At 31.2% G+C, this 142,207-nt stretch overlaps 13 protein-coding genes and 1 non-coding gene across 34 annotated transcripts in view; 4 read left to right on the forward strand and 10 right to left on the reverse strand.

Annotated features, from left to right (window-relative positions):
* Positions 1-13,534: 13,534 nt before the first annotated feature.
* Positions 13,535-20,527, reverse strand: LOC137812526 (probable LRR receptor-like serine/threonine-protein kinase At5g63710). 7 transcript variants are annotated; one of them, XM_068614558.1, is made up of 12 exons: positions 20,339-20,428; positions 19,975-20,121; positions 19,039-19,191; positions 18,118-18,250; positions 17,749-17,820; positions 16,962-17,105; positions 16,580-16,645; positions 16,409-16,479; positions 16,110-16,253; positions 15,322-15,663; positions 14,682-15,076; positions 13,535-14,302 (listed from the first exon to the last, which is right to left on the reverse strand). In XM_068614558.1, the coding sequence occupies exons 3-12, from the start codon at positions 19,145-19,147 to the stop codon at positions 13,991-13,993; spliced, it is 1,788 nt and encodes a 595-aa protein (XP_068470659.1). In that variant the 5' UTR covers positions 19,148-19,191; positions 19,975-20,121; positions 20,339-20,428; the 3' UTR covers positions 13,535-13,990. The 7 variants fall into 7 exon arrangements, with proteins under 7 accessions (XP_068470659.1, XP_068470658.1, XP_068470657.1 ...); XM_068614557.1 differs by having other exon boundaries at positions 20,323-20,428; XM_068614556.1 differs by having other exon boundaries at positions 19,975-20,527.
* Positions 20,528-22,422: 1,895 nt separating this feature from the next.
* On the reverse strand, positions 22,423-26,714 carry LOC137812527 (ammonium transporter 3 member 1-like). The gene is made up of 3 exons (XM_068614563.1): positions 26,017-26,714; positions 24,895-25,180; positions 22,423-23,141 (listed from the first exon to the last, which is right to left on the reverse strand). Exons 1-3 carry the CDS (start codon positions 26,677-26,679, stop codon positions 22,633-22,635), a joined length of 1,458 nt encoding a protein of 485 aa, XP_068470664.1. The 5' UTR covers positions 26,680-26,714; the 3' UTR covers positions 22,423-22,632.
* A 2,114-nt stretch (positions 26,715-28,828) lies between these two features.
* On the reverse strand, positions 28,829-28,900 carry TRNAH-GUG (transfer RNA histidin (anticodon GUG)). The gene has a single exon. It is a non-coding gene; the product is annotated as a tRNA-His (tRNA).
* Positions 28,901-30,214: 1,314 nt separating this feature from the next.
* LOC137812528 (probable magnesium transporter NIPA6) lies at positions 30,215-35,911 on the reverse strand. Of its 4 annotated transcripts, none has more exons than XM_068614567.1 (9): positions 35,501-35,911; positions 35,329-35,385; positions 35,161-35,251; positions 34,634-34,794; positions 34,230-34,357; positions 33,931-34,068; positions 31,711-31,803; positions 31,499-31,616; positions 30,215-30,726 (listed from the first exon to the last, which is right to left on the reverse strand). In XM_068614567.1, exons 2-9 carry the CDS (start codon positions 35,336-35,338, stop codon positions 30,590-30,592), a joined length of 876 nt encoding a protein of 291 aa, XP_068470668.1. In that variant the 5' UTR covers positions 35,339-35,385; positions 35,501-35,911; the 3' UTR covers positions 30,215-30,589. The 4 variants fall into 4 exon arrangements, with proteins under 4 accessions (XP_068470668.1, XP_068470667.1, XP_068470666.1 ...); XM_068614566.1 differs by having other exon boundaries at positions 34,634-34,824; XM_068614565.1 differs by having other exon boundaries at positions 35,497-35,897.
* Positions 35,912-42,104: 6,193 nt separating this feature from the next.
* On the forward strand, positions 42,105-50,203 carry LOC137812529 (protein PSK SIMULATOR 1-like). 2 transcript variants are annotated; one of them, XM_068614568.1, is made up of 12 exons: positions 42,105-42,972; positions 44,610-44,911; positions 45,037-45,129; positions 45,237-45,327; positions 46,301-46,394; positions 47,225-47,322; positions 47,539-47,608; positions 47,905-48,008; positions 48,360-48,476; positions 48,921-48,997; positions 49,144-49,188; positions 49,296-50,203. In XM_068614568.1, exons 1-12 carry the CDS (start codon positions 42,685-42,687, stop codon positions 49,795-49,797), a joined length of 1,881 nt encoding a protein of 626 aa, XP_068470669.1. In that variant the 5' UTR covers positions 42,105-42,684; the 3' UTR covers positions 49,798-50,203. The 2 variants fall into 2 exon arrangements, with proteins under 2 accessions (XP_068470669.1, XP_068470670.1); XM_068614569.1 differs by having other exon boundaries at positions 42,135-42,972; positions 47,539-47,602; positions 47,899-48,008.
* Positions 50,204-53,519: 3,316 nt separating this feature from the next.
* On the reverse strand, positions 53,520-63,202 carry LOC137812530 (MACPF domain-containing protein At4g24290-like). 2 transcript variants are annotated; one of them, XM_068614572.1, is made up of 9 exons: positions 62,713-63,146; positions 61,764-62,002; positions 60,800-60,956; positions 60,644-60,645; positions 59,202-59,301; positions 56,320-56,328; positions 55,907-56,099; positions 55,498-55,664; positions 53,520-54,462 (listed from the first exon to the last, which is right to left on the reverse strand). In XM_068614572.1, the coding sequence occupies exons 1-9, from the start codon at positions 62,962-62,964 to the stop codon at positions 53,782-53,784; spliced, it is 1,800 nt and encodes a 599-aa protein (XP_068470673.1). In that variant the 5' UTR covers positions 62,965-63,146; the 3' UTR covers positions 53,520-53,781. The 2 variants fall into 2 exon arrangements, with proteins under 2 accessions (XP_068470673.1, XP_068470672.1); XM_068614571.1 differs by lacking the exons at positions 56,320-56,328; positions 59,202-59,301; positions 60,644-60,645 and adding an exon at positions 56,666-56,722 and having other exon boundaries at positions 60,782-60,956; positions 62,713-63,202.
* A 4,927-nt stretch (positions 63,203-68,129) lies between these two features.
* LOC137812531 (MACPF domain-containing protein At4g24290-like) lies at positions 68,130-72,549 on the forward strand. Its single transcript, XM_068614573.1, has 6 exons — positions 68,130-68,561; positions 68,792-69,030; positions 69,503-69,704; positions 70,471-70,654; positions 70,830-70,996; positions 71,427-72,549. The coding sequence occupies exons 1-6, from the start codon at positions 68,307-68,309 to the stop codon at positions 72,141-72,143; spliced, it is 1,764 nt and encodes a 587-aa protein (XP_068470674.1). The 5' UTR covers positions 68,130-68,306; the 3' UTR covers positions 72,144-72,549.
* Positions 72,550-73,355: 806 nt separating this feature from the next.
* Positions 73,356-78,987, reverse strand: LOC137812532 (uncharacterized). Its single transcript, XM_068614574.1, has 8 exons — positions 78,580-78,987; positions 77,161-77,252; positions 76,747-76,894; positions 76,119-76,250; positions 75,863-76,015; positions 74,107-75,633; positions 73,849-74,018; positions 73,356-73,765 (listed from the first exon to the last, which is right to left on the reverse strand). Exons 1-8 carry the CDS (start codon positions 78,715-78,717, stop codon positions 73,621-73,623), a joined length of 2,505 nt encoding a protein of 834 aa, XP_068470675.1. The 5' UTR covers positions 78,718-78,987; the 3' UTR covers positions 73,356-73,620.
* Positions 78,988-82,734: 3,747 nt separating this feature from the next.
* On the reverse strand, positions 82,735-88,143 carry LOC137812533 (phosphatidylinositol 4-phosphate 5-kinase 1-like). Of its 2 annotated transcripts, none has more exons than XM_068614575.1 (8): positions 86,815-88,143; positions 86,570-86,734; positions 86,267-86,432; positions 86,001-86,111; positions 85,703-85,896; positions 85,468-85,598; positions 85,338-85,377; positions 82,735-84,287 (listed from the first exon to the last, which is right to left on the reverse strand). In XM_068614575.1, the coding sequence occupies exons 1-8, from the start codon at positions 87,867-87,869 to the stop codon at positions 83,972-83,974; spliced, it is 2,178 nt and encodes a 725-aa protein (XP_068470676.1). In that variant the 5' UTR covers positions 87,870-88,143; the 3' UTR covers positions 82,735-83,971. The 2 variants fall into 2 exon arrangements, with proteins under 2 accessions (XP_068470676.1, XP_068470677.1); XM_068614576.1 differs by lacking the exon at positions 82,735-84,287 and adding an exon at positions 84,541-84,628 and having other exon boundaries at positions 86,815-88,029.
* Positions 88,144-100,721: 12,578 nt separating this feature from the next.
* LOC137812536 (uncharacterized) lies at positions 100,722-109,501 on the forward strand. 6 transcript variants are annotated; one of them, XM_068614585.1, is made up of 12 exons: positions 103,044-103,195; positions 103,856-104,201; positions 104,298-104,452; positions 104,666-104,838; positions 105,939-106,357; positions 106,467-106,545; positions 106,881-107,227; positions 107,419-107,858; positions 107,976-108,141; positions 108,217-108,378; positions 108,480-108,568; positions 109,140-109,501. In XM_068614585.1, the coding sequence occupies exons 3-12, from the start codon at positions 104,340-104,342 to the stop codon at positions 109,285-109,287; spliced, it is 2,136 nt and encodes a 711-aa protein (XP_068470686.1). In that variant the 5' UTR covers positions 103,044-103,195; positions 103,856-104,201; positions 104,298-104,339; the 3' UTR covers positions 109,288-109,501. The 6 variants fall into 6 exon arrangements, with proteins under 6 accessions (XP_068470684.1, XP_068470683.1, XP_068470687.1 ...); XM_068614584.1 differs by having other exon boundaries at positions 103,111-103,195; positions 103,996-104,152; XM_068614583.1 differs by lacking the exons at positions 103,044-103,195; positions 103,856-104,201 and adding an exon at positions 100,722-100,790.
* Positions 109,502-110,799: 1,298 nt separating this feature from the next.
* LOC137812537 (uncharacterized) lies at positions 110,800-114,661 on the reverse strand. Of its 2 annotated transcripts, none has more exons than XM_068614589.1 (8): positions 114,171-114,661; positions 113,666-113,801; positions 113,459-113,528; positions 113,285-113,378; positions 112,614-112,827; positions 112,050-112,191; positions 111,549-111,719; positions 110,800-111,296 (listed from the first exon to the last, which is right to left on the reverse strand). In XM_068614589.1, exons 1-8 carry the CDS (start codon positions 114,448-114,450, stop codon positions 111,105-111,107), a joined length of 1,299 nt encoding a protein of 432 aa, XP_068470690.1. In that variant the 5' UTR covers positions 114,451-114,661; the 3' UTR covers positions 110,800-111,104. The 2 variants fall into 2 exon arrangements, with proteins under 2 accessions (XP_068470690.1, XP_068470691.1); XM_068614590.1 differs by having other exon boundaries at positions 110,800-111,422; positions 114,171-114,568.
* A 6,298-nt stretch (positions 114,662-120,959) lies between these two features.
* LOC137812534 (TOM1-like protein 5) lies at positions 120,960-126,197 on the forward strand. 3 transcript variants are annotated; one of them, XM_068614577.1, is made up of 11 exons: positions 120,960-121,284; positions 121,561-121,624; positions 122,065-122,169; positions 122,502-122,580; positions 122,708-122,806; positions 122,889-123,002; positions 123,671-123,819; positions 124,092-124,167; positions 124,595-124,680; positions 125,192-125,353; positions 125,560-126,197. In XM_068614577.1, exons 3-11 carry the CDS (start codon positions 122,072-122,074, stop codon positions 125,891-125,893), a joined length of 1,197 nt encoding a protein of 398 aa, XP_068470678.1. In that variant the 5' UTR covers positions 120,960-121,284; positions 121,561-121,624; positions 122,065-122,071; the 3' UTR covers positions 125,894-126,197. The 3 variants fall into 3 exon arrangements, with proteins under 3 accessions (XP_068470678.1, XP_068470679.1, XP_068470681.1); XM_068614578.1 differs by having other exon boundaries at positions 121,091-121,284; positions 121,558-121,624; XM_068614580.1 differs by lacking the exon at positions 121,561-121,624 and having other exon boundaries at positions 121,146-121,284.
* Positions 126,198-128,108: 1,911 nt separating this feature from the next.
* On the reverse strand, positions 128,109-134,252 carry LOC137812535 (ferrochelatase-2, chloroplastic-like). Its single transcript, XM_068614581.1, has 11 exons — positions 133,853-134,252; positions 133,596-133,756; positions 132,718-133,045; positions 132,460-132,603; positions 131,849-131,950; positions 130,520-130,623; positions 130,298-130,424; positions 129,814-129,966; positions 129,091-129,191; positions 128,745-128,946; positions 128,109-128,559 (listed from the first exon to the last, which is right to left on the reverse strand). The coding sequence occupies exons 2-11, from the start codon at positions 133,700-133,702 to the stop codon at positions 128,335-128,337; spliced, it is 1,593 nt and encodes a 530-aa protein (XP_068470682.1). The 5' UTR covers positions 133,703-133,756; positions 133,853-134,252; the 3' UTR covers positions 128,109-128,334.
* A 7,335-nt stretch (positions 134,253-141,587) lies between these two features.
* The window catches only part of LOC137812538 (acetyl-coenzyme A carboxylase carboxyl transferase subunit beta, chloroplastic-like), a 4,361-nt gene continuing 3,741 nt past the window's right edge, over positions 141,588-142,207 (reverse strand). The window contains 1 exon segment of the mRNA XM_068614591.1: positions 141,588-142,207. This exon segment is cut by the window's right edge and continues 2,012 nt beyond it. The gene's annotated coding sequence lies outside the window, so the exon portion shown is untranslated.

The raw sequence follows: 142,207 nt of genomic DNA on the forward strand, positions 1-142,207 counted from the left end.
TTGAGAGTCTCAATTGTCGAGCCATAAGCTGAACAGGAAAGCTATGTCCCAATGTTTTGACTAATCAGCGCAGACATTTATTACCCTCCACTTTATATATCAAGATCCGTGCATGTCAAGCGCGCGGGGGAATCCAAAGATCCATCTTTCTCATTTCAACAACTTCAAATCAAACCCAAAAGCTTTATGTTTTAAAGGACACTTAATACTACCAACTAATTAATGGACCACTGGAATGCTCAATCAAATTCACACTTCCATTTTCCTTTTCATAAATGCAGCGCCATGGTAGGTCTTCTTGGTGGAGATACCAAACGCAAACAACCACGTCTGTTTAATTTCTGACCAATCTCACTCCTTAATATTAATATTCCTCACTCCCATCTTTTTCTTAGACAAACCAAAAACATCAACTGGAATTCCAATTTCATATAATAATACTACCCACTGCCGTACCAACTTTCTGCTACTCCTAAATGCTTCTTCATCTTTATATATATGGATCTTCATTGCAAAACCATTACATCAATCACAAAATTCATACAAAAAAGAAGAAGATATATTAAAACATCAGCACGTAGGGTGACAATTAACAACATGTAGGTTCATATAATTGCGCCTGCTTCTGCAATTTACTACTACCACCTGGTTAACTTTCTCGGGGAACAAAGAGAATGACAAATCACATTAGCTTTGTTTGTGTAATGCATAACTTCAAAACCCCACACAAAAAAAGGACCTTGAGAGGGGCATTGAGGTGGAAGGAAGAGAGAATTATTAGGAGAACAAAAATGAATGTAATAGATATAGGGTGGTAAAAAAAAATGGCATATATGAAGAAAATAGCATTTAAGGAAATGGATGTATGGAAATAGATATTCAAATAAAATAAAACTATTTTTTTATCAGCAGAAAGCCACCAAATTGGTATAGTAGCAAATTTTAAAGGCAAGGGCACTACATGATGAGAATTTTTTTATATTTTTTATGAAACTTTTTCAGCCAATGTTTTTTAAAGGAGTTATAAAGAATAAATTTGCATAGTTTTTTTGTAAATTTTATAAAGTGTAAGAAAATATTAATATTTAATTAAAAATTGATAAAGAGAGAACATGAAGCAAAGTTTATATATGGGTGAAATGGTTTTAGGGTATTAGGCTATAGTTGGTTCATTTGGTTGAACTTAGTGAGTGGGAGTTACACTACTCGATGAAGCAAAAGCCTATCTCTAAAGTTTTCTTTCTTTTTTGGGGTTTTTGATTGGACACTTTCAGCTTTCTACGTTCTGAATAAGCAAGGCACCAAGTTTACGTCAATGCATGACATTAGCTTAACAGTCAAGTCTCTGAACTCATTTAATTAACAGTCAAATCTGTGAACTCATTTAATTAACAGTCATATCTTCAACAACTCACCTACAAACACAAACAACATTCCGATTCATTTAGTTTCAATTAGTATAAATTTTCTTTTTTTTCTACACTTCAACTTTATTCATTTTGATTCCTACACTATTTTAATCCCTTTTCATTTTTGTAGATATAAATTTTAACCTATTTTAATTCCTACTATAAATAAAGAAATTAAAAATGGTATACATATAAATGAATATTGATTAAAAGACATGATTTTAAAATGTGAGACTAAAGGTAACTTTGATTCACTGGAATTCATTTTGACACAACTTCTTAACAATGAAATTATATGATGTTAATAAATTTTTTCAAAAACAACATCATTGTAGTGAGAAGGGAGAAAAAATTGTCCCATTTTATGTAAAAATTCCTTAATGAAATCATACACTAAAGCAGTTAATATAGTTAAAAGGTGGAAGGCAATAGATGTACCTTAAATTAGAAGCAAAGAGGCATACCAAACATAGACATGTTTTGAGTGCAAAATAGATACTTAAACCTATAAGCTTCATGTCGACCAACAGGATTCATGAGTAGCAGACATTTGTTCTCTTTTTCATCTTTCAGTTTGTGCTTCTGTCATGCTAATCAAGTACAACTAAAAGTTTTGACTATGAATTTGACAATTACATTAAATCATGATGGAAAAATAATCAATGACCTCAGAAAATGGGATCACAACGTTTTCTGAGTTGTTTTGACAATAAATTCTGCATTATCTTCATAGAACAATAGGTTGTATTAAAGAATAACTTCCTTCCCCGAGAAAATCCATTATTTCTTTAGGATAACTTCATAAAGTTCATATAATTTTTTTAGAAATCCGATACTTGAGTAATTTTAATAAACTGATAATCTTCATGAATTAATTAAAACTAACTTAGAATGAAGAACAAATGGAGCAAATAAAACAATCTTCCCTGCTTATTTAATTATTATTATATAAAAAGAGTGGAAACACAGAGACAGTGTTGTACATCCATTTTTTAAAGGCCAAAAAACAGTCAACAAAATTTAAAACATATTTTCCATAACAGCAATCATAAGAAACAGTTACGAAAAGTAAACCATAAAAAATATGTACTGGTCATCGAGACGCATCTTTGTTAAATATAAGTTTTATCCATATTTGTATGCATATGAAATTGACGGGAATAGTGTAGAAAATATATGATTAAAAAATAAATTTAGATTAAAAAAATTAAAGAAGTTGATGTTTCAAAAATATATTGGCAGTTTCTTCATGCACCCCCACAATATTTTGCAAAGATAAACCTATCCCTAATATTTTCAAAAAATCCTAAAATGCACACAACACCCACACTTTACTCATTATTCTTCCTTTGCACACATATACTGCACACAGACGGACTGCATTGCTCTCTCAACGGCGATACTACTCCATTTCTTGACACAGAAAAGCGTTTCTCTTGGTGGTGATCGGTGGTGTCTTCTGCGACTTGGTGATGGTTCTCTATTTAGAGAAAAAGGTAAGTAAATTTTTTTTTAGTTTATGAATCTATAGTTTCGTTTTTATTGAGAATTTTCGTTTTTGCAATATATATGTTGTAATTACAAACAATGCATTCCGCTAGGTTTACAAAAACATAAAATCCACACTTTTTTTTGTCTTCCAAAATATTGAATCCACAATCTTTCAGATTGGTGCACCTATAAATCTTTCAGATTTGTGTATTTTGTGTTTCCACCATACACTTAGAAAAAAAAATCTTTCAGATTTGTGGGTCCATATGTTTCCTAATTTCAGAATCTGTAATGCAAAAAATTAATTTCAAAATCACAAATTCGTAATTTAAAAAATGTAGGTGCCTTTTTTAAATAAAAGGTGAAGACTAATTCTGGAATTTTAAAAATTATGGGAGTGTGGAAGAAAAAGTAGGGATGCAGGAAGAAACTCCCAGATATATATCAAAAGATGAACCTGAAAGAACATCCATAGGCCAGTTAGCCCATAATATAGTCTCAGGCCTTTTCTAATAAAAAGAATAAGACAAATTCTTCTTACACCCAACCTTTTTCAAGCTGCACCCTACATATTTTAAAATTTTTGAAAAGATCTTTTATTCTAGAAATAAAAATCCAGAATTAAAAATAATACATATTAGAAAAGAAGATTTCAAAGAGATTATTGTGTTCTGGAAATAAAAATTCAAAATATAATTCAAAAATAGAAACCCTATTCTGAAAAAACATTCCACAATATAAAAAATTTGTTTTGAAAAAAAAATCCGAAAACATATTTCAGAAAAGAGGGTCCGGATTGTACTTTTTTTTACTCCCACTTTATTTAAAGGCATTTTCGTCGTTTTACACTGAAATTGGATACAGTGATATGGTGCAGGAAGTAGTTACCAAAGAATAGCCCAACGTTGCCTATGAGATGACCCAGTACTCAAAGAAAAAAGCTGGCCCAGCAAGCGTTTATTGTGTTCTTTCCATTTTACTTAACTTCTTGTTGAGAATGAAGTGAGTTGAACACGTCTATTTAACATTTCGAAACATATTTGAAAATGAGTAGCCATATTTAATCAACTCAGTTTTAAAAAATGTAATTTAATTCTTATAAGTTTTATTTAAAAAAATCTATTTTAATTTCAATTCATACCGTTTTGAAGTTCTTTAGTTTATATAAATAATATTTTTAACTTGTATAGCTTTAATCCTCTAAAATGACACGAATTAAAAGGTATTAAAAATATATGTGTATATAAAGAAGAGATAAGTAATTTTGTTTATAATAATGGGGGAGAAATGAAGAATGTGAGAATGAAAGGAGATGTTGATGGATAATTTGAAAACATCGAACTTAACTCAACTTTATAAAATTATTGATAAAGTGAAGTTTACATTTATTTATATATTACAAAATATTTTTATATTTAGTTGATTTGAGATCTTCAATATAGTTCTTCACGTTATTGGTAGTCCGATGATGGATGACTTAATAAGATCTACAAACTTTCACTAAAATAGATTATAAATAACTCTGGTACTGAAGTCTAACTCAATTTTATAAAATCGACTTATAAAATAAAATTTACATTCACTATACTACAATATATCTTTATCTTTTATCGATATGGAATGTTGAACCTATTTCAAGAAAGTTAAGAGTTCCATTGGCACATGGAAGACCCTCTTTCTCACGAAAATGAATTTGAATTTTTGGAGTAAACTTTAGCCACCCCTTTAGGAATAAGTGTACTAGGAGGAAGATAGAGAAGGAAGAGAAGGCCACAAAATTTTGCTTTATTGAAAGAGCATATCCCTATGTTGCCTAATGATCCGCCAAAAAGGAGACCTTAGTCATTGTGAATAAGACCACCACTCGCTGCTAAACCTGTCGATTGACCTTTTCAACTTTCATTAACTTTAAATTATCATAAAGTGGAACTTCAACCAATCAAATCTTTCTAACACAACATCACCACTAAAACCATCAACAACTACTTAGTTTTTTTTCACTTTATACAATTTTTCAATAAATTTAACAATTTATTGGTTCAACTAGTTCTATTGTGAATCAAAGAGTTGTTTATATGAGATTTAATTGAAAAAAGTTTCTTCTTTTTTTACTTTTATTACGTTAAAAGACGTACATTTTCTTTTAGTTCATCCAGACTTTTTATTTTTATTTTTTAGTTATATCTTCTACAGATGTAGCTTTAATATCATCTAGTCACTTGTAAATTTAAAAATTATAATTGTATAGAGATTAAAAAATATTCATGAATACAAAACTAGAAGATTGAGTTTTTAGAATTATAAAAACTAAACTAGCAATTAAATTTTTAACCCATATTGATGGTTTGTAATAACACAGAATTTCATACCTTTTTAAATGCATATACTACTCCAGAAAAGTGTTCAATTATTTTATAGTTTAATATAACAGTTTTTTCATTTAATTAAGTTATTTGTATTATTTTCACTATTATTTATATGGGCATAGAAACATTCGTTATCATTTATCATTTACATTAATATTTGAGGTTAAGACCATGTATTAATAATTTTAATGTCATTTAATTATAAATCATTATTAATATAGTTAAATGTAGTCCTTTTTCTCACAATACTTTACTTTAATAGCATATAAATTTTTATTTCTTAATTTCCATCAATTTTTTTTCTTTAGTTCTGTAATTTGTATTTGTTTTCATATTCTCAAATTGTTTAAAATTGTATAAAAATTGACATCAATAATAATTTGTATATATATTTTTAATAAAAAAATAATTTTTAAAATAAAATTATGATAGAACTCTAAATTCTAATACCTATATTATCTCAATCGATTCAAAATCAAAATATTAACATAGATGAATATTGAAAACTCATTCTTTTGATCCTCGATTCGACTGCAAAACTTGTTTCCATATATAGATTATTTATCTTAGACTATATTTAAAAAAACTGATCAAAATCTATGGAAATTTATAGAAGAATTCCAAAAAGAAAGACTAAATCAAATTACAATAATAATATTGCATTTTGAATTAATCTCGTAACATTAAAAACATCAGTTAGTATATCCTATCAGTAACAACCTCAAACAATAACCATGTATTGTTCTTGGATCGAAAAACCATGCTAGACGAGTATCTGCCAACCGAAAATTGCATTACTTGTACCGATTTTTTTTCTTCTTTCTCTAATAAGTTCTAATTCTCTGTACAGTGGATGAACATGAACATGAACATGAACTTGAACATAAAGCAGATGTCATGTGTGTATGATCATACATAGAAAGAAACGAAAAGAGAGAGAGAGAGAGAGAAACATAAAGAAAAAAAAGCAGAGAAGAAGGTAGGAGTATAGAGAAAAAGCTTTAGTATGCACCGTTACATTTCTCTTCCAGTGTGTAATTACAGAGCGGTGTGAAAGTTTTATTTGTTGAAAAAAGGTGTGGGAATTAACAAGAGTGGAAATAGAAGGAGTGAGAAAGTTGGCGATGAGGTTGATGATGAAGATGGTGGGTGGTGGCTTCTTTGTGGATTCGCCATCGGAGATGAAGAAAGTCATCAACGGAACATGGGAGCTTGAGGGGACCTTGGGTGTGGTAGCCATAAACCTCGTAGGCCTTATCAAGAAGGTGGTTGAAGAGAGGATGATAAAGATACGAAATTGGAATCATAAATCTCTGAGACCCTTTGCCACAACCCTCTTCTGATTCTTCTTCTACCTCAACTGCTAGCCAACCCTTCTTCGCCTTCATCTTCTTGATTTCTTCTTCACAATCTCCTTCTGCCTCTCTTTCTCTTTTTATACACACACATTAATTGAGGCTGTAAAATTGGGATAATAATATAATAAGATTATCATAAGTGTATGTGTTTAGCATAGAAAATGGGTGGGGAAGGGTCTTCTTTAAAGTGGTACCTTCCGTCCCAATGCCGTCCCAATCCGGAAATGGAGGGACCATGGTGCCGGATCTCTACATCAAATCATTTTTTTTATTCAAACAATGCTTCTTGCAACTCCAACCCTTTCATAACAAGAAGGTTATGCACTACCAATTTTCTAAAAAATATTTAAAAGATTTTAAGTTTGGATTTCAGAAAATAAATTAACTATCACTACAAAATTATGAAATAAAAAATAATTTTAGATAAAAAAATAATTAGTTGTTATAGTAATTAAATTAGAAATTATTTTAAAAACTAAAAAATTAATTTTTAAATTAGTTTATATTATTGTTAAACTGTTTTTAAATTAATATATAGTTAGTTATCAAAGTTTTAACTATCAATTATTTAGATTCTAAATCTGATAGCAATTTTTTTTATTGTTAACTAGATACCAATTCAGAAACCATTTAACAATAATATAAACTAATTTAAAAATTAAAAAAAAAATAATCTATAAAATTGTTTCTAATTTAATTATTATAACAACTAATTATTTATGTTTTATAAAATTGATTTTTATTTTATGATTTTTTTTAATGTATAAAAATGTAAATACATATATAGTTTTTCTTTTTCTATCACACCAAACTCTTCTAGTTGTTATATATAAATTATTTCTTCCAAGTCATCATCGTCATGGAAAAAGGTTGTATTCTAGTTGCTCTAATTTCAAATTAAATAAAGATAATAATGCGTGAAATAAGTTTTTTTTTTTTTTACTTTTAACTTTAAAAAAAAGAATATGCGTGAAATTAGAAACTGAGAGCAGACACCAACTAAACAATAAACCGAGTGATTTTTCATGCAAAAGCAAAAGTTACGATGTGGATGAACTTTGTCGTTTACTTAATATTTTGCTTTTTTTTTATGCCAAACTTGTTTGAAAATTAAGTATTCATATCAAACGTTATCTTTTGTTTTGGATTTTTGTTTTGAATGTGTTGTTGCACGCTACGGTTTAAGGGGAATAATAAAAATATCAATCATAGGAAGACAACATGATAAGATTTGTGTCACAATTGCTGTGGCTAAAGCATCCTACGGATATGCTTTAATTTGTTTTTTATCCAAATCCTAACCGTCAGATATAACAAAGTACATAACAAAAGTCGCAGTGCAACACGGCACTGTATTACAGAAATCAATAAATAAATAAAATGAGTCAAAGTTTGTCTTCTTAGTCCAAACCTACACGTACGGATTTTCGTCCATTTCTATGTCCTTATCTTTGGATAAACTTTTTTTTTTCATCATAAATGAAGACACTGCTACTTTCCTAAAAATTGGATACATATTATGGATATTTAAGTTCTGTTTTAGTTTTTTTTTTGTGATTTTAGAAATCAGGAATCAAATCCTAACTATTTTTGTTAAACCACTTCACCATTCACATCAATTCAAATTAATTACTTTGAATAAATTGATATTTTAGTCCTAAAAATGGAAATAAGACAGTAAAGATTTTCCTTAGCTTATAAGATAAAAGTCTTCCAATAAAGTAAAGTGTTAACATTTATGACTTCATATTAGCATAGATTTTCTCATTATTTGCAAAAAGATACTAGTCTTATAAAAATATTTTAAATAAGGATATGTTTGGGTTAAAGTTTTTATAAAAATATTTTAAAAAAATATATTGTTTCTTTTTGTTAGAAATAATTTATGCCTACTTAAAAATTAAAATTATTAGAAATATTATAGAAGAGAATTTCTATATAAACTAATTTTAATTTTCGAGAAGTTTATTTTATTTTATTTTCTATTTTTTTTTGTAAAAAACTAGTTAAACATCAAAGACTATGTTTAGATTAAAAAGGAGAAATGAGAAATGTAAAATGATTGATTTAAGAAGAAAGTGTGAAAAAAATGATATTGTTTGAATTAAGAAGAAAAAGAGTAGATTTGAATAGAAAAATGGTAGAAGATTGGATTGATATAGTATAATAATTTTTTTATATTAATATATTTTAAAAATAATTTAATATTATTTTTTAGAATAATTTAATTTGTATAATATACTTTTTTAATATTTTTTTACTTTAATTATTTACTTTATTATAATAAATGTAATTATGAAAATAAACATAATCAATTGTTTTTTTGAAGGGAAGAGTACTTTCCCGCAAATTCTTCCTATATGAGTGAAAAGTTTAAATTACAACAAGCTTTATCGTTTTGTGTATTTTATTATGTTTCAAATTCTTAAAATTAGTATTTTCTTTGATTTTTATTACGCTGAATGTTTCTGTGCCCAGAAACAAATACACCTTAAGGTACGTTAAGGTTTTGGATGAAAAAATTTATATAATAATTCATTTTGTAAAATATTTAAAATTCTTTATAAAAAAATATATTACTTTCATAAAAAATTAAAAAAAAATGAAATTTTAAAATCTGTAATTACTTAAAATTAGATAATTTCACATTTCACATAAAATATAAGAATTTGAAAATTTGCATACTATTTTCTCTCTCACATTATTGATCTCAATTGGGATGTTGTAGATCATGTTGTCAACTTCACCTAATTAAAATGTTGTCTACTCACTCTTGATCAAGGTGTCAATGACTTAATTTTGTTTTTTTCAATTAATATCGATTTGTTTATTTCAAGTTAAAGTTGATTGATGATATTTTTTAATGGATGTAAATTAAGATTAAATATAATACTTTAGTTGACATCAATTAGGATTATTTCAAGTTAATGTTAGTAAAGATTTTTTTTTTATGACAATCAAATTTATTGTTTTTGTTAACCTAAGGTATTTTTTAATAAATGTTGGAGGTGTAATTTTAAAATCATATTAAAAATGTATTAGTTTTAAGTTTAGGATGACTAAGCTAAATTATCCTTAGTCTTATTTTTTTTTATGTGTTTTTACATTATCTTAAAAATAATTAATCTTCTAGGTCTCTCGAGATTTTTGAGCTTTTGCCGATATCTTTAGCTTTCTGCTATTGGATATGTTGGATTGGGTCGTTATATGGATTCAAGTTAGTTCCTAGTTAACCAACAACTTTGCAAGTCCGAGAGACACCATCACTAGGGTCAATCACTACATTCGAAATATTGTCCATTTTAGAAATCGTGTTTCGTCACAATTTTATCTTAAAAAGACGCCTCGGTGGATGAAAGGAGTATATAATCTTTTCTTAACCTCAACTCCAAAACGATATGCAACGTGTACGGAAATATAATGTTTTATTCGTTTACATTAAAAAATAAGAAATCAGACTAACGGATTGGGCTAAATTAAAGTGCTGATTTTGAGGAGAAGTGTTTGAGTAAATGACGTGATTCTGGAAACCAAAATATGAAAAAGTAGAAAACTTTCCTTCGTGACGTGATTCTTATCGTAAACAACCACATGAAATGCATTGAGAGATGAATTGAATAGCACACGGGAAAACAAAAAAAAAAAAAAGGCTTTATTATTTAATTAATTTTTTTGGGCAATTTCTTAAAATATGCTAACTTGATTTTTTTTATTTAAATTTAATTATTTAGTGATAATTTTGTACTGCCATTAAAAAACTTAAATGTAGGTATTTTTAAAAGTTTAAGGATTAATTTATCAATTTAAAAACATAGTAATCAAAATTAAATTTGAAGAAAATTAAAACATTTTTTTAACTTTTAATTTCTTTGCACGCGCATAAGTAACATTTATTTGTAATTTATTTGAAAAATAAAATAATTTTAAATATTGCCGGTAACGACATTTCAATGTCGTCGTGGTCCCTGACTATTGTGGTGTCGGCGCATGCTCCTCGTTGCACCACACGGAAATATTTTTTCTTATTTAAAAAAGAAAAAACATAATTTATTTTACTGTTTATATGTAAAAGAAAAAAATTGATGCAGGAGTTTGTTCTTGTTCAGAGAAAGAATGTAACCGTTCCAAAGTGTAAAAGGAAAAGGTTTTTATGAATTTTTTACGAATGAATTCTGATTTACTGGCGAAAATTGAAAGAGATTTAGCAGTAAAAGATTTTTTGGGTAAGTATTTGAATTCTAGGTTTTGGTTGTTTAGACATTAAGTAGTATCGCATATTCTGTTGTGATATTTGTAAGAATCCACTAATGTAGTATTTGGAAGATGGGCGGTTGTTGATGATGATTGATTGGATGATGTTTTTGAGTTATGGTGAGGAATTGTGGACGGAAAGTGGGTGTGAATGAGAAAGAAGAGGAAGAACCCAACATCATTTCTTCCTTTCATTCTTTAATTACCCACACATTCCTCTGTTCCACACCTTGCCACGTTTCTGGTGATGGGCTCCACCATTGCCTCACTTTGGAGTTCTGTTCTGAGTGTAATGCATATGTTTTTCAGGTCTGGTCTATGCTTGCATGCTATCATGGAGCTTTTAGTACGTCAATATTCAAAAATAGCTATTTGTTGAAAGAATACATAAGAAGGTAAGTTATGAGAAGGGAGTAATTTGATTTATGTATCCAAATGGAAGAATGTTGGTTTCAAGGAAATTCAAGGGGATTGGTGTGTTGTGTTGTGGGAGCCTTTAACTCAATTAAGAGTTATGCAGAGAGGAAGGGTTGGTAATATGTTTTCCTATAACTGGCCTATTTGTAAGGCACGTAACGACACTTTTATTTAGTGAGGGGTGGAAAGAATACTATCCACCACAATCTCTTTCTTTGGTTGCTCTCTTTTCTCTTTTTTTTTTTCTATATTGTTTTGTCTCTTGATCGAAAGAATTTGCAAAAAAGTTAGTTTTTCTAAGTTCTTGATATTTAGATGCAATATTGTGATAATAACATACATTTGTGTCTTGTTGTTACGCCTATTCATAATATTCGATGATTTTTTTATTGTTTAGTCTTGATCCAAAGTGTTTTCAAATAAAATTTTATCAGAACTTTTATATTTCACATTATTCAAATAACACACTTGAATGTATCCAGTCGCACAACTTGCATTAACTTTAAGTTTGACATTTATCTTATACACATAAAATCATATTTTACGCACACAATTAAAACCAAATAAATGGAATATTGAACTTGGATTCAACAATAAAAGAGTTCGTATTTACATAATTTGTGATTGCAATTATCCCTTTTTTTACTGGTATATGACCATTGTTCTAACTTTGCTCAAGTTGTTCACGTCAAATCTCTAAAGAGTTTTTTTTTTATCAAAAGGTTATGTAATTGGTATAACAACTATCAATTAACTAACTTGCACTTGATTCATTAGAAACAAGTGGTTCCAAATAGTTGGTTTTCCTCCTCCCAACATGCTGATTTTTGTTGTGACAGATCACAGTTACATGTCTCATTAGTTGTATTTGCTGCATTTTATATATGTACCTTCAACACCTTAAAGATGGATGACTTTTTTTGTCACAATGTTGATGAGGTGAATAATTTTTCTTTCTTTCCCTGCCTTTAGTTTAGTTGTTTATTGTGTTGCATAATGCGTTATTCTTTTTGAAAAAAAAAATGTTTTTATTCTTTTCAACATCAAGATGTTTGAGTAACAAAGCACCTTCAACAATATGTTATTGGCTGATTCTTCCTGCACCTTCATACCTTCTTGTGCCACCCCCATAAACTTTTTGTATTCCAAAAATACCATTTTTTAATAATCTGGAAGTTTTTTTTTCATGTGTGATTAGCTTCCGGATTATATAATTTAGAAGTCTTTTCTAAATATGAGATTGACTTCTGGATTATGTAATCCAGAGTATATCTGAATTACATAATCCATAGGGTTATTTCAAATCAAAAAAAGAATTATGGATATTATAAATCTCAAGAACACTTCCGGATACAAAAACATCTTCCGGATTATGTATGGGAGTGACAAAAAAAAGGATAAAACGGTATTTTTACATTTAGTATGGGGTGGCACAAGAAGGTATGGAGGTGTAGGAAGAAAGAGTCCATGTTCTTGTCTCATCAACCTAGGGCAGTTTCTTCCTGCACCCCTACGTTTTCTTCCTGCACCCCCACAATGTAATGCAAAGACAAAAATATCCCTATTATTTTTTAAAAATTCCAAAATACACATAAGACCCACACTACTCTTTCTTCTTCCGGACAATGCAATTCGGTAATTTTATGGAATAGGAAATCCGCATTTATTTTTTTGCATTCCGGATTGGTGAATCTGGTAATCTTCCGGATCCATCAATCCATAACAAAAATTAGATTTCCGGATTCAGCAATCCGGAAATCAACAAGTTGCTTTCGAAACACCCCTTTATTTTAAAAAGAACACGAATCACTTCCGGATTGATGAATCCGTAGCACACTCCCGGATTGATGAATCTGGTAACCTAAAAAACTCTAGTTTTTTTAAATAAAAGGTGAAGGTCAGTTTTGGGATTTACAAAATTGTGGGGGTGCAGGAAGAAAAACGTAAGGGTGCAGGAAGAAGAAGCCTCAACCTAGCTGCTTTTGGGCCACAAAGCATGTGACAACACTTCTATCAAAATGATCTTAAACAAAATCTCTGTATTCTCCAATGAGGCTATAAAATCTTTCTATTTGAAAATCAGTAAAATCTTTATCCAATAATTTGTTTGAGTATTCTTTTATATGAGAAACTCTTTTATCATTTATAACTCAAAATCCCTTCGTTAAATTAAATGTATGCATGATTTGAAAGTCATTATTATCATTATAAGATGAAAGCAATTCATAAACAAGAGTTCAAATTCCATCACAGCAATATCGACCTGCAGATCTATTGGCAAGACATAACTTACAGTCTTAGGAGTTTGATTTAATAAAAAACTGTTATTTTCTCAAGATATTGGTTGGCTTTCATGCCTTCGGATCCCTGAAAATAAAAAAGTAGAAGAAACTACAAAAAGAAAGATTGTAGGAACTAATACAAGCACAGGGCATTTCCAAGGTTACAAAGGTTACAAAAGCAACACAGTTGTGCTATACATACTGCAACCTGAATCTTCCCCTCAGTTCATGTTCAAATATGTTGCCTGTGCTAAACCACCTTCATTTCTTTCCTTCAGTTGTGTATAAACACAGGCCTTCTTAGGCACTTATATATTTTTCTTTAGAGTACATTAAAGTACACATATGTATGTATATATTATATATTATATTCTATGTCACAACAAGCTGCTACATTTCAAAATTGACTCACCAGCTTATCTTGCTCTGGAAAGCTGTATAGCTTCTTGATCAAGTGTAGATTCAACATGCCAAACAAATTGGTGAGTCATTAGTGAGAATTCTTGATTCCTAGCCTCTTCAAGTTGCTGCCAGTCAGCCCATCTATCTGCCAACCCCACTCCCTGCAGCAATTTTACCACGGCTGACATGGTTGGACGATCCTCAGGGTAGCCTTGGGTGCAAAGCATTGCAACCTGAAGGATGGTCTCAACTTCCTTTGGATCATAACTCTCCAAATTTCTATCCACAATGTCCTCCAACCTTTCTTCTCTCAGCAGCTTTTTGACCTGTACATTCAAACTTCATCAATATAAATTATTATCACGTCTTAAAATGTATTGATCAAAAAAGTTCCAAGGGCCAATTAAATTGTACAAGCTGAAAACTTATTATGAGTGTATAGCGTTGATTCTTTGTCGTTGTAAAGATTTTTACACTGTCAAATTATCAGAATTCATCTTAGGTATGACCCTATAGTAGTTAGTAAAAAAATCAGCAGAACTTACAACATATGATTAGGTAATATTGTAAAAAGGGGCTAGAGAAAGGAAAGGCAAAGCATTAGAACAAGCCCATAAAGCATCCACAACTAGCAATAACACGCATGTGTATCAGCATTAAAAAGTATTTATGTGACATGATAAAGTAAATGGTTTGGCAGATTACATAATCGATGAGAAGAACATCCTCGTCCTCTTCAAGCCGAGAGAGGTCTATTGCACGCTCACCGGTGACTAGTTCAAGAAGTGTTATGCCATATCCAAATACATCAGTCTTCTCTGAAGATTTTCCAGTGGACAAATATTCTGGGGCAATGTGACCCATTGTGCCACGCACTTGAGTGGTGACATGAGTAATCCTTGCATCAACCAGCTTGGCTAGCCCAAAATCACCAAGAACAGCTTCAAATTCATTATCTAAAAGGATATTTGCAGCCTTTAGATCACGATGTATTATCTTTGGATTGCATTGCTCATGCAGATACTCCAAACCATGGGCTGTGCCAAAAGCCACACGTTTTCTTGTTGGCCAGTCCAAGCCTTTCTCACCTGGTTTTAAATCTAAGGCATCATAGAGAAATAGTGTTAAAAAAAAGCACAAAACTTGGAAAGGGAAGGATCAGATAACCAATTCCTTTATTTCTCTTAACTAAAGACTAATGATATCTCTTCATCTTTGCACACCCTTTTAAATTGTACTAAAGAATAGTAAAATAAAATATACACTATGTTCTCAAATATTTTGACATGCACCAAAATTAAGTTTGAAGCTTGATCAAATGTTAAAATCAGCAATCTAGTTTTACCTCTCAGTCGATAAGCTACACTAAGATTTTCCATGAAAGGGTATACAAGGATTCTTTCAGTTGAGGTTGTGCAGAAGCCAATTAGCCTTAAGAGGTTTCTATGAACTGCAACACTTATAAGTTGAACTTCTCTCTCGAATGCAGCCTCTCCACCAGGATTGTGATAATCAACTAGGCGTTTCACAGCTACTTTGGTGTTATCAGAGAGTACTCCTTTGTACACTTTTCCAAAGCCACCCTGACCAATTATATTGGCTTCACTGAAATTTTTGGTGGCAAGTTGTAGTTCACGCCAAGAAAATCTTCTCAATTGCCCGAAGGAGATTTTGCTTTCGTCTTCACCTGTAGATAAATTTGTTAGATATTAGTATCACTTTTCTAAGGTGTATGGAATATGCCTTAACCCTTTTTGTTCACAGAAAACAAAAGTCAAATGAGAACTATTTGAAACTTGATTCAAACCGAAAATGAAATTAAAGAAAATTTTAAATTTTATGAAAAGTTTTTTTTAAAAAAAATTGTTATCTATATTTTCCCCCCATTTAGATATAGGTTGGAACTCTTAAAATCAGCCATAATACTTGGAGGGTGAAAATGAATTATTAGGAGCCAAATCAAAATCTATGGTTTTCTACATTCTCAGTTTAAAGGAATTAGTAGGATAAAGAGAAAGAATAATATTTGAGAAAATTACTAGTGTAAATTAGTCTCATTCTTTTCTCAAACGAGCATTTCCTTACATGCTACTGGGACATTTTGTTAAGCTACATAAAGAAAGGAAAAATGACCTGAAACATCAACAAAGACTTCCTTTTTGTGCTTATGCATTTGATGGTGTCGATATGTAAGGATAGCCCCAAGACACAGAAGTGCAAAGGCACCACAACTTGCATAACGTACAATTTTTGCCATTTTTGATTTGTGGGTTGAATCTGCAGGAAGATGTCAACTTCAGGTAGCTACTAGCAAACCATTTTTGTTTTTATTTCATTTATAGCTCATATTCTTTAACTTAGATTACATTTTATTTCATACTTAACAAAGCATAACTGCACACTCTCTTTGTTTGTGTGTTAAGCAATCAAACCTGGATTTTCAGATTTCGAAGTGCAAGTCTGCTCAAAGCCAGGACCGCACTGAAGGTGCGTATCTGAAAAGCTGAAAGCAATGATTGAAACAAAATTTCATAAGATTATAAAGAAATGCTTGTTATTAAAAGAAAATACTCGAATGAATACAAAGTTCTAATAAAATTTACTTAAACATTGGAACTGAAAACAGTTGTGTTGGGATTCTTCCAGTAAGACCATTAGATGAAAGATCCCTATCAAATGAAAACACAAGTCAGTATTCAAGATCAAGGTAGAATCTTTTATAATTTAAGAATTGAGTACATTCTGAAAACATAAAAACCAAAATAGTCTCTAGATACAATTTTTTATAGTTTTGTTGACCCTTTAGAATTTGTTATTGTTTGAGGAACAGTTGTTCATTCTCAAAAACACTGAATCACATATGAGGCCATCATTTTCAAATTTGAACTGTTTACCCCTCCAAGAAGCCCTTATTTTTAAATCTCTTTTTACACATACAGCTATCCAAGGATGGAAAGACCAGAAAAATGGAAAGTGATGCCTTACATATACTTTAGATTGGATAGTTCATCCCATTTATCTGGTATAGAACCATTAAAATTATTGTCAGCAAGATTTAGATACTGTAGGTCTTTCAAGTAGGAAATGTAATCAGGCAAGGGTCCTGAAAGATTGTTGTTCTGCAGTTCCCTGCATTACCAGACAGATCACTATATGATGTAAGAAAAAAAAACAACATCACTGGTCAATCTCTTTCACTAAACCAAAGAGTGGGATATATTTTAGATGCTAAATAATCGATTCAGTACAACAAGTATAGATATATTTTGCTTTTAACACACTTGGCAATCACGAAAGACTAAATACTTGCTCAACTACCTCATCTATTAACGGAGTTCAAATAAAGCTAATAGAATTAAAGTTTTTGTAGCAAGATTATTCTTTTTTTTATTGTGTACAAGTGAAATATGCCAATAATTGTTGTACTGAACCATTTATCATATTTACATCGATTTCTTTCAATAAGAAAATACAAGAAATAGCTTGCCTACAAACTGAGAATGAATTCATAATGACAAATTATTTAAGTGAAATGATGATCTGATTCAGAACATGAATTTTCAAGCTTTTGACAGAAAATGAGTTCAACAAGGAATTATGCATTTTGGATTTAGAGAAGTAAATTAAACACGACCTTAATTTTTATGGCACCATATTCCTAATTCTAGGAATGATTACTTGAGATAAATGATGATAATCTGGTTATCTGGATTAGTATAGCAGCAGTAGATGCCAATCTTATAAATGTCAACTTATCATGATGACAACTTACACGCTAACCAAATATTTCAACTTGGTAATCGAGGGAGACAGTGTTCCAACAAATCCAACCGAACCCAGGGCCCTGTAGATTGAATAACACTGAAGAGTTAAATTCCTGCAAATGTTTGAGAGGTTCCTATATGCAATAAAGATGTTTGAATAAAGGATGATGAGACTAGACTAAGAATATAATAGCAATAAAAAACATTTATTGAATGTTTGGTTTCTTGTCAGACCAATTCAAATATAGATCCATGATCCACATTGAAGTTGAAGTTACTTTGAATAACTTCTATTTTTCACATCCAGAAACACGGATCCGAGGTTCCAAATGTCTAACCAAACATGCACTTAATACTTTCGAAGATGATGAACTTACAGTGATATGACATGTCCGTTTCTACAAGTGACATGAGACCAACTGAAGCACGGGCTAACTAAATGACTGTCCCAGTCCGTTATTTGCTTATTGGAATCATTCAGGAAATGTAAAAGATCAAGCAGAGCTTCACCTGGGTATTAGCCAAAATAGTTAGCTCAGAGCAATTCAATTAAGAGTATCAATATACAATAAAAAAATGTTAAGTATGGTTAAAGTTATTCTCGAATCATAGAACAACACAGTAAAAAAAGTATCTGTTAAAACAAATGTAGTAACAATCTAACTATAACATGTAAAAACATCCAAGATGACTCGTGAGAATGATGCAACACAAGAGTGATCCTAAATGACAAATTACCAAAGTAATGAAACTCAAGAAAAAATTGGTTAAACTATTCAATTGATCTCTGTAATTGTTTTTCTTTTAAGTTTTAGTTTATATAACAAAAAATTGCTAGTTTTACTTCTACACAGGTTTTTGCAGTGGTTTATAATTGTCTAAAAGTTATTGTAACTGTTTAATACTGCCAAAAGTTCTTCTATACGCTTAACTATAAGAATCACTTAGCTTGCATACAAGTACAGGAACTTAAAACTTGAAATTTTCTAGTATAAGAACTAAATCGTAAAATAAAGACAAAGAAACAAATGAAGAGTTTAGGCTTTTAAATTTGATCCTCTGTCAATATAAAAACTCTAACTGATTTTTTGCACTTCAAATAAACAAAGGGTCAGATTATTACAATAACTGAGGTTCTTCATTTGTACTGAAGACTTCAAACAGTTTTTCCAAACATGCATGATCATAGGGTTTATTGATAGCTTAAAAGTCCTTACATGGTAACACAGGGAATCAAAATTAAATTTAAACAACATACGCTTCAGGTGAGGAAAGAATAACAGTAAATTTTACCACACCTTCTACATCAGGATCTTTGATAGCTGAACTGACTGTCAAGATTGTGAGGAATATGAGCCACCTCGTCAATATTTTGAGAGGACCCCTGCTAAAATTTGGGCGAAACATATAAACTTCTTTGATCTCCAAGGAAAACTCACCTGGTCGAGTCCCTTTTCAGAAGTTTTCAAAGGGAAAAATAAACCAACAAAAAACAATTAAACAACATTTTAACATAAATAACTATAAAACTATGCAAAAAAAAACATACTATGCCCAGAATCATATGCACCTGTTACTCCAAATGGTAGTAACACTATAGCGAGCAGGCTATAAAGTTTACAACAGCATCTACTTGCTTTCAAAATGAATGCCAGATATAAAACCAACACAGAACATAAAAGCTTAAGAAACCAACGTAGAACAACATAAAAACTTAAGAAACCAACGTAGAACAACATAAAGGTTAAGAAACCAACATAGAACAACATAAAAGCTTAAGAAACCAACATAGAACAACTTAAAGATTAAGAAACCAACATAGCACAACATAACTGCTTAAGAAATGAACACAGAACAACACAGCAGCATAAAAACCAACATAGAACTGCATAGCAGCTTGAAAAACGGGGTGAGCTCCCAAGCATAGCTGTTACACAGAGGGAGACGGTTGAAAGAACTCTAAATACTGAATTTATTAGAGTTAAAAATTAGATTGAGTAAGCCGGACAAGGGGCCAAAAAGAAGAAGAAATATAAGTACAGAACAAAATAACCATGCACCTAGATTATTAGTCCTTGAGTTTTTCAGAGCCAATGATTGCAATACACATATTTTCACATCAAAACAATTTTCAGAAATGTTTGTCTAATATCTATGTAACAAGAGGGTAGGCATAAAACTAGAATTTGTATGAAGTTGGTAAAGGGACAAAATGAAGAGAAAAAGAAGCATACTAGTTTAGCTTGCTAGGTAGCTGCACACAGCATGAACTGGAAAGGAGAGGGGCAGTTGAAGAAGGAAACTTTATTGTTGTCGCTGTGATGAGTGTCACAATCAAATGAGTTGAGTGCAAGGGACCCACGTGGCAACGAGCAATGGGACTGAAAAGGGAAACAACGAAAACTCCTTTTTTTTCATAAAAGAATACCAAACACATGAAGCAAAAGAATGAAAATAGTAGTAACAAAAATAACAAAGAAATGCAGAAGGAAGGAATATGAGAGGCATTTGGTTGAGTGTTGGTAGTGTGTGTGTGTGAGTGAGTGAGTGAGTGAGTGGTGGGAAGAGAATGAGAATCCCACTAAACAAGGATTTCACTTTGTTGATAATAATCGCCTTCTTCATCACCCTTTACATATCTCTTTAACACAATTTGACCAGAAAAAAAAATGCTCCAACTCCAACTCCAACGCATATATCTCATTCCCATCTTTATTTATTATGCCCAGCTGTGTTGTGGCACCAATGATCCTTCCACTAAAAATGATTTCATTATATTATTCTCCTGTTCCGTGACAGTGCCTCTTCATTTTTTTTAAAGGCAAAGAACCACTTTAGATTTTTAAAAGGTCCCATTAGTATTAATAATTAACCAAAATTCGTGGACCCTGGTGGGGGAATAGAAAGCCTCATAATAAAGTTCTAAGAAGGATAAGGAATTCTGGATAATTGTGGCTTCACCAGTGCACCACCATATATTGTTAGATAATCTCCACCATTTTCACACACTGTACTCAATTACATGCTCAACAAAATCTATAAATTGAATTCAGCTACCATCAAACTAGACTAAAGAATTAAACTAAAAGTTTAATTTTTTGGAGCAGCATCTAAAAACTTGCTAAAATTAGAGTCATTGTAAAGCAAGTTATAACTTTTTGTGGCACTTGCCTATGACTGTAGTGAAGTGGGATTGTGACACGTGTAATGTGGAAAGTGGTGGTGGCTTATAAAGATGGTTGACGTGGCAGTCAACGTTTGTAGGCACAATGATAGATGGTGTTACTGTTGAGAGTGGAAGAAATGAAGGTGAATGTGTGGGGTGTTGGATAATAAGAGAACAATCAACAACAACCAAAGTTGTACTTGTTTTCATTCAAATCCAAATGCTCACGTTTTCATTTCTTTTTTTAGGAAATAATATAGGTATAATTTCAATAATAACCAAATGCAAGAAATAAAGCCATTACATCTTTTTTTATTTCATTTTTCTGCTTGAAAGTTAAGTAAATACGTTTAAATTAAAATCTGAAGAAAAAAATAGTTTTACAAATGAAAAGAACAAAATATACTTTCTTTTCCAAAGAAGCTAATCAAAATGACTTTTAAAAATAAGTTGAGTTGTACTTTAGTGCTTTTATCTTTCTCATCATGTGGGACAAAGATACAGAACTTTTAGTTAAAGAGAAGTCTTAAATTGGAAATATCGAATAATTTACACTTCTTATTTTAAAATTATTTTTAAATAAAAAAACAACTAAATTTAAATATGTTTTAAGTATCCTCTATTCTCTTATGGTCCCAGAATGAATTCTATTCCCCGCGTTTAATGTTTTGTTACCTTCTGCATCAATGCATATCAATAACAAAAGAAAGAAAATTAAGTGGTTTAAAAGTTCTGTGAAATGGATAGAATATTGCTTTTATTTAATTTTGATTAATCTCTTAATATTAGATGATTAAGATGATGACACGTGTATGGTATTAATAAGATATTTTCATAATTAAAATAATAATGAGATTAATCTATTATGTAGAGATCATTAAAACGAGTTTTTTTCAACACACGGTTCTCTATACATACTCAATTGAAACAATAAAAAAAAGTCGAATTTCTGCTAACAAATCGAAGAGTGAATGAAAATGAGAACGAAATAAATGAATAAGTCTAAATTATTGGTTGTGAAACTTATTTAATTTTATTATATTAAAATAAATTTAAAATTTATTTTTTAATTTAATATTAAAAATAGAGTTTATCACGAAAAATTATTAGATTAACCAAATCATTTAATAGTCATAAATATGTATTCTCACATATAAATTTGAATCACATGTAAATTGTTACGGTTAAATTATTTGTTAGAGTAAAGTTAAAATGTCGAAAACCTGTATTAATTATTTAATTACTATTAGGAAAAAAGCTATATCATTTTCTTAATCAGAAAAAAAGGTATATGATTAGTTTTCTTAGAAACAAATCTATATGATTAACGACAATTGGTACGAGCCAAAGCAAATGAATCTTCTCAGTTACGATTTATAGAAATTATTGAATGGCTTTTTTACTTTGTGTATCCCATGCAAAGCACTAAAGAAAGTAAAAATGAAGTTGACAATAGGAGAGATTGAGATTGATGTTAGTGCAATTAAGAAAGTAGAGTTAATGGGTAAAGATTCGATAAGGTCCAAATGAGTAAATATCTATTGTGAAGCACCCACTTGGAAACACAACATTATCCACATATATTTAATTAAGATTGTTGAGGGTGAAATCACATGCACTCCTCAAACCCCAAAGCAATGGAATAAGAGAGATTATTAGGAGCCACTAAAGAATAATATACATGAGTAGTAGTAAGTGTTTTTGTTGTTGTTGTTAATTTGGTGATTTAGACCACTTGAGTGGCACCACTAGACACCATTCCATGGTGTGTGGTATCATCTTTGTAGATGGTAAGTTTTTCTCCATCGCCCCAGAGTGCATAAGCCTCTTCCCCATGAACTGCATCATCCCCAATGAGAAGCTCTTCCTCTGACATTCTAAGTGGAACTAAGAAGTTAATAAGCACACAAATAATTGAAGTGGCCACAAGGTTCCACCCAATGATGAACAGAGCTCCTACAATTTGCTTAAGAATCTGGATTCCTCCAGGGCCTCCATAGATTCCTCCTTTGGAATTGGTGACAGGAAGAAAGAGTGTGCTTAGATGTGGCTCAGCAAATAGGCCAGTGAGTATTCCTCCAAGGAGGCCAGCCACAGCATGAGTGTGGAACACAGCAAGAGTGTCATCAACCATTTGAAATATTTTCAACTTTTTTCCCAGCACCATCATGCTGAACCATGGGATACTTCCTGAAAGCACTCCCATCACTATGGCAGCCCATCCTTGAACCACACCTATTCATAATATCAAATCGTTAATTATGTGTTTATACTTCACATTTCGTTAAACTATTCACTTTATTCATGTTAAGTAATGACATATTTGATAACTCTGTGTAAGATTAAGTAATGACTTAGTAAAAGAAATTAAGTAATGATATATTTGATAACTCTGTGTAAGATTGACAATTGAAAAAAAAAATATTAAAATAAATTAATTTTAAGATTTTATTAATTAAATTACAATTATAAATGATTATCTTTTAGTATATAATTTTCAAAATAATATTTTTTCAAAATTTAATATTTATAATCTAGAACAATTCATCGTTAATTTTCAATATATCAATACTATTATAAGATTAGTTGATAAAAAAGATCTAACTATTTTAAGTTTAAGTTTACAAAATTGTAAGTTTGACATAGTAGTTACTTTAATATATATATATATATATATATATATAAAATAATAAGAACAAAATAATAAAAACTCATGCATAAAACATATGTTTTGAAAGGCATTACATAAGTACATCTTTGCAAAAATTAAGGGAGATATAAAAAATTCTAAGTGACGTTTTTTTAAAACATCAAATTATTCTATCGAATTTTTTATATTCAGTTTACAATTATTTTTATACTTTTTATTAAATAATATAATTTATATTTTAATTAAATATCTTATTTTAATGTTTAATTATTAAAGGAAGTTGTAATATGGTTGTTTTTTCAAAAGAGTGTCAGAAATAATTGTGAAATTAATAGTTACCATCCCTTATAAAAAGATAGGATTTTAACTTTTCACGTGTGACTTTTAAATGCAAGTAATAACATCAGTGTGTATTCAACTTTAAGTTTTGATTGACGAATAAGAAATTATATTAGTATTTTATATGAACCTAGTTTTGATACAATGAAAGGCATGCTGAAGTGTTTCATTATAATAATAACTTTTGCAATAACATATAATTGAGTTATTAACTATAAAATTAATTTTTATTTTGAGATGTCAGCTTATTATATATAAAATTTTATAGAAATATTTGATAACCTAAGTACTTTGATATTTTCAGAGTCAAATTTTCTTCTAGCAACTATTTATATTATTATTTTAATAGTTTTTTTATATATTTTGTTACAAATTTTGTCATTATTATATATTTTTTATTAAAACTGTCACATCAATAATTATATAAGCGGGTGCCAAAATATATTTTCTAACCCAAGTCCTTAGCATTTTCAGTAGTATAATCCCGCTAATGTCGAATGTTTCATGCTTCCATATTTTTTTCTCATTAATGCGTGAAAAGCAACAAAATAGGAAGAAGGGGATGACAATGAATTAAAAGCATTTTAAAAAGTTTAAATCATTTCTTAATTCCTGAGTTATTTGATAATTTTAAATAAACTGATAAATTATTTTTGTAATTAGATTCTCTAGAAGACTTGTGAAATAATTCTTAGATTAGTTTACCTGCAATAGTGCTATTACTTGTTTATTAAGCATATTATTGGAATCCCAAAGTCAATAGTTAGGAATCTAAGCTGGTTTGATACTCAAAAAAAAATTTAAATTATAGAATGGTGATTTCTTGATTATTATTATACTAATTGGAATTACGTTAAGGATGCTTTCTATATGGCGCGTTGAAGGACCATACACTCAATGGAAATTAATATCAGGATCTTATAAATAAACAATTATTTATGTTTGAGAAAAAGACTTACCTCGTATAGGTTGAAAAATAAATTTAAAAATGTGACGTACCAGCTCCGGGAGTGATGCAAACAAGGCCTGTTATCATGCCCTGAACGGCTCCAATAACTGAGGGCTTTTTGAAGAAAATAACGTCCAACCAGGTCCATACGAGGAGGCTGGTGGCGGCGCAAACGTTGGTGTTCAGCACCGCTATCGATGAGTCCGTGTTCGCCGCGTAGGGATCTCCTCCGTTGAAACCCGCCCATCCCAACCATAGCAGCCCCGCACCTGCCAACATCAGTAACACATTGTTTGGCGGGAACCTCTCTCTGTCCCTCTTCGATCTTGGCCCCACCTGTTCCATTTTCATTTTATTATTGCATTCTTTTTGTTGCCTTTCAGTTTCATGTTTCGATCATTACCATTCACCAAGCCAAACTTCACGTTTGAATCAAATCAAATACATATATATTAATTACAGAACCCCACCATTATAAATGTTAACAAATTTTATTAGAAAGCGAGAGATTGAGAATATATAAAAAAAAAAATGTTTTATTATGTTGTAGATCCACGTCGATTAGAGATGAGAACATTTCATTGTATATAAATGAGTGTAAACTTCAACCTCATCAGTTGGTTTTATAGGGTTGAGTTAGACTTAAAGTTCACTTTGTAATATATCAAAAATTTAATTTTTTTTAATAAGAACCATATTTTACATCAGTTAAGTCATCTAACTGATGTAATAACCTACCAGAACGATCCAGCCACAGGTTCCTCACAAAACTGGTTACCCACTCTTCATGAAAAAAGAATCAATTTTTTTTAATAAAAATCAGGTATTACATCGGTTAGATGACTTAACTGATGTAAAAATCATATATTACATTGGTTAGATGACTTAATCGATGTAATAACCCTACCAGAACTGGTTATCCGGTCACATGTTCTTCACATATACTGACACGTGTGTTTGTAACTTTATGACACATTTTCTTTTTATGAAAAAAAAAATCAATTTTTTTCAATATTTATCATATATTAGATCAGTTAAATGATTTAACCTATGTAATATGAGTCAGACTTAAAAAAAGTAAAAAAAATACAAAACTAAAACTAATGAGTTGATGCAATGGAGTTAATGATATGCATGCATGCGCATGAGAGAAATGTAAGAAGTGAACTAACCCAATACGCTGCAGTGAAGCCAGCAATCCCAGAAGAGAGATGAATGACGTAACCGCCGGAGTAGTCGATGACGCCCCAGTGGAACAAGAAGCCTCCGCCCCACAAGCTGAAGGCGCCGATGGTGTAAGAGAAAGTGAGCCAGAGCGGCACGAACATCATCCAGGCCTTGAAGTTCATCCGAGCCAGAACGGAGCCAGCCAAGATCACAAGAGCAATGGCCGCGAACACGCACTGGAACCAGACCATAGTAGCCATGGGGTAAAAGGGTTCGATCTCCGCCGTCTCCAACTCGCCGTTACTGAAGTAGTGCGGCGTGGCGGGGAGGCCCGCCTGCTTTATGAGAAACCTCTGGCCCAGCGCCGGCCCAGCCTTGCCCCAAAACGGCAGCAGCTTCTCCCCGAAGGACATCTTGTAGGCCCAGGTGACCCAGCAGATGACAACCGCCGCAAAAGCGTAGAGAGCCATGAAGGCAGAGTTGACGGCCCATTTCTTTTTGACGATGCTTCCGTAGAGAATGACGAGGCCCGGCATGCTTTGGATCCCCACCAGCGTGGCTGACACCATTTGCCATGCGTTGTCTCCTTTGTTCAACCAATCCGGCACCGCCAGGCTTGTCCATGCTTCGTATGCTACTGCCGACGCATTCACCGGAGGACTTCCCATCTCCACCACCGCTTTATTTCTCAATGCCACTTTTTCATTTCTTATTTATCTCTGCCCAAACTTATATACTGTGGGACTCATTTTCTCATCATGAATCTATTTTTTATTATAATATTTTAAATACTATACTTATGTGTGTATTATTTAAGAAAAATAAAATTCTGGTCCCAAGAATATTGAAGAATATACCAATGGTGAGAGAAAAAGTTGACAATTGGAGGGATACGTTGCTGGCAACGGTGCAGGTTGTCGTATTAGCCACCTTGGCGTGAAGATGTTTGGTTGAGACAAATAAAATGTAAAAGATGAGTGCAAGAATATACTGTTGAAAATAAAATAAGATAAAAGGATATTTGTGTTATTATTGTAATGCAAGATAAATAAAAACTTAAAATCATTATGAAAACTACATAATCACTTAGTGAATAATATATTTTAAATCAAACATTTATTAGACAACAACAAGTTAGAAAAGACCAAGCATTAAACCAAAATAGCCTTTATCATGAGGTTTTGGCATACCCGTTTTCGTGCGTCTTTTCTGAAACGGTTCATTGTATTTATATATTTATATATCGTGTAATTACTTTTTTATTATTTATTTAGTTTAGTGTCATTGTTTATAAAATGTTAGAATTAAGTTTCTCACCAGTAATCATTATTAATCTAATTTACAGATAAATCATTAATAAATAAACATTAACCATTTTCATTTGCGTATAACATAATTTATAATTAAAGTATGGTGACAATTTATAAAATTAAGAACGTGAATTTTAGATAACACTAGATCACTTGATATAGAGAATATAACTCTATTTTATAAAAATGGTTTAGTTGAACTAGATATCTTTTAAGGAAATTTAAAATCTATTATGAATATTAGAAAAGATGTTGAATCTCAAAAGAAAGACGGTAAATTTGAAACTCTTTTACAATAGTATGTACTATATTAATAAAGGATCAAATAAATAAGTAATATGATTCAAAAAGATTTTTTTTTTTATGATTTTAATCATCAAGATTTATTTATTTATTTTGACAAAATTTCTCACAGTGCTTCCTTCTTTCTTTCTTTTTTTTCTTTCTAGAATATCTTCGATTCCGTAGATAAGGCAGTGGGAAGCTGTAATAAAATTTCTAGAATTTTTTAATTAGTTTTTTACATACATTAATCATGTTGAGTTCGAAATTAGAATAAGTCAACGGGGCTTCCTTCTTAAATCAGGAATGATTAAGAAAAAAATAACATGTTATATTATTGACCAGAATTGTTTATTTTCTGTTACGTTTTTTTTATACAGTGCATTAGCGTGATTTTAAAAATCAATGACTACATATTAACAGTATATATAAAATAGTTTTGCATTAAGAAAATTAAGTTAATAATTATAAATATATCATATATATAATAGTTGGTAATAGATGATTGAATAAAATTATTTTACACTATCAATCCACATATATATATATATATAGTATCTTTTCTGTAGTTAAAATATGGATATATAAATATATACTAACGAGAAAGAAAATATAGATTGAAATTTGAAAATACTAAATATCTAGGTGGCAGTAAAAGATTATTGTAGAATATTTTAGATCTTCCTTGGAAAATGAAGTGGAATCCCATTACGTATGTTCCAGGTTATTCCACCCTTTCAAACATGAATATTCCTAAGCTCTAAACAAACCCGAAGACAATAAATAAATAAAAATAAACTCATAACCACATGTGATGTTAGTTTAATTACCAAAATCTCAGCAGCAAATAACGCTGCCAGCTACCCTGGATCAAGGTTTACCATTTTTTTTTCTTTATTTGTTAAAATCATGAATCAGCCATGTTAATCCATAATTTGGGGAAGCTATTGTTAAAAAAATGTATGTAAATGCCATTCTTTGATGCTATAATAAATCAACTCCAATATAATTTATGGAATTAAGTTTGAAACCCACTATTAAAATTTTCCTAACCTAATTCACAAGACAAAATTATCACATAAATAAGTTCAAATTGTACCTTACAATCTTTTGTTTTTCTAATTCGCGACCACCTTATTATCTCAATTATTATTTATTAAAAAATACTATCTCAACATTTTTTTTAAGAAATAGAAATTAACTTAAATAAAAAAAATAAAACAATTGTGGCTGCTGGGATTCGAGCCCAGGTCTCCACGGCCACAACGTGGAATTCTTACCACTAAACTACAGCCACATGATGTGATGACTTAGTGTTGTTTAATTAAATAATTAATTCTGTCTTGTTATTTCTATTTAATATAGGGTTCACTTTCCTCAGAATTTAGATATTTTTGTTCAGCATCTTCTTTTAAAATACTTCAATATTTTTAAAAAATTAATTAATTAATTAATGTACAGGAACATGCTTTGTTTTGTATAGATTTATTGATCCAAGTATTAAAATTATTGTTATATTACATCTGATCACTTCTAAATAAAAAACGTACTTCAACGTGTACTAATAAGTTCCTTGTATATTAAGCATGTGTTTATAAACTTAGGTCAAATTTTAAAAATACAGAAAAACATATATAATAAAATATCACCATTGCCAAATAAGTAGAGAAAAGAAAAGAAAAAAGTGTTCTTACAAGTTATGTAAAATTAAAAGATACAAACAAAAAGTTAATAGCCTTATCTGGTAAACTTTTAAACAATAAAACTTAAGTTAAGTAAATGTTTAGATGACTTAATAAATTGTTCAGTCTTTTATATAATAATTATACTATTTTATTTGCAAGTTTATTATAAAATTAATTTGTTAACTTAGAGAAACTTTAAAAATACAAATATAAACTGATACATATTTAAGAAAAATTAATCATTATTAGACAATGGTAACTTGAGCATACCATGAAAGAAAAATTATGTTCAGAAACGAGTTCATTATCAATAATGGGAATTTAATTATACTGAATAAAAATTTGAAAACTTAACTTAAAAAATTTTAAATCGAAAGTCATGCTTTTAATGTATATTATTAAGAATGTAAATCCTAAAAATTATATGATTGGAAAGAATTTGTGGTATAACTGTTTTAAGTCATAAATAATACAATTATCAGTGCAAACATTTTTAACATTTTCATTTAAGTATGAATGATCATATACAATGAAACAAGTAACTTCTGTAATAATTATTTTAAAATTTACTTAAAAGTAATCTTTATTTTTTTAATCAACCTCATACTTAAAGCCCATCACTTCAAATTGAGTAGTTTAACTTAATGAGTCAAAAATGTTAAATATATAATTAGTTGAGTGATTTCAATATAATTAATTATAAAAGAATATCCTTTAAATTATAAATATCATAAAGACAGAACAATCTATTCAGTGCTTAAATTTATTATGTTTTCTCATTATCAATTACACAATTATATGGAATTACCAAAAAATACAAAATACATTTCCATTGTTGGTTGGATTAGATGCAATTGCATAGCTTCAGTTCTAATGACATAGCTGCCAATTACACAATTTAAGATTATCTACTCTAAAACATAGGATTTACTTAAAAAAATTGAAGTGATATATATACTACCAATAATACACTAAATATTTGAAAGTTGAAACTACAATGATCCATATACATTGATTAGCTTCCTCAACCTACTAATCACCAGAACAGTGAAATATTCTTCATTTTAAAAAAATTGATTAGAAGTAAAAAGACAGGCTGGTGTGGAAGGAACCAACCAAATCATTGGTGGAATACAGGAGGAACAAAAAAAGGAAGGAAGCATGGCCATAGAATAGAACCATTTTAAATTTTTAGATGATGCTACTGAAGCTTTCATTTCACTTAGAAGGAATATGAAAAATATAGATGCTGTATCTTTGAACAATGGAAGGATTGCACAGGAAAAATCTACCTCCACCTGTCACTTGAAATGGTCTTGCCGTACAACTGTAATCAAATTAAAGGGTGGTGATGATGCATCCTCCTCTTTCTGTTTCCAGGGTTCGCCGTTGCCTTGGATGTACCATGACACTTTTGGAGACAACGGTGTATATAAATCTGTATATGGAGAAAATTCAGAAAATCTATGTCTGTTGGAAAACAGCATTTGTTACCTCATTTTTAAAGATTTTGGTATGAACAAAGGCTACAGTATTATTCCAGTGTGCAGTTCATAAAATTCTTCGGTGAATTTAAGAGAAATGTCCATATTTTCTAGGGTGTTTCTGGGCCCTAACATTTGTTTCAGGATATGATATGATTGTAGTATGTGATTTATCTTTGGTGCTCTTTGATATCAACTTCAAAAGGAATTTCTACACTTCAAACGCAATGAAACTCAGCTGCTTAGTTGTATTTTTGAGCCAATTTAACCCACTGTTCTCTAATTGTTTTTCTTCTAGGGAAGATTTCCCACCCTCTCCCTACTTGTACTCTCCCTTCCCTCTTTCTAATAATGCATTCTTCATTTATCCTTCAACCAGAAAAAGAAATGCATTTCCCTAAGCTATGTAAAACCTACAGAAACACTCCCCTCCTTTATAGTTTAAGATATCAATTGATCTCTATCATTCTTAATTTCTTCGTATAGATGACATCATCCTTAAGCATTTTCCATTCGCTGAATCCCTTCCATGCAAATATTTGTCGAGTACGTAGAAGTGTAAATATAATCAATTCTTCTCTGCTATCTAAATTTCAATTCAGTTTTAGCCTATAACGTAATAACTCTATATTACAGGTCCAGTAAAGATGGAAACCCTTTATTGCAACATATACTGAAGAGTTTTTATCATCAAAGTCCTCCACCATAAAGTGCACGAGGTATTACCTGTAAGGATTGGAGAATCTGGCTCTTTTGTACTGTGCAAAATAGTCGTTCCAGATAAAATAGTGATTAAACCACATAGCTCTGACACAATACTGCTTATACTTTGACCAGAATAGTCCTAAAACAAGAGGCAGGATTATAAAAAATACTTGAACCATGAAATGTCTCCTTCCACATGCAAACTTAAAAGTTTGTTTCTGAAAAGTACCAACCTTAAACATAATTGCACTGGCCAATATTGTAAAAGCTGTGAACAATGCATAATAGATCGGAGAAACAACTGCTGTGTTAAAATTATCCAAAGCCTGAAACCACGAAAGAGTTGAAAATATTAAAAAGACAGGATTGAAGAATAAATAACAAGGAATGATGACAAAAAAAGGAACAGAACTCAAAATGCGAGTGGTAGTCTTCAGCTCAAGCATCACATGGACGTTATTTGGACAAGGGATTTACATCTCAAACTTCTAAATTACTTCACATCCTTCAAACAACTATCAAAAGTTGGATAAAAGATTTAATTTAGGGAAAAAAAATCAATGGACTTACGGAGTTGAAAGAATTTCAAGGAAACACAATACAAGAATGATTATGGTTAGTGAATCAAACAAAAAGAAAGTGGACACTAAGCCAAGAAAAGTATGACCACAAAGCCTACAACCTAAAATAATTCCTCATACTAAAATAATCAGATGATACACGTGATAGGAAGCAACATGAGCAAGATCTTTTCTTCTAAAGGAAAGATAAAAATCTAATTTCATTTCGTTTTGGACGTCAAAATTTTATTGAAATACTCAATAGAAAAATTAAAAAATGAATAAGCAGTGTGGGCATATGCACAGTATTAACCACAGTATTACTCAAAGCTAATCTCAAGTTCTTAACTTTAGTTAATGAAAAACAATTCTGCCCCCAATTGAAAATTACCTGAACCATGGTTATTGGAATTGTATGATTCAATACAATTTAGCAAGTCATTCATATCATGTAATAAACCATAAATGGTTTTCAAACATGCAAGGCATGCATGAAATGGTTTTATTATGTATCACTGATAAAATTCACACAATTTAATCTGTTAATCTTCTCTCTTTTTTCATTTTTCACTTTTCTTTCGTCAATTTTCTTCAAGGAAATTGAAAAGTAAAATAAGCTTGTTGAAGAAAAGAAATTGAAGGAGCACTAAAAGGTATATCCTATTTGATGATTTCATTAATGTGTTTTTTTCTGAAAAAGGACTTCACAGAGTCACTCACTCACTCTATGCATCCTATTTAGTTGGCTGGTCCCTCTACTTTCATTCTATAAAACAAAGGCTTACTTAGGCTAACTATTGCTTATCTTATGTTCTAAGCTCTGACCGATGGCATGTGATTGTGATTTTGTTTTGTTTTATTGTTAAGCTGTTTATGTCATTTCCTAGTTCAATATCAACACATACCATTCATAAGATATATTAGGAGCTATTTTTTTCATCGTGCCCCCAAATTATATGATTCAAAGAGTTATTTATTAGTTATGACAAAATATTAACTTGACAATTCATGATTTGAATCACTACTAGATAACCTTGACCTGCACTACAGTCACATATACGCAATAATTGATTACAAACCAAACTATTTATTTGCACATTGAAATACGCAAGTTACAATACTGACTGCGAAGCTGGGAAAATGAGGAAGAACAATAAGAAAGTAGACGGCAAATTTTGATAGGTTTTCTACATTTAGTAATTATATTACAACAATCAAAATTACAAGTCTAGCTAGAGATCAACTAAGTGGTGGGATGATCAGGTTCAAAGATTGCATTACGAAAAATGCATTGTCACTTTCAAACCAGTCAATTAGTAGAAAAAAGTTGAATATAAAAATATAAGGTAAGATTGCAACAATAGGATAGAAGATGATAACTGAAGCTCACTTTTGAAACAGCCGTGATACTTGTCTTAGATTTCAACAAAATCTTGGTTAGATTAGAGGATAACAACGTACAAATATGTAGAAAAATGCATTATGGCAAAGAAAATATTAAAATTAATATTTTTATAATCAAGATTTATAATTAGTCTGCATACATGAATGTGCTTATCCTCTCGTAACGAAGGCAACTAAGAGGATATTAAACACCAATACAAAATTCACATAGTTAATTTTCAGCAATCACAGTCTCACCACAGCCAGAATAAAAAAATGATAAATGTCTACTGTTATTATCCTGTATTATGTCAAAGAAACACAAACAGACTAACTTATTTTTAACTGATATTGCTCTTCAATAGGATATGATATACGTCTAAAGCATAGAGAATAAAACAACAGAATGCACCACAGTATTTGAAAGTAAGCACACACATTTTTAACAGTTAATTAATGTCACAAGTTCATAACGAAAAAATATGATCTTACAAAAAAAATAACACTAACCATATTAAGATAATTTAGTTGGACCATGACGCAGGTGAGAAGAACCATTACAAAAATCCATGTCTGGAAGTAGAAAGCCTGGTTTGAACCTTCTATTGTAAGTTTTATCGCAATGCCAATTGCTTTTACACTCATGACCTGATAAATAAGATTTTTATGACAAATATCAAACAAATGGTGGTCTATAGTATACAAATCAGTCAACAATTATAACATGCAGAAATTTCCAAAATGATAAATATCACATAAGTATTAACAACTGAAGAGCTTAACCGAGCTTAACCCAGTAAGTCACTTACAGTCAAGGACCCAATTATCGAGCATATTCCAATATAAACAAAAATATTAGTCTGGCCATAGCGGGGAGCACAATACAAAACCAAGAACAATGTCACTGCAATTGCAGACGCCGTATACGAGAGGAATGCTGATGCCAAAATAGAAAGCAATAATCAGGAAAAACTCATTAACTATTGAACAAAACTTAGATACAGGTGCTTTTACTATTATTCTCCAATCACAATTATAATTTCTCCTTGGTAATTTCACAATCTTCATAATAATTTATGAAGCTCATGGGTTACCAATGTAAAAAAAAACTCCAACTCTGATTGGAAACCACCACAAAAAATACTTATACTGAATCTAAGTTTTGTCCTTAGGCATTTCATAATGGAAAGTCAGTGAAACCTTGACAGAATACCAGGTTGAGTGGCCAATTCCCATATTTCTTGCACAGAAGTAAGAGACTTCTCATCAGGCGCATGGAGCACTACAACAGTGGATCCCACAATGCATAGAAGACACCCCAACACGTCCATTTTCTGCAGCTTCTCCTTCAAGAGAAAATGAGCTAAGACGGCACTGTCCATATATCCATACAAAGTCTTAGCTCTGTAATAACAATAAAGTTAAAATATTCATAGGTTCCTGTTGTTGTCTCCATTTTAAGTTTTAGTTCTTACACCATAAAATTGTTAGTTCTAGTCTATAGGCATGCATGATTTTCTAAGTCTTGGTCCCTCTTCCCAAGACTAAAGAAAATTTTCTGGCACTGATGAATAAGAAAGGATTAAAACTTACAGCTTTATCATGTATAGGTACTAAAACTTATAGTTTCCTCCCACAAGGACTAAAACTTAAAATGGAGTACAGGCACCAAAATGAATAGTCGAACCCAATAACATCGCTACTAATAATAATAACAACAACAACAACAACAAATCTTACCTCACAATTATACTCAAAGCACCGAGCGGAGTAACAAGCACAGCCGGGGCATAAATGTAAGCTACAAAATTAGCTATCTCTCCGACAATCACTGCAAAAAGTTTTGAATTAATTGCAGTAAAAAAAATCGGGAAATCATTCCGACCCACGAGAGAAAACGTTGCGTACTGGTAATCATGCCGACCCACCAGAGGGGTTGAAGCAAGTACCCATAGCCACCAACGCCTGCAAATTACAACGCAATACAAGACGACGTACGAGACATTATTCTCCAGAAGAGAAAAAAAAAGGAATTTTTTTATCAGAAAAAGGGGTTGGAAGGGAGAGAGCAGAGACTTGCACGTGGGCCATCGGCACTGGCGAGTTGGAGACCCTTTTTCTTGATGATGAAGCTGGAGCCAATGAAAGCGCTGGAAACGACGGCCAACAGAAACCCCGTGAAATTGGTCGAGGTCATCGACGATGATGTCGTTGTTTTTGCGTTACCTTGGACGAGGAAAACGAGGTGGTTGAATTATCCTGAAAAGACAACCCTAGAAGACAATCCAGCAAGTAACAGAAACGCTTCCCTTTGTTTTGTTTGTTTTAAATGATTGGTTTTTTCAATTAAATTCCGGCGCTCTTCTCTGTCCGGTGGATGGAAGGAATGATTCGAGAGTGGTGGAATTGAACGGCCTTGGTCATATCTGTGGACAAGTCGTTGGTACTTTCTTGGCCTCTCCATGTGTTTCCACTCTTTAGTACTTCAAATAAATGCTTCTTTTTTAAACATTTCTTTTTAAACCAACACAGTACCAACAAGTTTATCATCTTGGTCTCACTCAACCAACTTCCTCAAATTCAAAATATTGCTTCCCAAATTAATTATTCATATAATTATTAAAAATACTCCATTTAATATATTCATTTAAAAAAAACTACAAAAATGAGTCTGGCTAGATTACAAAAATTGTAATCTAAATTCAACATTTTACTCCACTAAATAAACTTTACTATAAATTATATTAAATAAATACTATTTATTCATTAAATATCTACATCAAGTGTCTTTTCTAAAGGAAATTCTTAACATTCTTTCAAAATAAAATAAAATACATTTATTATCTCCTATTAGTTTTGTGTTTGGATTGAATAGTGAATTTAGGGAAAGAGAAAATAGTAAATTTGTGAGGATGTGTGATGTATGCGTCTGTTTGGATTAAGAGATGATATAATAAATTTGTGAATATGATTTATTAAAACTTATGAGTGATATGATAATTGAAAAAGAATTTAAAAATTATTCTAAACGTATAAAATGTAAGTTTATCAATTTAACTTTGTTATTAAAAATATTTAAATAATAAATTATGATATATTTTGTTTTGTAGATTTTAGTTAATAAAATATTTTTAATATATAATATCTATAATTACTTGTATTTTTTAATAAAAAAATAATAAAAAATAATTTTATATTAAATTGAAATAAATTTATTAAATATATTAAAATTTATAAAAATAATTTTTATTATTTTATACAATTATATACATTTTGTTGATATTATTATTATTTTATTTTATTATTTTTATTATTTATAATTATATGTTGTTATTAATAGTATAATTAGATATTTTTAAAATTATTAAATAAATTTATTTAATATTTAATTTTGTATATTGTTTACACTATTTATATAATCATGTTTTGAAAATTAATGGTCAGGTTATTTACGTAAAATCCAATAATCTTACCTATAATAATCTCAATCTCTTCTTTTGTTTAAAGAATAAAAAAAAATGTTATTAACCACTCATCATCCATTCTAAGTCAACATACACAAATCTTCCATCATGTCTTCACTCGCAACAAAGCAATTCAACATTCCAATAATTATTCATTAAAGTGTTCTGAACTTCCTAATTTCATAAATGCATTAATATAACTATCCATATTCAACTTCAATTAAATTATTAAACCTAACTAACTTGTTACTAATAATCTATAAAAAAAATAGTTTTCCTTACCTTAATTCTTATATTTTTCTAAAGATTGTTCCACACACAAACAAAAACGTCTTACCAATAACGTAAACTAGCAGATAATATAATTGATTTATATCTCAAATGAAAACATATACCTACATCGTGCAAATCATATTAAAAAAGAACTTCGAGAAATGAGAGAAAAAAAATACTCTAAAATAAAATTTGATTGAATAATGAGATAATTTTAATATTTTTTGTCTTCTACAAGTCGTTAAAAAAATAAAAAAAATGAAGTTAGAATTTAAAAGAGAATTAAACATAACTTAAAATTTTAACTTTTATTATTTTTTTCAAAATTATTTATACTAAATATCAAAACTGAATTAAAAAAAAACGTTGGAATTTGTATATCAATTTATTTTATTAGAAAAGGAGATCCCTTTTGTCAACATATTTAAGTTTTGAAATACATATTTTATAATAACTTTTTATTTAAATTTAATTGTTTAATTGTGTTTGTTAAATGGACAAAAATATCCATTACCCTGATATTCTAACATAGAGTAAAATGTCAAAAAGTTATAACCCTTTTGAAACACAGATTATGTTATTAGTCAAATTTGTTAGGCAAATTGTTTGTTTTACGCCTCTACCTATTAATACCATAGATAAAAAAAAAAGGACCAACACGATAGTGATGTATAAATTTATAGATGTATTAATATATCTTTATCTAAAATAGAATTGGTTCTACTTGTTTAATTATATCAGTACAATGTAAATAATTTAACTATACAAAACTTGTTTTGATTTTAATATATTTTTAAATATTCGTACAGAGAATAAAATAATGATGTTTTGTGTAACACTTTTAAAGGCAAAAAAACAAATTAAAAATAACAAAAAGACAGTTTAGCAATTAAAAATCAAAACTGAGGTAGACGTTTATTTTAGCTGTGTTTAAAATATTTTAGCGTTGAAAGAATAAATAAAGTGATCATAAAAGAAAATATTTGGATTAAAAAATAACTTTATTCTCGCATGATGGGAAAACACGCATTTGAATTTCTCGTTCAGAGTCGTTAGTAGTAGAATAAATTCAAAGTTTTGATTTGACTTTTATTTTTAATTTCACAATCATATAACAAGAAAAATAAAGGTTTTAATTTGATCGATGCACAACTTTTTTTTCCAAATAAATTATACTCATTTTTTTTTCCATTACTGTCTCAGCCTATTTGACTTCGAATGTATTTGAAATAAGGCTACTTGCACCTAATACTTACAAAGGAATTAATTAATTATTTTACTATTAACATTTTGGATATTTATGTTTACAATATAAATAATATATTTTTGGATATGTTTGTCTAGAATTGATAAGTAATTTTCGAATATTATCATTTATAATTTTATTAAGACATCCAAAATGATTTTCGAATGTCAAGATTTGGAAGTCCTTTTTTATTTTTCGAATATAATATCAGTATCTTACAATAAATGTTTCTGGATATATAAAAATTGAAAGCAAATAAAAAAATATATAGAAATTAGATGATTTTTTAAGTTGTTTGCTATAAGATAAAAGAAAAAATATTACTACAAAAATCACTTAAATATCTAAAACTAATAAAAAAAAATTAAGATGTAATAAATTAAATAAAAAATTAACAATTCTTTAACTAATTGAGGGGGAAAACATCCATGACAATTATTTTTATATTTTAGCTAAAATAAATTATTTTTATCTTTTAACAATTTTTTGTGCATATATATATATATATATATATATATATATATATCTTTTTAATAAACAAATCCTTTTGTAGAATCAATAACAACTAAGTGATAGAGTATATAAAATAGGAAACATTATTACTAACTATTAGTTAACATAAGTTTAGTGACGTGTAACTCTTTGGTTTAGAAATTAAATTATGATGATGCTCAGTATAATAACAATGGAGATGAAATATTCTCATTGCAGACTCAAGAATCCTATAAACTAAAAAATAACTTTCTTTTATACTCAAACTTAACAATTAAGTAATGTATTAGTAATTAATAGTTAATTGGTGTTTTTAATCAAATAGAACATTTAATGATTGTCATCTTCAAGTCTTTAATGATTTGAGCGACAACCATTCACCAAGTAAGAACATTTAAATGTCCGACTTTAAGTAGGGTTAATCATTACATAAAAAATATTGTCTGTTTTGGAGTTTGAACGGTTTTCTCCTTCAAAAATTTATTGGAGGGTTAAGGGAACCATGCGTATTTAAATTGTCATTGATCTCGACTCATAAGCAAACAACTTGAGACTATTAGATATATCAAAACAAATCCTCTAATAAAGGACTAATGGAAGAAAAGTTTTTCAAATGAAATAAAATTAAAAATAAGTAAAGAGAATATAAATTTTGTAGAACATTCCCATACTCGAAACATCTTCATACTCAATTTAAAAGTTGTGTATTATTCATATACATACACGTGTCTAGTCAATGTAAAGTAAAAAAGAAATAAGTTCAAAAAATACCTACATAGATGTGTTAATTTATCTTATTAATTATTGTACGCTCTCTATTAGGGATAAAAAAAAACTTGTCCGGATAATTATTCTTCAAATTTATCTCAATTTTAATAAAAAAGTATCTATAGACTAATATATGCACATTTTTTTATATTTAAAAAAATAAAGATGAAATTTAACTTTAAATATGAAATGAAGATAGTCAAACGAGTTCATGTGACTTATTCTCGTTCCTACTTTATATCTTTACTTTTTTTTTTTTTACATTTGTCAATAATTTGTTTTTGAATAATATTTTTCCATGGGTGTATGTGAATCCAAGATCTCACGAGGACAAATTTTGACCAGATTTGGAAATACTGCTTCATTCTTCAATTTGACACACACATTGGACATCATTATGAGATCCTCAAACTAAACAAATGTGTACTTTTCTTTATATATTTTATTAATTTGCCTATTTCTATTTAACGTGACTCTCTATTTACACTTATGCACGTGTGTTTTAAGTTTAGATAAAACTAATGATTCTTGGCTTCCTAAAGAAACACGTTTGTTTTTGTTTGCCAAACTTGTTTCCCTCCTTTCAGCACTCATTGCTTGACTCGTCTTCTACATTTTCATCTTTCCCCACTTTCAAGCATCAAATTTTAAAATGGTATATTCATAATAGAGAAATTAAAATAAGAACGGAAAGAACTAAAACTCAATAACTTTGATTCCATTTGTTGGCTCTAGACAATAATCAATATAAAATGTATTTTTAAAAAGTATAATTTTTTTTCTTTTTCAACCGTTTTTTCTAATGTTGTTGTGGAAAAAAGAAGAAAGATGGTGAAATGAAAGTGGAAAATATTGAAAGAAAAAGTTGTTTAGAGAGGGGAATAAGTCAATTGTTCCCACAAGATGAGGATGAGGGGGAACGTGCAATGGAGGTTTTCTTTTATCAGTATCCATTTGTCAGATCCACAAAGCCATAGCTTTTTGGTTTTTCCCATGTTTTTAGTTTATGCTCTGCTTCTTTGACCCGTAAGGACTTTTATGCTCTCGTACAACAAAAGTTTCTATTTTTCTCCACTTCATCTCTCAATATTGCTTCATAAATCCGTCTCTTAAAATTCTATATGAATTTTTTTATTCAATTATATCTAAAATATCCATTTCTTACATATATCTCACATTTTTTTCTTTTCATAATATATAATATAAGTCAGTTTAATAAGTTGGTTTAATAAGATTAAATTAAGTTTATTTTTTGACATAGTATCAGAATCATTTTGAATCTATCATAGCAATTATTTGTTAGGCTTATAAGACTATCTGCTATCAAACCATTATTAGATCACCTATAATATATAATTTTATGCACGAGTTGGTAGCCTTAACGTGAGAGATGTGTTGAAAATTTCATATCAATTAAATTAAGACATTTCACAGTGAGTGCAAACAGTACGTTATAAACCAAATTTTAAAAGGTTAAATTAAGTTTAAAATTCAAATAATCAAAATACAAATAATAATAAATTGTTATTACTAGTCACTGTGCTTACTTTTAGATTTGCATTTAATGGTTGTAAACTAAAACTCAAATGCACTCAATGTGGTGAAATGATTTTTTAATTACTCTCCTTGTGAAACATGAAACAGTTTTATAAGTTTTGATTCTTAAAGCTGATAATAATGAGGCCAATAATTGATTCCAGACTTTATGCAAAAAAAGTTATTGGAGACTCTTTTCATCTTTATTGAAAAATATGAGTTTATAAATGTCAAAGTGATACATTCTTTCACTATGCTTAAACAAAATTAAATATATCGGATCATTATATCATACCATGTCATAATACTATTTTTCAAATATATTTCTGCATTAATTCTTTTAAAAAAACAAGCATTAAATATATTTTATATTTCTAAAATATTAAATGTACTTACTTTCTATTTAATATTTTTTATTCAGTAGTGTGTAGACTTGTAGAAAGTATGGCATTAGTCTCCCATATTTCATATCGCAGAAAATATTGTGTGAACGTAAAAACCAAATAGGTTCTTCTTAGTCTTCAACATGGTTGAACGAAAAAGTAATTATTTACCAATTTTCTAAATTTGTTAACATTTTCTAAAATTAGGAATTAAATTAAAAGTTGAAAAATATGATTAGAAGAAGTATTTTTTAGTTGTTCATCCACATAACTCTCTTTCGAGCATAACAAGTCACACAAAAATGAGTGATTCTCAGCAACAAAGTTTTCTCCATAGACTGAAACCTTAAGCTTGATCACCACTAAACCAAGAACTAGTTAATTTGACACCATATGCAAGAACTTAAAAAAGAAGCAGAAAAAAGTGAATTTAGTAGTTAGAATTAATGTTACTTAACAATAAAAGTATCATCAGTTGAATTGTAATGTTTATAAGCAAATTTCGGTTTTTTCTTAAAAAAAAGGAAACTTTGAAGCGACAACATTGAACACGACCAGTTCCGTAGTTGGCAGTAATCTAACATTCGGCGGAGTGTTCAGCCCGTAACCTACTAGAAGCGCCGCCTCATTCATCTCCCTTTGATTAACATAACATTCCACAACCCCATTCTTCTTCTTTTCTCATCAAAATTTCTACTATATTATGTTTTTCCTATTTTCTATTCTATGGTTAATCTTATTATATAATAATAATAATTATTATTATTATCAAAGACTGCTATTATTATATATTATTGTTGTTGGCAACCAAAGGGAGGTTGAGGGTGGACTTTTTGTTCCCAAAAATTCAATCTTTGTTTCAGTCCCATACACCCCCATCCCTCTTCCCCCTCTCTTCTCTGTTTAAAACTGTTGTAATTTCTTTCTCAACTTTCATGCTCTTTCCTCACTTACAATTATTATCATTAGTATTATTTAATTCTTTATTAAGCACTACAAACAAAAAGGTGGGCTATTATATCAGTTCTGGATTTAGATGAGCTGAGCTGCCAGTAAAGTTTCTTCTGTTATTGTTTCTGTGCAAAAAGATTGAGATTTTGATATGGGGGGGCTTTGTTCAAAGTCTGCCAAAGGTGACAAGGTGTTTGCCAAAGCAGATGCACATTCTGATACCCATAAATCTGATGGCAAGAACCGCCACTCCACCACCATGGTGCCCAGTGATTTGACAAGTGCAAGGGATCATGAAGTGGACAAGAAAAAGCAAGAAGGTGCAGCTGCTGCACATACAGGGACCGGTTCTGAAGATTTCTATGATGGAATCCCACGCTTTAATGATTCTTTTCCCCATAAGTCTAGGTCAGTAAGATCAAGGCAAGCTGTAGCAAAGGTTGGTTATTTTTGGTTTCTCTCCCTCTTTCTTCTGCTTCACCAATCTTTTTTTGTTATGCAACGTTCTGTTTCTTGCTCAACCTGTGAACTGGTCAATCAGTAATCTAAGTCTACCACAAACCTGGTATACTCATGAACCATGTTGCAGTCCGTGATGGATTGGGTTAGATAGATCCAGGGTGAAAGTAGAGTTGTCCTCAAACTACTACTTTAGATTTTATTTGTTTGTTTATTTTGTTTTCAGATGTAAGTGATTGACAAAGATGGTGTTAATTGGCAATGAAAATTATGTTAGTTTATGTTACATATTTGATTTGGATTTAAGGGATAGCTTTTAGGGAATGGGATTTATGCAGGGATTGGTTGGACGTTTTGGAATGGAGACGCTATATTGTTGTGTGATGAAAAATTTGAAATATCATAGTTTATGTATACTTGAGTCTTGAGATTAGGTTAGGTTGCTTGTCCTTTGTCAGCATCGGGGTTGGTTGAGCTGGCCTTATTGGGCTTTGGGATTTCACTCTTGTTGAGTATGGATATTAAGTATTTAAGTTTCTTTGGAGATTTTTCCTCGTTTAACTATTCTTGGTATTCTTAATTTTAGCATTACCGCCAAACTTCTTTCAAATTGCACAGTCACTTACTTCATAAAAGCATGTCGGGAACTAGTATATCAAGTTTAGAAACACGCTGCCTAGGTTGGTCTAGGCAGTGTTGTTTCTGTTTAAGATAATGCCATTAGCAAATCATTGTTGGTAGTGTTATTGGTGTTTAAGAGATAATGTTAGCAGAAAACAACAACTTCCCAATTTCATTGTTGGTTTTTTCATTATCACCTGTTACATTCAAGTCAAGAATGAGTTTTCTACAGCATGAGGGGAGAATTGTAGTATTATGAATTATCGTTTAAGACCACGGACTATCAGCGTCACACCAAGAACAACAAACTGCACTAGTATAAACTCTATACTATAGTAGAAAGTGGATTTATGCTTAACTCAATTCTACAAAATCGACTTTTATGGTGAGGTTTTGGATCCACTTGTATACTTTTTATTAACTTGGGATTTCTGAACTCAGTTGTTTGGGATATATATAGTTTCTGGACAGATTAATCTACCTAGTTTACATTTACCTGAGTCTTAGCTTAGATTTTTCTGGTCTAGCAGTAGTACAATTTTTTGCTTTACCTTGGGGTTTTGTCTTTGTTGTTGAATTACAAATATTTGGAACTTGACATCTTTGATCTTTTGAGATGCTTCTTTATACATTTCTGTTTTTCATTTTGGTGGCGGAAGCGGAGGTTGTTTTTCCAAATTTTGGAGTAAAGAATAATTGAAGATTACGAAAGGCAAAACTTCATACAGAAGTCTAGTGGATATAATAAGAGAACACTAATAAATTGAGTAACTAATGTCCTAAATTTAATGAATCGGGGACTGGTATTCTGTTGAATTGGTTAAAATTGAAGTATTTCCTTCTATTGTCTGAACATAACATTCTTCATCTTATTTCCCTTATTTTTTAATTTACAACTGCAAACATGCTCAGTCTTCGTTATAGTGTTCCTATACTTTCAGTAGACCAAACATAAGGGTAAAATTGAAGCTATCTACTGAGATATTTCTATTTCAGGTCTCAGAGGTGAGTTTACGCCTGGGCAGAGCTGGTATTGATGTTTTGGACACTCTTGGGAGCAGCATGACAAATTTAAGTGGCAGTGGTTTTGTATCTGGCGCTGTGATGAAGGGGAATGAAATTGGTATTTTAGCATTTGAAGTTGCAAACACGATTGTGAAGGGTTTTAGTCTTATGGAATCTCTTTCAGCAAAAAGTATTAAGCACTTAAAAGAAGAGGTTCTTCCGTTAGGGGGTGTGCAAGATTTAGTGTCAAAGGATATGGATGAACTTCTGAGAATTGTTGCTGCAGACAAGAGGTAGCTATTGAATTTAGTCAAATTCCTAACAAGGGGCCTTCCTGACCAGGCCAACTTCCAACTATGTTAGTTTACCATGACTTTATAAATCTCAAACTGTATGTGATTTTGATTTATGTTTTCAGGGATGAGTTGAAAGTCTTTTCTGATGAGGTAATTCGTTTTGGAAATCGTTCAAAGGATCCTCAGTGGCACAACTTGGACCGATACTTTGAGAAGTAATATAAATTGTACTCACTCAATTCATCTAAATATTTAGTCGTTCAGGGTAACAAATTTTAGCCTTGCATGTTTTCATTCTGACCCATCTTTTTGCAAATTTTAGAATTAGCAAAGAACATAATTCTCCAAGACAATCAAAGGAGGAGGCTGAATTACTAATGCACCAATTGATGAATTTGGTTCAGTTTACAGCTGTGAGTATATTCCTTTACCAAGAAATATGTACTGTTGCTTCTGCTAGTTGCTTCTAAAGCTGAAAAAGTGAATGGATTTTTTTTTTTTGTAAAAATAAATCACTCAGGTCTGGTGGTTAGTTCAATCACTAAATGGTTACTTTTAACCACTTTTCAAATATTTGAAATACTTGAGTAATGAATTGTTCCTAAATTGGATTTTTTTTACCTAAATTTAATTTTGTACTATTTCCCAAAGATGTCTTGTTGTGGAAATTGAATTAAAGATGTTTTCACTACTTTTCTTATGCCTGTGTAGCATATCAATTGCATGTGGTTTTTTGCTACCCATCCCCCACTTTCTTATTCCTCCTTGTGACTCTTATCTGCATCACGATTTATGTTTGAAGTTAATTTGAATTACTATATTTGTTTAACATGTAATCAGTGGGTGTTATATGGTTGCAATTTCTTTCACCACCCTGTTTAAAGCTTGTAATATAATAAATTGGACTTAATATATAGGAGTAGGAGTAGTTGAGTACTACTACATACACTGATTTGAAATGAGACAAATGTGATCTTGGATATACTTTCTTTCTATGATGATTGAATATGTATAAATTGATTATTGTTGAAGGAATATGTCTTCATAAATAATTGCGAAAGCATTATATTTTCTTGTTTAAAAATTGTTGGCTTGATTAAATAATCTGAAGCGGGAATAGCTGTATTTATTGCTCATTGTGCGGTATCTTCTCATATTTACTTGTTCATATTCATGGAAAAAAGAAAGGTGACTAAATATCAATCTGTGTTATGAAAAATTATCTCCAATGTTTTCCTGGGTACAACCAAGGGCTCTATAATAAATCTATGCACGGTGTGAACTTGTTGCCCTGCATTTTCTTAAATCATTCAACTTTGTCTTTATTTCTGTGTTTGTGTGATTTAAGTCTGAAAGAAATGGGACAATAAATTTTTATGTCCTCAGGAATTATACCATGAGTTACATGCTTTGGATAGATTTGCGCAAGATTATCAGCATAAACGTGAAGAGGATGAGAATTTGGGTGCAGCTCAAAATGGTAATTGAAGAGTACTATTTATGACATAATATGCAATTTTTGTGTGACATAAAGTTATTATATATTGTATTTTGGCACATCATTTCAAGTTGATGTGGGACTGTTTTTTTTTCCAATACCTACACCCCTGATGTCCAACACTGTTGGGCTTCGTACTAGAAAGAGAAGATTAATTTTGGTATTCTAAAATAAACATTTAGGGGCTGGAGTGTGTGAAACTTAGACAAATCTCACTAAGCACAATTGATTCTGATGTGGTGGTGATATATATATATATACATTTATACACACATCATTCATGTTTATATTGAAAATGATCCCCAAATGTCTGTGCAGTTGAATTCATGGTTTAAGATTCACATAAATTATACTGATTGCTTTACTTGTTCAATACATTAGTCCTGTGTTTACTACGGTGGTTATTATCAAACTAAACAGGTAGAGAGTAGAATTATTTCTCGCTGGATTCTGAATAAAAACTAGGCTTGATTTGTTTAGGCCATTTTAATTTGGCTTTTGTGTTCTGAATGCCTTCATATGCATTGAGTAAGTAATCCCATGGCAACTCACTGCTATTAAAAAACAATAGTGTATCTCTGTTCAGTCAGGTGACTGTTCCAGAGCACGTCTTTTCATTTCAATTGAATGTTTTTGGCGCCTGAACTGTGATTCTAGTTGAGCATATGCATGGAGGCACAATGGTTATTATATAAAGCACTTTTAAAGGAAAACTCACTCTGAGCTAGAAGCTTGACTGTGTTATATTAAGCAATTTTTCTATAGGCAATTTCTTATGTATAAAATGTTGACTATCTCTCGTCATCATGTAGGTGATGGCCTTTCAATCTTGAGGGCAGAACTTAAAAGTCAAAAGAAGCAAGTTAAACATTTGAAAAAAAAGTCACTCTGGTCCAGAAGTTTGGAGGAGGTGACTTCAGATTACTACTGCACATGAATGATTATCATCTCTTATTCTCCTCCAATCGACATGTATTATCATTTCATTTCATTTGAGCAATGCATAATACAATAACTAGTAAAGATACTGTAATATGTTTATTGATGGAGGTGGGTTCATTTTGAGCATAACATGAATGTGAAGTTGAGAAAAGCGGAGTGTAATTTATAATCTAATGGATTACAGGTTATGGAGAAGCTTGTAGAGATAGTTCATTTTTTGCATTTGGAGATAAACAATGTCTTTGGCACTGCAGGTAATATACCCACTAAAGGCTATCTGCTTCTAATATCTCTTCCTTTAGTCATTATTTATCAACATAACTTATTTGATATCATTGATAAATTTCAGCCTTTTTACTCCAGTTTTTTAGTGTTTAGAAATTAGCAGAATTTGAAAGGGGGGTGGGAGGGAAAGAGGGGTGGGTGGGGGGATGCAAGGAAGGAAAGTATTTTGGATTCATTCTCATCAAATTACTCTTCAGATCAAGTTGTAATGAAAGCTGTGTTTTTGTTTGTGATTGTAATGGTGTTTATCCATGGGTACCTGCAGATGACCATAAACCATTAATTCAAACCACCAGTAATCGCCAAAGATTGGGTCCTGCAGGCCTTGCTTTGCATTATGCTAATATAGTGCTCCAAATTGATACTCTAGTAAGTTTTTCTTCTTTATTGTATTCATTTCATAGCTTGGCCTAGGTCAATCAGTATGCTTTTTATCTGTATCTTTTGGTTAAAAGTTCAACTAAAGTAATGTGTAACTTGGCCACTCGCCCACTGTTTATTTGATTCAAGACACTTGAGCATTGATTAGGCTGTACATTTATTTTTTACCATTTTCTAATTGGTATATTATTTTTTTGTGGTCGAATCAGTTTCCCAGTCTGTATCATATGTAATTATTCTAGTTCATAGTTGTTTAAATAGTTGTCTGTTTACTGCAATGTGTGTGATTAAGCTTATGCACTGAAGAACCTTCCACTTAGCCCTTGCTGATGCTGTCAGGTTGCCAGATCCAGTTCTATGCCTTCAAATACAAGGGATGCATTGTATCAGAGCTTGCCTCCTAATATAAAATTAGCTTTGCGTTCCAAATTGCCAAGCTTTCATGTTGCAAAAGAGGTACAATATTACTGCTGGTACTTTCTCCTATATTCACTGTTCAACAATTAAGAAACAAGATAATGCTCTGAAAAAGTTTGAGATCAAGACAATATAAAAAAGCCTTTAGGGGGTAAAATATACAATTGTATATTTGACATTGTTGATTTATCACCCCTCAATCAGTATTTAACAGGCTCAATCTCCTATGATCAATCCTCAGCTAATACCTTGGATTGCATTCGATACTTAATCCATTGGACTTCCCTTATAACCTTCCTAGATTTTTAGCAACACATTGCAACTTCATGTTTAATTTGAATGGCAAGGAAAATGATGAAACAAAAAAAATAACATTTCTCTTCTGCTTTCAGATTTGTAATTTCAATCGATCAAAATTTCCTATATTGATTTAGTAATTTTAGTTGTGTATTTGCCATGTCCCTGTGGTGCTGTTTCCTGCAGCTCGCCATATCAGATATTAAACAAGAGATGGAGAAAACATTGCATTGGCTGGTTCCAATTGCTACAAACACAGCCAAGTAAGATGTCTGGCTTTGTAATGCCTGTTTGAGAATTTTTTTTTTTTCTGCTTTGACAATTAAGAATTTCTTTTAGTACCAATTCATTTACTTTCTATATGAACTAACTGTTTTTCTTTTGCTTGGTTACTCTAAAATTGACTCAGAGCACATCATGGTTTTGGTTGGGTAGGGGAGTGGGCAAGCACTGGGTAAGCAACCTTCTGTTTCTATTTTGAAATTGAAACTTAGATGTTTTACAGTGTACACTTGTTTCTTCTCTCTTTTTATGCTCCCTTTTGTTTTAAAATTCTTGCAGCTCTGAGCTGAATAAGAAGACCGTGAAGGCTGATGTGATGAGGATTGAAACGCTTCACCATGCTGATAAAGACAAAGTAGAAAATTATATTCTTGAACTTCTCCTATGGCTTCACCGCTTGGCTATCAAAAGTAAATCCGGCATTGATACAGGAGAAACAAGGTCTACCTTAAAGTCCCATGTCAGCTCTACCCTGCAAACGACAAATCAACAATCTACAAAAGCCTTACCACCATTGTTAACAAGTGACGAGCAGCAAATGCTGCAAGATGTTAGCAATAAAATTTGTAAAAGAGGGATCAGTAAAAGTTTGGACTTTGACAGTTTGAAGAATGGATTGACAGAAAATACAAGACTTACCAAGAGCAGCAGTTATTCATCAACAAGTAGAAGCAAAGAATATTCTTTTAATAGAATTTTATCCAAGCTTCCTGTCATTGATTTTGTTATTGACAAAAAGAGAGCACTGGATGTGATTGACAGACTAGATGTGGACAGATAAAATGCAACTATTGTTGAGTGCCTTTAAAAGGAAAGGGTTGTAGCAAGACATGGACACAAGAATGGACTTCTTTGTGTAGATATACAAAAATACTCATGCTTCAAGTGTGGAATGCCAAATTTGGCTACATTTTTGGAACCTTGAACTCCTTTGCTTCATTATGGTAGGGTGCTTTGTTTTGGTGAAATGCTGCTCCACATCATGATGTAGATATGGAATAAAGGAAATTGTTGGGTTGAGATGAGATCATAATCATTCTTGTTTGTACCAATGTGATTGAAATGGCCACTAGCTATTGGAGCAGAGTGGATTCTGTTTTTTTTTTGTTCTTGAGAGTGTATAGACAGTGAGGATATGGTGTACTTATGATTGGTTTTTATTACATGTATAATTGTTGGTTTGGTTATCTTGCCTATATGCCTACGGACACTATTGGGTTCACTCAACAGAAAAATTCAAGAATTAAGAATAAAAGTAGTATAATAGAAAATTCTATACAGAGAGTACATTCTCAATGCAAATGTATAAAGTATATACAGTATTTTCTATATATATAGAATTTAGAAATAGAATAATAGAAAATTGAGATAATTAAGATAAAATATCATTTAACACAGGTTGTAGACTATAGATAATCTAACTAATTTTAGTTCTATTAGATATTCTCTAGTATATGCTGATAAAAAAGAAGAAGATATTCTCTAGTATACAGTATTCTATGCTCCTCATCATATGTACTTATAGTGTTCTGCATTCTTTATCAGACAGACTGTTCATTAGATGTTCACATAGACGGTCTTCTGCATGTTTATCAGATATACTCAGATGGTCTTCTGTGTTCTTTAGATGCTTATGGTAATTCATTTACATTCTAAAACATTAGTCAGTGTTCTATATGGAAGAAAAATAAAAACGATGCAAGTAAATTTACCACATAGAAAGAGCCAAATTGTTCCTTTCTTTGAGTTAGAGAGAATGTGATAAACTTTTTTTCTTTCCCAAATTTGTGGTAAATTGCTTAGAAAGCAAATCTTGATGCAAGTATAGCTATGGTGTCATTTTGATGCTTCCAAATTTGTTAAAATATGTATAGAAGAATACTAGCATTATAACTTTTTTTTCTTTCTAAATCTTAATTAGCATCATAACTATTCAATTGGAGGTAAATAATTTAAAACACTTCAGTAATCTTTGAAGAAACATATCAATAGTATTTATACACATTTTAACAAATTATTGAAGTAGGGAGAAATTTTCAGTTTCTAAAAATCAAAAGTAAAAATAAAAAAATTATTACTGTATAAATTTTCAAAATAATTGTTATAAAAGTAATGAATTTATCATACAAATTTGTTATTAGATGGTAATACAAAATTATTTTACAATTATATGATTGGTTATTTGCAAACCAATGTAATATGCATTAACATGCTTACTGGTTGAAATCAAAGTCAGTTTGTGTTAATTATTAATCAAAATGTTAACTCTTGAATTATATATATCATACCCTTTTATTTTATCCACAATTTCTCTTCAATCTTCATCAAATATGACACTTCCATATTTTAAAAACTTCTATGGTTGCTTACAAAGTACCAGGTTGTCTATCAATTTAGACCAGTTTAATGTGTGTTTTGACTTTTTCTTTAAAATAATGTAAGTTTAAAATAATGTTATAAATAGCTTACGTTCAAAAGACAATTGTTTAATAGTGTAAACAAATGTGGTTTTAGGAGAAACAAAATGATTCTACGTTAGCTTATTGTTTAATGGTAAAGAGGTAATTCAATTGGCAATTGAATACTGCAAAATTAAAATTTATCAATATTTTATGACGTTGAATCAAGACCAAAAATATTATGTATGTCAACTATCCAAATTATGTGTTGTCACTAAATGAAGGGGTCGACGTTCTTAAATAGTTCAATTTTGCAATTTTCAAAATCATAATAAATATTATAAATTTAACTAACCTAAAATTTCAAACCCATTTTTTTAGGATGCATTATATTTGTGGCAAATTCTCCATACAACATCCTTTCTTTTTACACCTTGATATTTGTGGTAATTTTCTGATTTTAAAGTGGTATTAGTTGTTTGTGACTCGTAACGAACATTCATAGTTAAGATAAATTTTATGATGTTACTATTTACTTTTTTTTTAGTGTATATTAGATTGCAAAATTCGTAACACTCTCTTAGTATAACTTAAAAAGTAATTTTGAATCTAAAAATACCTTATGTATTGTATAATTTAAAATACATTTTAAGATTACATATGGATTATATAATTTTTGATACACACTATAGTAATGGAGTGATACGAATTATACAATCAAAAAACTATTATCGGATTTGAAAATACATTCTACGTTCTATAATCTAAAATAAATTTAAAAAAAATATATATATATATATTCCAGATTTTACAATTTGAAGTGTAAAATAAAATAGCATTTTCAGATTATAAAATAAATAATAATTTTTTAAGAATAAAATGATCTTTTAATTTGACATATGAAAAAACAGCCTATATATTCACATATGGTGAGCTGAAAGACATGTACGTTTATTACTTCCAACATATACAAGTGATTAATTTCACATTTTATTAGGACATCTCCAATATAACGATCCTACTCAGATCATATGTTTAATACCTTAGTTTTATAGAACTTTCTTATCAAAACAACAATGAGATAAAATATAAGATTTTGAATATTAAATAAAACTGATCTATAAAAATTCTATCTTAAATCATCTTTTTTACCATAATTTTTTTTATTAATGTGGATCTTATAAAATTTCTACATTAAAATAAAAATTGCAAGGTTTTAAAAATAGATTAAGATTTTATATAATGATTCTTACATGGCAGAGAATATTACACCATATACATCTTATGATTAAAGGTAACAAATTAAGTCTAATTTGATATCTTTTTCCCAGTATTTCATAAATATAATTGGTAGATTTTTCAGTTAAACTTATAAAAACTGAATAAATTTGATTACCTATAGGCCCAAAAACGGTACTACTATTTCTTATTCAATTTTATTTTCTTGTGGGTGAATTTTTTATAAATTTAGAAAATAAAGGATAGTTTTGACTCGGACCAATTGACTAAATTAGGTTAACAAATTTGTGATCTCATGAAAATTTAACTTGATTTTTTTTGGTGACACATTTGTGGTACACTTCATTTCTTTTATAAATAAATATATATATATATATATACATATATATATATATACACAGTATAATTATGACCATAATAAATTACTTTAAATTCATATTAATGTGGTAAAAATAGCTTTTGGTTTTCATTTTTTTCTATAAAAACATTGCCACGAATAAAAGATAATTACAATTATAATGCTTTTTTTTTGCATGCGACTTTTTTATTCTTCAGTTGTATTACACTAAGTTTCAGTTGGAACACGTATAAGTTGAAATCTGTCTTATGATGATAGAAGACTTCTTTTGGAAGAGCTTATGATAATGGTTTATTGTGTCTTCAAATTATTTTTACAAGTCTTCCAACAAACTTGTAAATGTAACTTGCAACCTGTATTAAAAAAACTCATTTTCTCTTCCATTACTCAGATAAATACTTCTCAAGCACTTGTATGATAAATACTTCTCAAGTAAGTTGTTTATCCAAAACACACTACATAACTCTCCCAGGGTATGAAATGAATGTCCCCTCATTGTCTTAAGAGTAAAATTTAAGTGGAACTACTGCATAGAAATCACTGACACAGGAATACATTCAAACATTCAGGCAGAAAAAATGCAACGGGCATGACTACACAAGCCTTTCCCAGAACTACAAGGAATTCTGCTAAGGTATCAGCAGTGCAGGTATACACAAATAATGGCAAATGTACAAAGGAAAAGAATCAGTTACTAATATATACACACGTCCATATCATTGAACTTTACCTGAGGAGATCATCTTCTACAATCCCTCATTTGATAATTTCAAAAACTTCCCACCTCTTCATCAGGTATCACGGTTAAAAGAGAGTATTTTACTTTAAGTGATATCTTACCCTTATCCACAAAAAGCCTTGCCCCAGACACAACCCAGTAGCCAGGATAGTCTTGTGGCCCTCTTATCATTTCAGTTGTGTCAACAAACCTTAGAAGTTTGGGTGACTGAGTAGGCACAGGAGGCCCCCCAGGGTATAAAGCAGAGTTGATGTTTACATCGGATGGTCGTGGTGGCGGCTGTTTTTGTGGACCTGAGAAGTGAGTGCTGATCATTGAGATTATTCCAGATTTCTGGTTCAAGCCAGGAGAGCCATCCCACTGAGGATCTTTCAACTTGGTTGCACGGACAACTTTACAGAAATGAAGTCTTAGAAATAGAACTTTCTTAAGGCCAGTATCTCCAACTTCGAAGTGAGCACCAGTCACAACAGCATGATCATCATCTGATTGAACAGGAGCTGTGCAAACATGAGAGAAACTCTTCCACTGGACCTTCTCATAGTACTTGCGTTCTGAAGAGTCATTGGATGCATTCCCATTAGGCTCATCCTGGAGTTGGAAGGTTTTGGGCAGAGAGGAGAGGTGCTGCAAATGGATTGCCAAGCAGTTACTTCTCTTTCCTTCCAAATACAATCGAAGGCCTGTCACAGGCTTCTTTCCCACATCAACCTGTATGTAGGCAGTTCAAGTCTGAAACATTAGGTACAAGATATCTAAATAGTGAATGTATTAGCAAACTACTTTTGATGACTAAATAAAGAAACAGAAGGCTCTTCATCAGTACAACTGTGTTGAGAAAATATCGGGTACAAAAGTAAATCTGACAAGATGCAGCCCCAGAAACATAAAATCTAGTCATTAAAACTTTTATATGAAATATGAAGTTTGTTCACCTATTCATACATTGACATGGAAATATTTGATAATAGTTAAGGAGATAATATCAGCAAAAGGGAAAAACAAAATCATGATAGTTATATTTCTAATTTTCACTTTTGGCTAAAATATCCAATTAAATAAACGAGATGGTGATTTTTATTCAATAGTTAATTCCTAATCTCTTATGTAGACAATCATGAAAAATGGAAATAGGCAAATTATGACCTAATGTAATAATAGTTCAAACCACAAAAGCAAAGGTACACACATCAGAGAATATATTTCCTCATCTGTTGAGAAGAACTGGACAAATTTACCTAAAAAAATCAGCAAAGCAACCATACATAAGCACAAATGGCATACTACAAAGCACACACTGTAACCCCCAACTAAAGGTTATATTCCTTTACTTTCAAATATCTCTATTGGTGGAATAGACCAAAATGAAAAAGCGGAAAAAAAATATTTTATTACAGTAATTCTGCAAAATTGCAATGTCTTCTTGATGATACAAAAACTGACCAAATGCTCCTATTTATACTGACACTCTACGTTCAGTAGAAGAGCAACTAGTACAAACCTAGAACGGCAACACTTCTAAGACAACAAGAATCCTAATATCCTCAGTCTCTCAATTTAAAATTAAAGAAAACAGAAATAGACCATATTTTCCTTGTTATGACGGTTATATAAATGAGGAGGGAGAACCGACATATATTAAAATATCCATTCACACGTATTGAAGTAAATTAAAGAAATCATAGAGCCAAAGATAACAACAAACCAACTGATACAAAAAGTTCAACATAAATCTGGTAGCATTACCGGTGTTGTGTTAACATAGAGCTTAGGACCCAGGAAACTGAACTGTAAAGATGCAGTGTTTTGAGGCTTCCTTTCAGGACCAAGGGCAAGCTCACCAAATACAGGGGCCCATTGTCTTGGAAGCTGGAACTCCAAAAATTGATGCAGTTCTTCAATTGGTGGTTTATCTGCAGTCAAGATACAGAGGATGATGATTACATTTTACTAAAAGACACGCTTTTTAACCTCCAATTCAGAAACAGTAGTGGTCCATGGCTGCTCAGTATCAGCACAATGCTATCACGCACCATTGATAATTATGCCAAAAACAAATTACGGGTTTTTCTAACTAATAATAATACCATCACATCTAAGTAAAATTTAAAATGTAAATATAAAATGGCTAAAGGAGTCACACTTAGTTGCTTACATCTTAAATAGAGGTTCATAGCATGAGTTAAATATCCACTTCCATTTATTCCACCAAGTAGAGATGTAATTGGTACAAATGACATTGATATCACATCAGGTTGAGACAGAACAGTTTGGCACCACTCACTATGGGACAAAGATTTTTTCCCATTTCCACCTTTCCTCTTGCATATGAATTTGATATCCTGCACCTATATTGTTCAATGAAAAGAAAGAAAGAAGTAAAGAATACTTATTTTGTGACCTTTGTATTATTTATTTATTTTTACTTATGGACTGAGAGAACATTGCTACTGAAAAAGACATCAATTTGATGACTTCCTTGGCTGGAACAATGCACTGAGGCAAAACAAATAATATTGATCCCACATACCAAATTCAGATGCTAAAATGTGGGTTTTGATATGCAACATGAAAATACTGGGTTAAACATACAGTTTCAAAGATTAAATATCTAAAACATAATGACGCAAATTGACAAAAAAGTAAAATAAGTATGGATTAATAAAGTTCTAAAACAACAAATCGAGCAGGAAAAGTCTCTTTAGCAAAAATATTAAAATTTGCACCAGAAAACACAGGAAATTTAAAAAAAAAAATAAAGCTGAACAAACAAGTCCATCAGCTATATGTTAAAAATTTAAGTTTTAAAAATTTGGTAAAGGAATCAGGTAGTAGTTCTGTAAACCCAAACCAATACGAGAAATCTTAAGGATCCTGAACCTAGCGTAAATTCAATTTAATAAAATGTATTTACCTCTGATTCATAGTAGGAACCAGCTTGAATGTCCAGGAAACCTCGAGCATTGTTGTCCTGCATAGGGCAATGTAATATTTTCTTTAGAAAAAAGAATAAATGTTAATAAGTGGACTGACTTTACCACAAATAAATTGTATCTAACCCTATACCCCACAGGATGGTCCTTTGTTTTTCTTTACTTTTATTTTATCTGTTTTTCTTATTTCACTCATGATTATTCAGTCTTAATATATTCTGTTTTTCTTTACTTTCATTGTTGCTCCTGATTTTAAAAAAATTCATTGGAAGACACAAAACGAAACTTTTTAAATTCCTTTCTAAACTACCAGTTACAATGTAAAGCGGTTGATTACACGATTCCTTTAACTTATGAGTTGCATAATACAGAATGTCAAAAGTGACTTATTACCAAAATATTCTACTGTTTTACTGGAAATATATATTTCCATCAGTAAAGCCCTTGGATATCCTTTTTATTAAAGACGAGGATAATCAGGTTATCTGATATTAGACATCCTACAATCTAAAGATCAATATCAGACTTTTAAATATCACCTGAATATAAACCTTATAATTTAATTTTTTTAAAGCATCTACACATTCAATGAAACTGGCCAATATTTACAAAATCACACCAACAAAAGTTTTTTTTCCCAGTAGGTTAAGTCTTAGCTTTTTAGTTGCCTGAATCCTCTTAGAAAGTGGACTTTAAATCCATCTCCAACAAATCCAACATTGTGATTGTATTCCATCTAAGACTGAGTTTTTGGAAAGCCACATGAGCACAAGTGTTTTTTATGGTCTCTCGTAGAGTTATTTTAGTCTTCCACTATCTCTATTTATAGGTCCATCATCTCCATGTGATCAATTCTTCTTACAGGACCTTCTGTTGTTCTTCTCACATTACCAAACTGTTCTTGGAGAAACCATATCATCTTTCCCCAACAGGTGTTTCCTACTTTCTCTCTAATATACACATTCCTAATTATATGATTATATCTTTCATTGTATGTTACTCATCCACTACAACATTATCAACTTCGCAATTGGCACTTTACCATCTAAAACTAATGGAATGCATTCTTATTCCAACTGACACTTGTACACAATGAACACAAATCAGAGAGCTACATTACGACATCCAAATTTAGAACCATAATGCCTAAAGCATTTGGTATTCATGGGTGGTATTAAGGTCTACGGAGTTGCATTACCCTAGGAAATATTCCTTACTATGTGTATGTATAACATACAGAACCTATGTACTAAATTCTGTTGAATAATAAAGCATTCTCATTAGAGTCATCAGTGGCGAGCAGAAGAATCTGTTGGAAAGCCAAAGCTCCACTATATAAGCATTCTCATTAGAGCCCATGTCGAGCCAAGTCGTCCTGGACCCATGTCCAGCAGAGTCGGTCCGGGCCCATGTCGAGACGAGTAAGTCCAGACCCATCTGGAGTCGAGTAAACCCGAGCCATGTCCATTTGAGTCGCCTCAGGCCGATGTCAAGTCAAGTGGGTGCTGGCCGATTTCGGGCCCAGTCAGTGTGGGTCGACATCGGCTCGAGCCAATGTGGAGTTAAGTCGGTCTAGGCCCATGTCGGACCGAGTCTGTTCGGTCTGATATCGAGCCGAGCGTTCCCGAGCCGATGTGGAGTTGAGTCGGTCTAGGCCCATGTCGAACCGAGTCTGTTCGGTCCGATAACGAGCTGATGTCGAGCCAAGTGGGCCAAAACGATATTGTACCGAGAGGGCTCGGGCCTATGTCGAACTGAGTCGGTCAGGCTCGATATCGAGCCGAGTCGGCCCAGGCCAACGTTGAGCGAAGTCGGCTCGAGCCGATGTCGAGTCGAGTCGAGCCGGTCCAGGCCCATGTCGACCTGAGTCTTTCGGGTCTGATACTGAGTCCAGTGGGCCCGAGCCAATATCAAAAGATGATCGGGTCAAGGCTGATGTCGATGTCGAGCGGGCCCAGATTGATGTCGAGCCAAGCGAGACCGGGCCGATGTCGAGTTTAATCCATTCGGTCCCACATCTAGCCAAGTTGGCGCAGGTCGATGTCGACCCATGTCGAGCCAAATTTGTCTAGGCCAATATCGAGCAGAATCGGCCTGAGCCCATGTCCAGCCGAATTTGTCCGGGCCCATGTCGAACCGAGTCGATTCGGGCCAATGTCAAGCTGAGTTGGTGTCGAGCCGAGTCAGTCCAGACCGATGTCGAGCCGATTCGGCCCGGGCCCATCTCATGCCAAATAAGTCTGAGCCGATGTCAACCAAAGTCGATCCTGGTCAATGTCGAGACGAGTCGGTTTAGGTCGTTGTTGGGTCGAGTCGGCCTGGGTAGATGTCGAGCTGAGGCGGTCAGGGCCAATGTCGAGCGGAGTCAACCTTGGTCGATGTTTAGCAGAGTCGGCTTGGGCCGATGTCGAGCGGAGTCGGCCCGAGCCCGTGTCGAGCAAATTCGGTCCTAGACGATGTCGAACCGAGTCGGTTTGGGCAGATGTCGAGCCAAGTTGGTCAGGGCCGATGTCGAGCGGAGTCAGCAGGGCCCATGTTGAGTCGAGTCGGCCTGGGACCATGTCGAACAAATCGGTCCGATTTCGGGCTGAGTTGGTCTGCGTCCAGGTTGAGTCGGCTTAGGCCCAGTTCGAGCCAAATTAGTTTGTATCCATATCAAAATGGATCTAATGTAATTGACAAAGTGAATTTAATCTAATTAACAAAGTGGATATAATCTAGATTTAATCCACTTTAAATGGATTTAAAAAAAATCCAAATAAATTCGATCTACTTAAAATAGATATGGATTTTAAATCAATTCATTTGTTTGGATTTGGATTGGATCTAGATTGGATTTTGAAAAATTTTGAAAAATCCAATCCATGACCACCCCTACTAATATAAAGCATGGCAGTGTGGCCTGTGGCTCAGTTGCCACCATACTAGGCCTCCCTTCACAAATTGCCTATGGTGGTAGGCCAAAAAATCTGCCACACCATCCACCACAACAACCATCGTGCTCTATTTAACATCATTGATTCTCATTCTCTCTAAAAGATTCTGTTCTAGCTTCCTCTATATCTTCCCCTCTAAATTCAACATCTGTGAAAATGTTACCATCCACCATTCAACTAGAGATATGATCAATGCAATCCTTAATCTTGGGTAAACCTCACCTTACAAAATTTATTCTGTGACATTAAGTTAGACTCTTAGCCCAAATTCTAAACGGTATCAAAATCTACACTATATCCCTTATTGGTCACCCGTACATCCCATGCATTAGATATCTATTCATATGCATGAGGGGATGTTGCTGTTAGGTTATCTGCATTTGTCCACCCTCCAAATGTCTAATGCTGGGGGAGGGGGGGCATTGATATCCCGTGTTCCCTACAAATATGGCCAATGTAATTTTTTAAACCTTGGACAGTTCTCATCTCACCATCACATGCGTGTAATTTACCCATGTACAAACATACTGTATACCAATTTCCTGCTATGTTAGCACCTAACTACTGCTAGAGTAATGGTTGGTATCTAGTCATGCCTTATGTTGTTTTTTAATTGTATTTAGTAGACCCGGTTGGAAATCTCACATCAACTAGAGATATGGTCAAACTATAGTATATAATTTGGTACAAATCTCATCTTGTAAGTCGGTCTTGTGAGGCTAACTTAGACTTAAAGTTTATTTTCTAAGATGGTATCAAGGTCTATTCTCTATCAAGGTTTGTGAGGCCTATCATGTTACCCGCTATCGGGTTTTATTACCACCATCCACAAATGAGATGGGTTGGAAATCTCATACTGACTAAATATATAGTCAAACTCAAATCTTATAATCTCCATTTTTTCATCTCCATCCAAGGCAGTGTTAGTACAAATCTTGCTGGACTTACATTTCATAAATTCCAGTTTACTTCCACTAGAGAAAATAGAATTTGATTAAAGTTTCCCTTCACAGCTGTATATACCCCTGATTCCATCTTTCAACTCCCTCACCAGGTATAATACAAAAAAGAGCATACCCTCATTGTAAAATGGTGTAACCTTATAGAATTTACCAAAATTAATGAGAATAAAAATAAAATTGAACTAGAAAAACTTCAAACCTTTTCCTTTTCATTAACCTTCCCACCAACAAAGAATTCATCTGCCATGTCCTTCAACTTTTTCTGTACAACGGACGGTTGGACAGGAGATGAGTACTGCTGCTTTGCATAGATTATATCAGTTCCTCCTATTTTCACCCCAACTATAACATGAGTTCCATACTTCTCAATGAATCTGAAATGATAAGATGAAAGATGAGTTGCAACTCCAACATTGCAAGTGGATTTGTTAATTGAAATGAATGGAAAATTAGTTAAATATGTGTACACTAAACTTGTCAGAGTTCCGACAGACATAAGTTGGTATGTTTGTATTAGCATAGACTTTTGAACAAGGTTGTCAAACTCTATAGTTAACTCTTAATCTCTTACAAGTTTACAGTCCTAGATAACGAAAATAAGTTAACTTGCTATCAAACTCTTTTCTGAGTAAACTCTTTAAACTCATGAATTCATATAAAATCTCGAGCAAGAACCCAGTTAACAAGTTTGAAATCAAATATAATTTTTTCCTGCCTTTACCCAACAATGACTGTTTTTTATTATACTAAAAAAATTGAAGAAATTACATCCGTTTTGAATTGTTTTCACATTAAGAACTTGATTTTTTGAATTTATATATGATTTAGTCATTTGTGTAGTTTAATCTTATTTAGTTCTAATGTATTATCACACTTTATTATTGTGAGCTGCTACTTTTCTTTATTTGATACGGAAATATTGAATTATTGTTGTAGTAAGAGTATTATGTTATGTATATATGTCACTAAAAGCTTTTTTAATATTTTTTATATTAAGTAAACTCTTGTGAATCTCCCAGTTGAATCTACAAGTTGAGTTTAACAAAGCTCCATGAGTTCATGTAAACTCTGGAGTCTGACAACCTATGAGATTTTGTTCTAGCTATAGTTAGCTTTCTCTGGACACCTGTAGAACACATCAACTAAGCATAATTCGATATTTTGCTGAATCAAGGAAGTACCTTGTCAAGGCAGCCGGATCCCAGGATGAAGGAACAGCTTGTTTGACATGATCTTTAAGAACTAGCTGGGTTCTCTCAAATGCAATGTTGTAGAGTACGATGGATACACCATCAAAAGAAAGAGTCTTGGTATCGGCAGCATCCTTTTGCCAAACTGATGTAAACCCAAACGCAACGTTGAAATGGCCCGTTGGAATCTTACCAGACAGTGACAACTCCTGGTTGAACTGTTCTGACATCTAAAACAAAGTACATATTCCTTGTTAGACTAAAAAGAAAACCTCCACTTGTCAACAACAACATAGTATCCATCAACTTATTATTTCTCTAAAACAAACTTGTTCTTATCACACATCAACTTTCTCTCCGTCTCATATCTAATCTAACTACCTTTCTTCTTGTCTATCTAGCCAATTTTCATCACATAACTTATCACATCCACCACTTCCTCTTTCTTTTATTTTACTTTTCTTTTTATCTCTCGTTTATACCCCAGAAAAAAATGTGCATTCCAGCATGGACACAAACAACCTTGTGCCCATTAGGCAAATTTTCACAAACAACTCCCCAGCTATAAAACATGCCATGATGGCAAATCTGTGATTGAAGTTAATTTGAAGACACATCGTTCCATTATTTCTAATTAATTTAAAAAATAAACAAGTCCTTCCTCTCCTCCACCACATTAATAAACTTCAAACTTGTTTACCAAAAAGAAACCTTTAACTTAAACCAAGCAATCATTTTTCTACACAGTCAACTTCAAGCTTGGTTAGCAGAAACAAACCTTTGACTTAAAACCCGTGATAAAAGTTAGAAATAACTTTTCTTTCACAAAGAATATTTATGTACTATATAAAAACACAATCTTTACTATTTTTAAGTAACTTAAAACTATGTACTAACATTTTCACAGCTTGTGGGGTTAGGAAAATGGATATTGTAGTACCTGCTGAAAAGAGAGGACATCGGAGCACAATCTCATGCGGTCGCCTTTATCGCACTTGATGGATTTGGGGACATTGGGGATAGAAATCCGAGGAGGTAGTTCCACAGTTCGGAGGTTGCCATCGTCGATAGCGATCAATCTTGAGTCATTCTTGCAGAATTTGAGCCTGAGATCGTTGGTGAGATCGTATCCCAACCCAATGACCCTTATGGCGTCTCCCGCCGCCACCCCCTTCTTTTTCCCCGACAGCATCTCTTCACGCGCTCATCACCCAAATCGAAGTGAATGAAATTGAAAGGATGTGGCTTTGGTTCTCTCTGTGGGAATGGAATTTGTGCAGAAAAGAGAGAGGGAAAAGCAATGGATGGAGTTCACGAGAATTGGAATTGCGAAGAAAGAGAGAGAGAGAGATTTGAAGGTGGCTGTTTGATAATGTCTATAGTCAAAGGAGACATAGTATTATTATACTTCCTTGCCTTCTCTTTGTGTTACTATGTTATGTCTTTTCCTCAATATCTTAATGTTCCATGACTGGTCAAACTAGTCACCCTTCTTTAACTTTCTTTAACCCCTTTTTACTATTTCATTGGATTTACCCTAATTTAATTATATATTGTATTATAATATCACATTACACATTATTATTATTATTATTATTATTCTTTCTTTTACCTTGTTACTTTACTCATTCAAACCAAACTTGAAAATTATACTTGAATATTTCCATTCTAATCCAATTTGGAATTATAAAACTAAAAGTATAAGCATATAATTTTCTATAGAGTTTAATGTCAACTTTGCAACTAATTTTCTTTCATTGGTGGGTTTTGTGCATAGGAAGGCTTAGAATTCACACCCTAGAATATATATACATGTGGAGTTTCCCTTTCTGACTCCTTTTCATACAAATCACATGGAAATTATGAAATGTTTTTTTTTAATTTCTAGTTTGAAACTTGAATGATTTTTATGTGCATCTTTGATTGAAAAGTGTAATATTCAATGACATTGTCGTTCTTACTTGACGGTGTTAGTTGTGCAGCAAGTGTCCCAGAATTTCCCTAAAATTATTCCCACACGTATATTAAAAATGTTGATGCTATGTTAAAAATAAAACAACTATTTCAGATTAAATAAAATTAAAATATTGAGGCTCCTACTCTTTTCTATGAGCAATTTTTTAATTGAAAATAAGTTTACTTAAAACTCTATCAAATATTGAATGTGGTCATTTTTCGTCAGTAAGAATTTGAACCTTGATTTATTAAACTAAAAAGGCCAACCAATTCATTTGACCAGATTTGTGTATGTACAAATAAGTATTATTTGAGAAAATAGGCAGTAAAAAAGTAGTAGTAATATAAAAATATTTTTATTGGAAAATAAAATAATATTAGAAAGCATTTTAATGATGATGTGAATAAATGTATCCCACAGTGTGGCTGGCAATGAAAGGGATATATTCTAGAAAAGTCAAAGTTCGAATACGGCTGCTATGCCTCATCTCATCAATCAACACATGCATTACTAAATATAATAAAAAAAATCATGCATGATGGAGTAAATATTACTTAATATTTTTATGGTTATTAATAAGAACATACAAATAGAAAACAAATCTTAATCTTTAATTTATATAAAACATTAGTTTGCTTTTATGTAAGAGTTTATAATTGGAAACTAAATTTAATTCCAATAAACAAATATATTTGTTAGAATTTGGATTGAGTAGTATTTTGTGTTCTATTGTTTGCTTTCAATAGATTCAATCATAGTATTCGATTTCAGTTAAGAATGAGGTTATATGTAAAGATAATTTGATGTTCAAGTGAGAATTCAATATATATAGTCAAGTGCGATAAATGTTAATAAATACATACTTTGACATGATGTTGATCATATAAGAATAAGTTGGACTTTCGCGCTTATGGATCTTAGATTAACACAATTTTCCTGGTTAATTTTTATATTAGTCTGACTTTATGTATAATTTCTTATAATCTTCCTCTTAATTTGCCTTTAAGTGTTGAAATGTATTTATTTGAGTATTTAATTACTTACATAAAGAGGTCTCAAGTATAATATAATATTATTTTAATATTTTGAATGATAATAGGATAGTTTTATTATGATTTTATCATAATGAATATTTTGGATGATATATTAGATACAATATTTAATATATATTCAACATAAAACAATATAGACCAATCTTACATAACTAAGAAACATTTGTTTTTATAAATAATTATATATATATATATATATTTTGACATCTACACACAAAAAATTCTTTTATTAAGTGCTGAAGAGTAGTTGAACATATACTATGAGTATTACCAAAAGTTAGAAGACAGAAATTGGAAGGGTCATCGAAACTCTAAAAATTCCAAAGAAGCCAACATTGTGTTGATGTTGTTGCTAATTTGTGCAAATATTCTTTTTACAAATTAAAGAGTGCATTATGCATGAAAATGAGAAAGAAAATGTTGCATACATTTCAGCTTTATATAGAGTATTGAGTGTTTAAATTACTTCATATGTTCTATGTGGATGTTGATGGATAACAATTGAAACTCGTAGCTTTATCAAGATTTATACAAAACGAATATCGAAGTTATTTTTATGTTACTTTTATTGTGTGAAATGAAATGTTAAAAATTTTAATTGTTATCATTATTATATTTCAATGTCTAAATCAAAGTTTGAACTTCTTATATATTCTTTGAATTTTTTCTAAAAGAATTTAAAATATATTTAGAAATATTTATTATGAAAATTAAAGTTTGAAACATTAGTGTGAATGCATGGTTACGGTGGGTGGTTGAGTCCACTTCAACCTATGGATTTGGTTGGTGTGAATACAAATTGTATCATAGAAGAAGTCTACAATGCAAGTAGTGATTTGATGTTAACGCGATTCCAATGCAAATATTATAAGTTTTTCAATACATTTAAAATTGTATTTTCGAAAAAGTATAAATATTTTAAGACATTATTTTTGTTATTGGATTTACAATAAGGAGATGGGTAAACAAAATTTGGATGGGAAGAAACAATAAAAACTTAACTGTGTGTTTTGGTAAAAAGTTTAAGAAGGTAATTATTTTTTAAGATTGAAATGATCAATGATAAAATATATTTTATAGGTAAAAAATTTGGAAAAACAATTAAAACTTTAAATTTTTATAAGAGTGATTAAATTATTTAAAATTAGACAATTTTAAATTTTATCTAGAGAGAAGAATTTTTATGTTTTTAATATTTTTTTTGTTAAATTATAGTAATCACATTGTCAGTCAACGTTAATAAAACTTAAGTATATAAAATATTTAAAATTCAAATGAAGAAAATATATCACTTACAGTATTTAAATTTATTTATAATTATTTATTTAAAAATTAAATAAGTCTAAGTACAATACTAATTTCGGTACGAGTAAATCTAAGTACAATACTAATTTGGGTATTTTTATATGCTCGTTTATCGTTCTTAGGCTAAATGAGAAAAAATATACATGTAAAGTTACTCAGGAGTTTAAAACGTATTAATGAATTATAAATGTTGTTCAATTTAACTTTATTTGGTTTTAACTTCTAAAAAGTTATTAAAAAATAATTTTAAAAAATAGAAATAATATTACTATATTAATTAAATTATATATTATTCCAATATTAAATAATTTATTGATATTTAAATGATAAATAAGTTAAAAATTAATATTTAATTAACTAAAAAAAAATTAGTTTCTAAGTAATATTTAATTTAGTAAATATTTTGTGGACGGATCTTTATAGTCATGAGTCCTACTGCGGCATAATCCTCTTGTTAATTATTGATTAATAACTTATTTAGTGATGTAATCTGATTAAGGTTTTTGATGAAGTTGTTATGGCATTAGGAATTCAAAGATAACATTGCGTTTTGATCTGGACCATGAGATTGGGATACTAAAAAGAATTATGAATATTTGACTGAGTAAAATAATATAATACATTTTTAAAAACAATCGATGACCATAATTACTTTAATTATTTTTTGTGTGATTCTTTTGTGTTTCATTCCCTTTTCATAAGAATATTATAATTTGGTTAAATATTATTTAAAATAAAATTTTAATAATATTATTAAAATTTATTTTTCTTAATAAATTTGCATTTTATCAACTTCTTTAACTATAAAATATTTAAATTTAAATTAGAAATAGACAATGCAATAATTGAAAGAAAATTGGAAACTGATAATAACAAGACAGAAAAAAAGTTTTATAATATATAAACGAATAGATAAAACACTAACTAAAGTAACATAATAAAATAATTTCTTAAAAATCAAAATCCACTAAAATAAATTTGAATACCATCTTATATCATCTACCAAAATGACTTATATAAAGTTTAAAAAATTATGAGAGTTATATTAGAGTAGATTTTGAGAAAAATTTATTAAAGTTTGTAAATGATGAGATGATTGTGAGAAAATTTTGAATTTAAAAAAAAAATGTAAAATATAAGTTTATAAATTTATTTTTATATATTAAATTTTTTTAATAATAAAATAAGTTAATTTTATAAAAATAAACAATTTTCACTGAATTTAAAAATTATAATTAGAATATAAATATGTATTAAATATAAATAGATATAATAAAAATATTAAAAACTAATACAATAATAAAAATATTAAAAACCCAATAATAATGATTAAAAAATAATACAATAATAAAAATATAACGTAATTAAAAAAGAAAAATGAATTTTACAAAAATTATAATCAAATAAATTATAACTCATAAGCATAATAATTATATAAAAAATATATCACGTAACAAATTAAATAAAAAAAACTTTAAGTAATTTATTAAAATATTAAATATATATAATAAAATTAAAAAATAAATCATATCTTATCTAAATAAATAAAAAATTATTTTTTAATATTAAAAATGTTACAATAATAAAAAATAATAATAAAGTAATAATAAAATAAATAAAGATAAATTCAAAAAATAATGTTGTGATTTTCCTTTTACTCAGAAATTTTGAGGGAAAAAAAGATATTCATATCTTAAATTCAAATAACTGATAATCTCTCGTTTTGTCTGGAGAAATAATAATTAAGTGAGAATTATAATAACGATCCAGCAACCCGCTAGTTCTTTTTATGAAGCACAGAGAACGGAAAAACCTTTATGGGTTATATCGGAAGAGAAGGAAAGGGATTTTTTTTATCTAAGCAGAAGAAGTCCAAGCTCATGGAATTGTAGATCTTGTACCAGTTGAATAAAAAATGGGTGGAAATTTTACTTTTTACTCTTCAACAGTGTACACTGGGATAAGCAAATGTGGTTAAGGTAAAAGGTGAAGGTGTAGTGTACGTGGCCCTACTTCATTGGTACGTACTGTTTTCTGAAAGCCAAATCAATGGTCCCATTTCAGCCAAATTATATATGAAACTTCCTACCAAGTTACTGTCGTTTAAAACTGAGTCTTTGCTGTGTGTTGACTTGGCTTGATCTTAATCCAGTGTCTGATAGTTTCCTCTTATTCTTCAACTTTTGCCTTCTTTGCATGTTCTAACCTTCAAATTCAGCAATGACACCAAGAGTTTCCAGCTTGGAAGCAGCCCAGAAAGCCATAGACTCAATTGGGTTGGGTTTTGACATAACACAAGATATAGGTTTTGACAACTGTAAGAAGGGTTCAAGGTTGATATTTGTCAATGAGAAACAGTGCCGTCTTCTTGAGATTCCCGGAGGAGGGGTTTCAATTCCAAGTGTCCCTAACTCTATCAAATGTGTCACAGGGGAATCCATTAGAGTCTACTCAGAAGTTCTAACCTTGCAAGAGGCATGCTAATTATGAATATGTTATGCATACTCTAGTACACTTTTTCATAATATATTCTTTATTATTAGTTGAAATTTATTGGATATTACGAAAAATTGTTGGTCTTGCTTCTTGTTTAACCAATACTAGAGAATGCAATAGAAGGATATGTTAGAAAGAGAGTTCTTGGCTCTTCTCTTGTATACTTAGATTAGCCTTAAAGCTGATGTTAATTTTTGTGTGTGTTTCAGATGTTGGAGCACTTCAACCAGGAAATGTGCCTTGGTGGACAAACTGCATCGGGTCATTTCTGTGCTTCATTTGGGTTATCCAGTCGAGGTATAAAGGATTTGGCTTCTATCAAGTCTCTTGCTTATGATGGTTGGTTCATCAAACGCTACGCCATTGAATTAGAAAGGTATAATGGTGAACTCCTTGATCATGTCAAAGAAGCAGTGCCATCATCGTGGGACCCTGAGGCCTTGGCAAGGTAAGACTCTGAGACCTTGTAGCAGTATGATGTAACAAGTTACTACTCCATGTATGGAGATGTGTTTTGGCTCAGAAATTATGAGCTTCTCTTGCCGTGTTTACCATTTCAACAGACTTGTAGGATCATGTTAGGTATTCTTTAACTCCTAACGGTGGAGATTATTCATTGTGTTAAATAATAACAACTCATCCAATTAATACTAGTTCAACCCTTTTTTTTTTGTTAATTTCAATCTATTTAGAGACTACATCTAATGCTTTCCTTCACCATATGTAATGCATCAAGTAGGAAAACTATCTCTTTAATAATTTCAATCAGTATATTCCAAAAATCTCCTCATGCTCTGCTCTGTATTAATTATTCAATTATGATGCTCCTTTAAGGTATAAAGGGATGTCTTGAGTAAAAGAATTTACATCGTATAACTGTAAGTTCTCAATGATAAAATTGTTCTTCTGATTCATGCAAGGTTTATAGAACGTTTTGGAACTCATGTCATAGTTGGGGTGAGCATGGGAGGGAAGGATGTTTTATATCTTAGACAAGGGGATACATCATATCTTGGTCCTAATAGTATTCAGAAAGTTTTGAAGGATTCAGCTAACACGAAGTTCAAGGATTCTGCAGACAACCATGACCAGGCTTCTCAAGACTTCTGTAAAGAAAATGAGGTGTCATTGTACTTCTTTATTAACTTGGATGTGGTCGATATGCAATTTATGTTGGAAACAGAAAATAATTATTATAATAAAGTGACCAGATTGAAAGTTTATATATTAGTTTGATTCTTAGGCAAGTCCTCCCCCTTCAATTTCCCTTCAGAAAAAAAAAACTGACCATTCAAGTTAGAGCAATTTTTTTGTTGATCATTAACTTTTATGTACTTCTTTAGTTAATGTATTTTCTAGTTATAACCTTACTAATTCATGCACCAAGAATGCAGTTAGTGGTAAGTTAAAACTCATTATAGCTTTAGATGTTACAAGTGTAACCAAATTTTCTTACTTGCATATAGCATTATCCTTAATTACACATGGAATGGCTTGTTCAGCTTAAAGAAGTTCTTCTATGAGAATGATCATTCATTTTATGTATGTCTAGCTGCACAGAATGCTTTGACCTTCCTTTAGTACCATACTACCGTTAATTATCTCTTCTTACCTTAAAATGAAATAATTAATCTTGAAATTTTAAATTCTATTTAGAATTCTGCTGTGTCAATGTCCCTTTCGTGAAGAACTAGTGTAATGTAACTAATAATGTCACAGCATAAATATTCAAGTTCCAGTATAATGAAGAAATGCTTGCTCTGTTATGCTCTTTAATACATTTGTGGCTGAGTCCCTCTCATGCAATGCAACAGATGTTACAAACAAAGAGGGTTTTAAATTTCCTAACCGCATTCTCATTCATAAATTCTCTCAACTGGGTCTGCAGAATCTTTTTATGATACATAGTAGGAGGGGTGGAAGCAATCAAAAGATGTATCATAATGAATGGTTGGATACTATTGATTCAGAACCTGACGTAATATCATTGTTCCTTCTCCCTCTGACATCCCTTTTGAGAAGCATCCGTGGAAGTGGATTTGTGAGCCATGCCATAAATCTCTATCTCCGTTGTAAGCAATTATTTGATTTGTTTTGTTGCACAAATATTTCACAGTAGTAAGAATTTGCCTTTTCTTACTAAATTTCAGAAAATGAGTTTCATCAGTACATTGAGTTTTTCTATGATATTCTCTTTCTGAAACTGAATTAGCTGAACCTGCATATAAACTGTGATTGCTGAAACAGATAAACCTCCAATTGAAGACCTTCATCAGTTTTGTGAGTGTCAGCTACCAAGACAATGGGCACCTGTACTTAGTGAGATTCGCCTTGGTTCTCATTCCAAGCATCAAGTGAACACATGGATTAGATTCAGTATCTTGGGTCCCAAGCTTTACGTAAATACCATTCCAGTAAGTTTTCCATCTTTCAGTTTTTATGTGCATTTTATGTGTTGAAGGTTCCCATGCATCCGGTGTTTAATAAACAGTGAGCAGAAAAAGATGTACCTTATTCTCACTTGTCTTTCTTTCTGTTATAAACATAAAGAAGGCACGAGTAGTTTCTCGACATATTTGTTGAATATGCATGATGTGTTTTGCTTTCTAGACTCAAGAGTTAATGTGGAACAAATTGTTCATGATTTAATTATGTTAGTGCAGTGACCTTCTGTTGCTACTATGACTCTTGTGGTAGTAAACACCAAGTCTGCATTTTACATGCATATGAATATAGTAGAAGTACTAACATACTAGTAAACATTGACAGCTTAGGAGATCTACGGCTTGTATACAATATAAAATATTGAATTTGATAATCTTGGTTCCTTTTCCTTGATTGCAGGTAGATGTAGGGAATAGACCAGTAGTTGGGTTAAGATTACAATTGGAAGGGAGAAGAAGCAACCGGTTGGCCATTCACCTGCAGCATCTGGCTTCTCTACCCAAGTCCTTACCACTTTCTGACAACGCAAATACTTACTTATCTTGTGACTCATATAATTGCAACTTGCATAAGAAAGTTAAATGGAACTCCTTTTCATACGTTTGTACTGCTCCAGTTGAGTCAGATGATAGTGTTTCAATTGTGACAGGAGCTCAGTTACAAGTTGAAAAGAAGTGTCTCCTTCTGAGGCTGCGTTTCTCCAAAGTAATTGGTGCCATTCTGCAGAAGGAACCTGAATGGGATCAATCCTCCAGTATCGGCCAGTTTAGCTTAAAGTCTGGGGACATCTTAGCATTCATTTCCAAAGAGGGACAAAGGGGTCATCCGAAGCCAGGTGATAAAACCATTGGTTCCAACACATATTCTTCTGCACGCCCTGCACCAGTTCACACACCAAAGCTTCAAAGGTTTGTTGACACGACCGAAATGGTGAGAGGGCCAGAAGATACTCCCGGATATTGGGTTGTGTCTGGAGCAAGGCTTTCTGTTGAGCATGGCAAAATATATCTCCTTGTTAAGTATTCACTATTATCGTTTGTTATGCAAACTGAAACTGAAGCTTTTAGTGATATCACTCTACCTTCCTTTGAAGTTAAAGGTGTTTCAGTGGCTTAATAGTTAGCTGCTTTTGGTCATCCTCCTGCAACCATGCAACGTTTGACTTCAAAAAGCACTTTTATGAAGCTTCATATTCACTTTGCACAACAAAGGAAAATGGTGAATACTTAACAAAAAGATATATTTTGCCATGCCCAACAAAAATCCTAGCTCTGGAATGTAATGTGGTAAGTTCTTACATAATGTAGTAAGTTCTTACATAATGTAGTAAGTATACGTATCAAATGAGATGAGTGTTCGTATAAAAAGGTGAAAGAAATATATATCACATCATATATTGGTGTTTCACTTTAAAAAGTAGCATAATTTTATATTTTAATCATAATCTTTTATGATTTGATCTAGTGGCCATGAATCTGTTATTCACTCTTATTCTTTTATAGTAAAAATCCTCACTTGATAATTTAGTCCTTATAGTATAGATCATTATTAATTTTAGTACTTAATATTCATTTAAAATAGCTCTGGTAATTATTACCTAGTTACCTGATGGATGCCACTTTATATAACTTTTTAGTTTAATCATTATAATAGAAGGACACTACGAAAAATCATATTTCGCCGAAGCAAATTCTATAAAGGAACAATTTTATCTTCCAATATAAATCACACAAAAGTCGATTTATTTTAACCCTCAAATATACTCTAATTTTAAATTAATTTGACCATTTTATTCACATCAATCAACACTGTGTAATAGCAACAACTGTCACACAAAATAATACTTTTAAAATATACACTCATATTCCTTATGATTTAATAAAATAACATTCGTTTCCTCAGTGTTTAAATATAAATGGACTATAATTTTGTTTTAAAACATCAAATTGACTATAATTTAAATAAAAAATATAAAAATTAAAAAATCAATATTTTAAAATATGAAAATGGATTTTTTATAAGTAAAAATTGAATATTGTCTCATCTCTCTTAAGACAAAAAATGAAACTTTTTTATATAAATAAATCGACTTTTTGTTTATTAATTTTTTTAATTTTTACATTTTAAAACTTTAATTTTTTATTATTTTAGTTTTAATGAATGTGTTAATTTAAAGAAAATACAGGAAACGATTATCATTTTATTAAAAATACAAAAAAAAATGTGTTGATGAATATTAAAATTATATAAAGAGTGTAAGCTTTATTTAACACTGAGAAAAGACGACTAATTTTTCCATTATGTTTTTAGAAGTTGGATATATAAATCTTAATTATGAATTAGTAAGTACGAGGTTAATTATATATAACTGAAGCTGTATATCTGTGTACGTAGTGTTGCAGTGTCATGTTTTGTACATTAACCATGCGGTGTCGTGTTTGGTATGGTAAGAAACAGAGCAAATTTGTATATATTCGTCCATTTGTGTATAGCTTCAGTTAACTGAAGTGTGTGACCAGCGAGGTTCCAAAGTTGAAACTATTACCTTATGCAACCATTATCACTATTTGAACATAAGAGGTCCAAATCCTAATCACTTTAACTTGATCCTTTCAGCTGGATAAACCCCTTTTGTAGTATTTCTCTTTACTTTCCCGTTAGAATTTTTCTGAATCTTCTCTTTGCCTATATGACTAGATGCCATACTTGGTTGTGCAGCCTTTTTCCCGCCATTCCTCCTATCAAACAAAAGACCAAAAAGTCAAATCAATGCACTCACTAAACACGCACTACCTGGCACAAAAAAGGGCCAAACACAAACCTTAAGTGCAAAATCATGAATAACAAGCCAACAGCAGCTGCACCACCCAAGACTGATCTTAGCAGTTGCTTCTTTTGAGGTTTTTCTTTTGGTATTTCTTCACCTCGCTCTTCTGTTCCAACCAAATTTTCTAAGAAGTGCACTCTCTCATCTTCTGGATTTATTTCATCCTATATCACAAAGTTGAAATAGAAACTCAATTTACAGACAAAAATGATTAACACAAGCATGCCTGAAAAGGGGTCAAAACAAACTTACTTTAACATGCACCACACGAGTATGTTCTTTTGAGCTTAGGTTTGCTATGAGGGATTCAGTAAGTGGTACAACCTCATCAGAGTTGACAGGAACTACCACATCATTTATTATCATATCTAGTACTCCCTGACCTCCATCTCCAATGTCTTGTGCTGCATCACCTTTGCAGAAATCACTAGGATCGTCACCAAGAGTGGAAGGTTTTTCACAGTCACCTAAAACTACAGCATTTGAGGCCAGAGCCGGAGAATCTATGTTTTGCTCTTTGCCATCAGTGTCCAACTTGACAACAGTGGACAAGACTTCCGAAGTTTTTTCTATACAAGGTGTAATTTCCTCATGTGAGCCATTTTCTACGGAACATGAACTTTTGTTATCTTTATATGATATGATAGCGCATTTTCCTTTCTGATCCCATTTACAAGACTCGGGCAAATAATAAGACTGACAGGACAGTGACTTCTCAGATTGGCAGCAACTACCATTTTCCAAGCACTTCAAACCAACTTGAGACTCTCTCTTTTCATATGCTAGAAAAAATTTCGGTGAAGTTGATCTAGTGTCATTGCTATGTGGAACAACTCTATCTGCAGAATTAGTATTGCAGAAGTAGCAATCAGGTGAATATAATGAAGGCTCAGTTTCTTCAAATTTCTTTACTGCGTTAGAAATTATTTGATACGGCATTTCCCTACATTTCACTATTCCTTGAGATTCGTGCTCTTCTTTTATCTTGTCCCATCGATCATTCTTGTCATTGTGCACTTTGAAAGACTCAATATTCCTAAAATTATTCTCTGCATCAACTTCATCTCCCAAGTTCAGTGCTTCCCTTGAATAACAGTTCAAGCAAGCAACTAGCAGAACCTCCTTGTCATCGCAAGTTTCAAAGAATTTGCCACTTTCTGCGGTCTGTGGAGTTGGATTTGAACCGTGAGAGCTGGCACTTTGATATACATCCGGTGTACTATTTTCTTCATGAAACAAATCGGGATCCTTCCTATATTTTGTAAGTGAGCTAGCTTCCCTTTTACCTGGTGTTTTGTCATTCTTAGGAGTTACATTCACAGAACCATTACTGCTTAATGACAATTTTTCAAAGTAATCGAAGTCCACAATCCTCGTACTTTCTTGGACTTGTTCCATTTTAGTATCTAAATGAGATGACATATGAATAAGGTCAGTACGTAAATCCCCACTGGGAGGAGATGATGACCATGTTTGCTCACAATCATGATCTATATCCTCAGAACAATGATATTGCAATGATTCCATTGAACATAACAATTCGAAGTCATCATAAATTCCATTTCTCTGTTGGTTTTGGATATCCAATTGATCTAAATCTTCAGGCAAACAAATATGTTCAACCATTGGAGAGGCTATGTTGTAGTTTATCTCTGATGTATAATCATACAAGTCATCAGTGTGCAAGTTATCAAATTGAAGCATTAGATGATTGTTTTCCGGGTCCTCATATTGATCCGAAGATGTCTCAAAGTCTTCGGTGGTGGAGGTTGGGTAACCCTGCAAAGTCATCATGCTTTAGAGATACAAGAACAAATATCAAAATGATTTGGTAAGTAGAAGCACAATGTACAGCACATGACATTCACATAAATGCATAGTCATTGGCAAGTTATTTACTTATTTTGGGGTTAAATTGGATGAAAAATATGTCAACTGAGTCACAAGGTCGTCGTTGGCTTATTAATATTTGTTTGAATTGAAATTGATTAGTGAATCCAGGAGAAACCTGTCTAGATCTTCTTCTTGCATGTTTTTGTAAGTAATAGCCACCAGAGGAATCAGCAGGGATGTTGTGCGATAGTTCTAAGCTTCTACGCATGCACCCAACCAAATCTTTGGGCATGGTTACCATACAGGTCACAATGTCAAAATCTGGAACCTGCCACCACGTTTTTTCATTAGCATAAAACCATTATTTAGAGAATAAAAATACAAGGACGAGTAAATTAAGATTGTATGGAAAATGGAAGAGACTTTCTTACATTTATATTCATAGATCTTGATTTTTTGGAGAATGAGCGTATACACATACAAACTTTTCGAGTATTTCTTCTCTCAACTACATCTGATGGAGAGAAGAGGTCAACGCCAGTCAATCCCAAAATTTTGCAAATCTGCATAGTAAAAGTTACTGAGATTACTTTGATAATTTTATCTATACCATTCAAATGTTAGAAACATCAATGAATAAAGTGAGGTTACAGAATTTGTCTTTCTTGCATTCCTATGCTTACATGAAGACCATAATTCAGACTCCAAACACATTAGAGAGTGGATGGAAGAACTAAAGAATGATTGAGCAGAAATTCTTAAGTATAAGCCTCCTCAAAACTACCCTTCAATTTGAATTCAGAATAGAAAATTTGCTCATTCTCCATGCAACCTTGTGCCTCTAAATTCAGATTAAATTTTAAGGAAATTTGCAGATTTTCAATACAATAATGAAAATGTAAATTTTACTTCTCTGATCATTTGGTCAGTAATATCAGTTTTTCTGAATATGTATGATCAGTTCAAAAAATATTCTAACTGTATTCTTTAGTAAGGAAAAAAATAACAATCGCTCCCTTAATATGCCAAAAGCAAAGATGTGATAATCGAACATTTTACCTTTAGAAATGAATCAACATTAGAATAAGGCCTATATCTCGCAACGTTCTTCTTAGAAGTAAATGACTGGATTTTGTTTGCGTTTATATGCCTTATCTCCATATGCTTTGCCGACAGCAATTTCCATACCACTTTTGACACTTGAAACCTGAAAACCAATAAAACTGTATTCAAAATTCCAAGCAATGTAAAGTGCCAATGCAGGAGCTACTTGTGTGATGAATATTAGTAGTTAGTAATGTTAGAAAGCATAATTTTGAGGCTTAATTGACTATGCTATCTCTCGGATTTGAGGTTGGAAAATAATATATTATGAATTATTTTTCAGAATATCTCAACTTAATATTAACAATAACCATAAAAACATAACATTTAAAACAAAATTGTTGATGAAACATATTATCAACAACGTACAGCAATTCTCCATCAGCAAGTACTTCTGATATAATGAGTTGCTCATCTAATCGTATCTGCAATACTTCTCCTAGCCAAATTCTTGTTTGAGTCTGTATATTGGAAAACAAATTAGCTACAACTATGAACAAACTATATCATCTTAAAATTAGTTACAAGAAAAGGGAAAGAAAACAACCTATAAAATGTAGGATTATTTTCGAACAGCGAAGCAGAGAACTATTGATCATGTCTCAGAGGCAGAGGACGAAAAACAATTACAATTTTATAGTGATTAACATTTGCTAATGTGTTTATCTATTAACTTCTATATCTATATCTGCGAATTTATTCGTTAGAAGTATAATGAATAAGTTCATTCAACCGAAGAGTCCAACATTACCACCCATATTCAACACTGAAGAATAGAAAGCTCCTTCATAATAAGCATGAGATGTTTTTATTTTAGTCTAATTTTGATACATTGTAAGTATAAAAAAAAATTAATCTATCAAACATGACAAATTGTTTTAAAATTTATTTATAAAGTAAAATAAATAAAAATGACAATGTTCCATTGTTAAAAAACTTCTGCCATGTCAGTCTATTCCAATCTTTTTTTCCGTAGGGATAATGTCAGAAATAAGGAGTTACCTTATCCTACAAATTCTCTACCAGTATCAAGTGGCTATAACTACCAATATTTCTCAAACATTAACAGCCACAGAAAACCATTTATGTATATCTCAACTTTTCATTTTTTCTCACAAACCAAACTTTATCAGACCATTTTTTTATACTTGTTTAAAACTGAAATATAAGTAAAATGAATTAATTATTACATTAATAAATACAAAAACTGGTAAATATTATTTACTTCTACCAAACACAATTATAAAATAAACAAGTTTTTAAATGTCAAGCTTGATATAAAAAATAAAAGTAATTAAAAATAAAATCTCAATAAGAGTATATTTATCTTTATATATATGCATAATTATATGTATAATGAAAGTGGTTAAAAATTACTTAGTGTGAAAAAGTAATCACCTAACTTACCAGTTCAAAAATGAATTCCATTAGATGTGGATAAAATTTATGAGAACAAAGAACGATATCTCATTTCCTCAGCCATGTTCGAAGGACTTCGACACAATACCAGACATAAACATCACAGAGCCAACATTGAAAGTCAACAAAGTTGATATGCACAACATACTTTCACATTACAGATATCCAAACAGATACAATCCTAATTCCAAATCATCAAAACGCTCGATCTACGGTAGCACAAGAACTAGAAGAGATATATATAATTCTCGTCTTCCAACGTTCGGCTCATACTATAATCAACCACACAATCCGATAACACCACTCAAATTGGTTACTAAATCGCAATAAGAATCAACCACGGAATCAGTGACAGAGAGAGTAATAAACCTGGAGGAATGCATCATCGAGTTGACGAAAGTTGGATTCGGCAGAAGAAGAAGAAGAAGAAGAAGAAGACGAAGAAGAAACCATCGTGAAGAGCTCCGTGGATGGAGCAGTTTGCGATGAAGAAACCTCACAAACCATTGCTCTGTTTTCCCCCCAAAACTGACACCCCCAATTCAACACGTAAGCAATGCCCGAGACGCTTTTATATGTATATTTGTATGTGCTGGTGTGCAGTACGTAACAAGCTCTTAGTACCTAGTAATCGGTTTGGTTTGTGTTGTGTTGTGTCCCTGTTACGTGCGACGGACAAAAAGTGGTGTGTCACAAAAGACACACCGCGGATTCTGGCTTGTGGCCTTTTGGTTATATGTAACAGTGGAACACAGTAAGCATTATTTTTATGAGGTTGTAGTTATTAAGCCACACTTCCTATTTACAACCACATTTTCGATCCTTTGTTTTGTTTAGGAAAATTTTTGGTCAACATCTCCATTCCTTCTCATGCCCTTCCATAATTAAAAATAACCTTCTGTCTTTATGTGTTAATCCCCAATTAAATGCCATGTGCTTGAGGAGTTAATAATGTTATAATATAACTCTTACGATTTTCAGACGGCATGCTTTGCGTCATTATTTCAATTGATAAAAAGGGCATAAGGAGAAAATTAGCAAGAAAAATAATTTATAAGCAAAATACAATTTGGTTTTGTAAACAATATTTTCTAACAATTTTATTATTATTTTTCTATGAGGAGAGAATTATTGTGCATTCCATTAATGAAGTTTGAATGGACAAAGCGTGTTCGTTTTTTATGATGGGCGAGTTACTTATTTGTGTATCATGGCTCCGGCATCTAAGGTTGTTACGTGTCCTCTCCTTAGGCACAATCTCAAATCTTGTCTCCTTGTAATTTCCTTTCGTTAAGTCAATAAAATTATGAAATGATTGATAAGTTTGTGTAGCTCAGAAGTTTCTCTCCAACGCCAATCCTGCAAATGGAAACAGAAAGGGGAAATAGAAAATGAAATATTAGTGCTTTTGTTTTTGTTTATCCAAGGCATCAACTTAAAAGATCCAAAACTTAATCTGTATAAATATATGTTTTTTTGTGAAAATGAGACTATTGATGAATGAATGTTGAATTTGAATACTTTGATAATTTCTTGTTATTTCTTACATATTTTTAGGAATCATTCTTTAATTTAATAGGAGATTATATCAATTAACATTGGTAATTAATTCATTAAGAATATTGACATTCCAAAGTCTTGTAACTATATTTTTCTTGAAAATTTTGAAGTTCAACATAGAAAGTTGAAAATAGTATTTTCAAGGTATCTTGAAAATGTGACAAACATTAATTATTCATTATTTTTTTATGATTTTTTTGTTCTCATCCTCTTTATAAAGGGAATTTGTAAAGAAGGGATGCAACTAAGGAGAAGAGCAACATGGAAAGTAAATGAGAGAATCACCATAGTGTGAGATTAGAAATTTTAGTGAGATGTTACAAAAAGACTTTGTATTTGATCTTGTTAGATGAAACTAAGTATTATCCTCATTGAGTTAAAAAATAAAATATTGTAATTGTACTTTCATAGTAAATATATTTTATGGATTAGGTCCCGTAAGTTTTATTTCTCAAGTTGAAAAATTGGAAAGGTTTCTCAGTTAAAAATTATTAGTGTCGATTATTGTTTCCACAAATACTCATTTTCTATATACACAAATGAGAATTAGATATGCAACCTTATTCTTATGTTTTCCTTAAACTTGTTGAATACATTTTGTTGTTCTATTTCAATTTTATATTATTTTATTTTAATTAATTATAAACCTTGACCCCCTGAATTCTTAAATTTTACGTTAATTCTATTTGAAACTTATCAAAAGATAATTGAAAATAATTTATTATATAGAATTGTACTAAGACTAAGTACCTTGAATAGGAAGTATATTTAATTTTATAAATATACTTCTTTAATCAATACAATATTTTTAAATAAAACTAAGACGTTTTGTAGATGGATTTATTTAAAAATATTTTGAAGTTAAAAATAAATAAAATCTAACAAACAGATTTCTACCTTTATTGACTCTTATTTCGAGTGTATGTTTATATAAACTAGTTCTAAAACATGGGCTTTCTGCAATTGTCATGTGAATAGAATTGTACTAAGACTCTGAAAGTAATTTTTTAAAGCAAATACATACTTTTAATTTTAAATAAATATGTATATATATAATAATAATTTTATTTGAGTCAAATAAAACCACAATAAACAAATACAATAACGCTTAGCAGTTGAAAAATCAAGATTAACTCGTTTCTTAAAGAACTTATCACTATTTTGTAAATTTAAATTAGATTTTTAATTGTAATTTTCGTCCTACATTTCACGAATCTCCAATTTTAATTTCTACCCTTTTCACAATTCTAGTCCTTTAATTTTTAATCATTCATGATTTTAGTCATGAATTTCTTCATACATAATTTTGATGATTAATTTTATATATTTTATTTTCATTTTTAAAAATATATTAAATTAATATCAAATTGTATCTGATAACAATTATCTATGGTTGATACTTTTCAATCTTGTGAAAAATGGTTGAGTATCTTCACGATTTTTCTCTTATCTCCTCGTATAATGTACGAAGTAATAGTAGTAGAAAAATAGATATAGTTTGTCTAAAAATTTACAAACTAGTGGATAATTTAAATTAAAATATCAAAATTGCATAAAAAAAATTACAAACACTAAAAAATTAAAAATTAGGAAACTAAAATTAAAAAAAAAAGTAAAATTATATAAAATATAAGAATGAAAATTACAATTAAGCCTATATTAAAATAACTATGTTTATTGTTGAACCGACTTTTTAAAGGTTTGGAAAATGATGTTGAGAAAATTTTTTAAAGTGACATCAAAGTCAAAAGAGAAAGAAAAAGAAAAAGAAAATTATATGAAAATAACTATTGTTTATTAGAAAAGTTCACATGCAAACAAAATTTTCACCACCTAATGAAACTTTTTTGTTTCTTTTTGTTCTTAACAACAATAATTAAATTAAGCATGCCTTTCGTTGGAGGAGAACTGTCTAATCAGGCGTGGTAATTAATAGTTCGTTTTGGGTATGGCCCACAATAAGTTAAATCAAATTGGCGGGTTATTGGGTTATTGGGTTTTGGGTTATTGGGCTATGTATCGGATCTATGACCCAATTTCATCTATCTAATTGCGTTAGGCCTACTAACCAGAATAAAATCTTGGATAAAAAATAATTTTATAATTTGTTATAAAAATGTTATTCTTTAAATAACGTGTACCGTATTGAAAAATTCAATTATCCCAAAATACTTAGCACGTGTTTTCTTAAAACAAATTTACCAAAACCATTTATTTTCTGGAACAATTTGGGTGCCAGTGGGCTAAAATCATAAAAGCAAAGTTCTTATGAGCTTTATTCATGTCATCATCTTATATGGTAATAAATATTTTTATTCTTATTGTTAAACCACAATGGAAATAAATTTGTAACATTACTAAAATGATACCATGAAACAAAATTCTTAGTAAGACTATGTACATTCGTTTCCTCCTTCGTTTGACATTTTATTTTTGTTCTTCCTAAACTTCACTTTTCGAAATGAAGAATAATACACCTAAAAAGTACGCACACTAATAATAACACTACAATAGCAATAGCTAAAAAGTCACGACGTTAAAGAAACCAAACCAGAAGCATAAAAGAAAAGGTTGAAACAATGTAAGTTAAAACACACCGACTAAATCCTTTTTGGTTAGTTTTTGGTAATTAATTATGTCGTTATGTGTTTGCTGTTTAGTAACGTTGTGATTTATTTGTGCATCTTTCATAATGTGGCATCATTTATTCGGCGTAAAATGATTTGGTCAGAGTCATGACATGAACCACTGCTTTATTACTACCACCATTCTAAATTCACCCAAAAACTTCTTCAAAAATCAAATCAACATATATTGCACTATTTCTTAAAATATACACCCCTTCACTTTTTACCCACTTGCATTTCTTTAAAAATTTAAGTTATTATAGCTATTATCATCTGGGAGTAAGGTTGTTTTATGATTTATGAAGTGTCCGAAATGGGATTCAAATTTAAAAAGAGGTAGTGGAAGTAGAATGAGATTAAAATGGTGGTAGAATGAATTCTTGTGTCACTGATGATGACAGAATTGGGAGGGGAGTAGTTAAAATGCATACATAAGGATCCAATATATAAAAGAATAATGAATTTGTGAGTGGGTGAATAAAATGAAGTGTTTTTGAGAATAAATAGAAAAGGAACAAGAGATAGCAGGTTGAGTATAATGAGTGTTCTACAACTACAAGGATGTTTGAGTAGCAGTGGTGTCGGACACAGGACACGGTCACGCTCACAGCACCTCCATTAGGATCTGTTTGCCAACACAAAATCCACTATTCTCTTCCTCCCTCTGATTTGACCACATGAGAAACATATCAAAATCGCTATTTTTTTGGTCTTTGTGGGGTCACTGATTGAGTGAAGAGGAGACTTCTCTGTCAAGTTCCATCATTTTTCTCATTATTAAAATGCTGAGGCATAACATGCATAAATACCTATCAAATGCTACAAGGCTCCACATTGACGTGATTGTTTTGTCGTCTTCTTTGCATCCTCCTCTCTGTATTGTTCAAAACAAGTAAAAGGGACATTACAATACCACCGTATTATTGTTATTCTGCTTTTTCAAACTTCATTTTGCGAGGGACATCAACAACCAACGAAACACCCACCTCTTCCTTTCTCTTCTTTTTATGCATTACTACTGATAAAGTTTTTAAAAAACCCGTTTGAATGCACATCGCAGAGACAGAAAGAGAGAGGTTGAGGGCCACAAGGGGGGGCCCTCTGGGAACTTTTCTTTCTTGCTCAACAGGAATACCATCTCTTTTTCATTCCTCCAACCAAAAAATGCATCTTCAATTCAATTCTATTATCAATCTTTTGACTGTCTGTACAGTTATTAACCCCCTCTCCCCTCCTGGTCAATTTGAATCTCTCTCCACACCCCACAATGTCTACATCCATAACAAAAGCAATCGAAATAAAGAACTCTTATCACATGCCCTGTACAAACTAGTGTCACAATCTCTATCCCCTCCCAACAAAAGTTAAAATAAACGTCATTCTTGTCTAAAGAACTCCTCTCCCCCTCCGTTTCAATTTTCAACCATTATGTTTGCAATGGCTATGAGAAAAATTTAGCCATCAACAACCATAATGATTTCCAGTCCACATGTGTGTTTAAATCCACCCATGTACGAAGCATTCCCTGCTGCATGGAATGTCATCTTTGCAAGCCAGACTTGGTCTTGTATTGGTCATTTATCCTCTACAAAGATTCTGTGTATGAAATCCCTAAACCTTTTTGAGTATAGCTTGGGATCAACGGCTGAGATAGAGGTGGAGTCCACTTGTAGTGACTTGTATGCATGTTCTATCTTTTTGCTTATATCGTAGTCTTGGAGAATGTCAATGATACCAAAGTAGAGGATTACATCAGATATCTGGCTGTTACTCTCTGAAGGGATAGAACTAGAATTGCCACTTCCACTACCCGTTGGCTGATCCAATCCAGCCTTACACACACTCTCAGCTCTGGCGGGCATGTTCATTCCCAGCCGGATCAGAGGTCCCCTGGAATATCAACAATCACAATTATGGATCAACAATTTAAGTAATTTGGATCCTAACCAGCTCTCATGAAGAGGGCTAAACAGAAACAAAATTACTTAAGTTTTTATAGGTTGGTTTAATTGTTAGGAGCACTAACAATTTACCTAGAAGAGACTAGATTTATACTCTCTAGGAGGGGTTGAAAAGGAATGGTGCAACGTTTACAAAAAATGAAAATATTTATCATCTGTTACTTGTAAACAAATATATCTCGCAAAGTCTGGTGTCCTAGAAAACATACTGATCCATCAAAATCCCTGTCAGCTACCATTTGGCTGTTGAAAAGAAAGCAGTGCCCTCACCTAAAAAAATCAAAGAGACCCCACCAGCGTTTGTTTCAAATGTCAGAAAAAACTAACTACAATTTTTGCAGTACAACTCAGGTCACTTTCGATACATTTCAATTTTCAGCCATTGCGATGGTATTCTTAAAAAGAAATCAATAAGTCACACCTAAGTCATAGATGGACAGGACTAGAGAGTTGCAAATATGATGCTCATCACCAGCTAGTGATTTGTTTGTACCTAACTTGCGGCCACTTCCTCTTGGCATTTTGCAGGCGCATGGGCCAAATTGAAATATATATAAACAGAAAGCATTTAAGCTCTCTGCTAGTTCTAGGCCGGGACCATGTGCAATAACCTCAAGGACACGACACACTGATACCATCGGGTACAAACAAGAGAACGATGTTTAAAGACAAAAATGTTATCCCCTATAAATCATCTAGGAGTAACATTTATTAACTGAGAATTGGTGTATAGTTAAAACAATCCAGATTCTCCTGTTTGACTGTTGTACACGAAATGCTGAGTTGGAATTGACATTAATAGTTCAAGCCAGAAACTGACAGAAAGCGCATCAAGATTTCTCTAGATCTTCAACCATTGTCTTCAATTAAATACTATTAAATAATGAACGAAAAATGCAAGATACTGCCAACAGTTTAATTATAAACTTTTAACGACAACGAAACTCAAATGTGAATAAAAGAGAGAGAAAAAACATACCGGCATGTGAGCATCTCATCGTCAAGCATATCTCTCTTGCCTGGTAAATTAATAACCCAGAAGATTTTATACCCCTCCAGGATTTAACATTTTGAAAAGGAACCAAAAACTTACAAAACTATACAAATACCTGAACATGAATTTCGTGGAGAACTTTTCATTTCATCAACCGAGCAATCATCACGAAAATGCAGGCCAATTAGAAGACTGTAATCCATGATTCCCTCTGCTTCCAAGAACTCACAGTCTCTATCGAGTTGCCTAAGCAAAAGGCAATACATAAAAGTAAGAAAACAAAAAAGTAAGAAAACACAAAATGAAAATCCAGAAAAATAAAAGAATATGCGACTTGGCAAAATCTATACCGTATAAGCTCTTGAAACCAAGACTGTTCCAGGCGAAAGACAAAATTAAGATCAAGGTCTTTGAGAGTGGTAGTCTCATCAATCTCCCCCCTTGGCTTATCCGTTGTTCGACCATGAGAAGAACCTTTGAGGTCAAACCTCTTGTGGATCCGGTACTCGGAGCAAAACACATTCCCCATTACAATAAACCGGGTCTGTTTCATCCATGGTATTACAATTTGCATTACATTTTGACAGGCATTTTAGATGGTAAATAAGCCACCTTAATTACTGCTACAAAACTCATCTCAAACCATACCTTTTGACCTCCAACAGGTTTAACACAATGCACGCCCAGGAATGCAGTCACCAAGGAGTTCTTGTACTGACAAACATGTTGGTAGTAGCTTGGAAGCATCCTAATGAGCACCTGACATGAACAGCAAAAAATCACTATTGAGCACCCAGAAAACAACAAGGTAACCAACCAAAGCTGAAAGCAAAATTTCACCACACTCAATTAACAATGTCTATATAGTTCTGTCTAGTGTCTTCAAATTAATGAATGCATTCCAACTAACTAACCTTGACTTCAGACTTCTTGACAGTCTTAATTATGAAGCGGTCATCTTGAGTAAGATAAAAGATGCTTCCACTCTTTCCCGGAGAAGACATCTCCCTGAGTGAGTCACTTCCGCAAATAGCAAGCATGTAATCCGCAGGATCTATGGCAAATAATTCCCTTAGATGTCTAAATACCCAACCAACAAACAAGTACCCACCAAGACACAGACACAATTAGTATACCATCCACAACCAATAACCAAACCTTCCTTACTGAGGAAAAAAAAAACACATTCAAGCAAAGAAAATTGTTAATGTTCACACCTGAACACCATGGGGCAGTAGTCTTTCCACCTGAAGTCCACTGACTGGTGCTGGGGTGTAAACCTAGAGCCTTCAGGTGGGAACCTCGTCCAGAACTTCTCCTTAGGATCAAAATCCCCTGGTCTAAGCTCTCTCACTATAGAAGAATGCTTGACAACAGTGTATCTAAAACAAAAACGCCTTAATGAAAAAAAACTGAAACGAAACTAATGATAGTAAACTCCAAAAGCCAAAAACAACGATACCTAATACCCAGTTGAAGATTAAGGATAAGATCATAGCTCTTATGCCCTCTGGAGACAGTTTGACCAGGCTTCTTAACCTCACTACCAGAACCATCAAGAGACCAACAAGGACTCTTCTGCAAAACCCCACACCCATTGTTATTATTAATAATAATATCATCACCGTTCTCAGACTCACTGGTAGTGGTACCATCCCTGTAGAACAGAGAAGCCTCGGCATTGTGAACAATGTCACAGGTGATGTCCCCAGCTTCTCCATCCAACTCCCAGATACAAATCCTGGGAAAGCTCACACTCCTACACCCATCCACCGAACTCCTCTTCATCTTCTCCTCACGTGCCTCTTCCATAAACTCCTTCCCCCAGTTCCCCGCGCAAGTGCTCCCATCATACCACGTGAAAACACCCTTCCCCACAGGCACACCATTCTCCCAAAACCCCTCGTAACGGTTCCCATTCGCCCACACCAGAACCCCCTTCCCCGAAATCACACCACTCCTCCACTCCCCCACGTACTCGTTGCCGTTCCGCCACGTGTACCTCCCCTCCCCCTCCTGCAAGTTGCACCTCCACCAACCTTCGTAAACATCCCCATTACCGTATCGTTTCTCGCCGAACCCGTGCTTTCTGTCGGCCACCCAGGACCCTCTGTACATGTCGCCGTCGACGCCGATGAAGGATCCGAAACCGTCTATCCGACCCGACTTGAATTCCCCCTCGTAGGTGGCGCCGGAGGGCCACGAGAACCTCCCCTTGCCGCAAGCTTTCCCCTTTCGCCACTCCCCCTCGTACATGCACCCATCGGACCAGAGGTACTTCCCGGTGCCGTGCGGCGCGTTCCCCGACAGGGTGCCGCTGTAGATGTCGCCGTTCGGAAGAGACTTCTCTCCGACAGGACTCACGCGCCGCGAAACCCGAGTGGTTGAGTGGCCGCCGCTGCTACTGTTGTTGCTGCTGCTATGCTCGGTTCCCGGTTGTTGCGGCTTCTTCTTCTTGGCGCGAATGTGGATGTCTTTGTGGTGCGAGAGAGGGAGAGTGAGGAGCGTCTCTTGCATGTTCTCTCACCGGCGGCGGAGAGTAGCTGGAGAGTTAACCAACAGTGGCAGCATCTCCGACGAAACTGAAAAGAGAGAGAGAAATTATGACACAGATTTAAGAGGTTTTGGTTTTGGTTTGCTTTGGTGCCTTGGCTTGGTTTTTTCAACCATTCCTGCTGCAATGCTTTGTTTTGCTTTTTACGGTTTGTTTTTTCTTTCCAACATGTACGTCAATGTTGTACTAACCATGTTTTTTTTTTATCACTGTTTCTCCGTCACCGACGTTACCCACGTCTCCTTATCGTAGTGTCAATGTTATTATACGTAAAGTTTTATAGTAGTCGTATACGAGAAGGATAAAGAGAGTGACTTTGTCACTAGTGCAGTGTTGTGTTTGTTAGGTGTGGTGGTAAGGGCGTGATGCAAAATGAACAGTAGTGTCCATGTATCAAGATTCTTATGCAAAAACAAAGGTTTCAATTTTCAACCCAAACAGGGAGAACTTCCTACATGATGTGATAACTTATTTTTCTTGAAATTCAACAAATAAATCAATATTTTCTATCTCTTATCCAAAAATGTTCAGTCTTACATATATAGAGCCTTTTCTACAGTGAAATGTTGGCACAGAAGATTGTGGCGAGTGACCTCACCCTGTGCAAAAATAGAAAGTTATTACAAGAATTTGAGTTTAATTGAAGGGTGTGAAAATGCAAATTGAGAGACACGGGTAGAGAAGTAGTGTGTGACGATGATTCGGTAGGTCGATTTCACATGAGGCATTAAGAAAAGTGTGTCACTTTGATCTGTTGACAATTGTCGGCCAAAAAAATAAAAGAAACAGAGGATTATTCACGATTCATCATATCAGATCGCAGCTCCATATTTTGCGTCAATGATTTCTGGGGCCACACGCTGCCCTTAAAGACAAGAATCCAAATCATCAACCAACCAAATTCCACAACTATCATTCTGATTCATTCGTTTTTAAAAATAAATAACAATCATTTCTGTTTCTCCTTCTTTTGGCTCTTTTCCTCTTTATACTTGCTATTTTATGCCCACATGTGTTTATACACCACTCACCAAACATGGGTATTTCACAACTTTAAGATTGCTAATTCTGGGACCATTTAACCCATTCTCACCCAACACCTTCAAAGTTCCTCACTTTGAAGACGGGACTATTATTCCACTAATATACTTTCTTTGCTTTTTACCTTATCCAATTTACAACATTACCAAATGGCTATGTTAATGGTACGAATAGTAGATGTTTATAGTGACAAAAGTCTTGGTTAGGTAATTTTGGTTACTACTTAATAAAATGCAAGAGGGTCACGGGCACAACCATGATCGAGTTTCTTGAGACAAGTCAACAATGCTATCCTACACCCTATATTTCCACCCAATAAAACTACAAACCAAACAACATTTCAGTCAATGTTTCTTAAACAAAACCATTATTTTCTCCATACCATCTAAACTTTCTTACTTATTCACTCAATATGCTTAATTTATCTTACATTCGTTCTTGTCCTAATAAACGTGTGGCTCCTTACCATAATTTCTTTTAGAGATAGTTGTATTTTTTTTATGTTTTATAACATTTTTCTTATTATATGTACCATCATAAAATCGATGTTGTTTTTCTTAATGATGGCAAGTGGAGTTTTATTTCAATCAACAATATTACTTCTCATTTAATAAGAGTTTTCTTTATTAACATTAATGGTGTTTTTGAAATAATCTCAAATAGAATTTTGATTCCATTCATTTCATTTGATATCATTATTAACTTGTGGGGTTAAATATGTTTCTCATACCTGTAATTTTATGCAAAATTGATTTTAGTTTTTAATCAAAATTTTGTACTAATTGGATCTCTATGTTATGAAAATTAGTAAGAGAATTTTATTAACACTTTTGTCACATGACAAACGGATCTCCAGTGTGAGTCTATTAAAGCATTTAGATCACTGAGGATTCATCGTCCATGTCATCATGAAAGTTAAGGGAGAATAACAATATATTTTTTATAAGAAAGGTTTAAAATATTTAAAATATATATTATAATTAATATTTATATTTAACTATAATTTTTTTACATAAAATAAAATATTTTTTTATATATAAAAAATGTTTGAAATATTTAAAAAAATACAACATAATTAATCTTTTTTTGTTTATATTATAATAAATATTATATATAATTTTAAAAAAAACTTGTGCATAAATTTATTTTATATGTGGTGAAACATTGTAGTTAGTTTTTACTTCTTTTAATAGGTAAAAGTAAATTTTATCTTATGTTTAATATTTAATAAATGAATTTTTAACAAATTTTAATGTTTAAAGACTCTTTTAACTACGCTGTTTTCAATGTTAATTTCTAAATTTTTTATATTTAATATATATTTTTCTTTATAATACGTAAAGTAGTATTTTATCTTTTAAATTTAATTAAATTTATAATCATTTAAAATATGCAAACCAGTATAATGAAATTATCTCGTTTATTCAAGTAATGATATTTTATTTTAAATTTAATTGAAAATATTTTAAGAAACAATATAACCACAATAGTTGACTTAAAATAATTACAAGAGTTCAAAAATATATTATTATCGATTATTTAAAATAAATCTAATATAAAAATATTACTTTAACATGTTAATTTTTTTATTTTATATTTATCAACCACCTCCACACATAATTTTATTAAATTTATAATTATATAAGTCCTTAATACCCTAATTTTAAATTATTTGTATAAATATGACTTAATCATACATAAGTCTAATAGTTTTTAAATGTTTTAAATATTTGTAATATACTATTTTACGTAAAAAGAAGTTGTTTTTTTTTTCAAAACTTTTATATTGACGTGGACGACGATGAGTTCTTGTTGACCTAACCGTTTTAATAAACATGACGCTAGAGGTCTATTTGGCACATGAAAAGAATGTTAACATTGTCTATTTATAATGACTCATTTCAATCATTTTCATGGTACAAGAATTCAAGTAATTTAGAGTTTTGACTGGGGATGACAATGCAGGCTGGTCGTCCTGCTTCGTATTTGGCCTGCTAAATGCAGGTCGGGGTGGCCTGCCCCACATAGAATATGCGGGCTGATTTTATCAATCCATCTTGTATAAGGGTTGGTCCCCATAGGATTTTTTTTTTTAAAAAAATTGAATATTTTTTATTTATTTATTTAGATCCATGCTTGTATCTTATTAATATTCAAATTTAATTATTTTTTTTATTTAGAAGTATTAGGTAAAGGGTCTCACAATATTATTCTTACAACACATGTGTAAAAAGATGTGAGTGCATGAAGAAAATATGGGGGTGCAATTTAAAAAAAATAAAATTTAAGTTGTGCGGGTCAGCCCGCCCTGCCTTGTAATTGTCCACGCAAGTTGCAGGTTATGTGAGGCAGGTCTAGGGGTGGTAATGCGGGTTGGCCCGCCTTGCATAGGCCTGCCCCGTGTTTGGTCTGTCCCGCGCTAGGAGTGCAGACTCATTTCATTGCCCCATCCCGCATAAGATTTTTTTTTCTTTCAAAAATAAAAATTTCATTAATTATAAAAAACACTTATTCCTACTAGTGAAAAATTAAAATTTTATCCGTGTTTCAATTCATTCAATTAGGATAAAAAATATAAATTCAAGTATGATGGTTGTTAAAATGTTTTATTAAAAATAATTAAAGTTTTGCTTTGCATCTATTTTTCCTTGTATATGTATGTAAATGTATAAGAGTATGACTAATTTTTTAACTATTCTATTCAAATCTCTTTTTTATATTATTTTTTTTATTAACAAATTTTTAATATAAAACTTTACTTGAAATTAAATTCACTAACACTTTTAATACTAACTTCTTTAAATGATTAAAAAAAACATTCCTTTTTTTAGTACATTAAATTCAATTTTTAAAAATAAAGTCAAATAAATGTCACACTACAATAAATGGATGAATGAGATATGATTTTCTTTTTACAAAAAAAAAATTAATAATTTTTTTATTTATGCGAGACAGCGGGTCAACCCGCCCCGCCCTGCTTTTGGCCCGCATGGGTTGCGGGTTATGTGTGGTGGACCAAAGCAGATTAGCGGGTTAAATTAGTGAGTCTGACTCGCACCTTTTGGTAGGAAACTGCGGACCGCCTCGCATGGTCCACCCCGCATTGCCACCCCTTAGTGTAAGCAAATCAACAAGTTAAAATAGACAATTCATCTCATGTTTTTTTCAACAATCACTTCCACTTTGTCACAAATCGAACAATACTATTTTTTAATTGATACAAATTAGATTTTTATAGTCTATCAACGGTCATGGAAGTTATTTTTGTTATTAATACTAGCAGTAACAGAAACGTAATCAATCTCTCCATTCCACGAGTTAGGTGCCAACAAAATAAAATTAACTACCAATCTCTCCACTCTCCTGTCAGTTAACAAATAAAATAAAATTTTAAAATTAAAATAGGAAATTCTCTTTATATAAATATAGATTATTGAGATTATTTATGATTGATATAGACAATTATTAATTTTTTATTAACGTTATTTATAAAAAAAATTATCAATGTTGGTTAGTTTCTTATTTAATCATAAGGTTAGTTCCCTAGATATGAGATTAATATTTGAAATAATAGACACTGGATATTTGAAATAATAATTAACTAAGTAATGATTAATATTTGAAATAATAGACACTGGATATGAGATAATGTGTGTAGTCATAGTTAATACAACACTAATGTAAATTATATAATTATACTAAAAGAAACGGTACCAAAACTTTTATTTAAAGAGCTAATGCATGCGATCATTGCTTGTATTTATTCTAATTATTTAATACAAGGCACACTGTATTTCTGCATCGAAAGTCAATATTAACTAAAACAGTCCTACGTGGATAAAGGGTTTCATAATAAGAATTTTTATTTATTTTATTTTATAACAAATTAATAAGGATTTTGTAGACAGTGTCGTTGTTGCGCGTGAAGCGGTATTCGGTTATTTTGGATTTGAACCAAAACATATATTTATATTATCTGTATTCCATTCCTTTTTAAATGTATTATTACATTTTCCAAATAAAGGCTGAAACAGAAGGAGTCCAAAGAAATTTGAGATTTTCCATTTTAATTCTCATGGTGACGCTGAGAGAGCCACCGAAGGTCGCAAAGCACGTGACCTGCTGAGTCCAGAAATTGCAGAGGCTTTGGACTGTTCCTCTTGTCGTGCCAAGGATCGTATCAAAGAGGAAGGCGGTGGTGGACACATGAATGACAGCGTTTGGAAACCGTGAGTGGTGGCCTCTGCACTCTTGTCTCTTTCTTCTCTTTTTTCGTAACCTTTCTCGCTCTTTCATCCTCATTTCTCTGTCAATGCCTCTCTTTATATAGACGGAGAGTGGAAAGAAAAAAAAAGTAGGTGAAGGTAAGTGGTGGGTGTGAGAAGTTCAGAGAGAGATGAGGATTTTGGGAAGAAGGGTGTATCCATGTCCATGATGCAGCGGTGCAGAGTGACTGGGAGTGGAGGGTGTGAGCCAATTGTCAGAGAGAGTGGTAATAGTGAAACACAAAAGGTTTTTTTACCCTAATTGCGATTTGCATGGTAGGAAAAGACGGTGGAAAAAGGTGAATTAGTTAGAAGAGAGAGAAAGAATAATTTTTTGTATTTTCTTAATTTAATACTTTTAAAAAAATATCATTACATTTTTAATTTTATATTATTTTGTTATTTTCTCTCAAACTAATCAACCATTATTTTGTTTTTCTATTAATTGAATATGTTTAATTTTAAAACGTTAATTATTTGGCGTTGATACATATTAATTTTAAATCACAACATCTTCATGTTATTAAATTAAACTCATTCCTTTCACTATAATAAAATTTAGTTTTTTACATTTTATTTTTTAGATATTAATAAATGTAAAATGTAGTTTATTAGAAAATACTAAATAATTTATTCCAATAAATTATAACATTCTATATGTTTAATTTTTTAAAATAATTCCATAAAAAATTAAAATTAACATTATTTATAAAAAGTATTTTTTCAACTGAACCTTGTTTTTATATTATGTTTAAATAAATTAATGCAACACATAAAGATATTACATGAAATATCACTTTTGTCTCTTACAAATACATATGCATATTCTTTGTTTTCTTCAATATTTTTTTGTATACTTCTACTAGTGGTAGATAATAGACTCAGCACAACTTTTTTTCCCTACTTCTAATAACATTAATGTTTTTACAAGAGCCTATAAATGACACGGTGTGACACTACAACATTGCTAAATAACTATCGCACCAAGAATCCTTCATTATCACTGTGGCAGAAGTTAAAACGTGTGACCACCCACACCCACCACAACGTCTTATTCTTGCTATGCATGTGTGCATTTTCATGGTACCTTGTTTCAGTTGAATACAATTTCTCAGAAATCTTAAACATAATGATGTAAAAGTAGTTGTTAGAAAGATTAAATATAAGACAAACACGTCATTTACCACACTAGGTGGTTAAACGACAGATACGAGATTGAGTTGGTATGTTTGAGACAATAAGAGGATATATACATGCAATTGAAGTTGGCGTAGGTATTCAATAATATGTTGGGACACCATTATATCACAATCACACCGCATTATCGTTGAACCAAGTAGATTTAGTTCAATTAGAGGTATCATTTTCACACCAGCCATTAGCACACAAGTTCACCAGGAATTCATACGTACACAAGGTAAGGGCTTGACTTCCATTATCCCATAATTAAGGTGTTAATCCGTCCTGTATTTAGTCTAGAAAATACGGATCAGGTATAGACCATCCCGTGTAAGAAGTATAAGTTTATTTCACTAGTCCGTTTTTACATAGGAGGTAATACGTGTATCAATCGTGTAAGAATTTTTTTTTAAAATTAATTTTTTATTAATTATAAAAAATATTTTAATTTTATCTATGTTTCAATTCATTCAAATGTTTTTAGAATGCTTGATTAAAAATAATTAAAGTTTGTTTTGCATACATTGTTCCCTATATATGTAAATGTATCAAAGTATGTTATCAAAGTTTTGCTACAAAATATTTTAATGAAATCTCCTCATATTATTTTTTTTATTAACAAATTATTAAATATAAGATTTTACTTAAAACTAGATTCATTGTTACTCTTAATATTAATTAACTTCTCTAGATCATTAAAATAAAACATTTTTTTATATATTATTTTTTAAAAAAATAAAATAAAATAAATATCGTATTGCAATAATAATATGTGAGTGAAGTATGATTCTTTTTTTTAAAAAATAAAATATTTTTTATTTATGCAAGATAGCGAGTGAACCTATCTTAAGATAAGTCATTGGATCGGGATTAATTGTTGTTTATGGTCCACAAATTTATGTGCAACCACATTAATCCACTACGATGCAAGCCAATTTTGGATACACAACAAGAACTTCTCATTTTACATCACGTATGTTCATTTTACATCACGTATGTTCATTTTACATCACATATGTTGATGCCTTGAAAAATAGTAATAAACAAGAAATTTCTAAGCATTGTTTTTGAGTTTTGGATTATGTTATTTAAATTACATTAGTATTTAAGATATAATTAACATATAAAATTTCATTATTTTGGGTTTTTAAATAAATTATGAAAGAATATAGGATGACTGATATGTATGGATTATTTGAGCCCCAATTTACATGAAAATCAATAAATAAAAGGGGAAAATATCAAATGTACACTCATTATTAGGTTGTTAAAGTGAAGGAGAATTGTTTACCTTTATACTTGTTTATATCAATAAGTCAATGATAATAACTTGGTGTTCAGATTAGTATATTTCAATCATTATTTTAACCAAAATTTTAATTATGTAGGCACCACTAACATCTAGTTATTTGTTCTAAAGACTGTTGTATGCCAGTTTTGCTCGTTTGATTGTAAATCTAACACAACCATAGAAATCATAGCAAATGACTATTTAGTTCTTATACTAATTAATTATATTTTATAAACATTAATATTTAATTGTATTAACATATCTTATACTAATTAATTATATTTTATAAACATTAATATTCAATTGTATTAAAGTGCATATGTTTTTTTTTCTCATTGAGAGTGTTTTCAATGTTTGCAACATAATTGATGAAAAGTACAAAATTCAAAGCATTAACTCGTAAGGAATTATGATGCTTATAAATAATTTAATACTTCATTTCAATACTTTACTAACATATTATAAATAACTTAACATATATAATGTTTGACTTTAGCGTAATATTGATAGTTTTGTAGATTTGAATGTGGTTATTATGTCATATATTGGATGTGGCTTATAATGGTATAAATTGTAAGAGATAATCAAAATTAATAATATAATTTGTGTTGTTACTTAACTTACCTATATGATTTTAGGTAATATATTGATATGTTATATTGTAGGTCTTTAGAAAGAAAGAATTTTTGCACATTGAATATCTTAGAAATAGGGACAACTAAATTATGAGAAGTTATAAATGAATAAACTTGATTAATACTTTTTTAATATGCAGTTTAAGCTGAAATCTTGGTTTCTATGAACTTTGGAGAATATAATGATGTATTTATGTTTGATTCAAATTGTTTAAAATGATATATAAGCTTGCTTGAGTTTGGTTGTTTTTAACAAGTTGGAGAATTTTCCAAGATAGAAATTGTATTTTAAAATAATTAACATTTTATGTCCGATTATATTAAAGAAAACATAAAACTCAATATTTGACATCTATTGTAGTCATAATTGATGTTAATTCGATGTTGAATCTTGTGTTGCATACCTTATAAGATGTGGTTATTGTAAGCAATTCCACGTTGGTGGTATTCATAACTGATGTGGAAGATGTCCATTTTTATCGTCGGTTGATGGTGAATCGATGTACAAACCCATACTTTCAATGTCAATTGGAGATTGACATTTAAATCCTTCACTTTCTATGTCGTCTCATACATAATTAATTCTATAACTAATGTCGTATACCTTTGAAAACTGACATTATGTTGTGTTACTATACTGGTACCAACTACTGTTGTTCTATAATATTCAAGTTTTCACCAGTAGTAAGTGTGTTTTGTATGCTTATAACATATCACATTGGTCAACTTTTGATCTTTTTAACCAGTACACATTGAATTATTTTTGGTAGTGTTTCCAAAGTCTCAAAGTCCCACATCGGGTGATATACCTATTTGGTATGCTTATGAAAAATGCTATACTACAGGGGAATAAAAGTCTCACATCGATTAATATAGGTTTGAAAACTAGCATAAACTTTTATATGTTTTCATTTTCCTTTCGTGTATGCATCATTGAAGTATTTGACAATGTATGTGTTAATATGTTAATAGGAGGACAATAAATAGTTTGAGATACATATTATTAAAAAATTATTTGTTGCGCTTTGTATTTTGATAAAGAAATTTCTAACTATATAACTAATTTTATAAACCAATAAATTATTATTATTATTATTTTATTCCAAGAGAGTCATGTTGTCTTAACACGATCATATGGAAATGAAGACTCAATACACTCTTACTAAACCAACTAGCTTCTGTTAACAAGCATTAAGTCCCACTTTTAAAATATTAAAAAGAAAATAACATGTCTATATTACATTAGTTATGTTATACTAGTTATTCACCACACATATCAAGTTAATGCAATGTATAACTTTGATTTTGGAGTATAGATTTTAGTTTTTTTAACCTTTAAAATTTTGGAGAGTAGAAAAACAATGAACTTGGAAAAGAATGTGAGAGCAAATTTAGATAATTTTTTAAAATTTTCCTATTAGAAATTGTTTTTAGTTATATTATAGCTTCTTTCATGACCCTAATTTTATTGATTTATTATTGATTATTTCTATTAATTGATTAGATTATTATAGTGAACTTAATATTATTTTATAACTTTATCGCCCCTAAATTGTTTATTGGTTAATTATTTTTTCATAACCAAACTGATTAATCAATTAACTCTTGAGATAATTCAAATTAATAGATTTATAATTTGCATATTATCTTATCTTATTGTTTATTTTTATTCTTATATGATCAATTGAGAATACCTATAGTAAAAGATAAATTTTCATAATAAAAATTTATTGAATGCTAAATAATGTAGATACATAGTAAATCAATTTAATCGTAAATTTATAATTTTAAGGAAAATAGTAGTAAGTGAAACAACAAACCATTAATTTTGGTAATTGTTTGATTCTCTTGGATTTTTTTGAATTATTATTTATTTGTGAAAGTTTGGTTGATTCCCTTTTTAATAAAAATTGTCGGCAAATTAAAAAAAATAGTAATTATTGCTACACTAAAAAAAAATCATTAATTAAGAATCAAATTTAGAAAAAAATAATAATTAAACACTGTATTGACTAAATTATATAATAATTAGAGACTACAAAATTATTCATATATCAATAAAAATTTATAAAATGATTTTTAAATTAATATCTAAATGAGCTACTTTAGTTTTAACTACTAATATTTTAGATTCTAAATTAATCTCTAAAAGACTAATAGAGACTAATTTATAATATAAAGTAGTAAGTAGTTAAAATCTTGGTAGTCAATGGTTAGATACCAATTTAAAAATCATTTTATAATTTTTATTAATAATAAAAACTATTTTAGATATCAATATTTTTTTATTTTATAAAATAGTTTCTAATTTAGTGAAATAATAACTAATTATGGTATCTAAAATTAGTTTCACTTTAATTATTTTCTTGTAGTTATAATAGTTTTTAGAATATGATTCTAATTTTATTTTTTTACCATTCTTATTATCATGTACATTATTCTGAAACTCATTAGGTATGAATTAAGTGTTAAAAAATATTAATTTTATATACTCATAATATGAAATTAAAATAATATGTTTATTAAACTCCAAAGTTTTTTAAGAAATAATTTTTTAAAAGATAATATCTCAACTGAGGATGGAATTAATCTATAAGTTAACGATGAAATTAATCTATAAGGACTTCGTGCATATATAAATATATTTTTTTATTTAATGATAGAAAGCAAAGAAATCAATTCAAATAAAATATTTTTAGATTAATATTTTAAAAATTATAAACAACTTAATGGTTGATGTTTAACTAATTTGTTAAAAAGTTATAAATCGACTACTTATTACATTTTACTACTTAAGTTTAAGTAATTTGTAAAACATTATAAATCCATAACGTAATACTAGTAAATTGCTTTTCATTAAAATGATGAAAAGTATTCAACCAAGCATTACATTATCGATGTGAGACTTAGATAAATATACGAAATAAATAAAGATAATATTATTAATTTTTGTTTTATAGGATATAAAAAATTATATTAATACGTTATCAAAGTGAAACTCTATCAAAATACTAAAATGATAAACAAGATTTATGTTCAACTAAGCATTACATTATCGATGTGAGAGTTGAACAAATATTGAATAAAAAAGCCTAAAAGTTTTGATTTTGATTTGCAAAATATAAAAACATTACATTAATACATTATCAATGCGAGACTCTATCAAAATACTCAAATGATATAAAATTAAAATTATCAATGTGAGAGTAGACTTTATTGAAATACATCTATGTTCTTTATTAAACTCATTTAGATTCAATGAAAGCTTAAAAAATGTTAAACATTGCAGAGAAAAAAACAAAAAAGTCTTAGAATTTGTTATATTGTCAAGTGAAACTTCAATTCAATTTTAAAGTTTACTAAATAATTGATACTTATTTGATATTCATCTCTCACTTTTAATCAATAGAATTACATATATAATCATACATGATAAAAGTATATCTAATAAATCAGATATAATTTAGAATATCCATTTAATATCATAGGTGAAAATATCTCCAATTCGTCAGAACAAATTAGAATATAAAGATATACTTTGATATATATGTCTAGCTAGTAATTATGAAATATAATCATGTCGAAGTTATTTTAAAAGATATTGATAATTTTATCAAAAATAAAATAAAAAATACAAGAATGATGTTTCATCTCCAAAAGTCCATAATAATTTTAAATTAGATCCTAAATATTAATATTTTTAAAAAAATAAAGTAATTTTTATCTTTTATATTAATCTTTATTTCAAGTACGTTCTTCTATGTTATCAAAATGCAAATTTAGTCTATATATACACAAACTAAATTGCACGTTAATAATAAAAAGATGTCGATATCTACTCGAAATGGAATAAATGTGAAAAAAAAAAGATTATGTTTTACTTTATTAAAACTTACATGCAACACTTAGAAAAACTACATATATAATTATAATAATTAAACATGCTACTTTTCTCCTATTTTTGTTTCTAGTAATTATTCCACCAGAGAAAACATCATACATTTCCTAATTTTGTACCTATTTTTACTCCTCATGGATTTTATAAGTCATTAACCATTAATAAATATGCAAAATTCATCATTTTCATAATGTAATAGTTTTTTAGTTGGGAAACTTTTCCATTATAGATACATTAATGACTCCGATTTACAAAACGTTAGTTCCAAGGTTTTTTTTTATCACTTTAAAGTTTGAAAAAATATATAGAATTTATGTTTTATATAAACCAAAAATGATTTTTATATTGATGAAGTTAAACCCAAGATAAAATATTTAATTTTGATATCAACCCTTTTCACACTACCTTCACTTTTAGTTCTCACTTATTTGTCCCATACTGGACAATTTACTACTAAGTCATCTTTCCTCCATGAATATAAGAATTCAACCATCAGCCAAAAAACTCATCAAAAAAAGACATATTAACTTTTTCTCTCTCTTGGAGACCGAAACCATTGTCATGTTTTTATTGAAGTAAGTTCATCTATCTTGTCTTTTTATTTCTCTTTATGCTTTTTAATTGTTTTTATTTTCTTTTTTTTAATGCGCTTTATTGTTTTTTTTTTTTTATTGTTGTTGTTCTTTTTTTATATTTTAAAGCTTTGGCTTACAATTTTTGTCTAAGTTTTCTTTACGAACGTCTTCAAGTATTTTCTATTCAATGCTCTAGCTTTTGGATATGACTTCTTGTTACAAAATTATTCTCATGAGTTTACTTTGACATTTTCAAAACTTCATTAAACATCTTTATTACTTAAGTTATTCAATTGAGAATGTTATGATTGTTTCTGTGTTTGTGGGTACGATTTCGAATCAACCATATATTGTAGAATCAATTTGTCTTCCTTCTCAAACCGCCTAATTAGTTTACGGAAAGATAATTATAAAACATTTGGTTTTCCTAACCACAAATGGGAACAATTTGCATGCGCTTTTTTCCTATTTTGAATTGCTTAGACTCTTGTTGGAATCATTTTAATCTTTCTTTAAATATTTTGGGATTAAAATTAACCACAACAATTTAGTCTCCCCTAATTCAAAAACATTTACTTGATATATCTAATTATAAGAAAATTCATTAGAGAAGATGTTTACCTTAATTACCCCCAAAACTAAATCAATTTATCAAATTAATCAAAATGGAAATCTCATTGAATGAACAAAAATATTCACTTCACTTGTCTGGAAGCAAGCAAACTTATATGGAAGTCTCGTAACAAATTGTTATATCAAAGTAATATCTTTTCATTTTTACAACTTTTTTTTTTCATTTCTACAATTTTTTTATCAGTAAATAAAGAATTAATAAATAAAAGTATTTCAAAATAGTTCAATCCTTATCACAAACCACCTGTTTATCCATACCAAAACTTCAAGTAGATTGTTTTTTTTTCTAATAATGTTATCAAAACACACACACACATATATATATATATATATATATATATAGTGCATAAGTTAATACAATATCACCAAGTTATAAACTAACTATTACATTATGTAGATTATCATATAATATCCCAATATATTATATCATAGCATTACCTTTTACAAAATCTTTCAATTTTATTTAGTTAAAATTGTTTTTTTTTTTGCATTTTATGTTGTTGTGTGTCTCCTTATCTTTCTTTTCGCTTCTTTTTTTTCTTTTTTCGTTTTTCAGCATTTGTGTAACTACTTCCTGCCTTTGTCTATTGATGTGTTTTTTTATTAGTGTAATATTGTTAGCCTATAACATTATGTCCCTAAATTTCAAGAGAAAAAACTTAATTATATCTTTCTCCATCTCACTCCACCAATACGATTGCTTGGAATACATTTTAGTTTCGTCATGATGAGGTGTTTGGGTAAAATGTTTTGTTATATACCAACCAGCTATGAGTGAGATGAGTACGAACAATAAAATATTTAACACAAATGGTAATAAAAAAAAGCAAGTAACAACAATATTGTGAACTGAACTTTTAATTAACTACTGCATAACTACATATTTATGATCTCCCCTTGTTATAATGATATGTGGATTATGAAGATGGCTAAGGTTTAAATCCTTCCATGGTCCTTCTTTGATAATCTCACTCAATTCAACACAAACTCTAATCCTAATTCTCTATTCTTCTCACACCCACCAAGATTAATTCGAGCATTAATATTGAAGTTCATAGTTGCTAAATTATGCTTGGTCTACTGTCTTTATATATAAAAAGGAATACAATCTTTTTGTATAGCTTATATTTTTGAAACAGTATGATTTTTTTTTTAAAATTTAATTTATATACATGTATATTGTGTTTTTTTTTCTATCACATCATCTATTAATTAGTATAATGTTGTGGTATAGTGAATTCGTATTAGAAATGTGCACAAATATTTTATTCTATCAATACAAATAAATTAACTTCATTTCCATCTGTATTTTTGTAATATCTTTTAAATTGCTGAATTATATTTTGAATATTTAATTGAAATATTTAACACGCGTAGTGCGTTCAGTTAATGGGTGACTGTGAAAAATAAAAGGATGTTAAAACAAGAAAGTGTTGGTTGAAAACTCAGAAATTTGAACGGTAAGATGCAGCGAGAATAAACACGTGTTGGAGAGTAGGGCCACAATATTAAAGTAGGAAGAAGACGCAATTGGAAATTTGGCATATAAATATTATTAAAAAGCAAATGGTAAAATAAAAATAAAAATGAAAATAAAAAAAGGGTGTTTTTCCCACACACAAGGAGAGGAGAGCGAGAAAAAGAAAAGGTGAGAAACTTCTTGGCTCGCAATTCCGAATATACAAAACGAAGACAGAAACATCGCAAGCACAAACACAAACACAACTGTCTCCGCTCTCCCTTCAAACGTTCACCAAGTTCCTCACTGTCAGGTCCCCTCTCTCTCTCTCTCTCTCTCTCTCTCTCTCCCATTCCCTCTCTTCCATTCCACACACACTCTCTCTCTCTCTCTTCCACTCTGCAACTTTGTTTCGTTCGTTTATTTAATTAATTTTTTTTTCAACTGTAATTACCTATTTTCTGGTTGTGGCGGGAACTGGGGTTGTTCGCCGATTCTAAATTTTCCTTTCGTTTCGGTTCCGGAGTTTCTTCTGAATGCGCTCTGTCGCCTTTCTTTCGTTTGCGCTTTGCGTTTTGGACATTCCGTGCCGCGTTTTGTTGCGGCGTTTACGTGTTTTTGCTACACTGGAGTTTACGCCTTTTGAGATCCCTATTGTGGACGCATTTTAGGGTTTTCTTCTATTGGGGTTTCTTCATGGGACTCTGTAATGCTTTGCGCTTTGGTTTTCAATGTAGGGCCTTACGCTGCGTGCATTTATTGGAAACTATGAATGTGTGTGATTGTCTTCTCCCATTTCTGCTTCTTGGGTTTTCGAACACCAGTGTTGGGTTTTGTGTTAGTTTTTTTTTCTTGTTGCATTGGTTTTTAGACTTGGTTTTGGTGATGATATTTTTCTATTCTGTCGCACAGATTGTTGTGGATTGATTTTCTTGCTAGTCATAGATTTTGATATTTGGGATTTTCTTATTAGGGTTCTTGCTTTTGAGAAGTTACTAGGACGACTGAGCTTGAACAACATGAGATTGTGATACAGTTGAGAGTGTGTTTCGGTGAGGAAAGAGTATCTTCTTGTTTTGGGTTAGACTGCGCTAACGTGTTTTATTTCTTTAGTTTGTAAGCTGCTCGTGATTGATGAAGGAGACCAAATAAAAAACAATTAAGGCATTTTTTCTCCATTCCTTTGCATTTCCTGATCAAAATTCGTAGACAATATGATATTCTAAAAGTGATTCAAAGTTCAGACTGTCAGAATAAATGTAGTTCCGAGGTAGATTATTCCAGTGGCTTCTGTATTGCTATTGCTCATTGTTTGTTCGGTAACTGTTGAGATTCTTCTATTTTTTTGCCCCCCCAAATTAATTGAACTGCTAAGATCATACCATTGACTGGGTTCTGTTCTGTAAAAATCTCAGTGTAAGTTGCGGGTCTCCTAGAAGAATTGAGGTTCTTCCCCAATGCCTCTTTTAAGGAGAAAGCCTTTTTCCTTGGCTGAGCCCCCCGAGGAATTGAAGCCAGACGAGCCTGTTTACCAAATTCGATTTACAAAAGAAATCTTTCGAGATTATCCGTATCCTATATCTTCTTCTATTGCTCTTGTTTTACTTTTGGCAGCATTGCTTTTTATCTGTCTTTAACTTGAAAATGGTTAAAAAATATTGATTAAGTTGTCCTTTTTTAGCATCTTAGGCTAGTTGTTGCGTAGTTAATCAATAATATGTCTCTGGCATCCCATACATGGTCACGGCAATGAGAGGGATAGTGATTCCTTAACATATAGCAGTGATTATTTGAAGCGATTGAATCTATACCGTCAGAGGCTTTGGATGTGTAAAGTCACTGGAAAAACGGGCTTGACTTATGAAGAGGCTATGGTGTCTGAACAGCATGCTACCGAGAAAGTTCAACAGTTTCCTAAGGAATTAATGACCACTGCTTTAGGGATTATTCAATACAGTAAGAATGCTCTCTTTCAGTTCTATTATGAAGAAATATATGTTGATATAATGATGCATACCTTATTTACTTTATGCATATATTTTTCTGTTCTGCATGAATTATTCTAATGTTGGCTGCAATTCTAATCCCTCCCGTATCTGCTGACTTTGTACTAAGGCTTGGAGGTTATGTAGAGGGTTAAGATACAGTATAGAAATGGGTTCCTATTTTGTCTGGACGGGTAGTTTTCAAGCGTCTAATGAAAGGGTTGATACTAAGCTTCCCATTTTTATTCAGAATGGTATCATATAAATTATCAACTTCTGTTTCAGTATGTGATGCCTCCAATATCATGGCCTGAGTCTTGTGTTTCCTAACCTTTGTGGACTAGATTGAATACTTGGCTTTGACAAGCAAGTTAATATTTTATTGCATTATAAATTACTATGTAGCTGGTTTAACACGTGTACTTCTTTGTTAAGACTTTAAGCCATTCACGTGTACCCATAAGGTTAATCTCTGTAATGTTTACATGTCATCTTTTTATTGACGTAGAGACAATTGGAGTTTCAATTTTGATATATCCTTTTATACAGACTTCTTCATTTGTGCGTTATAGAAGGTACTAACTTTTAATCACATAATGCTGTACAGAAAATCAAAGTGTGGTCTAGGTTTATCTTATTAGATGAATATAAGGACTTTTGTTTTTTTCTAGATAGGTCCTTGGCGCAGTGAGCATAGATATTTTGTTTATTCTTCTTGTATCTGAGGTATATCATATATTTTTTCTCATTATATTATACTTTTGACTATTCAAGTTATAATGTTTCCAGTACTTGCAGCGATCAAATTGAAGTTCAAAGCAGTAACGCATGTCTGGAGTTGAAGACTCCTTTAACTTGTGTTCTGTGAACAATTATGTAAAATAGTAAAAGATACGTTTCTAAGAATTTAGAAACTCAACTACAAAAGCCATACATGTTTAAGAGTTGCCACATAAAATATTAGAGACATGCCAGCTGTTGATTCTAGTTTGATTACAATGCTTTTCATCCAAAATGTTGGAATACTTTTCACTTTGTACTGGACTGATTAATGATCTTTTTGTTTTGCAGGCATGCTCCCTTTGAAGGATCTTGCTGATTCTATTGGTGAACAGTTGCAGAAACGTTTGTTTGTCGGTGCTGAACTACATGGGAAAAAGGATGATGGAGTACATCCATGCAGAATATTAAAAGTAATTCCAAAAGGAGTCAACACATTCTGTTACGAGGTAGCTTGGCTTGACAAAAACAAAAATATAACTCAACAAGCTGAACTCTGCGCAGAAGATTTGGTGCATAAGAAGCCGCTTTTTAGTAGAAATATTTTGAAGTCTTTTATTCGGGAGTCTACATACCGGAATGCCCCTTGGGTTTTACATGATGAACTAGCAAAAAATCATGGAATTTCAATTGATATTCCTGAAGAATTAAGAAGAAGGGTTTTTTACAGAGATGGGCTTTTAATTTGCTCCAAGAAAAGGAAAAATGAGGTAGACAGAATAAGGGAAATATGGAAGTTTCTGCTTGGTTTTTTTTTTCTACTTTATTTTGTTAATGAATTTCATTGCATCATATCTTTCCTAAATTTATCATTTTTAGGAATCACTGGAAGACACTGATAACGGTAAAAGGAAGAAGTCTGATGGGGCACAAGTCGATGATTCATGCGAAGAGAAAGGTAGAGTTGTAGCCATTTGTTCCCTAATACAATGCTTTTCATAAGGCATAGAGTTTTGGAATTCAAATTTTCCACCAGCTCCTCTTTGTTTCTATTTTGTTGGAATTGGGTGGTGTGGAGACTGCAGATGTACCTTTTCTTGTTTTAGCTATGTACTATGGAGAAAACATTTTCTCTTAATTGTTTGGAAACTACAATGGCGTGATATTTTTTCCCCTGTACTTCATATAGGTATCATCATACATAATATCTCTTTTAACAAAAAAACAATGACATCCCTTTCCCCTGTGATTTAATTTTATCGAAAAGGATTTTGACACCATAAACTTTTTCAGGAAATGCTCGACCCAAGAATGAAGCTATCAAATACCCCATTGATGATCTATTGGTGAAGCCTGGTCCAGGTGATCCTGCTTTTACTGATCGTCCTTCTCTATCAAAAGACTTCAACATTCCAATGAGTTGTGTTGGGGACCTCTTAATGGTTTGGGATTTGCTTAACTCCTTTGGGAGACTGTTGCACCTGTTGCCCTACTCTCTAGAAGATTTTGAAAATGCAATCTGTCATAAGGATAGCAATGTGGTTCTCCTTGTGGAATCTCATGCAGCACTTTTTCGATTTCTCATCAAAGACGACGATGAATACTCTTCGGCTGTGAAGAGCCGAAAATTGAAATCTAAGGTTATCATCTGACTTGCATTTATCTTTTTCTAGTATTAGTATCAGTAATAGATAATCATCCATATTTTGTGAGATCGCTTTACCATGTTGAATATTTCTTCTTCCTATGTCTGGTATCTTTTGTGACTTGGTTAATGCTTTTCTCATCATTGTTTTTAATGTGACAATATCTCATTCGCGTTTATTTTCAGATTACGGTGAATAATTGGACAGAATATTTATGCTATTTCCTAGAGGTGATCAATATTCCTGAACTGCGACACCATGAAGCAACTATAAAACGGGGACATTATGGCCTTGTAGATGTGAGTGCTAAATTAGAAATCTTAAGCGAATTGGTCAATCAAGCCCTTGAAACCGCAGTTTTCAGGGAAAAGTTAGATGAGATTATTGAACAGCGGCAGGCACTTGGGGCCTCTAGAAGGGGAGAAGCATTGGAAAGTGGTAGGAGGAGAAGAGAAGAAAAAGAGCGGTTGAAGGCTGAGTCAGAAAGCAATGGATTTGTAGATGGGCTTCTGAATGGTGCAAAAGTCCCAAGGAACAATAATCATGGTATACAAAATGGAGACATGGGTGAGAAAAGTCTTGTAGGGATAGAACCATCTGAGCAAAACAGTCAATTGGATAGAAGGTTAGATTTTGTCTTGTGTGCTGTTTCTGCCTGCCAATATATATATTTATAGAATATCTTCCTTCAATTTGGTGGTTATCACATTTCACTTTATTTCCTTTCAAACCTACTTTGTAGTGAGATCACGCCTCAAAATCCTGCTTCAAAAAAGACACCTAAGCAGCTAAATTCAGAGCTGAAAGAACCAACCAAAAATGGAAAAGAATTATCCAGAAAGGAATCACCAAAACAGTCGAAGGCTGATAAGGAGGATCCATCAGAGAAGAATAGTGAAGAGCAGAGGGTGCTGCCTATCTCCCTGTTTAGATTGTTATCTGTTCTTTAAATTGATGTTTTATTGACGTTGCCTATTGCACAGAAAGAATATTTCGAAAGGGAGATGGAGAAACGATTTATTCGTAGAAGTCCATTAGGTAAAGACAGAGATTACAATAGGTATTGGTGGTTCCGTCGAGATGGGAGGATATTTGTTGAAAGCTGCGACTCCAAGGAATGGGGATACTACAGCAGTAAGGAAGAGGTGCTAGATGATAATAGTCTTCTTTATTCCCTTGTTATTTTATTTTGTTCACATTTTTCTTTTCTAATTCTCTGTTTCTGTTGGCGTGCTTGCTTGAATAGATCGATGCATTGATGAGTTCACTGAATTGCAAGGGTGAGCGGGAAAGAGCACTGCGAAAGCAACTAAAAAAATATTATACTAAAATATGGTGAGTTAGATTTGTTTTTCAATGTATGAAATACCTATATAGCTTTTCCCCTTGTTTTCTATTTTCAATGTATGAATACCTAGATAGCTTTTTCCCTTGTTTTCTATTTGCACACTAAGTTATATCCTGATGCATACTTTACAGCAGAAGCCTTGGTTTTTAGACTTGTCCAATATGCACATATACTCCTAAGGCCACTTGTACTGTTAGCTGATAAAAAATGGAGGAATAAATCAGAAATTTGCTGTTGCATGTGTGGTTTTAGATTGATACCAAGTTGGGCCAATCAATATATTCTGGATCAAGTGAAATGTGGTATACTCTAATTTATTATGAATGTGAACTGTGATAGAATAGATAATACGATTTACATCAATGGTTATTATTTAGTTTTTACCAAAAAGATTGCGATTCTCTATTTTTCTTGGGATTTAAATTTACTATAATAGTTCTAATTTGTTCTAGTTTATCAAACAGACATTGGAGTTATATAGGTTAAGAAGATTGAAAGCTGCTCCTTGTTAACTTCATTGACTTTTGACATTCATTCCTTTTATTTGTATGTGTACAGCTCAGAACTCCATAAAAGGTCAAAGGATTTGATGCACAGGATTACAGATGAATCTGTGCTTCGAAGGTCTACTCGTGTTAGAGCTCCACCTAGGCAGAACCCTGCCAATGCTTTCCTCAGATATGGTAACAAGTGGAAAGAAGAATAGGGGGGGCGGTGCGAGGAGCAAATACAGTAAAACTTAATACTTTAAAAGGAGCTAGTGTGATTCATTGCGTTGACAGTAGTAGGGACTAAGTAGTTTCCGATCCATTTTTGGATGATGGACAAGCATGTGTATCTATGCTTGTTTCAGAAATTTTGTACATTTTATTCGATTCTTCAATAATAACTGAAACAGGTACAAGACAAGTTTTTTTTAACTCTGTTTTGCTGATAACATATGGTAGCAAGGAAATTATTTCACAAGCAATCCGGATCTGCCAAATGTGTCTCCACTTGGACTGAATATCAGTTTAAGCAGATGCAGCTATTACCTGAAGCCTATAACATTAGCTGGACTATACAAATTTACTTAGAAAGGTGCTTTCATCCTCATTTTTAATTTGTATAAAATGCTTTAATTTTTTTTATTTAAGAGGGTGGTTTTGAAATAATAATTTTAAATATTTTTTATTTGTTTTGAAAATATAAAATATTCTATTTATTCTTTTAGTATTTATTTTGAAAATAGTGGCTTGTTTTTATATTGATTGGGAATATCATTGATTTTTAAAATTAGATTATATTTTATTAATATTTTCTAACTGGAAAAGGTTTTTTTTAGCGTTATGTAGAGGACTCACATGCAAATTGAACTTTGAGACACTAGTGTGCTTTTATCATTGTGTCGTATATTATACTTTTGTTTAAATTCTCATCTTTCATTTCTTGTGTTTAACATTTATTTTTATGACAATGATAATTATTATGATGTATTGTTTATCTTCTATGACAATGAAATTCTTTGATATTTGCTTATTTTTATTAAAAAACCAAAACCAATATAGCGACTACTAGTATATTGATTTTGATAAAATAAAATTTTGAATATCAATAGGATTTTTCAATAAAAAATATTTTTTTCCTTAGATATGGTCTACCAATATCTTTAAGGTTTCAGTTTAAACTAATCTGGCTCTACAGAAGATGCAAGTAAAAGTTGACCAAGCTTCTTTCCAAAAAAATTTGAACTCGAACAATGCTTGCATTTCAATTTGAATCGAATCCATTCTGCAAAATAGATGTTTAAATTGATTTTCCAGGAAATGAATGTTTTTAGATGTTTTTATCCCAAATAGAAGTTTGCTTTAAAACATAATATACATTTTTCAACAAAGTAAAAACTCCATTTAATAAATTTAAGTTTCACTTTAATAAAAAGCAATTCTCGTAGTTCCTATAACAAAACTAAATACACTCGTAAGTCGTGATTGATTGAGGAAAGAGGAAGAAAGATGAAAAGATTGTGTTTGATGGGAATAGAAGAGAAAATAAATAATTTTCGAAAAGTAGTTAAATTTCGTTACTTTTACTAATCTCTCCAACCTTCTTTTTTCTCCAAAGAAAAAGAAATAATGGTAACCTCAAAATTTTGAAGGACAATAACAAACTTCCTAGACAATAGCCGCTAACATAAACTGCTAATAAATAGAGTCCTAAAAATCTTGGTCAAACAAGAGGCAATAGAAAACTGATGCGCCATTGCTTATACATACGTTCAACACATTTTTATTACACGCCAATAATGAGCATTCAGATACCATTATTCTTTGACCTGGGATGACACATGAGTTAGAAGCAGAGCAATGGACAAAAGAAAAGAAAACTCGTTTTTATTTGAACACGTCCCTGCAATGACACATAAAAAGACATTTCTCCATTTGTGTTCTCAGGGCACCAACACCTTGCAACTCCAACATGTACTCTTCTCGGTTGTGAGACGCAGAGCTGATGCTGCAGATAAGCACTGCTGAGAACATAGACTTACATTATCTCGATCACAGCTCGGCCAATAATTTTTCCTTCATTGAGATCTTGGAATGCTTTGTCTGCCTCCTCAAAAGTGTATGTTCTAGAAACAGCATGGTCAAGATTGAAGATACCTGTTTCTGCCAATCTAATTAGCTTTGGAAGATCTTGCCTCGCCCTGCCTCCATACGAGCCAATAACTTGTATCTGGTCAAATACAGAATTAATATGTTTAGATGAAAGGAGAATACAACCTTTAACATTGCAGAAAACAAAAGGGTTTGGTTAACAAAAGGGTTTGCATCATTGGCTCACTGCATCCTCCTCTCATCGCTGACAGAACAAATATTAACATGTTATAATCATAATGAACCATTCATTCTAAATAGAGGCAGTGGTTAATGTTAATGTGGGAGTACTGGTAACATAAACAGTAAAGTATATATACAGAGAACACACCTTTCTGCGAACAAGCCGATTTATATCCACCTCTCCTAAAGAACCAGCTTGTGCCAGTCCAATCATTACGGCTTTTCCACCATCCTTCACACTTAGTGTGCACTGAGCAAATGTCTGTGTTTTCCCCAAGGCTTCCACAGCAACATCAACACCCTTTCCACCAGTAATTTCCTGTGTGATTTATCGCAAACAATTAAAGAGGGGTATCTTCAAGTGATCAAATGATGCCATTATCATGATGGTTTGAGCAGATAACATGTCAGGATCCAATAGATAGAACATGCTTGTGGGTGTGAAAAGGTGATACGGCAGACTACACTAGCCATTAGGTATGTCAAGGTTAATATAAACACGAAATAAATGAGCTTATTTTCTTTTTAAATTTTATTGGCGCAGCAATTACTCAAAGGACTATAGACGTTATCTAAGAAATCTTGTGATTCAAGGTAGATACATATAGGGAAAATGTAAACAACGTGGCAAAAGAGAAATGCATATTACATATATCTTTTCAATGGGATCTTCCTTTGCTGAATTTACAGTGTGAGTAGCACCAAATATCTTTGCTTTCTGAAGCTTTTCATCGTTAACATCCACAGCAATTATATCCGAAGCACCAAAGGCTCTAGCTATCTGTAAACAGCTGGAATGAGTGATAAAGTTAAAAGGGAAAACAATTTTGACACACGGCCAACATAGGAAATCTAAAAAATTCCGAAAATGAGTATCAACTTATCTAGTGACGGGAGGTGTTTACAATTTATACAAATCTTCTCAAATCTCAGGTTCTCAATAAAGGTATATTTTTCAGAACTAGTTTTCAACAATTCAAAGTAACTTAGGCCACATCCACATATTAATAATCAGATGTGAATAAAATGGTTATTACAAGTTCCAAGCACTTAGGCTTGACCATATTTAGCAGTGTTAAAATATACAGTACCACAAACAAGAATTATCTGCTTTTTCTTGTTGACCTAGATAATTTGAAGACAAATACAAAGTGCAGTAGGCGCAACGTGAAGATTTAACAGCATAAAAATATTTTGAAATTTGATTATTTACCTAGAGCCAACACCCCCAGTTCCAATAACAGCAACAGAATCACCAGGACGCACTTGAGCTGCATGAGCCATAGCACCGTAAGCAGTAAAAACAGCACATCCTAGAATAGCAGACTTTGGATATGGCAATGATTCTGGTAGTACAGACACTCCATTTGCTGGCACAACGCAGTATTCAGCAAGCCCTCCCATACTATACATGAATACTGGTTTTCCTATTATAAATTGTAAACTATGTTCAGTATTCCAATAATGAATGATTCTATAATTAGGGATAAATACACTTTAAGAATATATATATTTGCACAAGCTGAATATAAAATACCATAGTTGAGAAAAAAAATGGGCATTATGGCCACACATCCTCAGTAGGAAGTTATAATTCATTACAATTAACCTTGTGTAAACAAAAATATTGAGAGCTTGCACTTATTCCACGAAAAAGGAAGTTGACATGCTTCTGGATTAGTAGTATGTGTATGCTATCAAGTAGTAACAGGTGTCATGGTGGTGTTGCTTGAGTTGGATGATAAAAAAAACAAGACAGAGAAAGTCAAATTGCTAAACTTTTGAATAATATCATAATCACTACTGCAGTTGCTGCTCGTACAGCAGGGGGGAAATTATCAATTTCCATAGCTAGGCTTGAAATGATAGCTAAATGATACTAACCACTGTTTCGAAGAAAGAGTCTAGTTTCACCATCATAGAGGGTCCCTTTTGCCCGGTTATAGGCAAAGAAAGCTTCACATAGATCATCATGGCCCTGCATACCATTTGGAGACAACATCAAGGATGAACAAGGATTCATGTAATATTATAGAGTGGAGTACTAAACAATATTACCTTTGAACAGTAGGAGCAGTTGCCACAAGGCATGATGAAGGACCCAACAACTCGAGATCCAACTGGAAGCCTGAAACAAGGAGAAGCAAAATTGTCATTCCTTCTGGTAATTATCTAGATTCTAGAATGATTGTATTTTCATTGAGTAGAACATGGTCACGCGAATATGTAGCAGCAAAAGAGTTTCACATTTCCAATATCTTTCACCTTTCAATTGTTTTGCTGTCAGAGAGTGCTCCATGTTCAACAACCTCACCAGTAATCTCATGCCCCAGAACAGAAGGACTGGAAAAAGGAATTTCACCTTTCATAACATGCAGATCAGAGTGGCATACTCCACAGGCTACATCATAATAACCACACCAAAAGACAATTAGATCCAATAATAAGCAAACCATTCCCTAAACCACATCTCATTCTCTCCTTTGGCCTACAGAATTCCTCCACAGTGTTTTTCTTTTACTTTGAAAAAACCACTGAGAGTGGTTATTATCTAAAATCTGGTCTACTCTACAAGCAGCCTTCAATTTTTTCCACCCCCTTTCATTTCTCACTTGACATGTCTAATCATATCAATGTATAACAAAATTGAACGGGATGGATTTAAAAAAGACACATGACGGAGTTAGATAATGCTAAAAAATTGAATTTTGGGGAAGACCCTCGTTCTCATTAACGTTATGCATGCACGAGAATTGAAGGGTACCCTTACCCTTGGTCTTGATGAGAACTTCACCGGCCTTGGGGCGAGGCATGTTAAATTCTTCGATTGAAAGAGGCTTATTGGGTTCCCAAAACACAGCTCCGCGCATGTAAGATGGCAATCCACCACCACCACCACCACTCCCACCACCAACAGATTGACTATGAAAAGAAGAAACAGACGCCAAGAGAGGTTCTTGGATTGAGGAATGGCGAGACAACACAGACCAAGAAGATGCAAACTTGGAGTAGTGGGTGATGACGTTCCTACGAACCATGGCTAAGGCCATTTGTGAATTTCGGTAACAATTTGCTGCGATGGAACACGACAACCTGCGTGAATTGATTGAGTTGAATGATCATTACTGAAATGTACAACTTAAATACTAAATCAAAACAACGACGCGAAACACATCCAAACTTGACATGTCATCGTAATTTAGCTAAACTTCGACAGCAACTTGCAACAATTTTTATATTCCATTATGAGGATGTTTGTTTGTTTTTTCATATGATGCTCTAAACAACTATTAGTAATGTGTTTGGATTGGGAAATGGTGGTTAGTTTTTTTTTCTTTCTAAATTATGAAATGTTATTTTATAATTTTATTTTATTTATTAAATTTTTTTAATAATGAAATGAGTTATTTTTTATTTAAAAATAAATAATTTTGACATATTTAATAGATTTAAAAAATAAAATAAAATATATATTAAATATAAATATATATAATTTAAAAATTATAATTAGAAAAAAATTATTCAACAAATTAAATAAAAATAAAACTTCAAATAATTTCTTAAAATATTAAATATATATTATAAAATTAGAAAATAAATCAAATTTTATATAAATAAAAGATAATATTTTTTATTACTAAAAACCTATAATAATAAATAAAAATACTAAAAAATATATAACGTAATTAATAATATAAAATAATTTCATAAAAAACTATTATTAAATAAATTACTAACTCATAAACATAATAATTATAAAAATATATATCAATATAAACAAATTATCAAATTAAATAAAAAGATAACTTATAATAATTTCTTAAAATATTAAATATATACTATAAAATTAGAAAATAAATCACATCTTATATAAATAAATAATTTTTTTTAATATTAAAAATCCTTGCGGATGAATAAGTGTAAATTCGAAAATAGCATATGCTGATGTAGTTTTTCCTTTACATCTCTTCATTTTGAGGGAAGAGAATATTTACTGTTCACATGTATATTCTCTCTTCCTCTTTCCTACAAAACTCTGAATCCAAACCATTGATATCCTCTCACTTCTTTCCTTATGAACGATACATCTATGAAAAGCCTTAGGAAAATAAATTTAACATGCTTTCAGTAGTTTATCATCTTTGCTAATAATTACTTGAATAAGATACTAACAATATTTTAATTATTATAATACTAACAGTGATTTACCATTTAGTCTCTCGGATATTATGATTGTAAAATATAAATTTTTCACATTTTTCTCAAATTCTTCAATTTATTATTAAGTGTTTCATCTTAATTTCATTCGATATTCATAAAAAAAAGGCTTATTATTGTTGTTTTGAAGAAATAAAAGATTAGAGTCGTGTACGTATATTCAAACACCAATTTTCAAACCAAATCCCTAACTTTTGTTTAATCGAACTCCATTGTTTTCTTTTTCAATTCTTTTTTATATGAAACAAATTGGCTCCAATGAGAAACATTTGTGGAGAGTGTTTATACTTTTTAATTTAAAGTTTATAAAGCATTGAAGCGATAAGCAAGTAGTTAGTAAAATATTTAGAAAGTATTTTAAGAATAACATTTGGATAAGAACAGTATGGCTTGCTCGGATAACACATGATGCGACACACTTCATTTTTTATACATAAAAAAAAACACCACTAGACATGAACAATTAGGAATAATGTTTTAAATTTCGATGGGGACTCCAATAATGTTTATACTTTTACATTGGAAGATTTTAGGATAAGGGTATTGCTACTTTCACTGGGAAATCCAATTTGAGAGACACTGCCATTTCTCTTCAATTTGGAATGCGAATTCGGTTGGTTATGTTTAGATAGCTTTTTGGCTGATTCTTCTGGAAGCATATCAATTCAGAATTGCACTTAAACACGTCCAATTTTTCCTTAATAATTTAAATTTTTCTTCTTCTAAATATTCATATTCTTAAGTTAAATCACATAATTTCTAATATTCAAAATCAGAAATAATTTATATTTTTTGATTTTATCATCTAGAAGTTACCAGATATCCGTAAATAAATATAAATAAGTTATAAATCTCAATTCTCAGCACCATTTACAATACACCATTTCAGATATGAAAATCAAGAATTCATAACTTATTTTTGGATATAATCATCCAAAAACTTAAATAAAATACAAAAATAATCTTATGAATTTTGAAATTTAAAATATATAAAAATCACTCTCAAATTTTTACATCTTAAGAAAAAATAAATCAATTGACAATGTTGGATTTTAAATTTTGGGTGACTAGCTTCTTCTTTCATTTTTTCTTTCAATTTTGTAGTTTTCTCCTTTTTGAATTTTGGTGTGGATTATCCTTTTAGGGTTTTGTTTTGAATTTTGAAATACTTCCCGAATTTACGTTCTAAAGTACATGTTATAATAGGAAATGTAATGTTATGAATTCTAAAATGGAGAAAATATTTCTAGATCTCGAAATACAAAAGAGATAGTCCGCATTATAAAAAAATTAAGATTTTTACTTCTTATATGTATATTTTGCATAACTACTAGTCGGGAGAGATTCAAATTGTAAGTTGGATTATCCCTTCCCATAATCCATATTAGTTTTTAAAAAATATTTTATTACTATAGAATACTATTTATATGTTAAATATAATTAAATATTTTTATTTATTATTTATGGATACAAAATAAAAGAAACAAAAACATACAAAACCACCCCGACATCATAGTATCTTTTTCTTTTATTTCTCTCTTACTCTCTCCTTCTTCTCTTCATTTTTCACTTCATACATCATCTATTTTAGAATCTCATCGGACTATTGGTTAAAGAACATTTCTATCTGATCATATTTTTAAGTAAAATATGTTCATTTTTACTCTAAAGATATTTTATTCTTTGTTTTTCCTTAGGATTTAATCATCAATATTGGTGGAGTCAGTTGAGAAGAATAATCCTCTAAACTTATTATACTATATACTGAATTTTTGTTCTGTTTCGATAACTTGTATTAAGCCCTTAAATCTTTAAGTTTAACCAGACGAAGAAGATAAAATTATAGAGCTAGCTTGCTTGGAAAGCAAACAATTAAGGTAAAAGAAGCTAAATTTAATTTTTTACTAGTACCTCAGACTAGAAGATCTGAATATGTAGGGAACATGGTTCCAATATTCAATTTATCTTGCATAGATATTGTTTGTTTATGTATTGTTTTAACTTGTAGAAATATTAGATTTTGATGATTTAGTATTTAAGTATTGTTTTTTATGTTAAATATAATTTTTAATATTGTGAGTTGCGTTTGGAATGATATTATATGATGAAAATAGTATGGAATTGAATTCATACATTGAAGATAATGTAGAAACTGATATTTGTTTGTGTGTTAAGTATTAATGTCTTGGTAAGATCTTTAAGTTTCACTAATAATTTTGTAATAGGAATATTTTAAAAAACTCAAAATTGATATTGGAATCGATAGAATTTGTATGGTAATAGTTAGATATTTTTCTATACAATTTCATTAATATCATATATTTATAACTATATATTTATATTTTATTTTATAGTATATATATATATAATATCTTTCTTATTTATTTATAATGAAAAGTAAGTTATCAATTTTAAAATTTTTTAATCATTATATTTATAATAAATCTTAATTTTATAAAATAATCAAATTATTATTATTATTTTTAATTTATAGTGACAGAACAAATTTATTAAGGCAGTTTCTTCCTGCACCCTTACATTTTTCTGCCTGCATCTCCACAAAGTTGTGCAAAGACAAAACTGTCCCTATATAAATTGTACATTTATAAATTTTTTTGTATTCCGGATTATGAAATCCGATAAATTTTTGGATTGGCGCTTCCGGTAAATTTTCGGATTGGTGCATCTAGTAATCTTCCGGTTTGGTGCTTCCGGTAGTACATGAATGATAGTGTTAATAAAAAATAAAAAAATGCAAAACATCCATAATTGAAAAAACCTTTCCGGATCTGCCAATCTGTAATTCAAAATATGCATTTCGGATTCAGAAATCCATAATTGAAAAAAATCATTCTAGATCCACCAATCCGTAATAGAAATTAGGCTTCCAGATTCAGCAATCCAGAAATCAGTAATTTATGCAAACTTTGCTTCCAGAACACCCCCTCATCCTGAATGCAACATGATTCACTTCCGGATTGATAAATCCGTAGCACACTCCCAGATCCCAAAATTATGGGGTCAGTTTCGGAATTTACAAAATTGTGGGGGTGCTGAAGAAAAATGTAGGGGTGCAGGAAGAAACTGCCATTTATTAACTTACAAATCATGATATACTTATATATTGATATAAGTGAGACCCACTGTCTGAATCTATCTTTAAGCAGTGAAAGGAAAGAGATATAGAGTAGTTGGGAATGTAGTGAACAACAAGATCAAAGGTGAATGTTAGTGAACAACATAATCAACGGTGAGGGAAGAGACAAGTGTGTTGCGAATATACTGCAGAGGACCACACCTGACACGTGGATCAACCACCAACAATATCACTATCTAATGATAACTTCACCCTTCACCTTTTTTAGTCACCACCTATAAAACTACCTCTTTTTTTATGGACACACTGTTTATAAAATAATTCAACTCAACACTCTTTTATCTAATGTTTTTAGTTTGTCATCTAATAAGCTTAGGTTGTTCTAGATATTTTTTAAAATAAAAATTATGTTTTAAATTTTTTAACAATGTATTGCCTTGTTATGTGAATTATGATAATATTATTGGCTATATATATATATTAAAATATTATGCTACCTAAGTATTTATTAGATAAAACTCATCTTATAATTTAAAACCATAAGAGTATCTAATTGAATCAAAATACAATTTTTTCAGGTTCTAATTTGATTGATTTTTGTTTATTTCGGAATAGTTTTATCATTTATAATAAATTAAAGCAATATTTGTTCCTGAACTAACTATTGATATAATAAAAGCAGGAGAGAGAGAGAGTAAAGACTGAAGAAAAAAAATAAAGGGAAAAAGGTGAGTCTATTATATATAATACATCTTTATTTTACTACTAAATATATTTTATGTTATTATCGACCATTAATGACTTATCGTAAAATTGTAAATAACATTTTGAGTGGAGAAAACATATGATTGAAAAAGTTACTAAAAATGGTCAGACAAATATTATGATAATACCATAATTATAAAAAAAAGAATGAAGAAATTTAATTAGTTATATTGGCAATATTTATGAATTAAATATTTAGTTTCATAAAGCAATATATTTTTTAAATTGTGGAGCTAAGCAATTAATTTTAATTTTGAAATAAAAACAGTTATTTTTTTAAATAATTAAAATATATTTAACTAAAATTTCATACAAAATACAAAGAAAGTTGCACTACACATTAAAAAAAATTTGATAAAATAATTTTTAAATTAATATATGACTATTAACTACTAATATTAATAATTAAAATTTTAGTAGTTAATTTAGATTTTTATTAAATTTTTTATTAATAATAAAAATCACTTTAAATATCAATAATTATTTAGTTTTTAAAGTAATATTTAATTTAGTTATTATAATAATTAATTATTTTTAATTTATAAATTTAAGTATTATTTAATAATTTTTCTGTAATGTTCATCCAATTTTAATTAAAAAAGTTAATATAATTAAAAAAAATCAAAAACTCCAATTTAATATACAATTGAGTAACTATAATTAATTTTAGCTCCTCAGATTTCGAGGTAACTTAAATTAAAAAAAAAAACTTTAAAATTCTATCAACTTTTAATATTGATAGAACTTCTAAAATTTTAATTTTATAACGAACACCACCATATTTTTTCTTTTTAGTTGTTTAAAACAATTAAGATTCATCTTCCCCAAATTTCAAAAAAATTGATATTTACAGGGAAAAGAATACAATACAACTTACCTGAGTTAGTTAAGATTTTGATTAGAGTATTTTGATTTATAGACTATTACTCCTTAATGATATAATAATTGTAAATAAATACTAATCAATTGAAAATTCTAAAGAGATAAAATGAAAATATTTAGTCATAAATTTATTAACAGACTTTTTTTATTCTTTGTTTACTTTAAAAAATCATATCTATGATATAATAAAACCAGATATTAAAATCATTTATAATTAAAAGTAGTATAAAAATCTGTTACACTCTCATTTTTTAAATATTATTTTCTTACCTTTTTTATTCATTTTGATTACCCTCTGTGGTAATACTGTTACTAGATATCAACTGAAAAAGCGGCAGAATAAAAGATTTCTAAGAAGATTTTTTATCTAATTAAAAACTTTTCTTTAAGAAATAATTAAGAACTTGAATCATACGTGTCAGCAGGAAAAAGAAGAAGCACATGCGAGTGAACAGAAGATAGGGTGAGGTTATCAAATTGCAGCTTCTCCTTGGAAAAGAAGATACAGCTTTGGAGAGAGGAAGGACAAGACAGGGACAGGTCTCGTGGCGGTGTTGTAGTTTGTTCAATTACCTTACAAAACAACAAACACAAACCAAACCCAAACCTTAGATTTTTCAGTCTCTCTTCTCTTACTATTTTTATTTCTTCACACAGCACACATTCATTCATATCTCTCTGAGGACCTGGTTATTTGTCACAACTTTAACTTTAGTACTTACTTCCCCAATTAACTATTTCATCATCATATGCTAAAAAGCTCTCAACTTTAAAGCTAACCAAAAAGAAAAGCTCTCTGGGTAAGAATAAAGCAGCAGCTAAACTGATCTTCGGTGTTGGGTTGCTATTAAAATGCCGAACCTCTCTCAGGTTCATCACTGAATCCTTGACATCTTCTTCGTGATCTCTGTCTTTGTACCAGGTAAAATATACTTTTTAGTTATTATTGTTGTTGTAATCTTTTGTTCAAGTATTTAGTATCTTGGCCTTGAATTATTAGTATTTAAGTTTTGTTTTAAGGTTTTGCCTTTTAATTTCACTTTCGTCTTTGATGTGCCTCAATCAAAATTTGATCATTTGGGTTGCGGGCACGAAGATTATAATTCCTTCTCATTTTTCTCAGTTCCATCTCTTTGAACTGACATTGGAATTGGGTTAGTTGATGAATTATCTCGCCTTAAATATTTTGCTGTAGCAGGTCGTTCATAATTTGGTGGCTTGGCATTTAGTTTAACACTGTTCTTCTGATTCTGCCACAACATGTGAGTTTCATCTCTTGCTGAGGTCACTTTAATTGTCCTATGTTGGAAGATGTTTTATATTTGGACAATTTCTGAGTCTTGTGATAGCAGCATTTATGTGTGTTGTGGATCAATTATCTTCCACTTCTCTTGTGAAATTATACATACAACAGCTAACACTCTAACGCAATATGGAATCCAAGTTCTAGTTTATAGTACTATATTCTGTAGTGGTATTCGTTCAAGGCACGCTTATTCTCTGTTTGGTATTCAATTTGGATTAATTATTATTTAAGGTTGTATTTTGTCTCTTTGCGGATAGATCTCGTTTGTTTCTAGTTAGCGAAAGTGGATCTAATTTAGTTTCTGTTGATATTTACTCTTTGTTCAATGTTTGCTTTCTAGTCTGAAGTATGTTATAAATTTTATATTTTATTGAATTATGACATTTTTTTATGCAGAAAAAAAATGGCAGCTCTGGTCATTCCTGCAACAAGTGAGAAACTGGTTGAAACTGATTGGATGAAAAATATTGAAATCTGTGAATTAGTCGCTCATGATCAAAGGTACCCAACAAAGCTTTATTTTCTTTATGTGACGTTCAAGATTTTTAAAAACGGCCATTGACTGTAATAGCCTCTGCAAAATCAAGTTTTTGGAGTGTCTGTAACTAATTGGTTCACAGTTGCCGCCACATCAATTACTGCAATTTTTTAAATTATAAAGGATGTTGTTTCTTTTGCATTGATCATGGTACTTGGTCACTGCTACTCTTAGATGCCCAAGTCTGGCTGGCCTGTCATATGATTATGAAATCATGAATGTGCTCAGAGTAATCCTAGGCTTCAAGTAATGTGGATGTTGTTGACCATCCTTTTTTTCTCCTCTGAATATTCAGGCAGGCTAGAGATGTTGTCAAAGCTATAAAGAAGAGGTTGGGTTTCAAGAACCCTAATATTCAACTTTATGCAGTCTTGGTGAGTATAGCAACCCATGAATTTGGCCTTTTATAGTTTCTTATGTGATTTTTCTAGATAGTCTTTACTAGACCCACAACTTATATGAAGATAATACTAACTTGTGTATCATCGGTTGATTTTCTAGTTGCTAGAAATGTTGATGAACAATATTGGAGATCATGTTCACCAGCAGGTGATTGATACAGGAATCATCCCTATTCTTGTAAAAATTGTGAAGAAAAAAGTGAGTTTTCTCCACAGACTATTGTTCTTTAGCAAAGTTATTTTTTCTTACTCCCTCTCTCTGTTTTTTTCTTTGCATACAGTCAGATTTGTCTGTAAGGGAGCGGATATTTCTGCTACTAGATGCCACACAAACATCCCTTGGTGGTGCTTCTGGAAAGTTTCCACAGTATTATAATGCATATTATGATTTGGTGGTAGGTACAGATATGTGAAGTGCAACCCTGAGATTTCCTTATGATTCTGATATATATATATATATATATATATATATATATATTTGATTAGTAAGTGGCAGCTAGACTATTGTCTTGGCAGATTATGAAAAGAAGTGAAGTAACTTAAGCATTATGGGTTTTAAAATGAAGCTTTGGTTTTTACTAGAAAGAATAGTGAAGTAAGAAGCTGATGTAGCACACCCTATTCTTGAATTCATATTTGAAGAAGGTAGTTGTTTGTTGCTAACTGCATATGCTAAATTTGGGTATGGTTGTAAGGTGATATGGTAGTCTCTGATTTGGGTTTATGGGATGAAATTATAAATTTGTAAGGTTTTATTAGAAGTTTGTGTTGAGCGGGAAGAATGATCCCAAGTTAGTTAGGTTAGCAAATGGTGGTATTTTACCTTTAGTACCTGTGGGTGGCCTGTAAATATGCTGGAAATTCCCTTTCAAAGGCTTTGAGGATCTGCATTTTTGCTAGTAAATTTCTTTCTGACGTTTTTTCTACCTGAATTATAGACAGTCATGACTCTCCTATTCCCTTTCTCTCTCTGTGTGTGCCCCATATGATCATATGGATACAATTTTTTGTCAATACTAGTTTATTATTTGGCAAAGCTAAACTTTGTTTTTCCTTTTTCCAGAGTGCTGGGGTGCAGTTTCCTCAAAGGGATCAAGTGACCCAATCAAATCGTCCTCATCCACAACTTAATGGGATTAACAATGTACCGAAGACAGATCAGGCTCCGACTAGACATCAGCAAGTAGAGTCCCAAACTGTTGCTGAATCTAGGTGACTTATCTGCATCTTTGATATACTTGTGGACAGATTCTTTAGAAATCCTACTCTTTCTAGAGATGCCTGTATGTACTGGTCATTTTTATCAAATTAAACAATGAAAAGAAAAACATTTGAAAATGTATTTTTCATTAGATTCCTTTTGCTAGCGCTCCCCCCCTCTTTTTTTAGTGGAGAAGAAGAAATATTACTCTAAAAATTGTTTGTTGCTGTCATTTTTTTGATCCAGCTAAGCATATCTCTTACTCTGCAATTGTGTTTTGCAGCATTATTCAAAAGGCTAGTAATGCGTTAGAAGTTTTAAAAGAAGTCCTTGATGCTATTAATACCCAGCATCCTCAGGTGGGCCAAGGACCTATCATCCTGAAACCATATTTTGCCTTCTAGAATATGACTTGTTCTTTATTTTGATTCATACTTGAATTATCTTCGACACATCCTGTCATGCTTGTTCAACTTTCAGTCAAAGTAATGGTCCTCTCAAATTTGTTTTGCATGGTTGAGATTGACAACAAGGACAGAGTTTAAATGGCTCAAGGCAGTGATTGATGATGATAAACAGAGCTAGTATAGAAACATTAAGAACTTCTTTTGTATAAAAAATTCCAAAATTAGTGAGGCATATACTGTCAGTAGAAAGGAACTGGACAAATGACTATGATCTTTAAATATATATTTTCTTGTTAAAAAAATACCCCGAGATATGCTTAAGAACCATAAAATAATCACATTCTATCTTTGGCTGAAACTGTTTTTTTTTATTTTCTAGGCAGCAAATGATGAATTCACTCTTGACCTTGTTGAACAGTGTTCATTTCAGAAGCAAAGGGTAATGCATCTTGTGATGACTTCTCGGTGAGGCTGCTTCAAAGTTATCTTTCTGTTTAAAATATTACAGTTTTTGTTTCTTGTTTCTACACTTGAAATGTTAAGAGGGTTTTTTTTGTTAAAAGGATTGATTTGCTTCTGGTTCTTGGTATCTTAGATTTTTGTTATTGAACCAAGAAAAACCCAATTTTTTAGTTTTTTCATATTGCTTCTTTCTTTTACTAGATTAGAAGAATACTAGATGAACGTGTTATTTACTTTTTCAATTGATAAAATAATGGAAACATAGATATATTTAGGAAAAATTACAAATGAATAATTCTTAGGAATGTTTAAAAAACGAATCCACAAGCAGCTCTCATGAATCATTATTTTAATATAATCACTTGGTCGAATGGTTATTTGTTCTGAAACTGGAAATATTTGTATGAACTTTTTTCAAGTAAATTTTAGTAATACTAATGCATTTTGCACATGAATGCCTTTATCCAATGCTTAATTTTTAAGCATCAACTGCTCTTTCTCTGGTTGTTGGTAGTGATGAGAGGATAGTTTCTCGAGCAATTGAATTAAACGAGCAACTCCAGAAAGTTCTTACAAGACATGATGCACTTCTTTCCGGCAGAGGCATGACAATAGCTAATCACTTGGAGTGTGAAGAAGCAGAAGAGGAAGAAGAACCAGAACAGTTATTCCGGAGGTACCTTGCATATTCTTGATCATGCTAAACTTATTCCCTTCTTATGAAGGATGAAACAGTATCATGAATACTCATGAATTTGGTTCATTTTACTTCTTTAGTTTGTTTTCCCGTTAAGTGTTGATTAAAAAAAGAAAATTCAAACTGAAGTAAGGAGTATAGTGTGAATGTGAGCTAATAAATTTGCTATGAACAATGGATGGTAGATTACGCAAAGGAAAGGCTTGTGCAAGGCCTGAAGATGAAGAAAGGGAAGCCGAGTTCCCTCACTTTGGTTTGCTTGAAGAGAGACTCAATCGTCCATTAATAAGACCACTATCTTTGGAGCCATCTCGAGAAGCTAATAAATCTCCTGCACCTGCTGTGATTCCTCCTCACATGGTAATTCCTCCACCACCTTCAAAACACATTGAGAGGGAGAGATATTTTCAGGAAAATAAAAGGGATGGTGCTACTTTGGTTGGTCATTTGAGAGGCCTTTCCTTGCATAGTCACAATGGCAGCAGCTCTCACAGTGGAAGCTTTGATTTTAGTGATTGATCTCTTTAACACAAACACATCTTTTTTAACCATATATGGTATTCGGAATTGAAATTAGTGATTTATGTTCTAGTCCTTTTTTGGTGTGTTGGAGTGAGATATGGGGGGTTATAATTATAACATAAGTCTGTTTCAGTTTGTAAGAATGCATGTAACTAAGGAGTTTCTGGGATCATGTGCCATGAGACCCTGAGGTTTTGTAAATTCCAAGTCCTAGTCTGATAACGTTTTTTCTTTTCTAATCTCTAGGGAACTAAAAATATTTTCTTCTCTTAACATACAAGCTCTTCATATACTTTTCTTACACCAACTGTTACTTGATTGTAATTGTTCTTTATTTTTCTATTTTTCATGGAGATCTATAATACTTTGTCTGCTTCAAGAGTACAAGTTCTAAGGAATTTCACTCTTAAACTCTTTTAAGAACTAGAGAAACTCTTTCACAACTTCAAACATCACCAACCTCCTTTTCCTTCATCACCCTCCATCCTTCCAATGAACCAACACCTCTCCACTCCACAGTCACAAAATGCTCTCCATGATGTTACCCGTTATGTATGGATATCACATATCACCCTTTGACAGTCTCTAAAAAAAATCTAATATATCATCAGTTAGATAATAGTTTTTGTTTTCCTAATTAGTATCTTGATTTTTTAAATTTTGTTCTGTTATTTTAAATGTTATTAATTTTATTTTTTAAAAAAGGAAATAAGTGTTCTTTGTATTAAATTGATGGTAATAATTGACAAGGACATGTTTCATGAAAAATGAATCGAATGACAAATGTGGCAAGAACAAATGTTACATATAACTATAATAATCTTGTCACCAAGAATTTAATGGAAATCATGTGTTTACTCCTTTGAAGCATGGATACCTTCACACTTAATCTTACATACCAATTTAAAAAATAATTTATTAATAATATAAATCGCTTTAAATATTAATATTTTTTAATTTATAAAATATAATTTAATCTAATTAATATAATAATTAATTATTTTTTATTTAATATTATTATTTAATAAGTATTTTTAGTGACTTGATTATTTTTCGAAAGAGTGAGACAATATATTCCTACATTCCATAAAGAAGAAGTACATATATTCATTTATTTATTTTAAAAAGAAAAGGCACATGGTTAATATTAATCATAAATGTGTATTGATTTTGATTTTACAATTTGTGATTTTAGTACTGTGCTAAACTTAAGAAGATCAATTGAAAATGAGTAATACATTTATTAGGGAGAAAGACGAGTTTACATGTGGAGGTCGTTGGAGACATAATTTAGTTTTAAACAATGATTTTTATTTTATGTTTAGGAAAAACATTTTATGTTCCTAGTTTTAATAAGTACTCGTTTTCTATTTCTGAGACTTGCATACTTGAGTTTTTCTTTGTTGAATAAATACAGTTATTAGTTTTTGTGAACTAAGTTATGATTTTTACGCTATTAATTTACAAAATTTACAAGATGACAATGCTTATGATTATATGCATGTTTCTATTGGTTTAAAATGGAGTTATTGGAGTTGTACTGTGATAACTCTTGCTATAATGTTTATGGTTAAGCATAACAAAAGAAAATGTCAAAGAAAACACAACAATATTAAATATTTAGCCATAAAAGAACTTGTCAAAAAAGAAAGTGGTCATTAAACACATAAGGACTAAATTGATGATTGACATCTTTTAACTAAAGATATGTTGTCACATAACCTTAAGGATCATGTGTGCCAATGAAGATTTCTTCCATGATGTAATATTAACTGTGCACATCTTTATTATTTGAGTAAAACTCAATTCAAATGACATTTTCATTTATCTTTCTGCACATATTTGTTTGTTTATTTTTAAAATGTCATATGATTTTGACTTATGAGAGACTTGATATATTGTAATACATTAAAGATAATACTCACTATTAGAAAACTTATCACCATGACTCATAAATTTAGTTTCTTGTTAATAGGAAAATGGATCGAGTGGGAAATCCTTGTTGAGTGTTCATGTTTAAACTTCATTCAACTCATTATCATGTAATGTATAGCAAATGGGATTAAACGAAATGAACATATCTCCAAAACCAAATGTTCTTTTGGTTTACAAGCTGGGAAATGCAAACCAAAATGGAGAACAGTTTATGCAAAACTCCCTTTTTTGTCGACAAATAGTAAAAGTTGTGAATTCTCAAGATCCCACAAGGAAATTGTGATGTCAAAAACTCTGCTTTAGATACATAGAAGAGGTACTATACAAACCACATCACTATACATTATTTTTCTCTTGTTTCCATCCACAAGTAATGTGCCTAAACTACATTTGAGAGCTCCTGAGTTCATGCCTTCGATTTTAAGGGGCATATGAGATGCTAATGGTATACATATACAAGCAAAACTAAATTCCATTGCCATGGAGGGTAGGTGAGGATTAAGTTACCTAAACAATGGCAATATTCCCCACTGGTGCAGAAATCCTTCACCAGTGGTGACTTCTAAAAACAACAGAAGAAGCACAGCAAGCATAGCAGCTCTTCCATTCCAAGTTTCAGCACTTCTGGTCCATCCCCATTCCCACACAAGTACTGGTGGTGGCAACTCCCTACGTTGTGAGTCATATGCTGCCAATAACTCTTCAACACTGCCTAGTGGAACCAAAGACTGGCAAAATCTTTCTATTAGATCACAATCACATCATACAAGTACAGTATCACTACACCTATTGGCTCAATTTCTATCAACACTTTGCTGAAATGGAAATTGTCTAGGTCTGTGCTTCTATGACAACTCAACAGAGAACACATGATAAGATAATTCTTGCTATAATACAAAAATGTTAATGGTACCTGTCGAGCTTCAAGACTTGAAGCTGCCATTGCACCAACATAAGGGAGACTCTCAATTACGGCATCTGCCAAATCTGAGATGAAGGTGGGTTCAGTTCCTAGAGCAGGAACACGGCCCCATTTTTCTATACCAGAGTTTAGAGCCAATTCTTTGTACTCAACATCAATTTCTTCTAGAGTTTCAATATGCTCGCTCACAAAGCTGTGAATCAACCGATTTTAACAAAAGACTAGGGTCACTTATTCCTATATAAGTATGAGACAGGGACAAAGAGAAAGAAAAGGCAGCAACCACATAGACAGTAGTAAAAAAAGAAACAGTAAAAATAATGAAAGCTGGTGTCACCTAATTGGTACAGCCAGCAGACTTTTTACCCCCTTTTTCCCAAGTTCAACTATGGTCTCATCTGTATAGGGTTTTAACCATTCCACAGGTCCAACTCTACTCTGTAACAAGAGTTATAGCCAATTGTTAGAAATTTGAAAAAGGATGTATCTAAAAGAAGTAGCAGGTTTGGCTGTGGAAGAATTCGGTACAGATTTATTGTTTGAGATAAGTAATCTAGTCGACCTATTAACTTAGATGAGTAATCTAGTTTTCACTCTTTGGCTAGAATGCTGTTTCCTAGTCTTCACCGAATTCCCCCAAGGATCTTTTATCAAAGGCTACATTTTGCAGAGATCTTTCTTTATATAATGACAGATGAATCACACTAACTGTTCAGAATATAATTTCCTATTTGATCACTCATTTTTAAAGAGAAAATACCATTCACAATTTTGGTGAGAACTCTATCAATAGCATTATACTTTATATACATAAACAGAAATATCACTTTAGAGTCTGGATTTTTTATTTTCTAGTGCTGGATATTGCCATCCGTGATAGGAATATTTATTTTTGGATAGATGTTAAGGTTCCAATTTTCAGTGTACCAAATTATTCCATAAACGTGGATAAGCCCCAGCACTTGCGTTTTTTTTTTTCATTTTTCCTTTTAACTATAAATCAATATCATGTAGTAATAATTTGGAAACACAAAACAAGAATAATGTTATAAGTAGTGACCTGATAAGCAAGGGTGTATGCATTAGTTATCTTTCTCTTTTCAAGCTCTTCCATGATTAAATCAACACATTCCTCCATCTCTGCCTTGTATGGATCACCAGCCTCTTCTACATAGGCAAGAGGCACCCCATGCGCACTAAAGAATATCATGACCTTCAACATGCATCAAATTAATTACTGTCAGCAACAAGTCTATAAAATCGTGTGATCCAGCACAGGAAAAACTTTATCAACATTACAAAACAAAACAAGAAGGATAACCGAAGTTGAAAAATCTGGATAAAAAAGAAAAAATGTATAACACCCTTTCACATAGTAGATCATGTCACTCTCAACCGTCCTCATTTACTAACTTATCCAGAAATATCTGATATGCTGACTACATAAATTATGCTATAAATATTCAAAGAAGAATGATGACAAGATAAAAATGTCCAAGACCAACACTCTTGTCTAAGTCACTTAAACATAAATAATGCTGTACCTTCTCAGGACAGTCAAAACCTTTCAGCTCTTTTTCAATTAAATTTGCCATGGCATTAATGTATCCTTCACGCTGGTACCATGAAGGAATTACGGTGTGCTGCATGTTAACTAGATATTCATCGTCTCTGAAGAACCAATACATAATTCATAACAAAACTGGCTGTCAGATAATTTGAAGCATATTGATGTGATCACAGTACATTTTTACAAAAGTAATCACCTGAATATACTCTCTAAGAGACGAAGACTTGAACCACTGGTTGAAATTGAAAATTGTGGATAAAGTGGAAGCACAACAAGCTTTGTAATTCCATCCCTTTTAATCTACACAGTATATATTATTTCAAAGGGAAAATTAATTAAAATTGGATTGAAAATATATCAGAGAGACAAATGATAAATGAAGCTAAATTCATCACTTAGACAAATATTAGTTCATCTATGTCTAATTGAATCATGTTTCCTCCACCCTGTTTCCTATATCCTCTCCCCAAAATGAGTAAAATCTAGTTTTCAATAATTTATTTCACGTATAATTCTATACACAGTAGATTAAGGCACGGATCAGTTTGAAGGTAAAAGTTTATTCAAGAGGATAACCTGTTAGACTGCATATCTTTGATTATATAACATAGCAACCTTCAACTGTCCCAAAGAATACAAAAGTTATGCATTAAGAATGGCAATAATGTCTAAGAGTCTAAAGGTTAAACACTAATTTATAAGACAAACCAAAAGTATTATTTTTAAAAGGGTTCTTATTTCACTTGAATGTAGCTTACATAAATATACTAAATAAATAAATAAATAAATAAATAAATAAATAGAAATTTTTTTCTAATTATATACTCCCGTTTTCTCAAAGCAACTTTAGATCTACCAATTTTACCCTCTACACCATCTCTCTTTCGGCATATATTTTTTAGGCTAATTTTTCAATTTGTTTTACAATAACCACATTAGTGTGTCTGCTAGAGTATAGTGAAAAGGAGACCAAATTTAGCTAGTACCAGTCTGAATCAAAATTATGTTTTGAAATTAGAATCGTATATAAGGACGTCATGAACCAACTAGCCTTTGTTTGGTAAAAGACCCATAATGATTCTATAGTACATCTAAAAGAAACCTGGCCACACAATAGCCATTTGGGGTTGATCACCTTGTACTGAAATTCAACTTTTCATTAGAACAATGAAGGTAGCAACATCAAACTCTAGAATATTATAGATCACTTGGCCATAAAGACTAATACTATGTCATGAACCAACTATAGCTAAGGACTCGTGAATGGCTTTATGTAGCATACATAGTTATCAGCCAAGAAATATCCTAATAAGCAGAAAGGCAGTGAATGCAAGTAAACGTATGCTACCAACTCATGTAGATTTTGTATTTTCAAATCAAATCGGTGAAAATGAATAGTTTCATTTATCTATAAACAACTAATCAGAGTATAGAAACTTATGAAAATAAGGAACTGTCGGTGGCATAATCTTAATACATGCTATCCAATTTCACATGGTATTCAAAGAACAAGATGACCAAGTACCTGTTCAATAGCCTCTTCAGTGAATGGATGCCAATAACGCATGCCAACATACACTTTGGATGGGACATTCTTTGCCCAAAGAGATTTTCTCAACTCTTCAGCCTGTGTACAGAGCCATTAAAAGAGAGCTAAAGAGCAATGAGAAAGGAAAACAGACAAAAGAAAGCATATAATGGAGTGAATGCTATCTATCCCAACTCCTAACACCAGGTATTAAAAAACATTCAGGAAAAAATACTCAAGGTAAAATCTAATAAACATTTCAAAACTTAGCTTTTAATGCTCAGAAAATGATTAATTAAAACATATGAGTAGAGAACGTTAAATTCCCCATGGAAACAACTTTGGCTACAGAAAACAGTTCTAACTTCTTTGTTCAGAATAACTGTAATACAAAGAACAAAATCTTCATCATAAGATGTGATTTTGTTTCACGTTCTAAAACAGTTACATGAATTTGGTGCATATACAGAGCTCGGAACTCATGTTCATAGGCAATTGTTCAATACCGGAAAACTTCAAACTTGACTTCCCCAATGCACTATCTAACAAGTTCAAAGTAAAATATATGTAGTAATGTGTGGAAAAGAAGTTATTAGGAAGTGTCATGCCTGTGCATCAGTTATACGTCTAAGAGGAGATCCACCCCCAATGGAAGCATAGCCTTCTTTGCTCTTTGGTGCTCTTAAAACAGATACAAATTTGGCCAATGGCTTCTGAAGAAAGCTAAATAACCTTGGTAGGCGTATAATATCCTACATAATTGTTTAGAAAATATAACCAACCATAAAGGTAAGAAATCAAAAGGTTTAAATAATCGATAAAAACAATTAGCTTAAAGGAATAGTGTGTTAAAGCTAGAGTATTACTGGGTCGGCAAAAAGGTTAAACAAAAAAGGCTGCACATCTTCTAGAGTCTCTGGACCTCCAAGGTTCAACAATAACACTCCAATCTTATCATCACCAATAAGAGGTGTATCAGAAAAATCTTGAACTGTTGGAGTTACTAAAGCTTCCACTGGCAACAAGCACCTCTTGGCTAACTGCTCAGAAACCAAGGGCTGTGTTTCAAACCATCCTGAAGTGTTTTTGCCCACTACATAATTTTTCAAGGGATTAGTGTTAGAAGAAGTCTCCACATGGCCTCCAGAGCAGCGATACATCTTTTGAGAGGTACGGATTGCCTGTGGCAACAACCTTTGAAAATAGAAAATATTAAAATCATTACAAAGTTCTACTAACATTTAGCAATAAAATACTAAAAATTAAAGCACATTCTAACATGAGGAAAAAGTTAAAGATGAATTTTGGGCATTAACATCAATTGTTATAAAGCAAATGAAAGTTATAGGTCTGAAAATTGGACTCAACAAAACCTTTACATGTTTTTGAAGTACAGAATAGTTAGTTTGAAATAGAACTTCTATAATAACAACAAAACTAATAAAAAATTTCGTTATAAATTCAAAGTTGATCAACAGTGAAAAACATTTAAGTAACTTAACATAACCTCAGAGGACTGTTTATCAGACCATGGAATGCAACTTTTAACCCTCGTTGTACTATTAAGGAATGCTAACTTTCATGATCAACACATGAAAAGCCATCTTACACCAGCTACCACCACAAATCAGATTTTAGAATATGGTGTTTCAAGGTAAATAACTCCATCTTCAAATCCAACAAAAAGTTGGATGCTGAAAAAATCAAAACACAGAACTACAATCTTGGCAAAAGGAACACTCACAGAGGAGACTTGAAATTACGAGAAGCATGAGTGAGGCATGGAGGAGGACGGTTATACGAGCAAGAAGAAGAGGAAGGCGGTGAAGGGGCATGAATTGGAGAATTCATAGCTTGATGATTAATAAAAGACAGCACTTTCACCACTTTCTTGTCTTTCTGGTTCTGCACAAATGCATGTTTGAACCCTTAGCAGCGAAACTCAAGGCTCTAAGAGAAACTACACCCATAAGTAATTTACAGAAAAGGAACAAACTTTACCAAATCCCCAGAAAACTGGAAGAGAAGGAGCAACCACTAAGCAGAGGGTATACTGTGAATGAAGAAGACCATGCAAAGTTCCATTTTTTATTTTATTTTTATTTTATTCTTGTAAATTTGCAATTGAACTGGTTTTAATAGAAAGGTGGAAAATGTCATAAATGTTGAAAGGCCATTTGCATCTGAAATCTGAATACAGAGAGGGACCCTTGAGGATGAGAGTGACTGCTGAAATTGAAAAAAATCCACACCTCCTGTTCTTCCTTTTTTTTGTTATTATCATCATCATCATCTCCAACAATTTTTACTGCCCACCATTTTCCTGGATTTATCCTTACATGGACAAGCATGCCCAAATGTTCACTCCACCACCTATTTCCTTGATTGGTATACCTTTTCTGGCCTTACTTTATTTATTTATTTTTATTTATCTGAACTCCTCTTTGTTTTAAATATTTTATTTTATAAATAAATTAATAAAAAAATCTAAATGAAAAAAATAAAATAAGGGAATTTCTGAATTATCCTCTTGAAAGTAGGTGCATTGGGCCCATCAGTTGTTTATGGTATATAAATTTTAAGTTATTTATTTTCAGATCAGGTAGATTTTTTTGCAAAAGATAATAAGAAAGACATGCATAATTTAAAGAAGGAAATACATCTTTTTATACTTTCTTAAATTAGTACTTTTTATTCTCTGGTTTCTCTTTTCTAAAGTTATATTTTTATACTATATTTATAATTAGCCAATAACTTTTTTAGTTACCCTATCTTTATCTTCATCTCTGTCTCTAAATTAAATTTGGTAAATGATTTTTTAAATATAAATAATTATGTTTTTAATTCTTGAAATTTGGGCATGTAAAATTAATTTTGCTAACTTTTGGAAATAGATGGTTAAGATGATTAAGTATAGATAAAGTAAATAGATCGAGATAACTAAGAGAAGATTACGTTGTAAAGTTATTAAGATAGTATATATAGTGCATATTCAAAAGATAGAAGAATAATTATAATTATATGAGTAAATGTCTTACTTTACAAGTTATCTATAGAGTGTTAGCAATATATTATCCTTAATATGCATTTTGTGATAAAACATTGAAAACTATAAACTCATAAGAAAGGTCTATTATTAAATGAGATATTCTAATAGTATTATTCTATATAAAGTGTGTTAAAAAAAATACATTTCTAGCATTTTTCTTCTAATTTATTATTTATTATATTATAGAAATTAAAATTTCTAACTTCTCTAGCTAAGAAAATGAGACGTCTCTCGCTCTCCTTATTAATCATTTTCAATATTTTTATTTTGTAAGGTACATTTTGCACACTAATTTCATAATTAGGAAACAACATTACATCTTAGTCATCCCAAATTAGCATAACTTTATATTTATCTCTTTTATATTTGTGAATTAATCTTAAGGCTTTTTAAGTGAATAGTTAAAAACAACCTAATTTAAACCCTCTATTATAATTTTTTACATGTAATATATTTACAATATTAATTTATTTTTTAATTTTTAGTTAAAATTATTTATATTGTACAATGCACATGTTAAAATTGTTTTTTTTAAAAAAAAACATGTGCATGCTTAAGCTATTTTATTTCTACCAAAAAAAAAAGATAATGTTTACCTTTCAAATTCAATATTCGAGAGACTACGTAGTCAGAGTTTATGTCTCTTAAACACAATCCTTATCTCTGTGTTTCCTCTAATAATTCCATAATTCCTAGAAATGTAAATATATTAAATTTAAATGTTTTTAAGTTATTTTATTAAAAAAAAGGTTTTTCTCCGATGTTGGTTGATGTTATTTTACTTTCAGTTGATATAATTAATTGCACTTATTTCAGTTGACATTAATTGTAAAAAAATATGGTAAACTTTGAAAAAAATAACATTAAATTACACACTTAACAAAAAATAACCATTAAAAATGTCAATTACAAACAAATTTAAATGACATTCCTCGAAAAATAATCTTACTAACATTAATCTAGAAAACTATGATTAGTGTGGATTGAAAAATAACAGTGGTCTACGTCAATGAATAAATAATTTTAATAATGACAATCGAAAAATAATCCTGTCAACCTCAATTGTGAAAGTTCAGACTTACATCAGTTCAAAATATTTACATTGTTATTGAAAAAAAAAAAAAAGTGGCTTACAAAGTTGATATTCATAAAGCTTTTGACACTCTAAGTTGGAAGTTTTTATTATTAGTTTTAAAACGCTTTGGTTTTCACCCCTCATTTGTCGGTTGGATTAGTACAATTCTCCGTTCAGCTATGTTTTCTATAAGAATAAGTGGTAGTTTGGTGGGTTTTTTTCCTTGCAGTCGAGGGGTAAGACAAGGTGATCCATTGTCTCTTTTACTTTTCTGTCTTGCAGAGGAAGTTCTTAGTAGATGTCTCTCTAAGCTTGTGAATGATAAGAAGATTTTAAATATGGTCAGTCCGCACGGTTATCTCACTCCCTCTCTTAGAAATTTGAGTTCTTTTCTTAAAACATATGGTGATTTTTCTGGTCAATATATTAATAACTCTAAAAGTAGTTTCTTCACCATGGATAATTCTCCAAGATTTGTCACCAAAATTCAAAATATTCTTTCCTGTAGTCATGGTTGTTTGCCTTTCCATTATTTAGGAGTGCCTATCTTTGTTGGTGCTCCAAAGTGTCGGTTTCTTCAACCTTTGGCTGATAAAGTTAAATTGAAGCTAGCATCTTGGAAAGGTAAATCTCTTAGCATGATGGGTCGAATTCAGCTGGTCAATACAGTGATTACTGGATCTCTAGCTTATAGTTTTAATATGTATAAGTGGCCTGTTTCACTTATTAAGCAAGTTGAGCAGTGGTGTCAGAATTTTATTTAGACTGGTGATATTCTGAAAAAAGGTATTGCTACCGTTAATTGGGGGAAAATTTGTTCACCTCTTGAGGATGGAGGCTTGAATATCATTAATCTTCATCATGAAAATAATGCATATCTTCTTAAGCTTGCTTGGAACTTTGCTTATAGCGACAAACCTTGGTCTTTACTCTTGAAAGCCAGGGTTCTTAAATCAAAATATGAATTTCGAACGGTTTATAGATCTTCCTCTCTCTGGCCTGGAATTAAGCAATTTTATTCTACCATACTTGACTATACTTATTGGACTGTTGATACAGGTTCTTTTATTAATTTCTGGAATGATAAATGGTGCTCTACTACTTCTTTAGCAAATATTGCAGGGTTATCTGATGGTGTTAGCATTCCGGATACAGTATCTCAATTTTGGACAGGTTGTGATTGGAATATTCCCTTCTCTTTACAGCAGATGCCTCTTTTTTTTAATCATATCATGATTAGAGAGGAACAGGATATTCCTAATTGGATTCTAAATGAGTCTGGTCGTTTCACTCTTAAATCGGCTAGGACTTTTTTCTTGGAACCAGGAGTTCCAGGTGGTTGGGGTAAATTCATTTGGTCTTCATCTATTCCGCCTTCCAAAACTCTAGTACTCTGGAAAATTTTTCATAGGCGACTTCCTACAGATCAACATATTCAGAATAAGGGTTTGCATATATGTTCTATGTGTTCGCTTTGTGAAAAGCAAAAGGAATCTATTCAACATCTTTTTTTTGAATGTTCTAACGCATTGCATATTTGGAGTTGGGTACGACAAATTTTTCTTACTTCTCATTTCTCTAATAAGGATGATCTACTTTCTTTTATTAAGAGTGATGGTAGTCCTTTGGTTAAATTGATTAAGCTTGCGGTGATAACCTTTTCTATATGGATGATATGACGTATGAGGAATTATGCTAGATTTCAGGATAAGATTGGGGTTTCTAAGGCTATTTCGATAATTAAAGATTTAACTTGTCTAGTGGGAAATTCGTCTAAACCTTCAATGAAGAATGATATGTTGGACTTCAACGTGATTAAGTTTTTCGGTATTAAGACTCGTAGTGGTAAAGTTCTTCATCCTCTTCCTATTAGATGGGAATTTCCTTCACCAGGCTGGGTCAAAATTAATACTGATGGGGCTGCTAGGGGGTATCCTGGTCTTGCTACTTGTTGAGGTATTTTTCGTGGGAGTATGGGAGAATTTATTGGTGCTTTTTCAGTGTTTCTTGAAGTTCAAACTGCTTTGGTTGTTGAGTTTTATGGAGTTATACATGTTATGGAGGAAGCTCAAAAAATGGGACTTACTAATGTTTGACTTGAATGTGATTCTGCCTTGGTTTGTGCTGCGTTTACTGCTAGGACTAATGTTTCGTGGATGCTTCAGAATCGATGGAATACTTGTCTTAATTTTTGTGGGACAATCAGGTTTAGGGTAACTCATATTTTTCGTGAAGGGAATGCGTGTGCTGATAAGTTGGCTAATTTAGGATTTATTCATAGAGAATCTTTTCATTGGTATAATAGACTCCCAGCTAGTCTGTTCTTAGAATTCTTTATGAATAGGTATAATCTACCTATGTATCGTTTGTGTTAACATATGGGTTTTGGTCTAGTCCTCCCATATTTTTGTATTTTCTTTCTTTTTTCTTTTTTTAATAATATTTTTTTTTCATGTGATGGCAGATGATTGTTGTTATTTGAGGTGTCAGCTTAGCTGAGATGTCAAGTTGCATAGTGATGCCTAACACGAAAACTTTATAAAAAAAAATGATTGGAAAAAAAAATCTACTAAAATTTGTTAAGCAAACTCTAACTAAATTTGGTAAAAAAAATAACCTAGACCTACATGAGAAAGAAAAACTTTAGTCAATGTTTATAAAAAAAACTCATTAAAAAATATATTTTTCATATAAAAAATACCATTGATGTGGACAAGAAAATCCTAACTAGTGTTAATTAAGAAAAACATGATCTTACATTGATAAAAAAAATAATCCTCACAATATCAATAGAAAAAAAACAATATCAAAATGAACAAAATGTTGAATTGAATCGTACCAGTCTCTACTGGGGGTTATTACTTATTTTTGTACTTGCTGTTTTATTTTCAAATTATTTCTTCAATTAATTAGAATTAATAGAAGAAATTGGAATAGTGAATAATATATATCTATTAGCAATTCTTTTATCCCATTTGGAAGGATATCATTTCAGAATTATCTATTACTGTTTATGTCTTTAGCATGACTGACTACGTGATTAAATGTGGAGGAAAGTGGGATAAATGGCCGATACTACTGGAAGAATTCCTCTTTGGATAATAGGTACTGTAACTGGTATTACTGTGATCGGTTTAATTGGTATTTTCTTTTATGGTTCGTATTCCGGATTGGGCTCATCTCTGTAGTCATCGTATTCTAATTGGGTTTTTGAAATGAAAGCGTAAGAACTCAACGGGGATCCACGCTTTCTTTGACGAATGCAAGTGGATCCCTTTGAGTTCTTAAAAATTCGAATCTTTTTTTCATATAAACGACTACTTCGTCCGATGTTTCAAAAAATTCCATTTCATTCTTTTTTTTTTCACTACATATTATATACAATAAAAGATTATCTGGCAGACATATTCTAAGTTGGAAAAAATAGAAACTAAGATATAGGATTTTTCAGGAAGGGATGAAAAAATATTATTTTCTTTCTATTTTTAGAATATTTCGATTTCAACACAAACAAAAAGGAATCGGACTCTAGGAAAGGACAAAGAAAAAACAAAGAATTCCCCTTACAGTAACTTTTCCATATTTGAATATATATATATTTTATATTATACAGATATAGAATTACAAAAATTATCAAAAAAATGTTGATAAATACGCGGAACTAAAAATTCATTTCGAACAATTGAACCTTCTCAAATTGTTTCTTCTTAAGAACTAAAAAAATTTGTGCTAAAATAATAGATGCCAAGAAGAATAAGAGACCTTGGACACGTAATGGATCTTGAAGTACTATTTCCGCATCCCCCTGACCAAATCCACCAACATTAGGATTACTTGTTAATGGCTGATCAAGTTTGATAGATTCACCTTCTGAAACAAGAAGTTCTGGTCCTGGAGGTATAATATTAATCACTTCATGCTCATCCAATGTATCTACTATAGTGATTTCGTACCCCCCTTTTTCTTTTCGTATTATTTTTTTGACTATACCTGCTGCTGTAGCATTATAAACATTATTATTACTCTTGCTCCCGTCAAGATAAATCTGACCCCTTCCCCTGTTCCCGCCTACGTATATAGGATATTTTAAGAAATGAATATCTCTTTTACTAGCGGGATCCGGGGAAAGAATAGGAAAGGTTATTTCCTTATATTTCTGACCAGGAACAGGGCCTACCATAAGAATATTTTTTTTTGTAGGGCGATAGTTTTGAAAAGACAGATTGCCTATCTTCTCTTTAATCTCAGGCGAAATACGATCGGGGGGTGCCAATTCAAAACCTTCCGGTAAAATAAGAACAGCCCCCACATTCAAAGTTCCCTTTTTACCATTAGCTAGAACTTGTTTCACTTGCATATCATAAGGAATTCGAACAACTGCTTCAAATACAGTATCAGGAAGTACCGCTTGTGGAACCTCAATATCCACGGGCTTATTAGCTAAATGGCAATTGGCACAGACAATACGACCGGTTGCTTCTCGGGGATTTTCATAACCCTGCTGTGCAAAAATTGGATATGCATTTGAAAAGGGTGCTCGAATTATTATATATATCATGACCGATATAGAAATGGATCGGGTAATCCCTTCTTTTATACAAGAAAAAGCATTTCTAGTTTGCATGGTCTACTCATTGATCCTGAAAATTTCTACAATAAGATTAGGTAGGTCACTCGCACAGTTCCCTATCCAAGGTTGGAACCCCCATTTTTAATTTAACGGGGATTTCAAAAGTTTAAAAAAAGGGGAAAATTAAAAATTCTCTTTTTTTAGCTAAAAACTTTAATTTAATTGAAGTAAATCGGGTTTTCTGTCAATCATTCATTGAATGATAAATCACTACAAGTGATGGAGATATGCGATTTAAATAACGGAAAATCCAATATTTGAAAATTGTATCTAAAATGACTGGAAAAGTGGACACAAGATCGGATATAATTTGATCATTTTGAGCAAATCCAAAATCTTTAGAAACGAAACCAATAATGAGTTCCCACCCACGGGTTGAATGGAATCCTATACATAAATCAGTTAATAAAAGAATAGAAAAAGCTTTTATTGTGTCACTTAAATTATATATAAATTCTCGAACCAAAGAGTTAATAAGAATAAGTTCTTGATTACCAAGAATAGAATAACCGCTTAGAATAAAGAAACAAATTATATTTGTGGAAAAGTGCAAAATCGTATTCATACGATCTTCGTTGTGCGTTTTGATTAATTGGATTGTTTCTTTATAGATTCCAGTACGAAGATTTTGTAGATATGTTTTCGGACATTCCTTTAACATGTCATCTAAGAAAAACAGTTCCTTCAATTCTATGAATTTTTTTAGAATACTCTTTTCTTTAATATCATTCAAGAAAATTTCGGATTGACTAGTATTCCACCAATTAATAAACCAAGATTCCAGACTTTTCTTAAATGTGAAAGAGATACACCAGGGCAAAAAGACTATAGATATAAGATATAGAAGGGAAATACTTTTTTTTTTCATTTTTCGTCTTTAATGAACTCAATTTCATCTCATTCGTCAAACTCTATATGATAATAACCTTTCTATCAAGTATAAACTTCATTACAAGTTATAGAGCTTATAGATAAATCTAGATTGTATTTTATCATTTTTTTTTATTTAAACTTCGGGAGTTAGTCTTTGCCTTGTTTAATTTAGAAAAAAGAATACATAAATCGAATAAGAAATCGAAAGAATTCACAGTCAATTCCAATGAAGAAAAAAATATTGTTTCGAAAGGAAAAGGATATTAATTGCTACTATTCGAAGAAAAAAGGATTCCTTTTTAGAAATACACCAAGGAGCACTTCGAGTTATGACTATAATATTCAGATTTCGAAATCAAATAACGTCCCATCTTTAAAAATTGAAATATTTTGAAAAAAAAACTTTTTTTTCAAAATATTTCAATCGGTACACCAAATAAATAGGACAATTCTGAAACTTTTTGTGCAAGTTTCTTTCTAGTTCAGTCCAATTCTCATCAATACAGAAGTGGTACACCTAAAAAAAAAGCTAATTCGCCAGCTTTATTTGCAATTTCTGGCGGAGTCAAATTATCTTCAATACGAGTCAAGGGAATAAACCCCTGTTCTATTGTTTCCATATAAACGATACTCTCATAAGTAAGGGTACGAGTCAAAATACCTCGTTCTTGAACTCCTGCTATTATTCTGATAGATTGAATCTCGTTCATAGGTATTTTGAGAATAATA

Source organism: Phaseolus vulgaris, chromosome 2 (assembly GCF_000499845.2).
Source record: "Phaseolus vulgaris cultivar G19833 chromosome 2, P. vulgaris v2.0, whole genome shotgun sequence".
NCBI lineage: Eukaryota > Viridiplantae > Streptophyta > Magnoliopsida > Fabales > Fabaceae > Phaseolus > Phaseolus vulgaris.

Bases quoted from the DNA above. Each gene is read 5' to 3' on its own strand.
- LOC137812526 (XM_068614555.1), bottom strand. From the start codon at position 19,665: ATGCTTGGGAGCTCACCCCGTTTTTCAAGCTGCTATGCAGTTCTAT. The intron at 17,106-17,748 runs GTAAGTTGTCAT...CTGGTAATGCAG, and splicing joins TTGAAATATTTGGTTAGCGT to GGAACTGCAGAACAACAATC. The intron at 16,480-16,579 runs GTAAATTTTATT...CATTGCTTTCAG, and splicing joins TTTTCAGTTCCAATGTTTAA to CTTTTCAGATACGCACCTTC.
- LOC137812527 (XM_068614563.1), bottom strand. From the start codon at position 26,679: ATGGGAAGTCCTCCGGTGAATGCGTCGGCAGTAGCATACGAAGCATGG. The intron at 25,181-26,016 runs GTTAGTTCACTT...AAAATGGAACAG, and splicing joins GCTTCACTGCAGCGTATTGG to GTGGGGCCAAGATCGAAGAG. The intron at 23,142-24,894 runs GTACGTCACATT...TATTATGAATAG, and splicing joins TTGCATCACTCCCGGAGCTG to GTGTGGTTCAAGGATGGGCT.
- LOC137812528 (XM_068614564.1), bottom strand. From the start codon at position 35,617: ATGACCTCGACCAATTTCACGGGGTTTCTGTTGGCCGTCGTTTCCAGC. The intron at 35,252-35,328 runs GTACGCAACGTT...AACTTTTTGCAG, and splicing joins GTGGGTCGGCATGATTACCA to TGATTGTCGGAGAGATAGCT. The intron at 34,825-35,160 runs GTAAGATTTGTT...TTGTTATTACAG, and splicing joins GCTTTGAGTATAATTGTGAG to AGCTAAGACTTTGTATGGAT.
- LOC137812529 (XM_068614568.1), top strand. From the start codon at position 42,685: ATGGGGGGGCTTTGTTCAAAGTCTGCCAAAGGTGACAAGGTGTTTGCC. The intron at 42,973-44,609 runs GTTGGTTATTTT...TTTCTATTTCAG, and splicing joins CAAGGCAAGCTGTAGCAAAG to GTCTCAGAGGTGAGTTTACG. The intron at 47,609-47,904 runs GTAATATACCCA...GGGTACCTGCAG, and splicing joins CAATGTCTTTGGCACTGCAG to ATGACCATAAACCATTAATT.
- LOC137812530 (XM_068614572.1), bottom strand. From the start codon at position 62,964: ATGCTGTCGGGGAAAAAGAAGGGGGTGGCGGCGGGAGACGCCATAAGG. The intron at 55,665-55,906 runs GTAAGCAACTAA...TCTTGACTGCAG, and splicing joins TATGAACCTCTATTTAAGAT to ATAAACCACCAATTGAAGAA. The intron at 54,463-55,497 runs GTAATGCTACCA...GCCTACATACAG, and splicing joins TCTATGTTAACACAACACCG to GTTGATGTGGGAAAGAAGCC.
- LOC137812531 (XM_068614573.1), top strand. From the start codon at position 68,307: ATGACACCAAGAGTTTCCAGCTTGGAAGCAGCCCAGAAAGCCATAGAC. The intron at 69,031-69,502 runs GTAAGACTCTGA...GATTCATGCAAG, and splicing joins GACCCTGAGGCCTTGGCAAG to GTTTATAGAACGTTTTGGAA. The intron at 70,997-71,426 runs GTAAGTTTTCCA...CCTTGATTGCAG, and splicing joins TTTACGTAAATACCATTCCA to GTAGATGTAGGGAATAGACC.
- LOC137812532 (XM_068614574.1), bottom strand. From the start codon at position 78,717: ATGGTTTGTGAGGTTTCTTCATCGCAAACTGCTCCATCCACGGAGCTC. The intron at 76,895-77,160 runs GTACGTTGTTGA...ATTGGTTTTCAG, and splicing joins CTTGCTGATGGAGAATTGCT to GTTTCAAGTGTCAAAAGTGG. The intron at 76,016-76,118 runs GTAAGAAAGTCT...ACGTGGTGGCAG, and splicing joins CAAGATCTATGAATATAAAT to GTTCCAGATTTTGACATTGT.
- LOC137812533 (XM_068614575.1), bottom strand. From the start codon at position 87,869: ATGCAAGAGACGCTCCTCACTCTCCCTCTCTCGCACCACAAAGACATC. The intron at 85,897-86,000 runs GTATGGTTTGAG...TGGATGAAACAG, and splicing joins AACCTGTTGGAGGTCAAAAG to ACCCGGTTTATTGTAATGGG. The intron at 85,599-85,702 runs GTATAGATTTTG...CCTTTTGCTTAG, and splicing joins TGGTTTCAAGAGCTTATACG to GCAACTCGATAGAGACTGTG.
- LOC137812536 (XM_068614583.1), top strand. From the start codon at position 104,340: ATGCCTCTTTTAAGGAGAAAGCCTTTTTCCTTGGCTGAGCCCCCCGAG. The intron at 106,546-106,880 runs GTAGAGTTGTAG...AAACTTTTTCAG, and splicing joins TGATTCATGCGAAGAGAAAG to GAAATGCTCGACCCAAGAAT. The intron at 107,228-107,418 runs GTTATCATCTGA...GTTTATTTTCAG, and splicing joins GCCGAAAATTGAAATCTAAG to ATTACGGTGAATAATTGGAC.
- LOC137812537 (XM_068614589.1), bottom strand. From the start codon at position 114,450: ATGGCCTTAGCCATGGTTCGTAGGAACGTCATCACCCACTACTCCAAG. The intron at 113,802-114,170 runs GTAAGGGTACCC...ATTATGATGTAG, and splicing joins AGTTCTCATCAAGACCAAGG to CCTGTGGAGTATGCCACTCT. The intron at 112,828-113,284 runs GTTAGTATCATT...AATTTATAATAG, and splicing joins ACTCTTTCTTCGAAACAGTG to GAAAACCAGTATTCATGTAT.
- LOC137812534 (XM_068614577.1), top strand. From the start codon at position 122,072: ATGGCAGCTCTGGTCATTCCTGCAACAAGTGAGAAACTGGTTGAAACT. The intron at 124,168-124,594 runs GTGGGCCAAGGA...TTTATTTTCTAG, and splicing joins TTAATACCCAGCATCCTCAG to GCAGCAAATGATGAATTCAC. The intron at 125,354-125,559 runs GTACCTTGCATA...AATGGATGGTAG, and splicing joins CCAGAACAGTTATTCCGGAG to ATTACGCAAAGGAAAGGCTT.
- LOC137812535 (XM_068614581.1), bottom strand. From the start codon at position 133,702: ATGAATTCTCCAATTCATGCCCCTTCACCGCCTTCCTCTTCTTCTTGC. The intron at 130,425-130,519 runs GTGATTACTTTT...TTGGTTCTTCAG, and splicing joins CTCTTAGAGAGTATATTCAG to AGACGATGAATATCTAGTTA. The intron at 129,967-130,297 runs GTACAGCATTAT...TGCATGTTGAAG, and splicing joins GTTTTGACTGTCCTGAGAAG to GTCATGATATTCTTTAGTGC.